The sequence below is a fragment of the Saccostrea cucullata genome, unplaced genomic scaffold (genome assembly GCF_032062105.1).
Source record: "Saccostrea cucullata isolate Sc308-1 unplaced genomic scaffold, CSIRO_AGI_Scuc_v1 ctg1232, whole genome shotgun sequence".
Taxonomy (NCBI): domain Eukaryota; kingdom Metazoa; phylum Mollusca; class Bivalvia; order Ostreida; family Ostreidae; genus Saccostrea; species Saccostrea cuccullata.
The window spans coordinates 69,823-214,001 of NW_026924106.1; the positions used below are offsets into that span (position 1 = coordinate 69,823).

Sequence of the window (144,179 nt, forward strand, 5' to 3'; positions counted from 1 at the left end):
TCACATCAGGGGTAGTTTACATTTTTTAAAGAAACGTTTGACGGTAAATAAGCTTAGTACTCAAAAGTCACCCTATATTTTGAAAAATGAGTGAAAACCACAGCGTGTACGAATGTCTTAACATTTAAAAAAAAATATCAGTAATTGGAGTTATCCATGGTTTTTTTTTATATTCAAACAGATAATGGAACTTGAATCTATTGCTTAAGATCTTCAAAACAAAATTTACAATAAGATTGACAAATAAAGCAAAGGTCTGGCGAGAGCAAAGAATTGCAAGAGCACAAAGACAGATTTATATGCAATTTTCTTAAATATTAGTTGTATTGTTGATCAAATTCGTATTCGGGGTGACAGTTTAATTTCTGGAGGAGTCTAGAAAGCAAATTGTTTGCAAAAAAATCGAAAGGTTTACTAGAGGAAGGAACCAGAATCAGGAATCCACTACATTAAATTTCTTCACGACAGCGTCCAAACCCGCACGTCATGAACAGTAAAGGGGTTTTCGGGATAAACAGAAAGTTAATATTTTTTCACATTAACAATATTCGCTAGATCTTTGACCTATTGGCTTGTTCTATTTCCAAACTTGAAAAAAAACACCTTTAATAAGGAAGAAACAAGTCCAGGAAATCATTGGATCTGCCATTTTCCAGTATACTAAGGGTCATACCCAAAAATGGGTTCTAAAAACAATCAGAAATTTGATAAAAAATGTTACGGACATGTGTTTTAATTAACCTCCTTCCCCGCAGTCACGCATTTTAACGCATATACCATTTCCTATTTCTAACGCAAAACCACGCATATACCGTTTCCCCGCAATCACGCATTTTCACGCACTTTAAAAAGTTCATTTAATCTTCAATTTAATGCCAATTTCCTTCTATTTTATACTTGCTAAAATCTCATAAAATAAGAAAAGTTATTTTCTTATAAAAATATTACTTCATAATATTATTTACTCTAAACTTTAGAGAAACTTGTTCCACGCTTTAAAGTGCTTGCGGGGAAATGGTAACCTCATATTTCTATGACATGAATATTAAGTGTATGCTGCATTACAGTTCAGTAAGTTGTAAAGAGTTAAGAAACATTTATTCATATATAAAACTATTTCAGATTATGGTGATGCTCTATAGCCCTGTTTCAGTGGAATATATCGTCTAACCCCTTAATCTCAATAGCTGATATGAGGGATCTATTATTAATTAATACTGGACCAGGTATCAAAATAATTAATCAATTACCATTGAACTGTTCTTCGTATTAAACAATTGTTTTTCTTTTCAAACTGTCATCAATATTGAATTAAATGGTTCTTTTAATAACTTAAGATTATCCTGATCATTTTGATACTTTTCCCGATTCAGCATTACATCAATATCTTTTATTGAATAAAAGAATAATTATGTTATTAATTCACCACTGATATTTAAATAACAAAATCAGTACACGATAAAACAATAATTTAAACATTTTTTCCCATAAAATTAAACAAGTAAACTACTTCATCAATATTCGCTAGATCTTTGACCTTTTGACTTGTTTCTATTTCCAAACTTGAAAAAACACCTTTAATAAGGAAGAAACAAGTCCAGGATATCATTGGATCTGCCGTTTTCCAGTATACTAAGGGTCATACCAAAAAATGAGTTCTAAAAACAAACAGAAATTGAATAAAAAATCATACGGACATGTGTTTTAATTAAAAGAGATTAATAAGTAAGATAATGAAGACTAAATCATTGAAAAGCGCCTTTTGCTTCTTTCCGAGCACCGAGGACATTATTTATTGAACAGCCCTTGTATATCTTATACAATTATTGCTGTGTTTTGAGGTTTTATTAGCCAAGGAGATTAAGCCCGGAGGGCGAGGTGAATATTGTACTTCGAAGATGGCTAAATTATTGTATTGACCGAAAAAAACAGCAATAATTGCTTTATTATATGATTCATTAATAAAATGATAAAGCCCATTACTTGTTTGCATTTAAGTAAGTCCAATCCAAATACAATTAAGAGAGAAGCAGAATTAAAAATTAATGTTTACCAACCTTACCAGTTGTATCAATTTGAAGTTTTTTTTATCAATTTTAGTTGCCATGCATGAAAAAAAAATTTAATGTCAGTCTTTTTTATAGGATAGATTTTCAAAGGAATGAGTATTATTAGGGAAAACTGACTGCCAAAAAGTAAAAATTGTTCTTCAGTAAAAGTGTTGGAGGAGTGTCCCTACATCCCCTCTTACCACCCTCACCCGAAAATATATATTCGCTCATGTTTTCTTCACACGAAAAAAAGTCTTACTCGTTTAAATAGCTTTCCAAAACAATTTGTATCAATTTGGAATATCCCGATCTATTTTTAGATCAATGTAGAGGAAATAAATCCTGACCTGGAACGTCACGTGTAGGTCAATACAACGTAGTATTTTTCTAATATAGTTGGATCTCAGCCAATCAGAGAGATGGAAATTATTCAATCATATAATAAAGCATTTTATTACAAGGAGATTAAAGTCGAGTAGAAATATTAATAATTTAAACATTTTCTCACGCTAAGGAAAAAAATGAGCACTTTAAACCCTCTTGCAATTTACAGCATAACCTTAATCTAATAATATTAATCTTAATTCTCTCCATGCAGTGTCAATTCTCCGGGACTATTTTCCCTATGAATATGGCGTTGTAGCGTAACGTAATACTGAGCTGTCTGGAGCATGTATTTTATTTTTGACATGTTCCACTTTTCATAGATTGGTGGATTCATTCTCAGCGTTGGTTTCTATCTATTTACATTCCAAAAAGTGTTTTCTCTGTGACAACTCTTTGAAAGTTGCGTGATTTCATTTGTTGATAATTACACCTGAATGTTTATTATTTCCCCAAGTGATGAGTCAGGAGTCTTTTATGTATATGTATGCATCGTTGATGCTCTGACAAACTAGACAGTGATTTTAAGTCAATTCAGTATTCTTTTTGTATCTTATAATATGCAATGCACCACTAGTCATGTTCTGATAATTACCTTATACTTTAGCCATACGCAGAAAAAATGTAACAGACATACGAGTGCCACTCAATAAATAATGAAACTTTAGGTTTATCAAAATGATTAATGAAGCACTCACAGTTGGGAAATAATATTAAAGAACTCATAATCATTTAAAAACTGCATACTTTTTATGCCCCCGTAAACGAAGTTTTGGGGGTATATAGTTTTTGTCGTGTCCGTTCGTCTATCAAGCTGTCTGTCTCTCTGTCTCTCTGTTTGTCTGTCCGCAAAAACTTTTACCTTGCTCATAACTTTTGATTTAGTGGAGCTATGACTTTCATATTTCACATGTGTATTCCTTGTGAGAAGACCTTTCTTTGGGTACTACCAAATTTGACCTTTTAACCTTGACCTTGGAGTTTGACCCACTTTTACACAAAAATTCTAAACTTTTACTTTGGCCATATCTTTTGATCAGTAAATACCAGGACGTTTATACTTTATATATTCTATGTGACAAGACCTTTTATTGGATGCCAACAATTTTGAATTTCTGACCTTGACCTTGGAGATTTTTGTACTTATGAAAAAAACTTTATCCTTGGCCACAACTTTTGAACGGTTAGGGATAGAGCTTTCATACTTCACATATGTAATCTCTGTGAAAAGACTCTTCATTGGATACCCAGAACATTGACCCTTTTACCTTGACCTTGGAGTTTGACCTACTTTAAAACAAACGTTGACTAGAACTTTTACAGGGTTAGGACTAGTGCTTTCATACTTTACATATTTAATGCTTGTGACAAGACCTTTCATTTGAAAGCAAGACATTTGACCCTATGACCTTGACCCTGGAGTCTGACCTACTTATTGAATTTTTTAACCTTTGCCATAACTTCTGAACGTTTAGAACTTGGGCTTTCGTACTTTACATATGTATTCCTTGTGGCAAGACCTTTTATTGGATACCAATTACCTTGACCTTTTGGCCTTGAACTTGGAAATTTTCGTCTTATGAAAAAACTTTAACCTTGGCCATAACTTTTGAACGCTAAGGGCTAGTGATCTCATACTATACATATGCAATCCTTGTGAACAGACCCTTCAATAGATACCAACCAAGATTTCCAAACGGATGAAGATTTTTTACCCTGGCCTGATTTCATATTTCAGAGCTGTATTTCCAGTTAATTTGCATTTAAAAAAGTTTAATCTTCGCTAATTTGTTGCCATACGGGGGCATCAGTGTTTCACAAACACATCTTGTTCTTCTAATCTTCGAAAAGACATTCATTTTTTTCTTAAGTTACCATGTTCACTACACTGAGCCGAAAACTGTTTGAAATGGTCTCATTCAAAATGATAATAACTAGTGCGTATGTAAACAAAGGTAGTGACTGTTCCTTCGCCAAGCGCTCGGCACTAGAAGTGAAAGTCACGGGTCTTTCGGAAAAAAAAAATGCGTTTTCATACGGATTTCGCTATAACGATCAAACATGAAAGATATAATTTTTGTTATCTGTAAATATAACCCTCTTAAATTGCACAATCAGTTGAATTGAAAAATCCAAAAAATGGAAATAAAAAGAGTGCAATAAGATTATTGTTAAACTGGTTGACCATGATCTGTGGAAAACCCAACAAATTTAGATTCTGTGAGAAACATGATATTTGTCTATGACAGATTTGCAGTAAAAGAGCTTGCTAAGACACTGAGCAATATCACAGATTTTAAGTTTTTGAGAAATTAAATATGAATTCAAAAATACTTTTTATTAGATGAATGCCTTATTTTCTCACATATGCCTTAGAGGAAACATGAGCTCATTTTGACAATAATGTATTGAAGATTAATACTAGGATTATATTTTTTAAAAGGGTTAAAAAAATTTTGGTAATGGGTCTTTTGAAAACATCAGGAGCACTTTTATAGCCTAAAAGGAAAAACAAAAATAAAAGGTGGAACCAGATTGAAATGGTCATCAATGCAAACAAAAGCCAGAGCTCTAGACAAATTCTGTACAGATTTTCTCCATAATCAAGCGTTACAGAAAAGCAAGATCCTTTATACGAACAAAGGACCATCTATAGTAGTTTTTATGTTGTAGTTGCATTGAGGAAATTTCAGTAGATATTCTGCGAGGGAAGTCCAAATACTGGTGCCGGATTTATTTTTCTAATAAAAACTGTTCCAAATATATAAGCATGGAGGCGTAAACGAAATTTTGAAGAAAAGGGTGTTTATTAAGCTAAGTTATCCTTTGTATTCGCTAAATCTCAGTCATTTTGAGAGTTTTGAATAAAAAAAACAATCAGAAGATTCTACAATTTATTATCTGTCATGATCATGAAGAGTCATTTGGTTATCCCTAGAGATGAGTATGTTAAAATATTCTAAAAGAATTTAATAAGGTCAATGGGAAACACTTTGAACAATTAAAAATAAAAAGATTGCTTCTTCTATTTTCAAATTTTTTAAAATATCATTTTGCATTAAATACTGCAAACCATGTAGTAGGTCAAGTAGACTCAAAATCAAGCAAACAATCTGTAAATGAATATTACCGGTATGTAGTGATGAAGTTACAATATTTCAGACTTAAGAATAAAACTAATTTTATGTTTGCTATCGACTTGTATATAAGTATAAATTATTGATTAAAAACTAGTTATTGTAGAGTACATTGTACCTTAAATGAAAATTTGAAATGAATAAATATTTCCTGTTTTGAAATGAAAAAATATTTCCTGTTTTCACTCTCAGTTTAGATTTTCCAGTAGCACATGTTTAAGCATTTAATTTATCATTATCAAAAAAATTAAATTAAAAAAAAAAACACATTAATTTTATATAACGAATAATCATTCAAATACATATAAAATAACGGAACTGTATGCTTATCAGCTGTCTCAAACTTTCTAAAATCAATTTTAATACTTTTATTAAAGTGCGCAAGTTGTTGTCATGAGCATGCATGCAATTGACGTGCATTACTAATTAAAACGTTATCCACTTTTGTGATGTGTGTATATACTCAATGCAGCAGGTTAAAACGAATAATGAGGAAGCACATTTAAGAGATCATTTTATCTAAGGAGTGTTCTGTCTAGACAGAAAAGTTACTTCAGAAAAAAACTTCCCTAAAATAAAGACATATATAAAAATATATATAACGTACAAAAAAGAATAAAATGTTTCAAGTCTTTTCCGTAAACAACATACCAGGTACTCTCAATTCTTAAAAATAGGGACAGACTTCCTTGTCTTAATTGGGTAGTAAAAAACCTTCAGTTGATATAGTTGATTTTTATACAAATTACCAAATATAATAAAAATAAAATAAACAAAATTAACAACAGCAAAAAAAAAAAAGATAACAACAAAAATCAAACAAAGAGACAAAATATAACAAATACTAAAGAAAGAATAAATAAACAACCCATTAAAGCAAGATCAATCACAAAATGAATAAGGAAGTTTTAATTAATATACACCCCCTTCCCTCTTCAGATTGAAAAGTGGGAGGGTATATAAATGTATATAGTGATGTCCGTCCGACCGTCTGTACGTCCGTCTGTCTGTTACGCTTTGGGGTACCCATCTCTTATCCACAATTCCTCTTATACCATTGAATGAAATTTAAGAGACTTTCACAGAATCTTTGTTACGTGGTCTCATTGTTCCTTTCAATTTTTTTTTTGACGGGCTTCTCATGGCAAAACATCACTGCAATCTGTTGATACTTTGACAGATTCTTTATTACATTATGCCATTGTGCACCTTCTATTTTCCTATTTTACTTTTTGATCTGACACTTATTTCGGATTTTCCAGAGCAAAACATGGACTATGCCATTATTATCATATGGTAGGCGGAGTATCAATTAGTGAGCTCAGTGCTCAAACAGGGGCGTAGCTAGGACTATTGTAACGTGTAGGCCGAAGAATGAAACCGAAGGTTTCACCGAGGCGCGAAGCGCCGAGGGGGGTAGGTGCGGGATAGAAATTTTTGAAATATTAGGACTCATTTGCACTACTCTGAGCATCAAAAATATTGAAATAGACATTAAATTTTGTATTACAAATATCTTTAAAATGATGTAATTTTAAAGAATTTTTGTACCAGATTTTGCACGCATAGTCATGACATGTGGTATTACGTGTTGTATTAAAAATGACTTGTGCATGTAATATGAAATTGATAGGATTTAGTGTAAGATTTTAAAAAGATTATCCACAAAATTTTATCATTTTTTATTGCTTTAAAATTCAAATTCTCCTTCAAATGAAATTGATTTTTCTGTTTTTCACAGCAACAAAATTGTCAATTACAGCATCAATGTCAGCTGGCATATGACGTTGTACATGCAACAGAGAAAGATTGGACATCCTTTCGTCTCCCATAGTTGTTCTCAAATAATTTTTAACTCTACGGTGATCTGAAATTTGGTGTTTTGACTCGGGAATAATTTTACCAAGATCTGGATAGGTAGGCACATCACTGTTATTTATGGCAATTAGATACAGATTTTGGTCTACACACTGAATTTAAATTTTTCCGGGTGATAAACTTATCCATGACTTAAATAATCAATTAAACGCTTTACGTGTATGTACTAATTCTCTATTACGACAAGCACCTTAATGTCATGTAGAACATTATAAAAAGAAAAGGTCAGACGAATAATAATTTTATATCCGATTTTAAAACCTGTATGTATGAACATTGGGCCTAAATTATTTTTTTCAAAAATTTATGGGGCTTTTTTTTTTTTTTTTTTTTTAGTGACAATGTGTAGGCACGTGCCTACTCGAGCCTAACGTAGCTACGCCCCTGTCAAAGTACTTCTACTTTCCAATTAACATACTTGGTCTTCACAGAAAAATAGAAATAAAATGGACAGGTATGTTTACTTAAGTTCTGCATTGGCAAGACCTTCGACACAATGTAAAAGTACCATAGCCAGGAAAGTTGCAATAATTAATAACTGGGTAGTTTAAAGACAGTCATATTAACAGTTTTTTAATAAACTAAATTTAAATTAATGAATAAATCTAAACAGAGAATTGTTGTAATATATCAAGTATATCCACATTATATTACCTTCAGAATTTTTGTTTTATGAAAAGCTTGAAAAATGTTATGTGCACTTTTTCAAATCGGGATGACATGCAGTGGCGTATATTCCTTTCTACTAATGTGTAGGCTTGTGTGAAATCACAGATTTAACCTGAGGTGCAAAGTGTTGGTAGACAAGGAGATTCCTCTCGATAGGTATGGGGGGCTCAAAGGGGGCATTTTTGTAAACTCAGACATCCACAAGTTTAATTTGACCAGTGAAAATAATATTGGAGACGTATTTACAATTCATATCGTGATGTGAAGACCACTTAACAAAACTGAGAACTCTTAACTTATCCTTAAATCGATATCTGCTAAGAAAATGTGGAAACTTCCTTACTGAATTCTAGTAATCAAAATTCGATCAAAACGTTGAATTTCCTACTAACCAAATATAATTCAAATTATCAATTTCATTTCCTGCACATGTATTGGACTCTTGTTGCTTTTGATGAAATTTTCTGATACAGAATTAATATTAATAGACTTGAACTTTGGCTTAAAAAAGTTTAAGCTAAGGAAATAGTTTTGACCTTTAATATAAAGCAAAACTGTAAACATAATTGGATAGGTATAAAAGTGCGGATTGCTAAGAATGCTTTTTTGGCATTCGCATCAAAATAAATTAATAGGTATGCCATTAACATGGAATCACATAGGCTTCACCTTAATGACTTTGTCAGCAAACATAATTTATCAATAAGTCAAATGCTCACTGACGTTTATCATACTAATTGTTAGGCCATTATTTACACACTGGGTTGTCAACGATTTTTTCCGTTACCGATCATGACAAGAAGCACATGGCGGGTGTGAAACTCACTCCTCTATGGCACCTGATCCCACCTATGATGTGTTTACTCTGCTCCTATTTTGTATTGTTTGATGCATTTTTGAGCTTGAATACTGTGCGTTCCCTTCATGACATTTTAATAAAAGATAATGATTACATGTAGCACAAATGTGAAGATAAAGATGATAACGATATGTTAAAAGATGACGAAATGATACATCTCAATCAATTTAGATTCTGATCAGAATATAACAATGTTAATATTGGTCCCGTGCTGCCAATCGGCTTTGTATCATTACTATACATGATGTAAATCTGAGGGAACTTTCAAATGCAAATTATTTAAGTCGCCCGCCTTGCGCAGTGGCTTAGAGTGTTTGCTTTATACAATGGTTGGGTAAGAATTTAATGCGGTCCTTACGTAGCCGGTTTCAATCCCATTGTGGTACTTGGAGACCGGTTTTCAGATGAGACCCTATAAATCTAGGCCACCCAGTGTCGCAGTAGTATGCCCTCGCAGGAAAAAAAATTCCCCGGTGCTCATTGTCGTTAAGAGCCTAAAACAAGTCTGAATTTGCAGTCCTTCAAATATGACGTCGGAATAGGAGTTAATGGATAAGTTAAACAAAATACAATATCCCGCTTAACTTGTCAATGAAAGCCATTGAGATATGTCAATTAGCAATTCAACCACTATATATATAAATATGCACTTTTTTCTGCATACAAATATTAAAAGGATCGCACTTTCAGAAGATAAATAAGGTTAACATTTACTTAAAATAAATACAGCCCAATGTATGTTATGTACAAACATTATACTTGTGAATAACGTAAAAGTTAATGTTTTCTCAGGAATGTTTATTTACCAGTACTCTGTTACTTCTGTTTATTCCTCCTAAATATGTACCTCAAAAAAATCCAATATCAAAGTCAATCATTTGGATAAAAACCCGCCCCGAATTTTATCAAAAATATTTTTAAATATAGCGGGATTATAACCAAGCATGATAATAAAAAAACATACATACTCGTGATAAAAATTTCTCATTTAGGAGGAACGCTACTATCCAAAGAAAATGTCCTCCAAAAGAAAATTTGTGTATGAATAAAGTATTATGATTTCCAGATCCTGTATCTAACTTTAGATTTTATTATTTTTCAATTCATTATTTTAATTTATATACTTATTTTCTCAAAGAACTACCCAAGCTCAAAGCGAAAAAAAATTAAAAAATGTATGTTTTCGGGTAGTTGAGACCACTGATCCAAATCGTGAGACCTAGCTTAAGTCATAATACAAACTTTTTATTAAAACACTTCTTTCGTCCAGCGTTTTACCCTTACAAATACTTTATTCTAATAAAATAGTCAACCGTCTTGCGATTTACAATCACTGTCTTCAAATGGGAGATTCCATGCTTTCGGGTGTGTCTTTAGAAGAAACCTCGTCACCAGAAAGAGTAGCCAGACTTGTGATTTTGTGTTTAGCTGCTTGGGAGTCTGATGTACTCAGTACCCCTGAAGAGTCCACCGTCTCCGATTTGGACCGTCTGCAAATTTTGAAAACATGGTGCAATCCTGCAATTTCATCAAATGCACGGTGAAATTTGGTGTTTGTGAAGTAGTAAACGAGCCAGTTGATTGAAGGATGAAGGTGGGCGAAAACAGTGACATAGAGATGAGCCTCGTGTGGAAAAGTATCATTCCTGTCCACCACAATAATGAGGGCGTATGGGATCCAGCACGTGGCAAACACCACGTAAATAATGAACAGAGTTCGGGCGAGATTTATGGAAGATTTTGACGGTTTATCCTGATGTTTTTTCATTCGTTTGGTGCTCTTTTTTACTGTGAGGTAAATATTAAGGTAAGAAAACCCTGTTACGACAACAGGAATCCAAACAAGGGTAACTGAGAATACCACGGTATAGTAATATGTGGCCATCCGATCCCAAATACACTCTAGGCTTTTTCTATCAAAAGAATGGTCACCAATTCCCGCCAAATTTAACAGCACGAGCAGCAGACCCACACAGTATAGTGAAATACACATCATTACACATGTGTGCTTTTTAAAAATTTTGTCATAGTACTGGTGATGACAAATAAAGACGTATCGGTTGAAGCTCATCAGCGCAATGGTGCCCAAAGAATTGACACAGGACATTGTACAACCGTAGGCAATAAATTGACAAAGACCAGGGTAGAGGTTGAAGAAATTTTCGCCTTCCAATTTTGCTAAAAGTAACACATTTTTTTTAAATTATTAATTCAAGTATTTCAGTACAGATTTGTATATATTATTTGAGTGAATTTTAACAAATTGTTATATTCTTATGTTAAATGGTTGTTATCTATTTCAAAAATAGGCAATAGGTATATATTTACAGATTGGATACTTTCTAATTTACCTACCTACTACGCTCATGGTGTCTGCAACAAGAGTTACATACATGTCCGATATTGCCAAATTTGCAATAAAGATTGACTACAGGGATTTCATGTTTCTCAAACAGAGTGCCAACAAAATAAGGATATTTCCACATGTTCCCACTAATCCCGCCAAAATGAGGATAACGATCAGTGAAATCGCCACCCCGGGAGACTCTGTAACAAACTGATAGCGGTCAAATAGTCCCGGGTCCGAAGAATCCGGCAACGTCATATTAACGTCAGAAATATTCATATTTCCTGTTCCTGAGACGAAAAAGTTTTCTGCAGGAGTTAGAATTCAAAAGTCTATTTTTCTACAATGTTCAACGAAAATTTAGATGATCAAATCGATTTATTATTTTTTTAGTAGTCATCGGTATGAACAATCTTGCATTTTAAAGGCCAACGATGAGTTAGTCCTAATATATACTGATAATACCGGTTAATATTAGTTATTTCCTTCTGGTTATGAGTCCAATGTTTTTCGGTGAATTGGATCGAACTGGAAGTGAAAAGGAAACCACGTCAATTATTTGTATGTTTATAATTACATCCATAGAAATGTTACAAGGAAGTTTTTTTTTTCTGAAATCGGTCAATCCTATTCTATATCTTTATAAAAACTATAAGAACCACACCTTAAAGAAATGCGAAAAATATATATTATTAGATTTATATATACATTTTTAGATTGCAGAATTGTAATATTTTGGACTTGTCATGATCCTGGTCCAAACTACACGGAATTCAACTACTCAGAGTAAAAACAATACAAAGTATATCTTTGAACTAAATTTTTAGAAAATGTAAACAAGAAGCCGATACTAGTATTATCAGTTTTGACTAAAGTATGCCCATTGTCGTATGCTTTCCTACTTCATCTTGAACCATTCCTGTTCCTCGTCATATTACCTTAAAAAGATCTTCCCCCACTTTATTCAAGTAAAATATTGAAAAAAGTATACCAATTCTCGGATGCCATGGAGGAGTGAGAATCCCCTGCCGACAGTGCACTTCCACTGTGTGCATTTTGTCATGATCAGGAAAGCGGAGAAACCTGTATGGAAATTTGTGTGTAAATATTGGCCTAACAATTATGAAAAAAAAAGTCAGTAAGTATTTGTTTTAATCATAAATTGTATTTACAGTGAAGAGGTCACTTTATCGACCTTAGAACTTGCAAAAAGAAGACTTAAAACGAAATTGTTGATATTCTTGCTTCATCAGCGTGTTTTTCTCGTACAATTTAATAACATGTCTCAAATCAAACATGAAACCAATTAGGAGATATAAACCCCAAATACAGGGTATATTGTGACATATTTAGCCTATGTTGCTACATAAGTAAGGAAAGTTGAGTAAAAAGAAGTTTAAGTAATCATGTTAATCATAGCATTTTGTTATTAAGTTACCATTAAAATGTTTAGCAGATGTCATCAGACTCTCTCTCTCTCTCTCTCTGGTGTCTTATTTTAAATTTACCGGGATATATCAGGTCGTCAAATGAAAAGAAGTGACTAATATGTCGTCAATATATCGAAATGTCGAGTTGATGGCCACAGCAAGTATTTTTTCTTCTTTTGATAAATTCTGCTTCATATGAATACAAAAATAGGTTTGCTAATTACGGGGAGCAATCAATACTGATAGGAATACCGACAAATTGTAGGATACCATGAATGATTTCACACAAACACACACACACACCCTCTCACACAAACATACACACAAATGGTTTTGCAAATGATCAATGGTAAAGTAAATTTACGAGTTCTATTATTGTTATTTCATTTTGTTATTTATTACTTCAAAGCTTTATGCATTTAAATTTTTTGCACAATTTTTCGAGCGAATAAATCAAATATGCCTGAAAAATAGCATGTTTAGTAAAATTGAATTATAAGCTTTATCGAGAAATGTATATGAAAAAAAATCGCAAACTATTTCAATGAAAGACTTCGGCTTCTATAATATGTGCAATTGTTTTAGATTCATTTCTCCATGATTTTTATAGCTTTCTTTTGATTGTTGATTTTGTGAGTTTTTTTGTGGACAGTAACTAAATCTAGCATTAGTTTTTTTTTTTTGCGGTAAATTAGCGACAAAAGAACCAGTGTCACTTTGATGGATGTGTGAATCCCAATAACAAACTTAAGAAGATAATCAAAATCAATTAGGCTAACAATCTCAACATCTAATTTTGACGTTAAGCTTTAGGGTGCAAAACATTGTTAAAACAATGATAAAAGTCCTTTTGGGATTTTGATTATGGCTTATTCCCTAATTCAACATCTGATAAATACAAATTAATCATACAAAACAGTAATATTCAGCAACTATTCACAGATTTTCACATCTTGATTGTTATTACATTTAAACTTTACCAGATAGATTACAGGAACAACACCTTGCTTTCCTTTAACATTATCCTTTTTCATTTACTTAACCTCATTCTATCACCATTTTAATTTTTGTTCCTTTCATATAAAATATTTATGATTATAAAAGGATAAGAAGAGATTTACAAATATTTAATATTGATATGTATATTCCTTGTAATAAATAATAAACTGTTTAGAAAACATAAAACATTCATTTTTCTTTACATACATTTGATGTATATTTTCCTTATTTCACTTAAAAAGAAGTCCATTGACAACAAAGATTGTTTACATACCTATACCCTACTGTTTTTCCAAAGTAAACATTTAAAGATCTTTAAACGAGTGCATCTTTTGTTTACATGACACCATTTATTTGGTTGCCCCACCCGAGCCCAAAGGGATAATGTCATTAAAAAACCTGGAATCTACACATTATGGAAATACATCAATGTCAATGAAACTTATTAGATTCAAAGCTAAACTGAACAGCAGAATGTCTACAGATCGTTCCCTTGTACTTATTTGATCCGCAATTTTAGTCTTGTCCAGTTCACAACTGGTGTCCTTTATTGAAAGTATGAAAATAGAAAACACACAACTCTGTAATGTAATACATTTAAATACAGTTTAATGTGGTATCGCTATTCTTAAAAACATTGTTTAAATATTTTTTTGTATATTCCCATGCATGCAAAACGTAGATCTCCTATTATGACCCTACTCTGCTCCCTGAAATAGATTTGAACAAATTCAGTTTGTGCTACTTGAAATTATAATTATTACATAAGTAAATAAGTAGTTGGCTCTACTGTTCCTGAAAATACCTTAAAAGATTGCTTTGTAAGTATCATCATGTAAAATTGACAATAGAAAAATTGAATTATCATAAGTTTCTTACAAATACGAAACAGGTATGTTATATTCTGTGGTATCTTTAATTCATGTTCAATGTGTTATATTGAGCTGACATATATGAATGTAAGTACTGATTAAGTAACTATTTTCGCTTAATGATATATTAGTATCCAATCGAGTTAAAGCCGCTTCAGGTTTTTTTCTTTATCTTATGATTGTATATAAACAACAATACAATGTAGATCCCTAAGGGCAATATTTGGTACCAACAGAAATTTTGATAGATTGACAGAAGAAAAAGTCTCCAAAAACAACATTCTGTCAATCAGAAATTCGGGCATCTTTTTTTTATTAGCAACCTCGTAGTATTTGTGTGTACAATGAGATTTAAAAAAAAAAAATTAGCCTTTAAAAGAACTATAGTCCACTCGTTTTAAAAAATACAACAGATGTCTATAATATAAAAAAAAATGATGAAAAGTCGTCTGTTTTGATGTTATTGACTTTGGTCATTTCAAATTTTCTAAAAGTTTCTTGGAGTTTTTAAGTAACCACATCTGATTTACTTTCTATAGTGTTGTACAATAATACTGAAAAATTTTCCTCTGTTAAACAAACTGTACAATGAAAGAGAATGATTGAATAAGAAATCGGGGAAAAAAGATTGATTGATTGTATATATTGTTTAACGTGCCTCTCGAGAATTTTTCACTCATATGGAGACGTCACCGTATGCCGGTGAAGGGCTTCAAATTTTGACCTTTACTCGGCACTCAGGGCCATTGAGCAGTGAGGGATCTTTATCGTGCCAACGCCTACCGCTGACATGGGGCCTCGGTTTTTAAGGTCTCATCCGAAGGACCCGCAACTTTCACTTCAAAGTGCCGAGCGCATAGCGAAGGAACAGTTGCTACCCATTTTATCGACTGGGTCAGTCGCGGCCGGGAAAAAAAGATACCTCTTGATAAGTTACTTGTGTCATCTTAAATGAATTGGTCTCCAAAATGTACTTGATGAATCAAAGCTGTATAAAAGACCACAATGCACTAAGTCAGAAATCTTTAAATTTATTCATGACATTTTAAAATAAGATTAAAACAAACAATTCAATAATCAAGCTCAAAGTCTATTGAGAAAATAAAATATATAAGCAGAGCAAACGCAGAAATATTAGGAAATACGAAGTACTAGTATACATGTATTACAAGAATCCCTATTTATTTTGGTTTACAATGTATATATCTGATGTAATTTACAAAATACATTTCAAAATATACATACAAACACAACATAAGGTATTGTCTATCGCAACAAGGCAACCAACGACGTTATGATGATGTTGGCACTTATTTTTTTAATCATATTTTTATAGCAGTTTTATTATACATGTAATTTATATGAACATGGTCTAATTTTTTTCTTAATTAAATCTGTTTATTCAAGATTTAAGATTGATTAAGTGACGTTTAAGGTTGTTTAATTGCAAGTTCACTCACTTTCTTCCCCCTCACTTGCAAAAAGGGTTGTTACCAAGCTGATTGACTGCCAGACTTGATATAAAGGCTACATAAAATACCAAATGAATGTACATGGAAGTCAAAAGATGGACAGATGCCAGAAAGTAAAATGTGCGAAAGTATGAACTTTTCACGTCGATTTCTCTTAAATCCAACGATATGTACTCTAGATCTACATGTACTAACTTTCAAAAATATTGTTGGAATGCTTCAAAACTAGACGGTAGATAGCACAGATGAGGACTCAGAAGAGTGAAATTTTAAAAAGAGTTACATTGAGAACTGAGCTCACTAAATGGTACTGTACTTCCCATGGTTAATGGCAAAGTCCAGTGTGTCAGATCAGAAAGGAAAATGTGATGTGCATAATGACATAATTATGTAATAAAGAATCTGTGAAATTTGATGTATCACTAAATTTATTTTATTCAGTGGTATAGAAGTTGTGGATAAGAGATCCTTCAATATTGTAGAAAAAAATGACAGTGTCCATGTTTTGCCATGGGAAACCCGAAATAGTTATCGGATCAAAAAGGAAAATAAAAGGTGTACAATGGCAATATGTAACAAAAATTCTGTGAAAGATTCATTAAATTTCATTCAGTGGTATAAGAGGGTTGCATATAAGAGGGACGGACGGATGTACATACAGAAAGACTCAGTGATCGTATATAATATACCCTCTCATTTTTAAAGCGGGGGGGGGGGATAATAAAACGAGTGTGATAGAGATTTGATAGAGATATTGAAAAACTGAAAATGAGTGCCCAAGAAAAATGTCATAACAACTTCGGTACATCTTTGGCTTTTGGCGATAGACAAAAGCAACGTTCTGGTTGTTTAACTAGTTGAAAAAAAAAAATTTGCTGGTCATTCAGCGTTTTTATTTTTACAAGAAAGCCTAACATCAAACTTGTTTTATCAGTGATTTTCAATTTCTAACTTTTTAGTTTTCTACATTTATGAAATTAAAAGTTTATTTATGAAATTAAAATTTTTTATTTAAAACTTTACTGCAAACAAGTTGTGAGGATATTCTAGATCCCTTTGATCCTCCTTAAAGCTCTTCGTCTCACCATCCGCCTGTATAGTTTTAGACGCAAGGATAACAAGAACGCTTAGATCACATTCGGGTCCTTTTAAGGGATATCAAAAGCAAACTTAAAGAGGTAATGCATGAGTAAGCTACTTAAAATTCTTCTAATTATACAATTTTTTAAATGTATAAAATAAAAAGTATCTTATATTTTAAAACCTGAGAAAGTGGTGGCCGGTGCTTTTCCTTCCGTATAGTAACTGCTACCTCCATAGCGCCTAACCCAAACCCTGTCACCAATCGAGAGGTGCATTACCGCTAGATTTGGACCGGCTTTATATTTGCCACCAGATGCAACCAAAGCTAACACTTTTGGGTTACCGTTTAACACAATCTCTGTCATGACATACTTTGTATCGTAGGCTTGAATATTATGAAAAAACACATAATGTCCACTGTCTGGAGCAGTAAAGACCCCTGTGCTCGAGTCGTATCCCCCTCCAATGCTGTACATGACTCTATCAAACACTAACGTCCCACTGTTCCAGGAAGAACTAGCAGAAGACACTCCAGCGGTGAAGACTACTTTTTTGGTTAAATCTGAAATGTAAAACAGTATTGAATTTTAAATAATGTAATTATTTCTAATTTCTACTTATTGCTAGACCATCCAGGTAGTACATTGTGCATATTTTGCAGCTGTTTATGTTTTGACGGATTACAGTTATGTATCAATTAATCGAAAAAGAGGCATAAAATTCAATGAAAATATGAAAGATTTGAGTTTAAGAAAACAAACAATGAATGAAAAACTTGAAGACAAATCAGTATGCCTAGATATAAAAAGAATGCTAGTATAAAATTCAATCAAAAATATGACAGATTATGATTTATTATGGCTTTTTCTTGAGAGGAAGATTTTTAAAGAATATTCCTATATAATGTAAAAGGCAAAAGAAGACAAATCTCTATATACCTAGATATAAATTGCAAAATTTGTATTTCGAAATCTGCAAAGAAAGACATTTCCAGAAAAAATTTGTCTTTAAATCTTGAAAACGGATTAGCAGAAGAAAATTATAATGATTCATTATTTGCAATGTAAAAGCATTTACCACATTGATTGTTCGTCACATTCAATCGGAACACCTCGAGGGCTGACACTGTAGAGGAGAGCTTCAGTTGGTCATACTGATTCTGTTTAAGTTCTGCTTTCATGTTGTCAATTGATGCATTAAAGTCAACTGGAAAAAATACACAAAAGAAATTGTTGACAGATAATGATATATGTACATTCAAACATTCAAATCTCCTGTCAACATTTTTTTAAAGATATATAATTCATGTAAAGTTAAAAGTAGCGAGAATAAATTTACAAGAAATGTTTAAATAAAAGCAGACACAAATATCTTACCAAAGATAGAAGACAAAGCAGCATTCTGTGAATGTTTCAGATCAGTTACTGACCGCGATATCTTATTGCTGGCTTTCAGCAAATCACTATTCATAGTTTCCAAAGAATTGTTAAGTTTTGTAGATAATTGTTCATATTTTCTCTCTATCATTTTAGGAATACTTTTGTCTAATTCCAGTGTATGTTTATTTAAATCCAAAAGGGTGACTGAAAGGTAACGAACTTCAATTTTCAGATCGCCAAGTACCAAACTCGTATTTTTCTCAAATTCTTTTCTCCGCTCCTCAAACTGTTCTTCAAATTCTCTCAAATTCTCGTTGATTTGCGTAAAGTTTTCTTTGATAGTATTGAAAATATCTTCATATCTCTTATTTTCAAGTTCAAGTTTCTGGTTTTCACGTTTAAGTTTATTTACTTCCTGTTGCAGAGTCGCCATTTTTACACGATTTATTTTATCAATTTCTATGTCTGTTTTCTGTTGTGCAGACTCCAGAGTCTCCATTTTCTGCTTAAGTTCGATCATGTCCTTCATCAATGCATGAACATTCTTTACTAGAGCCATTCTGATGATCGTTTCTTGGTTGAGGAGCTGTCGGAAAACGTCGACATTTTTCGACTCCAGTTCGCCCATGTCTAGTAGAGACGAATTGCTGTTGTCTGTGAGTACGGAAAATCCATACGTCTGCAGAAGGGGAATCAATGCAAGTAAACATACTTGTTTCATGTTGAAAATTAGGTAGTAGTCACTTTAAGCATTTTGAGTTTGCATTAAAATAAAATCCTCACGAAAGTGCCAGCCCTTTATATTTCATTAATGTCAGACACATGACTATCTATTCATGCACGGATTGCTTTAAATCTTTGATATGATAAGATGTTAGTCTTAATCATGAGCAATGATTTTTTATAGAGAAATTATCCCATCCCTTAAGATATTTTTTTTCATTAAATGAAGCATATGCTACGTGAAATCATTTACCTTATAATTCCATTAGTTTTGACTTAATTTTGAACTCTTAGTACTAAACTTATTTTTATTTTGTATGTAAATTTTTTTCTGCTTTTTAATACCGGTATACCATAATATATATTCAATATAAACAAAAGTTGGAAAGATCTTATATACAAAACAAAAAGAACTTTGATACTCTGATTTACATGAACCATTAAGCTTCACTAAGGATTTTCTTTTCCTTTTTTAATGCTCAAATTCTTTTAGATGTAAACGTGAAAAATATATATATATGTGAATATAGACGTAATATTTTAATATAAGAGATGTGCGTTAAGGAACAGGAGAACATAGAATTAAACAATTTGAATCTATAGTTAAAAGTGATTTGATTTACAATGGTAAAAACGTTGATGGAGTATGGTATACTTATAGGTTAACGATAGTAAACTGTAGTTATAACCAAAGTATTTTGTTAATGCACATGTGTAAGTTCACCTGTGTTTTACAGATTAATGTACATGTATAATGAAATTCTTGTAACCCAACCTAAACCAGCTGTTACATTATTGTCAATATCTCTATCATGTCTATATGTACTGTACTTGCTGATACTTGTATAACAAGTGTGGTAACAATCTTGCTCCTCAGGATAAATATGACATCATGGAATTCGTGAATTTACTCACCTTGTTATTGGTCATTTGCAAAATTTTGTTAAAAAATTCTGATTTTACACACAAGTACGCTGAAGTTGATATTTTAAAAAAATGCGTGAGTTTCTGATTGTAAATATATGTGTGGTTTTTGGAGACCAGATTTTCCAACAGTCTATTGGAATTTCCCTGGGTACCAATTGCGCCCCGTTCTTACCTAATTTTATATTCATTTGTCTAAAATCTTATAGTGAGATAGACAGTAAAATGGAATAGCTGTGATGTCAATAAACAGTAGTGAGACATTAAAACAGCGGTGATGTAGAGCCAAGTGGTTCCAGGCTGGGACCTGATCTCCCTTAGCCAGCGCACCTCTGGAGGCTGTAGTGGACAGCGCCGAAACAGCCGATAAAGGAAGATCCACCTGAGGATGGAACCATGCATCTTTCCATCAGGGTGTATACAAGTAATATTATCTGGAAAACCAGTGAGAGCCGGGAAAGTCTATATGACAACTGAGAAAAGTTTAGTGACAACCTGGAGAGACAGGAGACAATCAGTAGTGACTGGGATCAGGGATGTGGAGGCTCAGCAGGCCAAAGTACAACTTTTGTGAGGAAGGACCCATTTCATCACGTTATGGACAGATACATACTTAGACACCCCTGAGGTCGCGGGAGAGCGGGGGAGGATGAGCGACCTGTTGGGATGGAAAATCAGGATACAACCAGGCAACGAAAAACGATGACGATTACTAACAGCGGAAATGTATGCAACTGTGGGAAAGAATGAAGAATGCAAACATCAAATGGGGCTTAAAATCCACATGGGGATTATGGGATGTGAACCAGATCAGCAGCTAACACAACGCACAGGGCAACTTGTTGAGACAGAGGAGGAAGTTGTTCAGGACGAAAACCACAGGGACCCCAGCCTCCATGTGTTAGGAAATAACGAGGCTTCAAACAGTGAAAGCCATGACAACCAGGACAACAACCAACTGCAAAGCAGCAATCAACAGCAAGAAGAGATGTGAGACAACAGGGTTACTGACAACATTATAAGAAAGAGGAAAGTGAAATGGTCAAACGGTAACAATAAAAGTGAGAGAACGGTTTGATCAAGATGTGGATGCAATTCTGAACACAACATATACAGCGTAGGCTATAACATCAATTATACACAGCATAGGTTTGGCGCAGAACAAAAGAAAAGGTCACCAAAAGAGGGAAGGAAGAACAGGAGAGAGAAGGGGGAAATAGGTAAGATGAGAAGACCTGTGGCAGCTTCGTAAGCAATATAGGAAGGCTGGAGAAGAGGAGAAACCAGCTCTATAACAGTTACGATATAACATCAGGGAACATCTCAAGATAGCAAGAAGAGCAGAGAGAAGCAGGCGTAGGATGAAACAGCAAAATACGGCAAGAGCAAGATTCATCGCAGGCCCATTCCAGTTTACATCACGATTGCTAGGAAATAAAGGTTCCGGATCATTGGAATCTTCGAAGGAAGACGATGAGAAGTATTTGAGGAAGATTCACAGTAATCCACACAGGGAGGAAGAGTTAGGGGAGAGAGAGAGAGAATTACCAACAAAGCTAAAAGAAGTGTGAGATGTAATTCAGAAAGCTAGAGCAGCATCAGCACCAGGACCAAATTGGGTTCCGTATTAAGTTTATAAGAACTGTCAACGGTTGCCAAAGCGCCTCTGGAAACTGATAAGAATTGTTTGGAGGAGAGGTCGATTGGCAGATAGCTGGTACATAGCAGAGGTCTCTTTTATTTCCAAAGAAGAAAATCAGAAATACAGAAACAATTTAAGACAATATCATTCCTGAGTTCTGAACGTAGAAGGGAAAATATACCTTGCAGTTTTAGCGAGGAGAATGTCTAGCTAGATGCTTGGAAAATCAGTATATTGATATTGCTGTGCAGAAGGGAGTAGTACCCGGAGTATCAGGATGTATTGAGCATACAAGTGTACTGACACGGATAAAACGGGAAACCAAGGAGTCTAAAGGGCAGTTATCAGTCTTCTGGCTGAATCTAGCAAATACATATGGGACAGTTCCCCTTAAACTTGTTGAGCTGACACTCGAAAGATAGCAGAAGACAAGGGCAGTTTTAAAAGACTATTTTGACCATCTTCAGCTGAGACTTGCAGTACAGGATTACACATCAGCATGCCAACGCCTAGAACTCGGTAAAGTCACAAGATGTTCCATATCCGTAATCCCGTTCTCAGCAGCAATGAAAATGATAGTCAAGTCAGTAGAGAAGAAGAGCAGAGGGCCATGGATAAAGTCCGGAGTGCGCCAACCACCTGGCAGAGCATTCGTGGATGAAATGACAGTTACAACCAAGACAATTACTGAAGTCAAGTGGACAATACAAGAACTTGAATCAGCTATCACTTGGGCAAGAATGAAAGTAAAACCAAACAAATCCCGTAGTTTAGTTCTAAAGAATTGAAAAGTAAAAGAAGAAAGATTCAAGATTGATGAAGATGCAATACCAACAGTCTCAGAGAGGCCAGTAAAGTGTTGAGGGCAAATCTTTAATGACACATTAACAGACAGGCAAAATGTGCAAGAAACATGCAGATAGCTGGATGATTGGATGAAAACTGTGGATAAAAGTGGAATGCCCGGTAAATATAAAGCATACATTTACTAACAATGAATACTGCCTCGCTTGCTATGGCCGCTGTTGGTGTACCAGGTACCAATGAGCACTGTAGAAGGGATGAAAACAACTGTAAGCAGATACCTGTGGAGATGGCTGGGGGTACCTCAAAGTTTCAGCAGCATTAGTTTATATAGCTCTGGTACTAAGCTACAGTTACCTCTAAAGTCAATTACTGGGGAATTCAAGGTGAAAAAGGTGTGTTAACACTTAATGTTACAGAACAGCAAAGACGATAAGGTCCAAACAGCAAAAGTAGATACTAGGACGGGGAGAAAGTGGTCAGAAAAGAAAACTATAGAAGAAGCAGAATCCCGCATGATATACAGCGACATTGTGGGAAGACTGGCAATAGGAAAGCAAGGGCTGGATGTCACATCAACAGCAAAATGGGGGCATCTTCAATGGAAGAGAAACGCATTTTGGTGCAGAGAGAAGTGTGTGCAATGGGGCAAGATGCAAGAATGGTGAAAGCAGTTGGAGTGAAGAAACAAGGTAGCTGGGTGAAATAGGAAAACGCATGTCAAGTGAAATTTGGTTGGAATGATATTTGGAAGACAGAACCACTCAGACTTCAGTTTAAGCTGAGATCAGTTTATGATGCTCTTCTCAGCCCAACTAATCAGGTAACATGGGGAGTAACAGCTGATCCAAAGTGTGTCCTCTGTGGAAAACCAGCAAACTTGGAACACATATTATTAGCATGCTCAGAGGCTTTGAAAGATGGGAGATACGCTTAGAAACATGATAGAGTCCAAGCCAGTATATCTTACACCTTGGAGAAAGGTATCATAAAGCCAAAGAATAAAGAATAACACAGAGGGCCTGAGATTTGTCAACTCTGTCAAAGAAGGTGAAAAAGGACATAAAGGTAGTGTTGAAGGAAGTGGTCTGATGGGGACAGCAACAGAGCGGCAAATGCGGGCAGACCCCAAGGAAAGATTAGTATTCCCATCTGAAATACTAGCCACAAACAAGAGGCAGGATGTAGTCCTTTGGTCAATGGCTTCGAGACAGACAATTATTTTAGAATTAACAGTGCCATGGGAAGATAAGATGGACGACGCGTATACGAGAGGAAAAATCTAAAGTATCAAGACCTTCTGAAGGATTGTCAACAGAGTGGATGGAAGGTCTGGTATTTTGCAGGGGAAGTGTGTTGTAGAGGATTCGTGGGGCAGTCTAAGGGACCAAAAATGATTTAGTTCTGTTTATGTCGTGTTACAACGCACTTTGAAAAATTACGCACTTTGAAAAAAAATTTCAAAGTGCGTTAAATTTGGGACCACGCACTTTGAAAAAAATAAAATTTCTTTTCAAAGTGCATTAATATCGACCATATTAACGCACTTTGAAAAAATGTGTATGGATTGGTCAATATTCTTGCAAATCGTAGGTATGATAAATAATTGAATCTTTTTGATAACTCTTCGGTGATGAGGTTACTTAATTCAGGATGTGAAAGTGAGCGATTTTGATTTTTCTATGCTTTGAATAGAATTTACACTTTAATCTGTAAAATTTACACTTTAATCTGTAAAATTTACACTTTAATCTGTAAATTTTACACTTTAATCTGTAAATTTTATACTTTTATCTGTAAAATTTACACTTTAATTTGTAAATTTTACACCTTATTTGTTTATTCACATAGTCAATTTAGCAACTACACACATTCCCAGTAGCACATTTTAAAGCCAAAAGACCATTAATCATGCAAGATAATTACGGAAACGTAATATCAATCTGAACTGCATATAAAAAAATCTTTGAGATATATATTTTTACTTTTCGTTACACTATAGTAAAACTAAAGAAACACATGTATATATACTGAAACAAAAGCAGATCCCTGATATCTTATGCTGGGTAAAATTACGAGACCCATGAGGAAATAGTTTTTGTTTATCATATACTAATAAACAAGTACGAGTACATGTAAAATAAAAATATACAAACAATTGTAAACATCTCAGTTTAATACTTTTTCTCAAGTGTCAGAGGTAAAACATCACAAATCGACCGTTCGATCATAACCTATTGCAGTTCATGTTGTTCAAAATAAAGTGTAAAATTTACAGATTAAAGTGTAAAATTTACACTTTAAAGTGTACAATTTACAGATTAATGTGTAAAAAAATTAAAGTGTAAAATTTACAGATTAAAGTGTAAATTTTACAGATTAAAGTGTAAAATTTACACTTTAAAGTGTAAAATTTACAGATTAAAGTGTAAAATTTACACTTTAAAGTGTAAAATTTACTGATTAATGTGTAAAATTTACAGATTAAAGTGTAAAATTTACAGATTAATGTGTAAAATTTACAGATTAAAATGTAAAATTTACAGATTAAAGTGTTAATTTTACAGATTAAAGTGTAAAATTTACAGATTAAAGTGTAAAATTTACAGATTAAAGTGTAAATTTCACAGATTTTAAAAAGTGTAGAAATTAAAAAAAAGTAAAGTGTGCAAGTGGCACTAATACGCTTCCGTAATATATAATTTTCCCAATTACTAAATTCTAAGTTTAGAATTTTTTGTTTTACATATTTTTTTTCAAAGTGCGTAATAAGTCCCCGTGGTAAAAAAATGTTTATGAACACTCTTAACGCACTTTGAAAAAAAAATTCAAAGTGCGTTGAGTGTGTCCCAAATTTAACGCACTTTGAAAATTTTGTTTATTTATAATAAAGACTAAAGAGCGTTGATTTTGTCCCAATTTTAACGCACTTTCAAAAAATTTTTCAAAGTGCGTAATTTTTACAAAGTGCGTTGCCACAATGCCGCATTGTCTTTTAATATCTTTTTCCTGGAGAAATAAGGCAATTTCATTTTGCGTCTGTATATTCTTTTAATTTTCATTCCAACGGCGCACCGTACACAAACACCCGTGACAACAATGTCATCAGACTCGGGTAAGCTAGACTGTGAATAAGATTTAGATGGTAAAAATAAGTTAACAACAGATACTGAGATAGGTCATATTTACTTATCAAATATTATAAACTGAAACTAGTGTTGGATGAACACTCTATGAATGAAAACCCACTTTCCTTTTGTAAATTTTACAATCAGGAACTAACAGTGAATTTAGAATATTCACCTCTCCATATCAATAGCTCGAAAAAAATATATGTTTCTCTCTAAACATTATTAATCTTTAAAACATTTTGTAAAATTATATTCATTTTTTAATACACATAAAAAGAGACAGTAAAGTTTTTTTTTTTTCATTTCTCAACTGTACATAGATTGTGCAATAGGGAGTATGGAAATTCAGTAGTGCAACTATTTCAAACGTTTTGTATAACATGATAGGCAGGGAATCTGATATTTTGCACATGTATTTATCACTTGTTATAATTTATTTTTTTAAAATATTTGTTTTCAACTAATTTCATCCACAAGCAGCTGTCGAATGGATGGTAACCCACCTACCCACCCCCCTTTCGGAGAAATTTTATTAGACAATAATTTATTCAAAGTATATGAATTCCTTATCTATCATACCTATATTTCCATCTCTGACATCATTTTCCTTTTTTAAAATATTTTCCTTCAGTAGATGTATGTAAAATCTCCTTAGTAGTACATGTCTTACTAATAAAAATTCTTGGATGGTTGGGTGGGGGTTGGGGTAACAATCATTTATAAGTTTCTGTGGTTTCATCTCATATTCTTCAAATAACGTATAGCCAGAATATTGTTTTTTGATAGCCTCCTTTATTGTACACTGTGCTTACAGAATTTGTGACCATAATATATTTGAGAAGAGCAACTTAGTATCATCCAGTCATGTTTGTGTTTAACTCCATAAATGTCTCAAAGCTATCTATGATAGTCTGTATCACCCAGATGTTTGTGTTTTCCTCTACAGACTAAAGAGCAACTCTCCCCAATAAACAATATCTTGTTGAACTCTATTCTTTTACAGAAAAAAAATTACTGTATATTTCTGATATAATTTGATTATTAATCTATTGCAGAAGACTCTGATACACCATGTTTCAAAATACTACAATCACTCAGGAGAAAAGAAACAGTATCTGCAGCACCACCAAGCCCAAGTCTCATTCATCGCATAAAAGACAGATTAAACAAAACTGTTATAACAGTGAAGGGCAAAACGCTAGACTTGGGACAGCTTAATATAGCTGAAATTGAAAAACTGTGCCAAGAATGTCCAGATGCAGGTCTTGTCCAGAAAATTTCCCTCCATCAGACAAACTTAACTTTCATATCAGGATCACTAGCGAAATTTAGAAACATTGTTTATCTGGACTTTAGTCACAACAAAGTAAAATTTATATCTTGCCAACTGGCAGAACTGACAAATTTAAAAGTTCTTGATTTATCAAGCAATGAAATTGAGGATATTCCTTTGACAGTTTTCTTATTAACATCACTTCGGATCTTAAACTTGGAGCACAATCAAATACCATATTTGCCAACAGAACTTTTGGAGTTGGAAAATTTGGAAGAACTGAAATGGTTAAAAAATCCCCTTCTTTCACCTCCACCTCATGTCTGTGAATGGGGATTGGATGCCATTTTTGCAGCGCTTCGTGATCAAAAGGCAAAAACAGATCTTCTTCGCAACTGGAAACCGTACTATTCAGAACATAAAATAGAAATGGTGCCTTTGTTTAAACTGTGTGTGGAGAGCATTTTATGTCACAGACTAGATTTTACCTCTATGGATACTATACCCACGTCAATAAAGAAATACCTGACGATAGCCAAGTCTTCTAGTGAGAGCAGATTACCTCCCCTACAGAAATGTGGCAGATGCTTGGCTTATTTCAGCCAGAAACACCTGTTTCTTAATCATGAATGCAAAATAAAACCGGTCAAACAACAGTAAACAGTTCTCCAATGTGATATAATTTAAAAAGTAAACATTGTCTGTTACTTCTGAATAATGGTTACATTTTTATCACATATTTTTTCACTGACACCTGAATTAAATGTTTAAATAATATATTATCGGACATTTCAAGAGAGAATACTCTAAAATTTAGAAAATGGAAAATATATTTCTGTGTTTTAAAAAAATCACCATTGGAAATTTAATTTTGAAATTATGGGTGATCAGAAAGACCATGCAGTTGTTAGCACAGTATTACTGTATAAAAAGATACCCCAGGTAATATTCTAAGGGCTAGGCATATACATGTATGCATTTATCAGAGTGTCAATCATTTTTCTTTTTCTTCAAATACATGCAAATGGTCATCCCAACAACTATTCATGTAAACATAAAAGAATTAATAATCTGAATTTTTACCAGGGGGACTGCTAATACTGGCAAATGTGTAATGAATCAAAAGAAAAATAAGCATCATATATTACTCATTTTAATATTTTGATAAGTGCATCAAAATCATAATTCATACTTCAAGTTTCCATATGTCCATATAATTAAAGCCAACAAATGCAAACAAAACATCTCTTCTACAGTATTTTTTAAGATTTTAGTGTTATAATTTGCTAATCATAATTCATTTTTTTCCTACATGTACCCACATTGTCTACATGCCTGTAACTGAAGCCCAAAAAATGGTGAACAAAACCACACTGCTATTATTTTGAATTTATATTATTATTTGCAAACACAACAGTATCTTGAACATTTATGAATGCTTTGTTAACATTCAGTTTTTTAAAGAACATACATTGTTGACCATGATGTGTTATTTACTTTGGTACTTTGAATTAAAAATCATTGATTGAACAGTATTTTTTCTTTTATATTTTATACATCATCATTATAGCACAAAAATCTTTGACATTACATGTACTAAACATGACAAAAATCAGACTAGTTAAAGAAGATAAGAATTGATTAATTCCACAGAGGGAAAAAAAAACTATATCAAATCAAAATACTTTTGAAGTGAAAGCAGTGTGAAATGTGTTGGATTTTATTTTTCAAAAAAACTTGTACTTCAATGTATGTGTAGTTCACATTGGTTATTGAAATACTGAATAAATTTTGCTAAACATACTGTATTTTTCTCTAATCATTTTTCTTAACATCAAAAGTATGCACAAAAAAAAATCTTGGTAGTTTATCTAACTTATACAATTTTGTACCTAAACAACTCAGAGTAATTAAAATATCAAATTACATTGTATATCTTGCACAAGGAACTACTTCTGAAAAACTGCACTCTCCTGTTTTTCTTTATATAAAAAATCACACACTAATCTAATTCTGCAAAAATCTATATAATATTCCTTTACAGCTCAAAACTTAAGCTTGAGTGACATTTGATTTTAGAACAATATAATGTACTTTAATACTATTACATGTTAATGCATGCAGTATTGTTTTAAAAAAATAAAAAAAAAATTCAAAGTATACATCTCAAATTGTACATGTGTATGCTCATGGAAACTTGTTGAATATATTCCAGCACACATGGTTCTTTCTACATGTATATTAATGCCAAATTTGAAAATATTTCTTGTATGTAAATATAATGTAATACATTTCAAATGCCATTAAAAATGAGAAATCTCATTGATGACTCCTACTTGGGGATAAATTTGTTATAATTTGTTACTACAAATCATCAGGGTTTGATTTTCGAAGACAAAATTGTATTTTTTTTTATCGTTATCATATCTTTCAGGTAAGTGACTGCCAAAAAATTGAATTATGTCTGAGAAAAAAAACACCAGACTCAGCAATACTGATGACAGTTCTGTAGACTCTTTAGTACTCTGGTATAATGTTTTCTAGAAGGTAAAAAATATGACAAGAAATTATACAGAAATCTTAAATTCTTATTAAAAATATATATATACATGTAGTATCTATTATTTTCAAATAAAAGATTTGTATAGCATTTCAAATGACTTTCTTCAAACCAAAAAATTAAAATTTCCAAGACCGATTGGATTTTTAAATATCAAATGGTTTATTTCAATTTAAAATAATACACTTCATTGAAAAGATAAGGTGTGAAATAAGTGAATGTACACTGCACATGTCATCTTTAAAACAGATTATGGATCATTTCACTTTCTCTTTTTCTCTTAAACATAGTGATTTATCTATGGACCCTTTTTGTTGATGCTATAAAAAGCACTAAAAGGGCATTGTCTTTCATCTCAGTGGTGCATATACTTAGGAGGTACATACATATATCCCCTAATCTGAACAGAAAAAATGACCATTAAATACTACTAAACTTTCTTGATTTAACCTAAGTTATAAAATTAATAACTTGAATCATGTGGCAGTTGACATTTTTATCAGCAAACGAGGCATAGGTACACATGTTTACAGATAAATAGTAATTACTACTTTCAACTTTCATAGATATTAACACATCTAACATACTCATGTACTTGCAACAAATAATTATGCATACATACAATTTGTTAAGATACTTAACATCAGTATATGGCTACCCAGATATACGCAGAAAGTACATGGACACCAAAAGCCCAGAACAAAGCTTATCCAACATTTCATTTTTTACAACATTAAAATAAAAAAAAAAAGCACCAAAATGAACACATTGCAGAAGAAAGAGGCAAAACCTGAAAGGAAAATACTGATCATAATCAAAAACAATTACAATCACTGCATCTAGGTCACATGACCCTGTCAGCCTAAGGCTCAAGGCCTCAATGAGCAACCTCTTAATGAAGTTGATTTTGTCTTAATTTTAAACAAACAAAAAAAGTAAATATTCATGTTGGAGAACTATGATTTAGCTGACTAAGAGCTCCAATGAAGCTTCACAGTGATTGTCACAACTTTGTTACAGATAAAAAAAATAATAATCTGGCGGCCCACCAACAGTGGATCGGTACTGACCCATGATAAAATATCTTAAAAACAGAGAGCTTGTTCACAAAGGGCTCCAAAGATCTCGTAATCATGACACCAGCACAATGCACGGGTGTCCTACATGTTGAATGGCCACCCAGTAAGATGTCTAAATTCACAAGAAGATGTAGTGACATGAGTAAACAATAAATAGGACGTGGCGCGTAATCTCAGGTTGCTTCTGACTTGGCGCGGACGATGTGAGTAGAATTTGATCACAACACTGGGAGGCAACAGAGTAAAAGCAGAGGATCACAGCTAGCTCATGGGGAGAGGGGGGACTTGTCGCAGTTTTGTACTTCTTACGAGGGACTAGCTATCTAGGGACGGTGATACGGTCTCATCTGTAGAGGCGGGCAAAGTCTCTCAATGCTTGGGACACATCCTTGTAATTCTCGGCACTACAATTAATAAAAAATTTGCTTTAATTAGTAAACTTATTTATTAGCAAAATTCTCATTAACTTATCTAAATTCTGCATTGTTAAAATTTAAACAAAGGAAGAAATACACAATTCTTCTAATTTTTTTTATGTGTGTTTTTTAAAGTCAGTTGCTTTCATGTATGTTAACTGGCATTGTGGAAGTCAATTTTTATGTGTTTTTTATGTGTGGTAACTGCATGTAAAATTTTTTTTTTATGTGTGGTCTTATAGTTACCTAGTGACTGCTTTATGGAAGTCAGTTAGTTGTTTATGTGTTGCTGTCACTGCACCCCCACTACTGGAAGTTGGCAAGGCCTTCAATGTGGTCTCCAACCAGCGACAAAACATCTACAACAATTATATGACTCCATTAGAAAGTTATATAACAAATGGAAAAGGAAATACATGTAAATTTTCATATATATAATTTAATATAAGTGTATATGATTAAAGAAAAAAATAAAATTCTTATGCATGTTTTAAACGTTGAAATTTTCATGAAAAATATAAACTTGGATAAATAGTTATGAAAGTTTTGGTGGAACAAATTGAAAAAGCACTATAAATACTCACTGGTCTGTCTATTTTCATAATTTCAAATATAACTTCTCCAAAATCTGTTGTCATGAAAGTTGGTAAACAAAATATACAAGCATTGATTAATGCATGAACTAAAGCCTGTCCATGGTCATTTAAAAGGGTCTTAACTGCCTTCTGTCTTAATGGAAAATCATCCTTCTCCTGAAAAAAAAAAAACATTTAATTTATTCCATGAATCACTACTGTCTCTAAGTCAAACATTTGTTTCAAGAAACAGCAATAGTTAGTGTAGGAATTTTACAAGTTGATTTTACTTTTTATGTACAAGGAAGAGAAAAAAATAAATTGTAGAAAACTAGTTGTTTCCTAAAATTACAATGCTTTCAAGACCAAAATTATATGAATTATGTACACTTTAAACATTAAACTATGTCCATTTCTATATGAATTCTGCTAAATTTATAAGCAACTCAAAGAAGTCAAAAATCCTTGTCAAGAGAACAGAGGTTTGTAAATTTAAAAAGTGCAGCTTACGTCTTTCTTTGTTGCACAGGTTAAGAAGTCAGATAAATACTTCATCACTGAGGCGTTCGCTTCTTTATGGTCCAGTGAACAGGCAGCTATTGCACATCGGAGGATCGGTTCTACCATCCCACACTGTATGTAGGCCACTGGAGCCTGCTGTATAAACCTGTCACAGAAACAAACTAAGTGTTTACATAATTTATGTATACTAAAGAAAGTGGCACCATTTCTTAGCCGCTTTGCCGTTGACAATGATGCATTAATTTAAGAATACTGCAAATAATTCATACGTAATAGAATATATAGCTATTATTTATGTAACTAACTCATGAAAACACCAACTTCTCGATACCTGATGATTGTGCTAATTTTTGAATGCATAAATTTATGTACATGTGCAGTAATTTAATGGTCATATACTTGTCAGCTTTCAAAATCATAAGCAGTAAATTATCTTAAAACCCAATGTCTAAATTCACGCTTCATGTCATTTTAAAGTAATGTTGTCAATCAATGAAATATCAACATCAATTGCTCTTTTGATCTTTAGCCAATTAAAAGAAAGTTTTCTTATCCCTAAGAGTAGATAATACTAAATAGTTACCTTAAACACAGTCTGAAGAGATCATCCACAGTGTCTGGGTGGTTCCTTAGACCATTGTGTTCTTCTAATAATTTAAATGTTGGCACACAGAAAGCCTGAAAGAAATTGAAAATAATCCGTGAAGTAGGAATGATGCGTACACACAAGTCTCTTGTCTTTCTTAAACAGTAATCAATGTGCATGTAAATGTCCCTGGTGTTGATTTTTTAAATTATCATTTCCTGGTATAGAAATAAAGCTACATATTTACTGCATAAAAAAATATTCATTTCAGAATGAAATTTCTCCACAATCTTACTTGGATTTGTATTCTATATATAAAGATTCAGAATATGAACTGTATATATCTGTGTACCTCTAACATGTGTAAAAGTCCTGGCTGACAGGAAGCCTCCATTCCATACTCGTCCACTAAAATACTGCCCAGGTACAGGAAACACGAGTGTTGATGGGCCTGGTATAATGTGACCATCTGTAACACAAAACCATATCCATTGTTTAAGTACAATTTATATGCATTTAGTTTATGAAATATTCACTGTTTTTGCATTTTATTCTTACAATTACTTTTTCATTTATAGGATATTTCAGCTGATACCAAAAGTCAAAAGTTAAACACTTCAAAATAGAGTCTGATGTACTACACCATGAAAAAATCAGTCTAAATACTCAATATCATAGTGAAGTTATTAAGACTTTTTGTTAATGTTTCTGAAATGCAATTTCTCAGTCCTTTTCACCTGTTTCCCTTACCTGACTAACGAGAGGAGTAAGTAAATCAGCTGACTGCCGTCCTAAACACCTGATGGCGAACCGAATACATCGACAGCACCGCTCCGTGATCCGGACGTCAGCCTGATATTTATCACAGGCCTGTGAGAGAACTGGCCAGACCTGCTAAAAGAGGGGAACACACAGGTCAGAAAATATCTTAAGGAGAATGATATTGCAAATGAATTTACTGCTCTGTGAAAAACTACACTTTATATTTAGAAGTAAGGTCGAGTAAAACTTATTGAGCAATTAAGTGAGGAAAAGTCATATAGAAGAGATTCCAAAGGTATTGATTGCACAAATACCATGGGCAGGACAATCTTTAATACACACCTGAAAGTAATCTATTCTAAAGCATGGCATTTTTATCCCCTCAAATATTTTTTTTCTTATAATTTATAGGCAGTGTGTTAAACTGTGTTTACATTAGATTCAATGACTAACTTAAATGACCAACCTCTTGAATAACTGGTTTACAGGGATGAGCTTGACCATTTGATACTTTGGGGTTCACATATCTAAAACAAATTCAAAACATTGACAAACACTGTTGTATAAATCAAACTTAAATTATTCAATATTTTAAACATTCACTGAAAAAAAAGATATGGAAATGCAAATAAAATGCAAATTATGTAAAACTTAAGGTAGGAGAGAATGCTCTTTTTCACAATTTGAATGATAAATCATGAAATAGATAGAAAATGTGTCTGCCTACCTAAAGATAGCTGCAAGACGATCTAGCCACTTTGTGGGATCGTGAGGGCTACCCTGTTTTGGATTATTGACTGGTTCTGCTATTAACTGAAAATAACAAAAGATGTTCTATATATCCACTGTATGTTACTACCATGTATAATTGCTATCTTTTTAAGCCAAAAAAAAAAATGCAACGAATGTTTCATAATTTAACTCAAAATGCTCCATAAAAATCCGCCCATCGCGCTTAATCCTTGACATCATCAACATCTGAAATTAATCGACGCCAGTTGACTTGTAAAGCATGCCGCAAAATATTTTTACTTTGAGACAAAACAAAGGGCAAATGCTTTTTAAAATCTTTCATATATTTTTTTAAAATATTAAAAAATATAAGCATGATGTGTTGTTTAAACATCCATGTAGAAGCACATTTGCAAAAATGTGGGTGCATGTAAATGATAAATTAAGACAATGACCTTTCATTCAATTTGTAATCTAATAATTTTATTAAATCAGCAATAATATACAAAACCCATACGACATTGTCAAGACATGCTTTTAGTTCCTATCTATAAGGGGACAATCCTTTGATTCTGAAGGGGGGTGTCTGGCTGATAAAGGAATTGAATGCTGAATCAGTTTTGGAAATACATATTTCCTCAAATAAATAATATGCCCACACCACCTCCACAATAATCTTGGGTTGGATTGGCTTGTTAGACATTTTCAGTCAATAAAAATATGCCAAATTCAAATGACAATAAATAATTGACAAATGCAACTTATAAAATGGTCATTCCATAAATCTCTGATAATATCAACTCTGGAAAAAACTTTCTTCTTTACCTTTAAGTTCTGGTGGAAAATGTGCACACTTTTAAGCAATAATAGAGAGTAGTGCATGAAGATTTTGAATAATTTTGGTCAGATATATATTATGTATACAAATCTAATATACAAAGTTCGTGTTTTTCTGGGACAACCCTCATATAACAAAATATATATTGGTTATAATACCGGTAATGACAATGTATGTCTTTATATAAAAAATGAAGCAAATACATGATGGTGTATAAATTTAAAAATGCTAGTAATAAGTGGGAGTAATTAAAAAATAATTTTTAGATAAATAGAATCATTTTTAATATGTAGATTAATTCGAATTTATTTTTTTTAAAAAGTGAAAAATAAAAGTTTATAAACTTAATCCTGCATATGCAATAATAACTGGTAATAAAAACCGTTAACTTTAGACACAAGTGATAAATGTAAAATTAAAAACTCAAAAAGCGTATCTAGTTCTCTTTTAAAAATGTGTATGTATTTTGACAATTATTTTGAGGGCAAAACATGCACATATGTAGAAGTGTTATGAACTGATTAAGCACACATGTATTCTATTATTCATATTACGAATTTTTACGAATATTCGTATTTTTTTTTATTTCTAACGCAAAGACAGTCTGTCAAATGAATCTCTATAGCATGTATACTGTGCATGGATTTATACCGGTTTTTGTGTATCAAACTAAGAAAGTATACATGTATAAACATAACAAACAAGTAAACGAGTTTTATTTCATTTCCTGACCAAAATAAAGGTCCCAAAACGTGTAAAAAGTCCCGAAATGTGTTGTTCTATATATCCATAATTCCCTTTCGGGATATCTGTCATCGGTATGCATATTTTAACCATCATAGACTTATTTGTTCAATTTGTTTATTGTGTCAACCCATAAGTGTTTGTCGGAGCATGTGGCGGATCAAGTTTTTTACGCGCAGAATAAACGAAATTATTTCATTGGTTGAAAATTTGTTGTGATTGACAGCTGGCGATACGTTAATTAATGTAAATAGACAGGAAAAGGTATTACTGTAAGTCGTTTTAATTCCACGGTGTTAAAATTTCACGATATCTCAAAAAGTACCAATTGCGATGGCTTTAATTTCACACTGAAAGAAATTAATTCAAAATTTCGTATGAGCGTTTAAACGCTTTAAAAAGAAATAATATAATTTACGATGGGTTTAATTTCGCGGAAAATTAATGAATTGCGAACATAGCGGAATTAAAACCATCGTGAATATTTATTATCTCTCCTTTGATGAAATAAGCATACATGAATATCTCTGTAAGTAACAATGTCTTACTTTTGATAGAGGTAGTAACTGAAATGTACATAATTGTCGTAAACCATCTGCAATCTTATCATGTGGAAACTGTGCTAAAATTGTTGCTGTTCCTACAAAGACAAAAGAAAGTTTGTGATAAACGAAGGTAAGACACATAAAAAACATAGGTAATCAGAGATTACAGAGCTCACCTCAACGAATGTTGTCTTTAAGTAAGGCAAAGTCACACAATTAACCAACAAAAAGTATACATTCCAAAAATGAAAATATTTTTAAAAGCAATTTTGATCTGATACTTTGAAATAGACCTACATAAAAAATTTAAACTACTTCTTCTTCATGAAAATGTAATGAAAATCCAGCATCTGAAGCAAATTTGAGAGTTTTCATCTCTTAATGCAGCATTTGTGCAAGTTTGGTTTATATAAAAGTTTTTGGTAATAGACCTGCAACCATAACTTTTACCTTTCTATTATCTGAAAAATGTATGTCCAATTCAGCATCCGAAGCAAGTCCATTAGTGTGCATCCTTAGATGTATCATTGCAAGTTTGCTCATTATAGGGCTCAAGTTTATTGGAAATGAAACATGCATCAAAACTAACATTTTCACTCATCCACAAAAAGTAGGTCAGATTCAGCATCCGAAGCAAGCCTGGAAGTATGCATCCTTAGATGTATCATCCATGCAAGTTTGGTCAACATAGGGCTTAAAGTTACTTGCAAATGAAACCTGCACCAAAAACTTTCACCTGTTCGCTCAACTGGAAAATGTAGGTCAGATTCAGCATCCGAAGCAAGCCTGGTAGTGTGCATCCTTAGATGTATCATCCATGCAAGTTTGGTCAACATAGGGCTTAAAGTTACTTGCAAATGAAACCTGCACCAAAAACTTTCACCTGTTCGCTCAACTGGAAAATGTAGGTCAGATTCAGCATCCGAAGCAAGCCCGGTTGCATCCTTAGATGTATCATCCATGCAAGTTTGGTCAACATAGGGCTTATAGTTACTTGGAAATGAAACCTGCACCAAAAACTTTAACCTGTTCACTCAACTGGAAAATGTAGGTCAGATTCAGCATCCGAAGCAAGCCCGGTAGTATGCATTAGATGTATCATCCATGCAAGTTTGGTCAACATAGGGCTTATAGTTACTTGGAAATGAAACCTACACCAAAAACTTTAACCTGTTCACTCAACCGGAAAATATATCAGATTCAGCATCCGAAGCAAGCCCGGTAGTATGCATCCTTAGATGTATCATCCATGCAAGTTTGGTCAACATAGGGCTTATAGTTACATGGAAATGAAACCTGCACCAAAAACTTTAACTGTTCGCTCAACCGGAAAATGTAGGTCAGATTCAGCATCCGAAGCAAGCCCGGTAGTATGCATCCTTAGATGTATCATCCATGCAAGTTTGGTCAACATAGGGCTTATAGTTACTTGGAAATGAAACCTACACCAAAAACTTTAACTTGTTCACTCAACCGGAAAATGTAGGTCAGATTCAGCATCCGAAGCAAGCCCGGTAGTATGCATCCTTAGATGTATCATCCATGCAAGTTTGGTCAACATAGGGCTTATAGTTACTTAGAAATGAAACCTGCACCAAAAACTTTAACCTGTTCGCTCAACCGGAAAATGTAGGTCAGATTCAGCATCCGAAGCAAGCCCGGTAGTATGCATCCTTAGATGTATCATCCATGCAAGTTTGGTCAACATAGGGCTTATAGTTACTTGGAAATGAAACCCACACCAAAAACTGCACCAAAAATGTTAACCTGCTCCAAAAACATTAACCTGGTAATTCCTTTGCTGAAATTGCAGCATCTGAAACTTTGTCTGGTACAATAAAACACACTAAAACCATCTTCCATGCATGTCTAATCAGTATAGGACACAGAAGTAATTAAAAAGAAAACTGCTCCAAAAAACTTAACCTTAACCTGGGACACCGACGCCGACGCCGACACCGACGCCGACGCCGACGCCGAGGGTATCACATAAGCTCCCCCCAACTTCGTTGAGGTGAGCTAAAAATGAATACCACTAATTCATGCAATGCATCGTTTCATATAAAGTGTTTATACATATTTTAATCCTACACATTCAACAGGATTTAACATAAAATTATGTATCTATTTCCAAAAAAAAATCACCTTTAAGAAGACCTATAGCAGCATCATTGGAGAGCTGGAAAGTTTCCAGAGCTGACACAATTTGTACCAAGCCCTGGAAGTGGTTGACCATTTGTTCTCGACACGTCGTTGAAATACTCTGTAATGAATTGGCTGCAGCTGTTGACAGAGTCTTCTCCTGAAGGCCAGCTAACAGAAATTGTAGAATGGGATCTGAAGAAAGAAAAAACACATTCCCATGAGCAGTTACTTTCGTATCTATTTTGAAAACACCATCTTTAAACAGTTGTTGGTAAGCCTACATGATTCTTATTTTTTTAATTTATACATGTAATTGTACTTAAGTTTTGGGTCATTAACTTAGTATGGCAACCACAGAAGAATTTTCAAATCACTTGATATCTTACTGTAATCCACAGAAATATGAGTAGTAAAAGGTTTACCTAAGAATTCTGGATGTTTTTCTGCCCATTCACAGAGCTCTCCAAACAGTTTGATACTTGTGTACCTTATAGCCAGGTGAGCTGTATGGGGCATGGACAAAACAGCTTTTACAACCTGTGGCACAATGTCATTTTCATCCCTACAAAATATGTACAGATAACATTCAACACCTTCTGAAATAATCACATGACAAACATGCTAAACGCCATATGTCATACAGACAGTATATGGAAATATTTGCATTAGCTAAGTTATTTTGGCTTGTTATCAAACTTTAGATTTCCAATTTTTTAAACTATAATTATTATAGCCTTGTTTTTTCTGCAGTAGTGTGTCATTATTTACTCGAACTTGCCATTACTTTTTGAGATCTGTCCTTACTTACGGTAAGAGATTCTTGGCTACGGCCGTCATAACAAACAAGGAAGCCTCGATCACTTCCCAGGACGTATTCTCTGTCTGACTCTTAATATTCTCAAACATCTATCAAAAACAAAAATAACACTGAAATCAGTTACAGGATAGACATTTTCCCTTCTTATCATCAGAAACTTCTTTCTATTCAAGCTGGAAATATTCCATGCATTAAAATTTCATAGCTGAAAGTCACAGAAATGTAAACCGGTAGTGAAACTATCTATTACTAGTGCCCAATAAAGTCTATGGAAGGTTAAATAACAGATTTGGCAACTTTTATACCAGAAAATACTTTAAAAGTTGAAACTAACCTGAGTAAAACATTGTGAAGATCCAACAATAAATACAACATCTTTGATTAATTCTGAAACCCTTAATCTAAATTCTCCAAAATCATCATTCTCATCTGGTATTCCTTCCTGTAAAACAGATATAAATTTCCTGTATTACTGATGAGAAAGAAAAATTCATCATTGGTAGCAAAATAAATAAGAGATGCTTGATCGCTCTTGATTAAACGTTAGACATGAATATTGTAAAATTAACTTAATGAATATCTGTTTTTGCAGAAGTCAGTTACAGTAAATAACTCTTTATTCCTGAGAACTTTATTTGCTCATGAGAAAATCTGCTCACAAAAATTTCTTTCTCAAGTATAATTCTCATATTCAAGATTACATAGAGCAATAACCAAAATTTTGTTTTGTCTCTTTTGAGAACCAAGCACAATTATCTTGTGAAAATAAGGTGTCACAAAAATTTAATGATCTATAGAAATATGATATCTTCATACTTACATGGTCTGGTTCAATTTGACAATGCCGACATAGAGCTACTATTAATCTCTGTATATAGGGTTTAAATACATCAGTGACCTCTTGAATACTTCTTTGATACAATTCTTCTGACAGTCTATACCAAAAATTGAATGATATTTCTCCGACCTACAGAAAAATCAAACATACATGTAAAATCGGCAAACTACAATCAAGAATATTCTTCTGCTTAAATTATGATCATATTTTCAATACAAACATATTACTCAAAGTAGTTAGAAAAGAGTATTCAAAGAGACACCATTGGTTAAAGTTCATCGTTATTCAGTTAACATTGAAATTTTAAGAAGTTTATAATATGTAATCTTACCTCGTATAAATGATGCCCAACACAGGTTAAAAGAAGTTCAAGTACACTTAGATCTCCTAATTCCTAAAAAACATAATTTAAAATTTTACGGTCTGTAAAATAAATACATTTATTTTTTAGTCTGAGAATTCTCATAGCAATTTAACAAGAAACTTATTCATAACATTGTTTTAACCCCCCCCCCCCAAAAAAAAATCTACATGTACAAGTAGCTCGAATTGTGTTAAATTCTGAAAGACTGAAATCAACATACATGATTAGGAGTGGAAACCATTGGTTCTAAAAATGTCTCTGCCAACTCTGTAAATACTCTACAGTAATTCATAGATCTGAAAAATATAACACATTTCAGCATTTAATTAAACTCCTAAACAAGACTTCATGAACCTCTGTGTCACAGTATATGGATGTGATATGGACTTTAGAGTAAATTTTAAAAAATAGTTTATTTAAACTAGAAATGCATGCATAACCAGCAAAATGTTTACAGCAATACTCTTAGCTTCTTAAATAATATCCTGTTTTTACTTGTCTTGATTTTCATAACCTATTTTAAGAGTGGCCTAATATTTGTATTCTTTTTTCAGGAATGACCTACTTAAATGTATCCTATTTAAGGGGTGACCTACTTATCTGTATCCTCTGTGGCCACTGACATGTGATAGGGTTCCATGAGAGTTACCACCCCTTGATACAGCTTCTGGGACAACTGTAACTGCTCCTGATGAAAAAAAAAATTGTCACACAAATTGTAAAATTACTTAAGAAACTACCTGTACTTCAGTCAAAGAATGGATAAAACATACAAAAATATGAAATTTTTATGAAAAACAAATCTGAAAAATGAGTTTTCATAGCAGTGTATTTTCCATTAAGATGGTGGAAAATGTGATTATTTCTTACCTGACAGTTGTAACAGGAATACAGAGCAGAAACAATACAGTCAGCAGCAGCTTCATGGAGCATATTGGGACAAGTGGTGTTGGCCTATAAAATCAGTAATTAATAAGTCTTTATTATTCCCCCTGCTTGAAAAGTGGGAGGGTAGATAGTAATCAATACCTCTGTCCATCAGTCTGTCTGTCCTCTAGTTTAATAACTACATTATTCGTCAATATTTTAAGACATCACAACTAGAAAATTTTCATTTTCAATAATTAACAAACCCACGTACCATTGCATGGAAAGGTGCTGTCAGCAGTTTACTGTTCACAATATCTGGTTCAGGAACAACATTAAGACTGAACCAGCTACCGAGACACCGGAAAACCCGAATCTGGTTCTTCTCATCACAAGCAGTGTCTTCTATCACAGCTGTCTGTAAAATACAATTAAACCAGCTTTTAGAGGTCCTGTTTTTTTATGGGTAAGAGAGGGGGCTAAATGAAAGAATATACATGTTAAAGAGCTAGATTTTTTAAAATATTTGTTTTAAATCTGCCAGTAATAAAATCTATCAAATTACCATATATTTCTCAAGAAGCATTGTGAATTTTAATCATAGACAATACTTTATCTTGCAATTTTGATGATAATGTAATTAAAAGATAAACTAAGATCTTACCAACAACTGTAGCATCATGGGTGATGCTTTGAGTAATTCTTTAGTTATCTCTTCCCTTCTATTTGCACCCAGCCTTAATGACCTACTGTTTACCTAAAGAGGTAAGCAAAAAGGTGATTCAATCCTCATGTCTAATCCAGATCAGCAATTTAAAAATATCATGAAAAAAAAAATGATAGAATTGTTATATATACAGAAGACATCAAGGGACCTCACCTCTTCTGGTAACACAGTAAGGACCTCTAGCAAAAAAGGAAGCTGGTGTTGATTACTGCCAAATCTGTAAACATTTATACTGCAGAATAAGTACATGTACACGCATAACTGGGATTTCAAAAAGACTTCTTATGTCACAATGAAAATGTTCACAATGTATAGGTACTGTATTTACATTGATTCCCTATAGCAGAGTATTGTTTTTTTATTTAGTGTTTTGATCAAATATAATTAAACCCTACTTATGAATTAGATCCAATGCAGCATCTTTCCAGGAAGCCATTTGTAGAGCAAGATCAGCCAAGGCTAAACTCAACTAAATGAAAAAAACAGAAGCATTTATAAATTTTACTTATAAATCTGCTATTTATATATTGATATTCTTGTTTTCTATAGGAAATTAAAATGAGAGCAATTTTTCTAAAATGTTGAAATGCCTACCTGAGTTACTATAACCGGCTGTGTTTCAGCATTAATTTTACCAGCATGTTCTATCAGGGAATCCCTCAAAGACTGTAGAATAGAGGGGAGAAAATTATTATCATAGAGAAATTGTATATATCGGTCATTAAAAAAATTTATTGTAACACACTGTAAACATATACAAATAGTCTACATCATACTAAAAAAAGATATTTATGACATATTTCTAGATGGCCTCATGATCAACTTTCAAGAGACTCATTAAGAACTCCATATAACATTTAGATACAATAGTTCCCCAGTATAAATTATTTTCCAATCAAAACTAGATAAATCAATTGGTTATGGGGGTACTGAAGATAATATTTTATATTGTAACTTTTATTTCTAGCTTGAATTGTTAGAAACAGTGCAGTCTTACATTGTGGGAGGCTGGGGGGAGCTCATGGAAGGCATACTGGATCTAAAAAATAAAAGAAGTAGTAGCAAATTGAATAAAATATCTGACATAAGGTTTGCTTAATCTAAAATTAAATTTATTTGCATATCTCATGTTGTTGTATAAAATGTGACATATGCACCTCTTCATAGTCAAAGTTAAAAGTATATTAGATATGTTCTATCAAATTGAACCCGGTTTAACAAAAATATTCGTAATGTGAAACACGGGCGATAATCGCATAGTGCATTTACTAGGAACAATTAGAGAGCGAATGTAGTAATTTGAATCGAGAGAAAAACTAAATTGGATTTTCGTATTTATATGGATTATTTTATGGGATAAAAGGCATAAGCAATCTCAAAAAGGTTTGTTTTGATTATTTTTGTTATTCCCAGTGCAAATCATTTTATATTCTTCAAAATGTGACATCCGATTTGCTACATTGCAAGTATATGGGACGTATTCTAACTGTGGTGAGGGCCTGTACCGAGACACAGTTAGATTATTCTAACTAAAAGTATATAATCTCCTTTAATATCTACAGAGTGTAAGACCTTTATTTTTCAATATAGAGGTGCTAAATCTAATTCAAGTTGTACAAAATAGAAAGATTAGGTTTCATAATCTATGGAATATGCTATCACAGCTAGTATCACTGCGCTCATTCTACAATCAGACCATCCAATCAATCAATTTTACCTTCGTCCTCATTGTTTGGGCAGCAAAGTAACATGATTCCATACTTTGGTGTAACCGTAGGAGCTGATCTGCTATCTGCCATGCATACACCTGAATAAAAAATACGAGCAAATACAAACACACATCACCAAAAATATGAAATCGGCAAGAAATGGAGATAAATCCTAAAAATACCAAGGCAAATACAATAATTTGCTTTGACCATATAGTGGACATGGATCTCCTTCACACAATTCACCATGCTAGCTAAATTACCTTACACAAACAAAAAACTAATATATCTATTTTGGAATGTTGACTTACTGATCTTTGCAGCTCCCCAAGCCATACCGATGCTTTTTCTTTTCCGCTTACGTCTGGATTATTGTACAAAGCATGTAGAGCCTGTCCGACCGTCTCCAACGACGGTTCACTGTCCATGTTGAAGAGCTACAGAGGGTCTTTTTGCTCCAGAAAGGTGGATATATACATAAATTAGGTACTCGTGTTTCTCTGGCAGAAACCTGCCGGAAGTTGGTCTTTGTATAGCAGCTTCGCACTGAATATCACACCTAAAAGTGAAAATCATGTACAGTGATATATTATCAACTATTTATTAGGTTTTCTTAAAGGGGAATGTAAATATAAACCAGTGATATAGATTTATTCTTCATTATCATCAGTCATATTTTCAAAAAATGTGATTTTTAATAATTAAGTAACTAGTTCATTGAATATTCGTGTAGAGATTTTTTTTTGATTTATTCTTAAAAATAAAATCAGTGATATAAATTCAACTTTTGAAATAATAATAAATAAAATCAAAAATATTTTTCTAGCATTTTTTTTTTTGCTGATCTTATGATTTTACAATGCTGATTTTACAAATAAGAACAACTCATGTACAAGTTATCAAAATAAATTAAAAGTGAAAGTAGAAATTCGAGATGTCCTCACGGTCTTGTGACAATCATTTCTTTTAAGTTGATGTCATGGACGCTGATGGGCTCCCTTTAGTGGGGTCTGGTGTAGACTATACTAAGGTAATGTTCTGTATGTCTGCTTCATTCTCCCGATGCAAAAGATCTGTTTTTGAGCTTTTATAATATTTGAGTGGGCGTCACCCATGCAGTATTTCTTTTACTGCTATTCAGTAATATCATTAAGGCTTCTCAGATATCTCAGTGTAATTGTTAAAAGAGATATGGTCAAATCAGCACATCCTTTCTGGAAATAGAAAGGTTTTTTAATGCTTTATGCAAGATTGAACACACTTTACTAAATTGAAATATTCATTCAAATGTAATTATAAATATAGTACAGTCAAACTTCATTATCTCAAACCTAGTGAGACTGAGAAAGAACTATATCTGAGATATCTGAGGATTTGAGACATCGAAAGTAAAATACTTAAAGAATATGTGGTTTGGACTTCTGCATTACTTCGACATATCCATGGTATTCGAGATATCGGAGTTCGAGATACCAAAGTTCAACTGTATCTTATGTTTTTACCCAGGTTGAAGCTATTCAACAGAAGAGAACTATTGCATTCATAAACCATTTCATCACCCACACTGCAAGCTTTCTTAATCAGTTCTCCTGTGTTTGTGAGGAAAAACTAGAGCATCTATCTAACAGAATACAAAATCTGGAAATTACACTAAGTTTACTGGAAACAAAGGTATTTACCCATGTTTAACAACCAAAAAAGATGTTTGATAATGTTTTAAGAAGTATTTTATTTTATCTTATCCTCTAGACATTCTATCATGAAAAATTAAAGTACTGTTTTCTAGTTTATATTTTAAGTAGAGTCTCATATCATTTGAAATCTTAAATAACACGAATGCTAAAATATGAATGATTTTATGATCAACAGTTTCAGTCTTTAACTAAAGTAAATGAATTTGTTATAACAATTATACAGCTACATTTATACAATATTGATTAAATTACACATGGATATCCACATCAAACAATCTTGACTTTTCTTGTACATTCTTAGTTGTCTTCAATTCCTGGACTTGACAGTGTAACTGCTCCAACTAGCAGCACCACATCGGCCCCACCAGCTGCCTCAGACACACCAGCCACCACCTCAGGGACCCCATCAGCTCCACCTGCCCCTGGGGCACCACCTCCACCCGTAAGTTTGTGGTCCGTTAGGCATTAAAAGTATCTCAGTGAATACTGTCCAGTTTACCAATAAAATACTGCATAAAAATATTTCAAACATATTATTTTGAAAAAAAATTATTAACATATATTCATTTTATTGAATGTTTTCTGAATGTCGGGAATACTGATTTTTTTTAAAAGAAAATATTTTCTAAACAACCATAATTATTTAATGTTTTCTGTCTTTCTAGCCTACCCAGGATGAGGCACCCCCTCCCCCACCCCCAGAGGAAGAGAATCCCTCTAATCCTGTGTCCAAGGATTCTAGATATGCTAGATTCTTCAAAATGTTACAAGTGGTAAGGCCAATTGTTATAGACATGTTAAATAAAACAATCCTTCTGCACTTGATTACTCATATGAGTTTTGGATAATTTTTTTTTTACTTCCACCTGAATTTGCTACTATATTAGAAAGTTTTATCCCATGTGTGTTTATATCAATTACTGGGTAATTGTAGAAATATTTAATACATGAAATAGCTGTATTGTGATATTTAAAAAATATCTTTTTCCACCAGGGAGTACCAGAACCTGCAGTCAAAAACAAAATGAGAGCTGAAGGACTTAACCCAGATTTACTAGAGTAAGTTCCCCTTTTTGAAAGAGTTGATTTAACATGTTTTTTTTTTGTTTTTTTACACCCAGTGAAGTATTTTACATGCACTCAAAAGTAAAGTTTTTCTTTCTTATTTTCAAAATGAAAAACATCAACTTGCATATTTGAATTAATAAATTTCTGATAATTCCAATCTAAATAAAGCATCATAAAGTATTATTTACTGTAAGTATTCGTTTCCCATGTGGCTTAATTTTTACATTTCAGTGTATATGTTATCTCAAAAGTGATAAATTACCTGTTTTAGAACTTCTTTAGTATTAATCTTGATTTTTCTAAGTTTCTCTAGGCTAACCAGACTCTATATAAATTTTTCAGTACTCCTGATGCCCCTGCCCCTCCAGCAGATGTGAAGAAAGCGGACAGTGACAGTGATTTTAGTGATAGTGATAACGACAGCATGAGTGATTAGGCTTGATAATTACTGTAATTATCACCTGTGTAATTAATAGAACAATTAATCTGCCAATCCTAAGGGAGAAAGGGATAATTTCATTAATGTGGCAGGATAAATGTGTTATGTATGTGAAATCATGTCATTTTGAGTGATGCTTAGCTTGAAAAAAAAATAAAGATCTCTTAGATTTCAAATAGGCATATTTTACAAAAATTAAAATATGTAGGGCAATTTGTGGATTTATTTCATATGTAATTGAAAGATTGTTATGTATATACATGTATATATACTTAAAATGTTAAATAAAACTGTGGATTCCATGACCTATTGTATTACATATTCACTAAATTTAATTTTTAAAAGTAGTCAAAATTTTTATAATGGTAAATTGCAATTAAATTTCAGTAGACTGACATAGAAGAATGTAACTAATTCAAAAATCTTAGTTGTCAATCGTTTAGGATTAGCTGTAATTAGTGAGCTACACTTTTACTAATAGTGGTAAGTTGGTTAATCCTTTTACTAACCCAATCATTCGAGTTATTAAAATACTTACATATCATATAAAAGATTTCAAATATTAGGGTGGTAGATTAACCACATTTTGACTTAATTCCCTTAATTAATCAGCCCTAACAGTGAAGTTGAAATGCACTTCCATGTACAAATACGTGTAGTTAAATGTTTAGAATTGCCACTCTCCTTATTCATTTTTAGCTCACCTGAGCCGAAGGCTCAAGTGAGCTTTTCTGATCACATTTTGTCCGTCATCCGTCCGTCCGTCTTGTCTAAACGTTGTCTGTCTGTTTAAATATTTTTTCACATTTTACTTCTTCTCAAGAACCACTGGGCCAATTTTGACCAAACTTGGTACAAAGCATCCTTGGGTGAAGGGGAATTTAAATTGTTAAAATGAAGGGACATATCCCCTCCCAAGGGGAGATAATCAAGAAGAGACAAAAATAGGGTTGGGTCATTAAAAAATCTTCTTCTCAAGAAGCACTGGGCCAGTTTGAAATATATGGAAGCATCCTGGGGTAGTGTAGATTCTAAATTGTTCAAATCATGACCCCCGGGGGAAGGGCGGGGCCACAAGGAATCAAAGTTTTATATAGGAATATATAGGTAAAATCTTTGAAAATCTTCTTCTCAAGAACCACTGGGCCAGAAAAGCTGAAACTTATGTGGAAGCATCCTGGTATAGTGTAGATTTAAATTGTTCAAATCATGACCCTTTTGGGGAAGGTCGGGGCCACAATGGGGAATCAAAGTTTTATAAAGAAATATATAGGAAAAATCTTTGAAAATCTTCTTCTCAAGAACCACTGGGCCAGAAAAACTGAAACTTATGTGGAAGCATCCTGGTATAGTGTAGATTCTTAATTGTTCACATCATGACCCCCGGGGGAAGGGCGGGGCCACAATGGGGAATGAAAGTTTTACATAGAAATATATAGGAAAAAATCTTTGAAAATCTTCTTCTCAAGAACCACTGGGCCAGAAAAGCTGAAACTTATGTGGAAGCATCCTGGTATAATGTAAATTCTAAATTGTTAAAATAATGACCCCCGGGGGAAGGGTGGGGCTAAAATGGGGAATCAAAGTTTTACATAGAAATATATAGGAAAAATCTTTGAAAATCTTCTGAAGAAGAAACACTGGGCCAGAAAAGCTGAAACTTATGTGGAAGCATCCTGGTGTATGTGATTTAGCAATAAAAATCATGACCGCCGGGGGAAGGGCGGGGCCAAATGGGGTATCAAAGTTTTACATAGAAATATATAGGAAAAATCTTTGAAAATCTTCTTCTCAAGAACCACTGAGCCAGAAAAGCTGAAACTTATGTGGAAGCATCCTGGTATAATGTAGATTCTAAATTGTTCAAATCATGACCCCCGGGGGAAGGGCGGGGCCACAATGGGGAATCAAAGTTTTATATAGAAATATATAGGAAAAATCTTTGAAAATCTTCTTCTCAGGAACCACATAAAAGCTGAAACTTATGTGGAAGCATCCTGGTGTAGTGTAATTAATAAATTGTTCACATCATGACTAAAGGGGAAAGTCGGGGCCACAATGGGGTATCAAAGTTTTACATAGAAATATATAGGAAAAATCTTTGAAAATCTTCTTCTCAAGAACCACTGGGCCAGAAAAGCTGAAACTTATATGGAAGCATCCTGGTATAATGTAGATTCTAAATTGTTCAAATAATGATGCCGGGGGAAGATCGGGGCCACAATGGGGAATCAAAGTTTTATATAGAAATATATAGGAAAAATCTTTGAAAATCTTCTTCTCAAGAACCGCTGGGCCAGAAAGAGTGAAGCTTATGTGGAAGCATTCTGGGGTAGTGTAAATTCTAAATTGTAGGAATCATGACCCCCGGGGGAAGGGCGGGGCCATTGTAGGGAATCAAAGTTTTACATAGAAATATATAGGAAAAATCTTTGAAAATCTTCTTCTCAGGAACCACTGGGCCAAAAAAGCTGAAACATATGTGCCCATGGAAGGATCATGGGGTAGTGTAGATTTCAAAATGTTTAAATTATGATCAGTGGGGTAGGGTGGGGATGCATTATGTATAACAAGGGGGAAATCTGGTAAAGAACAGAATGGTCAAAGCTTCTCAGGTGAGCGATGTGGCCCATGGGCCTCTTGTTTAGGTCACGTCATCCATATTTAGCGACAAATGACCAGATGCAAGCATATTTATTTTATTGAAGGGGGGGATATATGTAACCTTCCATATTTTCAGGTTTTAAGGCAATGCAAATTTAATTCCTTGGTTCTCAGACCTTTTTTTAAAGAAATATGATGAGGGAGCAAGGCATTTTTTAAAAACCTTTTTAATGCCCCCAAACATGATGATGCAGCTTTTTAAATTGTACAAAACCTCAAAAAATGAAGAGGGATGTGATTTGTTGTTTTTATTTTATTGATTTATCAATAAAAAGGGTCAATGAGGCACCCTTGGAAGAGATGAGGGAGGGCCTGAGAACCAAGAAATTAATTTTTTATGGCCATATGACTGCTAAATACATGTATGCAATATAAAGAAACTGCTTCGAAACAGTATTCAGTTTGAAATCGCTGGCATTATATGTACAGGTATCTTTGTACTGCCTACACATAAAACAAAGGGAATCAAGAAAATGGTCTAATTAATAATTTACCAATGTACTAAAGGTGAAAGTCAAAGTCAAAATACATGTAACTTGTCATGAAAAGTAAGAAGGGTGATTATAAACACACATAAACTGAAATAAATATAACTCTTTCAGATCCTTTAATTTCTTTATTTGAAAACATATGCCTGCAAAGATCAAACAGGAGCATTTTCTAATCTTTATCCAAAATACATTTGCTACAACATTGCTTAATTTTTCACACTGTACAATCTTGAACATATTTAGAATACATCAAAAGTTTTAAATCAACAGAGAGAAGGTTTTGTTTCAAACTGATATTCTATTCCCTTTAATATCATTTACAATATTAATCAGGATGAAGGCATAGTAAGATTTATATTCATAGAGAAGACAGGTCCATTGTAAAACACTGGGATACATTTAAAACATGGCACTCCTACTTGGGGATAAATGTCTGCATAAGCGAATAGAGAGATTTAAGTGAAGTGAATTGAAGACATTTCTAATCTGCAGACTTATACTGTTCAGTGAATTATCTCATAAATAACACCATATACATGTATATAAATTATTTACTATTTCTGAAAATACAAATCATTTTCAAATTGACATGAGGCTCATGGGCCACAATGCTCACCTGAGTCATCCTTGTCCTGCTGTTTTTTTTTCACTTAGTGGGATGCTTCAATTTCAATATGACTGACATGGATTTGCTGAGAGGAAGCCCTCATTAATGTTATTTTTTTTTGGCCAAGGCGTCTTGGGAAGAAGATTTATACGATGCTAGCAAATTTTGACTAATTAATTCTTAATGACCTCCCTTTGAAAAAGGGTATGACCTTTTAATTCAATAAAACTTAAATCCCTTTAATCAAAGGGTGCTTTGGGGCTAGTTTGGTTGAAATTGGCCTAGTGTTCTGGAGAAGAAGTAAAAAATGTAAAAACTTTACACATTACACAAAATATTGATGCCAGACACACTTCGATCAGAAAAGCTCACTCAAACCTTTGGCTCAGGTGAGCTCAAACTTAAATCACAAGGAAAATATTCACAATCATGAACTACATGTACCTTTAACCAGGTAAATCTGTCATTGCCATTATTTTTTAAAGTTTGAATTTTCTAGGAACTACATGTAGTTAACTATCAGAATCATTACATGTAAAACTCTTCAAAATACTTTTATTTATATTCACTGAATTTGTACACTGTAAAAATCAGGCCTTTCATGTACAGAAAAATTCAAATTCTATATGACAGCAACTCTCATTGCTACAATGGTGGATATGTTTAATTTTAAAATTACTGAGACATTAATATGCAATTCAAACAAAAAATTACAGTATGTAATATAATTGATTTCTAACATAAAATATAGTAACATGTAGTTTGTATCTGCTGATGGATTACCAAAGCACTTACAATTTAAATATTGTGCATTAATTACTGACTTTGCCATAAAATTTAGATTTTCATCATGCTGCATCAGAGAAATATACAAACATTCTGAGATCCCTGTAAATGTAACAGTACATGTATTAAAGACATACATACTTCATAACACCAAGAATTTTCTAACTGAAAAACCACCTTGCCTTTTTGACAATACCCTGAAATGCTTTATTGTTTTGTAATTGTTAATGTAATTATCATGTGGTTGAATACTGTGCATGTACCATTAAATGCCAGGAAAATTAAGCTTTATACTTGCATCTCAGTATACCTAAAAGTAAAATTATCCTTGAGTGTATACATATTTCTTCGAGTTACTATTAATTGGGAGGTAGTATATTTAATGTAATCTGTTTTATTTAGCTTATAAAAAACTCTTTGTTTTCATATATGAATTTCATTCACCCCATGCACTGTTTGCCAAGTAAAGCTTTACAAAAAGCCAAGGAATGCTATAGTTTTCTGAGCACAGGTAAGCCAGTCCACATCCATCATTATGATGAAAACAAATTACATACAAAATTGTTCATCTCAGAAGAACCTTGCTTGAACAATCACAAGCAAAATCAAAAATAAGAAAAATATAAACTTTTTTATCACAGTAATCTGGTCGGGTTTTCTTCTAAAAACACATTTTCTCCAATAACATTTAAAACTACTTGGACATACTTAAATAAGAAAATTTGGAAATTATCAAGAACTTATCAAAATTTTAAATCATACCACCATTCAATCTCTCTGAAATAGTATTGTTATAATTGCAAGAGACTTTTTTGTAAGTGTTAGTTTAGAAAAAAAAAAATTAGGAATATACCAAAGGATTCTTTCAAAATATGGAAAAGTTAAAATCCAAAAATTGATCAGTTATTGGAGAAAATGTGAGAGAGCAGTTACAAACACATTTTTTCAGCACAAATAAATGACAACATCATTGTAAGTTATAAGTTACACAGATTACAGGAATCTGGGCAGGTGAGGTCGCACAAAAATAAAGCTTACATATTAATTACAACTATAGGGCTGTCATAAATGAGATTTTCCACACTGATATACATGTGCATGTACCATTTGTTCAAAAAAATAATAAAAGCCTAAAGTGACTAAGAGCACAGACATTCAGAAATACTTAATTAAATATTCAATCATACAACTCACCATTGTAGTCTTTGCGAAGACCATGAAAAATGTCTGTTATACTTAAATAAAATTACACATGCCTAAAACAAACATGTCACACAGTAAACTGATTCACTGCAATATTAAATTTTGCTCTTCTATTTGTTCTTACTAATAATACAAAATTTTGATTAGGCAGTATTAATGGAAGCGAGTAGGTGCTTGAAGAAGATAAAGTGCTAGGTCTAATAAATACAGAAGCCAACAAAATCAAGAATGCCCAAAATTTGAATAGTTCTTATACTATCAGGAAGCTTTCTTATAGAGTTTCAACTCATTATAAAAAATTTCAGTCCCATGCTAGTCAAGAAATGCCCAAAGTTGGAGGAAAGATTCGATAATTTTTCTATAGATGTGTGATTTATCTGTATACAGGTATAATGTGATTTTTTTAATTGTGTGATTTTTTTGTGCGAGACTCAAATACTGGTATTTAGTACATGTACCTAATTATAAAATCTATAAATTTTCATTTATTTGTTCAAATTTTAAATAATAATTGCCAAAAGTATATAAATTTTGTAAAACAACAGCATCTTAGCATTTAAACCTGCTTTATCAAATCCTTAAATCCTGTCAGGAATTATCCCAAATCTTCGTTAAATTATATCAAACATGTCTACGTTATATCAAATTTTGTAAACTGGAACAATGAATCAATAATATTACAGTAACAAATTCTGAATCAATAATTATACTTGAAAATGATATTGAATCTACTAATGACAGCCCTCATGTACATATTTAAATCAAGTATTAAACTGCTCACACTTAATTTGTTGACGTACACATTCTTAAAAGAAAAGTATGTAAGACACTGATTTCTAATTGCACAGAAAATATTCAGTTATCACCATGTAAGTTTCATATTTTAAGCACTAGGAAATTAACAACCAATTACACATTTACTTACCATTTATAGGTCACCATGAACGATTCACTGATAACCAAGATTGAACATGAAAAATACCCTTCAAAATATCTCAAAATTATTTGGGAGACTAACCTATTGATATAAGAACTCCAGTTCTGATTTTGTAATTGTCCATATCTGATGTCCACAAAACAGGTAAACAATAAATGTAGAATAATATCATTATATTTCAGATGATATGTTTCACAAATACAAATATCTCTCTATCTAATATTTGCCCCCTAGTGCACATAACTTTTAATTTAATAACGTACATGTATCCACAAAAATACTTTAAAATCATCATAGAAATTAAAATATGTACAGTTTCTTATAAATGTACAAATAACAAAATTCATACATTTTGAATCACTAAGAAAATAGCCAGGCATGCAAAATGAATTACCTTGAACACAAACAGATTGATTTTCTGTTTACAGCTTTGGATTTTTTGGTGCTCTGCTGGATAAAACGAGTTCAATTTATATATATGGTAAAGTTCTTAGCTAGCCTGACCCCCGCCCCCCTTCAGTCAGTCAGCATCCCCCTCGGGAGGAAGCTGGACCTGGGGGAAGGGTTCGGATGGGGAGGGCTGGGGAGGAATAACATGGATGCTCCCGTCTTGTTGCTGTTGGACGATGCCTTGGTCGGGAGGGGCTGTGTCCCCCACAGAGGATAAATTGGATAAGGACTTGCTCTTCACGCACTGGAAATCTACATGGCGGCTCTTGGCTTCTTCTTTTTCCCACGACATGCGGATAAAGGGTCTTTGGACATAATTGTATATAACTGAAAAATTATTATAATTCTTTATAATAATTAACTTGTAGTCTGAAGTTGATTTTTCTCAAGAATACTTTACTGTAATTTAGCTTTGCTTGAATCAATTAGAACAGTTGACAAAGGATTTCTAAATCATATCCATAGTAATTTATGCATTTTGAATTGAACAATTAAGAGAAAATACAAGAAAATTTTTTACAAATTTTATTCACACATACATATACATATAAGTATGTGTACTTTTAAAAGTTTCAATGTAGCACTTTGAACAGGAACTAACAATGCACTAATTTATGATTATCGCTAATTAATCATTTATATACCGTAAATCTGGAAATTTTTGCTGTAGATAAATTTTTAGCAAATTTGCAAGTTCATTGCATTCGCAAAAATATTTTTCTTAAAAAGAAATCACCTTATATAAACAATAAATTCAAACTTAATTGTCAAATTTAAATTCAGTTTCTTTAAAATGAACATCAGAGAATTTCAGATTGACGGTTTTTTTTTTGCACAATTTGTGTAATACATGATTACACCAAAACCACACTTTTAATCGCGTGCGAGAATATTAATCCCACTTGATCTAACATTAAGTCTTATTTGCGAAATAGAAATCGCCATGAACCAATGAATTTGATAAGTATTTGTAGAGAATGTTTCCTCAGTGCAAAAATTTATTATCGCCGATTGATTTCGAAATGAAATCACGAATAAAAGATGAATAATAGTTGGTTTAAAGTAATCTGACAGGCATATCTTACCTTCTATTCCTAGGCGTATCTTTTTCAGTCCTCGCTCCTTCAGCAGTTGTTTGGCCACATCTCTGTTCTCGATGTACTTGAAAAATCTATACAAGTGTGTACTGTACACAACTACAAGAAGAGAAACATTGTATGGTAAATTTCATACATTAAAAACCTACATAAATTATTATGTACATGAATTATATGCAATTCATATGGAACAGAATTTTATAAAAATATAATTATAATCTTGCAAGTTAGTTTTAATTGTTGTATCTTTTCAAAACTATATAACATCTTGTATGATGCATGTAATCACTTTTAATATACAGATACATGATCATTATTCAGACTGTTTTATTCTGGTGAAACTGATAAATTTTCTAGATTTCTCTCTATGGTAAGATTCGGCTTTCCTATGTACATACTCTGAGAGTACTCCTCGCCAAGCGTTTGTGGGGGATAGTCATCGTCCCAATCCAGAATATCATCATCTGTCAGGACCACAATGTGACACTCTCTGTCTCCATTCTGAAAGAAAAACAGAGTTCTTACAAAAATTACACTTTAAGTAGACATCCCCTTGCGTAAACATTTCTGTGTACCAGGTACAGTATGTGTCAAAATAACATTAAAGCTATACTGTAAATTTTGTGTATGTGTCAAAAAAATTCAATGATATACAACACATAATATTGTTGCTATTCCTCTATATAATCATAAGGAATACTTTTATATACGAGAATGAAATTGTCTCTTGTAATTACACGAAAATAAAGTTCTCACGAATAAAAATGATTTACAGTAGTGAGCATTGTCAGATTCAAGTAGATGTATAAGCTGTTTTTATTGTTACCTGAGCACACTGCACCATCTGTGGCAGCAGTAACTCCTCCAGAAAGGCATCAAACTGCTTTTTTTATATTTAAAATTTTCAACTAATTTAACATTAAATTGGCAAAAAAATATCATCTTTTTCAACAAAACATTCTAATTCCATGTCTTGTTCAATAAGTTCTCCTTTATTCAATTCCAAAACTATCATCAGTAACTGACAGTCACAGTAAACAGCTCCAGATGGAAAATACATTCATAACGACTCTGTTGAAATTTCGATAGCTTCTATGCATTATATAAAATTGTCTATAACCTATAATTGTCTTACTCAGGTTTTGACATTTGACAGTGCTGGCATCAAACGGGACCAGGAAATAATCACATGCTTCCCTCAGCTCTCTCACCGTCACACTGGGTGGGCAGCGAATTATTCCTGTTTTGTAGTACTCCTGAATACAATAAGATAACATTTGATAAAACACAACTTGGACAGTTTTATAAATATCATAATGAACAAAGTTTTTCAACAATTCAAAAAGAAATCCTTCCATGCTTTATTCAAAATGAAGAAGAATTAATTTGAGAAACTTAAAAACTTCATACCAGAATAGCTCGAAACACACAGGAAGATATGCCGTCTGCTACCTCATATTCCCCTCTCTCATTGGGACGTATTAAATTGTTCTCCATGGATGATGTGAACATTCTAAAATAAATAAAATTTTAACTCAAACACGTTATTAACTTACAAATCTTAATCATAAGTCTTAATTTGTACTTTATTTAAATTATAATCAAATTTTAAAAAAAATTCCGAAATATACAGAACCCTTGATGATGCAGTTTTTAAAGTTTTTATATAGTATTACATGTATTACCTGCCAAGCATGGTGTTTGGATGTGCTCTAAAAAGATCTTGGTCGACAATGAAGCGCGTCTCATCCACAACTAATGTGAGCCTCTCTCCAAGCCTCGGGCTGCTAACACCGGAGTTAAGCTTGGCCATACCAGCCACCAGACTGTTTTGTGCAATTTCAAAAATTATTGTTTTACACACGCCAGCATGGTGCGCGGCTGAATGTTGCACCTGCTGTGACTACTTTCGCTGTCAGACATTATGTGGATATCTCCGTCATCATTACTGCTGGTAGTCTCTAAGCTGTGTGTTCTGGACCTGTTGACTAGACAAGGCTTAGATTTGGGGGTTCCAAGGCAGCTAAAAAATAAATAATAACAAAACTATACTATAAGAAAAATATCAACTGGATTTTACATGCAAAATCACTAAAGAAGACATCTATTCTAACATGTAAAATTCGAGATTTTTGATGATGCATAAGTCTAATTATTATACTTTCATGTTAAATACTAAAATCTGATTGGGACGCAGTTAACAATCACATGCTTACCCTGAGCCTCTCAACACACGTGACAACGGGTAACACAACGGTAATGGGCCTTATAGGTCACCTGAGCATTATGCAACAACTTTCCAGTGACTGAATTTGATTCATGTTTAAAGCCAGATGCTATAGCATTCACAATTTTGAAAGAGGCACCATTGATCATTATAACAATACATTTAGCAGTTGCTTAAAATTTAATCAAACAAAGGTTAGGGGACAAAAAATGCATGTCAACTAATCAGTTGCCCCTTTCACACATATCACCTGACCCTAAAAGCCTAGATCCACATATTGCACAATTTTTAAAAAGGCATCCTTGCTTTTAAAAAATATTTGAAAATACCAAGGAGCAGATTTCAAACAATACATTCAAAAATATATACCAGAATGGCCCTAAACACACAGGGGCCTTGATATTCACAATTCTGCTAGATCATATTCCCCTCTCTCATCATAACTATATAGATATGTTCACCTGCGTAATACCTAGGAGTAGAAAGGAAAATTTTAAAAAATAAATTTTGTAACTCAAACACATGATATCACAATTTTACAAATTCTGTTCATCAACTATATACTTAATTTTTATTTAATCTAAGAAAAAAATTAAAATTTATTTAAAATTATATAATCAGAATATACAGAACCCTGACCCTGATGCCATAAAGTTGATAATTTTTGTAGGCACCCTTGCATCATCATAACTATGCACTTGCTTAGTTAATTTAATACCCAGGAGCAGAGAAGAAGATTTTCAAAGAATTCATGTATTTTCTCTATATAATCTACAGAGCCCCAACCTAACACCAGAACCCCTGACCCTGGGGCCATAAAATTCACAACTTTGTGAGCCTCTCTAACTAAGCACTTAGTTTATTTATTTAATACCTAGGAGAGAAGAAGATTTTCAAAGAATTCATGTATTTTCACCAGCCATCCTAACACCAGAACCCCTGACCCTGGGGCCATTAAATTCACAATTTTGGTGGAGGCACTCTTGCTCATTATAACTATGCAGTTAGTTGGTTTATTTAATACCCCAAAGCAGAGAAGAAGATTTTCAAAGAAATAATGCATTTTTACTATATACTACTTTAGCTGTCAGCACTATGTGAACCCTTATCCCCAGGGCCATGAATTTCACAATTTTGGTAGAGGACTCAATGCTGTGTGTTGCTAACAGTTTGACTGCTTGATGTCCAGGAGTAAAGAAGAAGATTTTCAAAGATTGCACTAATTTCAGTGGTTTTGGCCCCACCCCTCAGGCCCCAAGGCAGCTAAAACATAAATAACAACATTATTATATTATTATATATCACCCATAGATGCTTTGTGCCAAATTTGGTTGAAATCATATGGTTGCAGAGAAGAACATGAAAATGTTCAAATGTTAACGGACGACGCACGACGCACAGAGACGGATAATAACAGTAAAGCAAAGGTCACCATATATAGGATATCTGTCGCACTTTCATTATTTTAAAGGACTTGTCCCTATTTAAATTTACTCAGATTTATCTGTATTTAAAAAGCACCATTTATATAATAAAGCTTTCACACTTTGTAAAGGATGTTTTCCCATCAAGGCACTGCTTTAAAATGATTTTGGCTTACACACTACAAGGGTAAAATTTTCTTGTATAACAGTATATTCTTTTGATTATTATCAAATATGGTATATACAATAATAAATTACAACTCTTGGACATGTTAGAGCTTTCAGACTGCAGCATTACCTGGTACTCTTTATACAAGTTTTCTTTCTGTCTTCCGTCTCGGAGTAGTAGTCTGTGTCGCTACTATTGCTGTCGTAACTATGATCGGTCTTCTGATGGTGTTTGTGGCGGCGATAGGCCATCCCATCAAAGGGGAGGGAGGTCTATCAGGAAAAGTCACCGGTTTTATCTCATGTGTAACACCTATAAAACAACAATGTAATGAAACATTGGTAACTTTATATATACAAATTAACAATCTGTACCAAGTTTATTATCCATTATTAAAAGAACCACAGTCCCTTAAAAAAAGAAAATTGATTTTTGACGAATGAACCCTTTATTATCTTATTTTTTGCCTACTTATCAGATATACACAATATAAAAAGTTTTTACAAGAAAATTCTCAAAATAACAACGTCATGCCATCATACCGCTGATACTGTCACTGATAGTCATGCATTGCATACAGAACAAGTTTACGCTAAATAAAAATTATGTGCAAAACAAACAATACAAATATTTGTGTCACTAATCAGGAAATTTATCAAACTTTCTGAAAAATAAAGCAATATAAACCCTTTTGGCTGAAAATGCTGAGAAAAAGTTAATTGTCACACTTACAACACAAAACGGAAACACTTTTTCACAATAATACCGCAATGCAATGTGGGAACACTAAGGGCCTTTATCTACAGTGCAGCTCAAAAATTTTGTTTAAGGAGTGGTTGAATCAGATATTACAATAATATAGGAATAAAAGTTTATTTTATTCATTTGTTTTGTTCTATTTATTTCAGTTAAATATATTTTTTTCTTTTGTTTCAAATCTGATTTTTTTTTTCACATCCCTGTAACCGAAGATTCGGGGACATATAGCTTTTGCCCTGTCCGTCCGTCCGTGTTTGGCCCCAGAAACTTGACCCTTGTTTGCTTAAAACTTTTGAGTGCTTGGGGTTTTGGCCTTCATATTTTACAGGTGTATTCATTATGGCAAGACCTTTCTTCGGGTGCCACCTAATTTGACCTCTTGAATTTGACCTTGAAGTTTGACCAACTTTTAAAAAAATCACCAACTATCTAACCTTGGCCATGAATATTTTTTGCTTACTCAGTGCTAGGACTTTCATACTGCACATGTGTATTCATTGTGACAAACTTTGATATTTTTGACCATTTGACTTTGACCTTAGAGTTTGGCCCACTTCTAAAAATCTTTAACCTTGGTCATAACTACAGATTGTACTAGGGTTTTTATTATTCACAGGTGTATTCATGTGACAAGACCTTCTTAGAATATCAAGAATATTGACGTTTTGGCCTTGACCTGGAAGTTTGACTTGCATTTGACCTGTTTTACATTTTTTCGAGGTCGTGACTTAATAAAATTAGATTAATACTGGGTTATGACGATAAATCTTTTGGTTCTCATGAACTGACTGGAGATTATAACGCTTAATAAAATCCCCTCACTACAAATAATTCACTCAAGTTTTGAAAACCGTAACACCCCCTCCCCCATGTTGCACCCCCCCCACACACACACACAATGTACATATGTCAACATTAAAAGATGTCATCTCGAAATTTATAATACATGTAAACCTATCGAACAGTGCAATGGACAAATTTGAAGAATTGTGGACAGGTTTAGAATATGCATGATTATTTAAATGGTGCATGCATGGATCTCGAAGAAAATGAAAAAAAAATACACGTATGCCCACCACCACCGCTTTAAAAAACAAGAAATCAATGATCCTCGCATGAATGATAGGGTACTGAAAAGACCAATTACAATAAAGTTGTGGATGAACTCTCAAGCGACCACTTCCAAAACATACACAAGTGCTAAACTCTTAATCACGCCAAACTAAATCTGAACTATTTAAACATGATTAAGTACCCCAAATCCATCGTAATATTTTGTCTTTGTAACAAAACTTTCACCCGCACTGCCGCTTAATACATGATATTTAAAAACTGTTATAAGGGTATTAACATTTCGTTCCTTCATTGAGCATTTACGACAGACTGGACAGACTGTGAAAAAAGTTGTGAAGTAAATATTTTGTTTACAATAACTTAATGCAATTATGATAAAACTGTAAAATTCTAAGGATCCGCCGAAGTTTCGAAGAAGGGGATAAAAAATGCCGAAGAAGCACGCGGCGGCCCCCGGCCCCCGCAAACCCCCCGTGAGGGCGCCGGCGGAGGACAGGGACCCTAATCATATAAACGACCAACTAAAGGTGAGAAAACTGTCCAGTTTATTATAAATAGGGTCTATGTAAATAATGACAAATTATGTTTTGCGTTTTGATTCCGAAGACTATGGAAAGTAACTTTTGATTAGTTTTTAAAAATTATATCTAAAGACATATACATGCATTATCATTATGGTAGATGTATGGGTATACGAGTATGTAATTTCTACAATGATTGGGAATTGGGAGAATCTACAATAAAAATGAATAAATGTATACTGGCACTAATATTTTTACAATGCTTTTAAAAGTAACTAGGAGTAATTGGTTTGGAAGCTAAAATCTTTATTTACTAATTAATTTTTGAGTTGTTTCAAAATGGAAATATAGGCAAGGAAAATTGAAACAGACGAAAGAAGTTTTTCATTATTATTATTTTTTTTAAAGATTAAACTACAGTATATTTTTAAAAATGTTTTTGGGATGTTTTCCCCAATACGCACCGGGTACCCCCCTTTTCCCTTTTGCAATCTTCAATTCTTTTTTTCTTCTTCAAATAACGTTATTTAATTAATGAATACTTCAAATATAAATGACAAGTGAACATCTATCTATTTATATATATTTTTTTAACAGTTTGGTTTTTATCACGTCTTTGGTGAGCCGTACGGGACTAGGAGCGCAGACTGTACATGGGAGTTCTCCAGGACTTTTTATGACTGTTTTATTGGCTTTATTTACAAACTGATCACCTTCTTCACTGCTCCATGTATAGCATCATGGTGGGGATGTGAATTTGCCATAATAGCATTCCAACATGTCTGGTGCATTACCCCTTGTTTTAAATGCGTAGAAATTGTTTTTTCTTTATTCACCAGAATATTTAGAAGTTGTATGAGATGTTGCATTTATCCTCCTTGCCGTGCTTTCGGACACATCTTTATATTGTTTAGAAAGGAGGGAATAAATGATGAAGAAGATGACAATCCATTTTACCATCTCCAAAAAGCGCCTGTAAGGAAAACGAGAATTATACAAACTCCGTCTCGTAAGAATAAAGTGGCTCCTGAAAAAGCTGAGAAACCAAATCAGGCGAAGAAAAAAGAAGTGGCGGATCCCAATGTTATGCCAGGAGTGGTGGCTATTTCTGTAGCTAACGAAATAGAGGATCCAGAAGATTATTTAGGCGAGAAGGCTAATATGGTGAACGCAATTAAGCGACAAATGCTAATGTGAAAGAAAATGGGATGGGTCTGTGATCTGTTGATTACTTGTATATGTATACATTTATAACTTTAAAAGATATTAAAGGATTTATAATTTATTTTGTTGTAATTTTTTATTGATTTATAATGCGCTTTACAAGTGAATGAGCCAAAATCACGCTCTTTTTATTCAAACACCCTCCCTTTTTTAATGAGAACTTTTTAAAATTAATCTTAATTCAGACCAGACTAGTTCTTAATAGAAAAGTTTAATATACGGTTGACGAGTACAGATACAAAACTTAATTGACAGTTTAATTTATATAAACAGTGTATAAATGTTTTTGAAAGGCAAGGTTCTCGGTATCATAATTAGTTTTGTTAATTTTGCAAGAAATATCTCGAACAACAGTTATAGGCGTAATAGATCTACCAAATTCTATATCCTAATAGCGACAGGACCCTGGATTACCCTGATATCATTTATTTTTGCGGACCAAGAAGCTTTCGCATGTTGACATAAAAATAATCAGTCGACTCTGCACATGCTTACTGCATGGTTGTTTGTCATATGATCAAAGGGGGCTAAATGTGATCGGTCAACGGATAAAACAAAAATTTAACCGCTTTAGCCAGCCCCTAAAACCCTGATGTTTCGAGGATGCCTAAATTCTTGCACAGCCCTGTATATACTAGATACTTACAGGATACAAAGTGGTCAACAAATTTTCAGTAATATTCTACATACTGCTAAGGTGCATTGATTTCAGCTCTGTGGCTTCAAGAGGGGGAGGGGGGTTGGGGGGTACTTACCTTATGGGCGAATTGGAATCTTAATCAATATATATGTTGACACAGGAGACGAAAGGTTAGTATATCAAAGACAAAAATTATAGCTATAATAAAGCCATTCAAATATACAATAAAGAAAGTCCGAATTTAAGGAAATGCAATTTTTTATGCATCAGAAGATGTTAAGATATAAAAACCCTTCAATCTGCAATTAGAAGTACAGTGATTTAAGCAGTTCCGGATCGTAACGGGAAAAACACTCGGTAAATTATTTTTGCAGGACTTGGGTTTGATTTCTATATTGAAATAAATAGGCCTTTATTTACTCTTTCAAGCCACATTAATATTTTGTTCAAAACGTTATACTTTATAATCGAAGTTTTCCAATTAAAATATGCTGGAGTTCAAGCAGTTTAGATGATTTCAAGTAGTTCCGGTTTTCGCCACCTATCGTTGTTATTTATGTACCAGTCCATATAAAAATCATGCAAAAGGTGATTCACTCAGGTTCTCAGAATTCAATGATTTTCCACACATAGATTTCTCTTGACCTATGATCCATGTATGTAAAATAAAAAATGTGTTGGAGCATGGTTACTATGGAAACCTGATCAAAGTAATTTCCTTAGCAACCAGCCAATTTTTCTATTTGAAGGCACTGAAAATCACTGATCTTTAAAGCCTGAAATTATATACAAAAACTTTTACAATAATTCTAATTTACTGGTATGATAAAGACACACACTTTATTTGTTGAAAACACACAAGACATTGCTATTTTATCTGAAGCTAGTACTATGGTAGACATTAGAATATGTGTATATTTTTGCATTTTTGCTGATTCAGCATTTTCCTTGTTTTCGACAATATTCAAGGTCAATTGAAAAAAAATACCAAGCTAATACAGATATTGCATGACTTTCACATAAAAGTAGAGAACTTTCTCTTTTACAGATTGACTTTGAAAGCGTGGGTTTTTTGAAAAATCCTATTCGTTGCTTAGCAACAAAATTGGATGTTTTGATAACTAAAAAGTGAAAAATGGTAAAGGGTTGGGTAAAAAATCTTATAAATTTTTATCTTTTTGTGGCAGATACAATTTTTCAAGTAATAGAAAATAACTCTCATATAATTTTAAAATGAAAGAATAATTTATAATCATTTATCTCCATGGCAACAGGATTTTTTCCCTAGCAACAATGCAAAAACAGTTATTTTTTAGCCCTTTTAAAATATGTATTTTAAAATAAATCGACAATTATTCTCAAAATTGTAATTGGGCAAATTGTCAATTTAACATGGGTTTGAAATAAGTAAATTTTACTTTATTAACCCATGGCAACAATTCTGAATACCTAGCAACCAATTTTGTAACCACTTTACCTTTTTACATACAGTAATTTATATAGTAAGTTTAAATGAGATTTTCCAAAAATGGCCTTCTGAATGAAAAATAAAAACAAATAGATACAAGTAGTATTTATAAAAATATCTCTGTTGATGAAAAGATTCCACAGAGTAACTAATTCTTGGGTTGCCATGGTAATAAGTTGCACACTGGCCAAAAAACAAACTTTTTGTTTGCAAAGTACACTAAAGCTGTACCTGGCCCCCATCCAGTTTTTGCTTAATGGGCTAAACTAACTGGTCATTCAAGTATCTTCAGCATTTTTTCTTCTACAGAAATTATATTTTTTATGATTACCATGGATATAATAACGTGATATTGAATTATTGTAGCTTAGGTACTATTCTATTAGCTGGAGAACTGTAGCTCTCTGCTTGAGAAAATTCGGACAGATAAAGCAGAGAGCTACAGATCTAACGTTGTAAAAGCCTTCGATTTACGCCGACGATCTTTTGTCGCTCACGTCGGGTATTTTTGCTTCTTTTTTATACTTCCCTCGGTTTTAAAATATAACTATGATTATAATCATACATTTAACTTAAATTCTTGATACTTTACTTACCATTCAACGCCAACAAATTGCTGTTTTTGGTTACGGACGTCAAAACGGAACTCTTTTAAACCGACAAACTATGAAACTACAAAACTATATACAGGACTGTTCGGACTGTTAAAAAGTAAATAAACTTTAATAAATTATTTTTAAAAAAAAAAGAGTTAAAAATATACATGTAATTAATTATAGGATACAATTCTAAAAGCCGGAGAAAGTTTAAACTTCACGAAATAAATTACCTGAAGTAGCGACAAAAAATCGGCGGCGTAAATTTAAAGGTTTTTACAACGCTAGGATCAGTAGCTCTCTGCTTTCGTTATCAGTCCGACTCCGAATTTTCTCAAGCAGAGAGCTGCACTTCTGTAGCTACTATTCTACGTGAAAGATAAAGGCTCTCATAAAGCTTTGTTAAATTTTCCAGGCAAGAACCTCTAGGAATTTTTGTGAGACCCGTAAAGGTTTCTCTAAGGGTTGAATCTATTTAAGACATTTTTTGTGAAAAGGTCTATTGGTTTTGAAAGTATCTGGAAATCAATCGCTGTACTTTGAAATGGAAGATTGATTGATTGATTGTATGTTGTTAACGTTCCTCTCGAGAATTTTTCATTTTTATGAAGACGCCACCACTTGCTGTCTGTTTGCCTGTTTGTCCGCAAAAACTTTAACCTTGCCCATATCGTTTCATTTAGTGGAGCTATGACTTTCATATTTCACAGGTGTGTTCCTTGTGATAAGACCTTTCTTTGAGTACCACCAAATTTGACCGGAGTTTGACCCGCTTTTACACAAAAATTTCAAACTTTATCTTTGGCCATATCTTTTGAACAATAGATACCAGGACTTTTATACTTCAAATATGTATTTTTTGTGGAAAAACCTTTCATTTCATTGGATACGAACACCTTGGCCTTTTGACCTTGACCCTAAACATTTCCATACTTATGAAAAAAAAAAATTATATTTCACAACTGTAATACCCCTCTTTGGATACCAATATATTAAATTTGCATTTAAGAAAAGTTTAATCTTCGTTATGTTGCCACATGGGGGCATCAGTGTTTCACAAACGCATCTTGTTGTACATGGTATAACAGGTAAAACAACAAAACAGGGAACTTCAGATAATATGTATTTTCTGATGATATAACAGAATTTACATAATACAGTTTATTGTAAAGTAGTATTATCAGAATGCAGTATTGTGATGCTGAGGATGTGTATCCTTTTAAAAAAGACTATTGTAATTGCTAGTGCTTGCTTGAGAGGGCTAGCAACTGAAAAGATGGCTCTTTATATAGCGAGGCAATAGAAGTTCCTTGCTGCACATCTGTAGCTTGCTGGCCTGAAGCAAATTGGGATTGATGACTCCAGTTTTTTTTATGCCCCCGTAAACAAAGTTTCGGAGATATATAGTTTTTGTTGTGTCCGTCCGTCTGTCTAGCTGTCCCTCCGTCTAGCTGTTTATGTATTTGTCCACAAATCTTTAACCTTGCTTTTAACTTTTGATTTAGTGGAGCTATGACTTTCATATATCACATGTGTATTCCTTGTGACAAGACCTTTCTTTGGGTATCACCAAATTTGTCCTTTTGGTCTTGACCTTGGAGTTTGACCCACTTTTACCAAAAATTCTAAACTTTTACTTTGACCATATTTTTTGAACAGTAGGTACCAGGACTTTTATACTTTATTATATGCATTTTTTGTGGCATGACCTTTCAATGAGTACCAACAACTTTGACCTTTTGACTTTGACCATGGAGATTTCCGTACTTATGAAAAATCTTTAACCTTGGTCATAACATTTGAACAGTAAGAGATTTTATACTTCACATACATGTATGTTATCCTTGTGATAAGGGGCTTCATTGGATATCAAGAACTTTGACCCTTTGACCTTGGAGTTTGACCTATTTTTCAAATACAACTTTGAACATAATTTTTGAAAGGTTAGAACAAGGGCTTTCATAATTCAAGTATTCAATCCTTGTGACAAGACCTATCATTTGATATAAAGATTCTTGACCCCTTTACCTTCGAGTTTGACCTTATTTTACACAAAAAATCCAAAATTTTTCTTTGGCTGTAATTTTTAAACGGTAGTTACATGTACTAAGAATTTCATATTTCAAATATCAATTCTTTGTGGCAACAGTCCTTTCATTTCAAACCAACAATTTTGACCTTGATCTTGGACATTTCCATACTTACGAAAAAACATTGGACATAACAATTGAACAGTAAGGGCTAGGTCTTTCATACTTTAAATATGTTATCCTTGTGGTAAGACCTTTTATTGAATACTAACAACTTTGACCCTTTGACCTTGGCCTTGGATTTTGACATACTTTTTACAAACTTTAACCTTGGTCATAATTTTTGAACAGTAAGGGCTAGAGCTTTCATTCTTTACATATGTAATCCTTCTGACAAGACCTTTTGTCAAAAAGAAACAAATTTGACCTTGACCTTGGAGTTTGACCTACTTTTTACAAACTTGAACCTTGGCCATAACTTTTGAACGGTAAGGGCCAGCACTTGCATACTTACCATATATGTAATCTTTGGAACAAGGCCTTTCTTCAAAAACCAACAACCTTGACCCCTTGACCTTGACCCATGATTTTGTCTTACCTTTAAAAATATTAACCTTGATCATAACCTTTGAACAGGTGGTGCTAGGGTTTTATATTTCACAATTGTATTTTTTTAGCTCACCTGAGCCGAAGGCCCAAGTGAGCTTTTCTGATCACATTTTGTCCGTCGTCCGTCTGTCTGTCCGTCTGTAAACTTTTCACATTTTCGACTTCTTCTGAAGAACCACAGGGCCAATTTTGACCAAACTGGGTACAAAGCATCCTTAGGTGATGGGGAATTTAAATTGAAAAAATGAAGGGCCAAGTCCCCTCACAAGGGGAGATAATCAAGAAAAGACAAAAATAGGGTGGGGTCATTAAAAAATCTTCTTCTCAAGAACTACTGAGCCAGAAGAGCTGAAACTTATGTGTAAGCATCCTGGGGTAGTGTAGATATTAAATTGTTCAAACCATGACCCCCGGGGTTAGGGCGGGGCCACAATGGGGAATTAAAGTTTTACATAGAAATATATAAGAAAATTATTTGAAAATCTTCTCCTCAAGAGGCACATGGCCAGAAAAGCTGAAACTTATGTGGAAACATCCTGGGGTAGTGTAGATTCTATATTATTCAAATCATGACCCCCTGGGGTAGGGCGGGGCCACAATGGGGAATCAAAGTTTTACATAGAAATATATAGGAAAATTCTTTGAAAATCTTCTCAAGAACCACTGGGCCAGAAAAACTGAAATTTATTTGCTCATCCAAGCATCTTGAGGTATTGTAGATTTCAAAATGTCTAAATCATAATCAGTGGGGTAGGGTGGGGATGCATCATGTATTAAAAGGGAAAAAATCTGGTAAAGAACAGAATGGTCAAAGCTTCTCAGGTGAGCGATGTAGCCCATGGGCCTCTTGTTTTATATTTTACCCCAGAGAACTATATTAGTTCAATATGCACTAATTACTCTCTGTGCCTTTGTAAAGGAAACATAGAAAGATATGTTTGATTATTTCTTAATTGACAATTATATAAAATTAATTGTCTAATCATTTGTGTGATTATTATTGAAAGCGGTACTCAAGATATCTATTCATGCACTGTCATTTTCAATATGCATTTTGATTTCATATTAATTTCTTCATTTTTAGGAGAGAGAAGTGTGTAGAAAAAGGAGCCTATAGGCCCACATTACTCACTTAAGCACATTTGCCTTGAAAGAACAGAAATCAGATCAGTTTGAAATGTCTATGGGGGAGAATTTTGAATTTACACTACCTGAAGATGCTTCCATTTCAATATTACTAATCACAGTTTTGTTGTTCATGAGGGGAAGAACCAAGGCCCCTTCTCAGCGGCAGGCGTTGTCACGATAAAGATCCCTCAATGCTCAATGGCCCTGAGTGCCAAGTAAAGGTCAAAATTTGAAGCCCTTAACCGACATACGGTGACGTCTCCATATGAGTGAAAAATTCTCGAGAGGGACGTTAAACAATATACAATCAATCAATCAATCATACGTTAAACTTTGAACTCCTCTTGTGGAAAGTTATGATGAAATAGTTCTTAAGAAGTAACAAATGTAAAATGTCTACAGACAAACAGACAGGCAGATACCAAACAAAATGTTAACAGAAAAACATTTATACACTAATGAAATTTTTCTAGAATGTAAAGCTGTAGAATTTTTAAATAAGAATTTTTAAATGATGAATTGATCTCAATGATAATAATTTTTTTTAACCTGTAACATTAGAAAATTTCAAAATTTGGGTTTATTACGCAGTTGCTAAGGAACACTAGCTTGTAAGCGTACTCATGGTAACCATAAAAATATACAGTTGATTAAATTATGAATTTTAAAGCTTTTTGAGTGTTTGCTTATTGCAATGCTAGCAAAAGTATTACTAATAATTATTTATAGAAGCTAAAATTTCAAATATTTTGGCCACATATAGTTTGCTTTCTGGTCATTGTGTATTAAGTTGCCATGGCAACCCAAGCATAATTTGATTATGGGATCTTGTCATCCATACAAATGTTTTGTTACATAATAACATTGTATCTGAAGTTATTTATTTTTCATTTATAACGTCTTTTGTGGAAGATCTCATTTCAGCCCTAAAAATTTACCGAAAAAATGCCTTAAAATGCCTGAATGAAAAAGTAAATTGTAGATACAAAGTGGTTGTTAAGTGTTCAGAATTGTACCCATGGGTTAATAAAGTACCAAAATAACTTTATCAGACCCATATTAAATTGAAATTTATGCCCAATCGCATATTTAAGAAAAAATATTTATGCGTATCTATCAAATCTATACCAAAAAGGCCAAAAAATAACTGTTTTTGCATTGTTGCTAGGGAAAAAATCCTGTTGCCATAGAGATAAATGATTATAAATTATTCTTTCATTTTAAAATTATATGAGAGTTATTTTCTATTACTTGAAAACTTATATCTGCCACAAAAAGATAAAAAATTATAAGATTTTTTACCGAACCCTTTACCATTTTTCACTTTTTAGTTATCAAAACATCCAATTTTGTTGCTAGGCAACGAATAGGATTTTTCAAAAAACCCACGCTTTCAAAGTCAATCAGTAAAAGAGAAAGTTCTCTACTTTTATGTGAAAGTCATGCAAAATCTGTATTAGCTTGGTATTTTTTTTAAATTGACCTTGAATATTGTCAAAAACAAGGAAAATGCTGAATCAGCAAAAATGCAAAAACATACATATATTCTCATGTCTAACATAGTACTAGCTTCAGATAAAATAGCAATGTCTTGTGTGTTTTCAACAAATAAAGTGTGTGTCTTTATCATACCAGTAAATGAGAATTATTGTAAAAGTTTTTATATATTATTTCAGGCTTTAAAGACAAGTGATTTTCAGTGCCTTCAAATAGAAAAATTGGCTGGTTGCTAAGGAAATTACTTTGATCAGGTTTCCATAGTAACCATGATCCAACACATTTTTTATTTTACATACATGGATCATAGGTCAAGAGAAATCTATGTGTGGAAAATCATTGAATTCTGAGAACCTGAGTGTATCACTCAAATATCACTTTTGCATGATTTTTACACGGACTGGTACTTATAGTTGTAACAACAGAGGTCGTCTCAAAATTCATTTTTAACGATCGGATCTTAAGTTACAATAATATTTTTTTCACTTTTTTAAGACCTGAGCTCGAAATTGGAATATCAATTATATCACATATAAAGAAGAAAAGCTCATGTTTCAACAACTTTATTAACGATAAAATAAACTATCAAATGTTAACAAATGGTTAAAAAAAAACATATTTTGATACAATAAAAATCAGATTGGAAAAGACTAGAAAAAAATCATCCAAATAAAAAATATAATTAATCAAAGAATTCTTGTTCATTTCATAAAAAAAAACTAGAAATATGTCCATATGACATAAATGCCCAACACATAATTCACCAGTTCACTTAATTGTATTTGTATGCACATGAAACTTTGCTTTATATAGAGTGTAAAGTTTGAAGAAAAGGTTAAACTTGAGTACATGTACTTTCAAAATAACTCAGTTTTATACACAATAGATGAGAAATTTGAAGGCCATAGGGAAAGTCAGTTTAAAAAAAAAAATGCACAATTCTTACCATTTAATTTGAAATAATGTATAAGTTACAAAAATATCTTGAAAAGTTTTTTGGGTTTGGAAGTTAGCAAGCTGCAAATTTTAGAAAAGTGAGGTTAAGGTAAAAACAAATCTTTAAGCTGTTGAATACCTCTCCTATATGTGTCAGCGAATGAAGTTTGATAAACAGAAAATATCTAGAAAAAATCCTTGATTGAAACTGAGCTTAACACAAAGTGTCACAGATTGACAGACAGAAGGACAGATGTCGGACATGACAAACACTATACATGTTACGTGTAATATACATTATAAACCTCTGCAAAAATTTCTCCATTTTAATCCAGAATTGTCTAAAAAGAATTTGATAAACCTTTCGGCATATTGCCTATCAGAAGGCCTGCTATATATTTTAGCAGCAACCCTCTTTTGGGGTCATTGGTGGTTTCAGAAATTTCTTGCTTTCTTTTGATTTCGGACATTTTCTTCTTTTTTCTTCCCATGACTACTTTTAGTTTCTTTGGACTCAGTGATATATTAGATATAGCAAACGCTGAAAAAAAAAATACACTCTACATTGTATAATATTTAATGGGATTGTTCATTCTTTACAGTTTCTCCATTCAATTTATTAATTCGTTTATATGTATTTTCTTCTAAGGATCTTTGAATTTGTAGTATCTTCTGTAAACAGCATACGTGAGAGAGAGAGAGAGAGAGAGAGAGAGAGAGAGAGAGAGAGAGAGAGAGAGAGAGAGAGAGAAAGCTATATGGGGGAGGGAGAAAGATACTTAAAGCCATGACTTTGAAATTAATAATACTTTCTCAGCCTTTTCAAATCAACATAATTTATCATAAAACTCTGAATATAAATTGATTTCTTGTTTCTGACTTTTTGTTATACCAGCTCTTTTGAGACAACCCCGTATATGGTTAATTCGGAACTGCTTAAAATGGGATGTTGTGAATATTGCTTTTTATTTTGGATTTACGTCGTATTTTAACGAAACCGAAATTTCATGAGATAGAAGATACATCTATGTTTCATTCACATCTCTTAAATGAAATACATACCTTACCACAGTTTCAGAGCACGTCTTTACTTTCAAGATAGCACGTGTTTAATGTCGGTCAACGTCACTTAAGCGCTTGCGGTTGTAAACAAAAAGCCTGGACACGCTAAGAAAGACGGAGTTCTTGACCTCGCTATGTCATCCAAAGTATGGACAATACATAAAGCTTCATTTATGTAAGGAATCATTAGAAACAGAAACATTTATGTTTGCATAATTTTAATTATTTAATTAAAATTATTCGGAACTGCTTAAAATCCGGAACTGCTTAAAGCACTGTATATTTCTATATTTCATTTATCAAACTCTGTTGTAAGGACCACTTTTTTACTCTCTTGCTTAAACTTTGCATGTACATGTAAAATTTTATTTTATGCCAAAGCAAGCCCTTAAATATCTCATATAACCAGAGCAAGTTTCAATAAAATACAATATATAACGCGGGCTTTGCTTGGACTGAAAAAAAGATACCATTCTATATTTCGAAATATTAGCTATAAATCCGAACAATATCTAATAGGTATTGGGGGGGGGGAGGTTTACATACGTATACACCCCCCCTCTCTCTCTCTCTCAGTTTTTTTGCTAATTAATATATATAACATACTATAGAAAAAAGGCATCTAACGTTCGTGTCCCCTCAGTAATAACGTCTGATGTCCTTTTGGCTTTCCAAGGAATATTTTCTTTGTAGTTTCCCAAATGAAAAATTTTGGACACCCCCCCCCCCGACTGTTATTGCTTCATCTATATATGTGTATATTTCTGTGTCCATGTTCTCTTGGGAGTACTGTTCGCATTTTCCAGTGCATTCTGATTTAAGCAGCATGTACTTAATTCTTCAATTTAGAAGTGGAATCATTATTTGACTACTAAATAGAACGAACCGTTGAGGCTGATTCTCAAATTAGCTTTTGGTACTTTGATTTTATGTGAAGTTGGTTCTAACAAGGTTTGGTTGTAATTTTAAAAGATACATGTATTGTAAAATTTATTTTAGTAATGACCAAGCCCAAGTTCCCGTTTCTGAATACCATCCTATAATAATTTTTGTTGTCTCTACCCCCCCCCCCCCCCCCCAATTTATCTGGTCTCCTCAATTTCAAAATCCACATCTACCGCTATACAATTTAATAATTTGGTATATAATGTGTCTGTGTGACCATACATGAAATCAACTTAAATGTCTCTTGTTTTCCTATGATACTTAGAACGCTGATTCTGAACATTCAGTATACAAATGAGATCAAATTTTTGAGACACACTGTAGGAAATCTAATTCGAGTAATCCCCCTTGATTTAACGAACTCTCGTTCACTACGTGACTCAGCGTGACATTGTTGTCAACAGAAACAGGACAGCAAGACAGTTCTTGCTTAGAAAACAGAGGCTCACAGAGTATTTAGTACAATAATCATGGATGAATTTCAGACCGGAGAGGAGGTAAGACATAATTAAAGTAGCATTTATCGTCGAAGTTGCTCATAAGTGTTTCAACAAGAAGTCCAAAGTGTGTTCAAATGAATGACATTTTTATCTTGCTTTTCAGACAGCATTTGTCACAGATGAAGTTACAAACATCGTGAAAGAGGTTTGAATAGTTTAATATTGTCTTCTGTATTTTTTCCTCGAGTTATTTGAAAACGCTATAAGTTAATTAAAGGGCATATTACATTTACAATAATGATGAAATATTTAGATAACTATAGACACATCAGATATGTTTATCTACTCCAACTGTATCTTTGTTATAATCAAGATGTCACAATATTGCTAAACAGAATGAAAAGATGCAACTTTTGTCTCTGAAACTTTTCTGATGGCATGATTTCCATCATATAGACAATGGTCATATAATATATATTGATTTGAAACCCTCATAAATTTTAATATTATATACTAAGGCATATATCAACAATAATTATACCCGTTTGCAATTTAAGTTTTTCTGACATATATACATATATAATATGAATATTTTTCATTCATTTTAGGCCATAGAAAGTACCATTGGTCCAAATTCTTATCAACACAACAAAGTGAACCAGTGGACGTCAAATGTAGTGGAACAGTGTTTAAATCAGCTAACAAAATTAGGGAAGCCCTTCAAATATATTGGTAAGATGCTAAGAACAGCAAAATTTATACACTGTGTTCGAAAATACATTTTGATTGCCTTAAGGGGGGACCTATGTCGTTCGATGTCAAAGCAGCGTTATGTGACGTCACAATAGCGACGTTTGTTTTTTTCCCGCTGACTTTTGCAACTGTGATCATAGGCATAACATTGTTTATATTAATCAAAAACGTACACAGTTTACAAAAAGAAAATTTTTTCATCAATTAAAACAGTTTTATTTGATTTATGGAGTTTGTTAATATCAGAATTCTCTTCCTTTGGTTGATAATTCATAGCAATTTCAGTTGTGAAGAAATACCTCTATGATATGCTGATATAGAAATGCAAAAAATATAAGATAAAATTCAGCAAAGACAGCGGCTTAAATTAGGGAAATATGTTTAATTTTATGATTACCATTAATTGTATTTTCTGGATAAAACTAAGAAAAAATTAAGAAATGTACTTGTACCTTTATTTACTTATTGATTTATAGTATATGTAGATTTTATTGTATAAAGTTATTCCTAGGTTCTATTAGGTGTTGGTTGTTGACGGGGAAATAGGGGGTGGGGGAAGAATGATTAGAATGAAGATAAAAAGAGTTTATCTGTTTAAATTATTTCTTATTAAGACAAAATACTCATTTTTTGCAAAATAGTTTTATATTCAGATGTTTGTCAGTGCTAACTTACCCTTTTTTTAGTGCAGAAAGGTCAATATTTATGACAGAAGAGTACGAAAATAAAAGAAAACGTCATATTTCTCGTTTATTTTATCATAAAGGTATACTTTTTTCCTTGTTAAATTAAAGAGAGGGGTCAGTTCTTTCAAATAATATAAATTACAACATTTTCACACAAAGACTTTTTAAGATATTACCTGTTATGTATGTCAGAATTGTAAAAAATACGACAAGAAAAACGGGGTGATACTTACATTGTGCTCCTTTATAAATTCTTCATGCGAGATGAATTACAATGAATTTGCCTTCATTTTAAAGATACAAGTCATATAAATTAAATACATGTTGATTTCGAATGTGATTTGACATTTTTGGTTCTTTTTAGCGCATATTTGGAGTAGAACAATAATGACTGAAAATAATCTATTTTTAGCATTTCACACTGTTTTTGCACGTGCTCCTGTGTAAAAATAAGCGTATAAAGGTATTGTTTTTAATACCTAAAAATTAAGATAAAGTGGTCAGGAAAGAAATGTCAAAGTTTTGAAAATTTCACACAAAGACTTTTCTGACATAGGTCCCCCCTTAATGTGCATGTACTTTTCAGTTATAGTAAGGTTACATGATAATAAAATAAATAAACGTTGATGTACCTACTATTCAAATAGTTACAAGCATCTTGATGAAAAAGACTGGATCAGGGTTACATGTGGCTTACTCCTGTTTTTGGGAGGGGGCCACAGATGGTCAGTATTTGCCCCTCATGATAACTGTGGTAGTACTCTTTTGCAGGGCAAATTAATAACTTTTGGCGAAGTTTTTGTTGATAGATAATTAAATGACATTTAATGTTATAAGACAATTACCAACTTTTACGTCATATTTTGCCAAAATATAGCATTTTGCCCTGCTAAAGAGTTGCACCGCAGTTATCGTGAATGTGTCTATTAGGGCATGGGTAACTATTAAGGTTTCTCTGATTTCTGGTATAGCACTAGCGTTTTGGAAATATTTTATACAGTTTTAATATCTTGTTTACTTCATTGTCATTATATATTTAGTAATCAATGTGTTTGATTTTTTCAGTTACCTGTGTAATTATGCAGAAGAATGGTGCAGGGTTACATACAGCTAGCTCTTGTTTCTGGGACAATGGCACAGATGGTGGGTTTTCAATTTTGTTTTAGACAATGACAGAAATAATTTTTTTTAATTCGTTGTAGACAATGACAGATATTAATTTTTAATGACTACTGACAAATTGTTTTGGTACAGATTAGCTTCAGTGTCTTGATACAATGTATCTGCGGGGCTAGATATCTGGTATATTGAAACATTGTTGAAAATACTAGCAAAACTACTGGTATTTAGGGGGATATACTACACTAAATTGCATATATGAATTATATAATATCTAAAATAATGTTTAATAATTACCGGTATTGCATTTGTAGAATGGCAACCTAAATTTTTGCAAAACATAGAATTTTAACCTGGAAAAAAAGATAACCGTTAATTACTTTAAAAACTTTGATGATTCTTTGTAAGATTTGTATGCACTTAGTCCATTGTGAGGTCTCTGAGTAAGAAAATTTAAAGGAAAAGAAGCCTCGAAACCAATACTGAATGTTTATATAGAGATTGTTTTTTGTTTTGTAGGAAGTTGCACAGTGAGATGGGAGAACAAAACAATGTATTGTATTGTTAGTGTGTTTGGTTTGGCAATCTAAAGAGAAGGAGGGGGTATAACTACTAAAGGGGAAATAACTTTGTGACAAAGACTTGCGACTGTTCAGAGGACTATACAAAAAGTGACAAACTTCCATTTTCATTCCTATGGGTCTTTTAAGATGTAGGCCTGCTTCAACAATTTGCTTCAAGAAGCAATGTAATTCATTTTCTTTGTAAACATGCAAATGATGATAGCTGTGTTTCTTTTGCAATGGCCTTGTGGATTAATTACATTTTAATTTCTAATTTTAATGATTAACAATGCATGTACATGTATATGAAATTGTATACATATAAGCTGCAAGAAATCTGTACATTTACAGGTATTAGAGAATTTTAGTTATATAAGTAGAAACAATTTTCATCCAGTTGTTGAAAATGGCTCTGTGATACACTCATAAGAATTTCAGCTTCTCAAATATTTTTTTTTCTTTTTAAGACTTTTAACATTTAATGAATAAGGTGTAATGTAGCAATTTCTTCAGTCAAGTGAACAAAATAAGGAACAGATTGTCTTGATGTCATGCTTACATTTTTTTTTTTGTTTCAAATTTTAATTCTATTTAATATATATTTATTCCATCATTTGTACATAATGTACTTCTTATAGAACATAATAATAAAATTTTGTGTTCAGCTAAATTTGCTTTTACTTATGTGATGATTTTAAATTAGGGATGGCAGATAATGCTCTTTTATCGTTTGTAAATTCTGTTGAGAAGAGTAAATTTTTTTCATCTCTATTCAACATTTAATGTCTCGGTGTGTCGGATCAGATTCATAAGTGATCCATACATATTGTGTGTTCTAAAATCAATACCTGGGAAGCTTCCTTGTAAAATTGTGAAATTGAATTTCAATCTGCTCAATTATGTTGATAAGAGTTAAAAGGCTGATAAGAGAACAAAAGTTTTTCAAAGTGAAGGACCCACAGTTCTATAGAAGTATACATGATGCTTATTTACTACAATTAAATACAAATTTACTTTTATAAGTCATGAAAAATACAGCACTATTAATAATGATGATTAATGATAAAATACCTAGACCCCTTTTTATGAATAAGAATAGCAAGGTATATTTTCCTTGTAGCCATACAGCGAGGATTTGTGTGTACTACAATGATCAGAAATTGCTTCAGTCTTTGCAGATTAAGGAATGACATTTTAAAATTATTGCTTTATAATCACACTGCTCTTAAATTGCTATTTAACATCTTACAGAAGCAAGATATGAAATACAAAAGGTAACTACTAGATGTCAAATGCAATATGAAAATACCATTTGTCAATCATTTCATCAAAAACAAAAGGTGATACTTAGCCAGAGTAAATCTATTCTTATACATGTATAAATAGCAATTGATCTCCACTGCTACATGGTCAATGAAGTTCATGTCATACTTGAAAGTCAAATTCATATTGCAGGGAAAATGGCTCGGCAAAATTTTGCACTTTTTGAGAGTTCTCTAATTTGTATTAATTATGTCCCCCTTTGAAGAAGAGAGGACATATTGCTTTGCTGCTGTCTGTCTGGCTGTCTGTCCAACAACAGTTTCTGTTCATTTCCTTCGCAAAGGTTGCACTAGCTGTAGAAAATGAAACTGTAGCATTATGGTTTTGTATTTTAGTCTTTGACCATATGACCTTATGGTCAAAAACTAAAATAGAATACCATAAAGCTACAGTTTCTATAGCTAAGGTTGCATTCTGAAATTCCGGTGTCATATAATATATTGAACCCCGCGATAATTTGAACCCTGGTTCAAAATATCGCTGCGAAATATTGAACCCCCCTATAAAATATTGAACCCGGGGTTCAAAATATTATGGCCATAAAATATTGAGTCCCCCTTCCCTTTCAATTTTACAGGGAGGGGGGTTCAAAATATTATGGCCATAAAATATTGAGTCCCCCTTCCCTTTTAATTTTACAGGGAGGGGGGTTCAAAATATTATGGCCATAAAATATTGCCCCCCCCCGTCCTTTTAATTTATGAGGGAGGGGGTTCAAAATATTATGGCCATAAAATATTGACCTCCCCCGTCCTTTTAATTTGTGAGGGAGGGGGGTTCAAAATATTATGGCCATAATATTTTGAACCCCCCTCCCTGTAAAATTAAATATTATGGCCATAAAATATCGCGTCCCCCGCCCTTTTAATTTATGAGGGAGGCTAGGGGGTTCAAAATATTATGGCCATAAAATATTGAGTCCCCCAACCCATTTAATTTTACAGGGAGGGGGGTTCAAAATATTATGGCCATAAAAGATCAAGTCCCCTCCCTCACAAATTAAAAGGACGGGGGGGGGGACTCAATATTTTATTGCCATAATATTTTGAACCCCCTCCCTCATAAATTAAAAGGGCGGGGGACTGGATATTTTATGGCCATAATATTTTGAACCCCCCTCCCTGTAAAATTAAATAAGCAGGGGGACTCAATATTTTATGTCCATAATATTTTGAACCCCTCACCCATAAATTAAAAGGGCGGGGGACTCAATATTTTATGGCCATAATATTTTGAACCCCCCTCCCTGTAAAATTAAATGGGCAGGGGGACTCAATATTTTATGTCCATAATATTTTGAACCCCTCCCCCATAAATTAAAAGGGCGGGGGACTCAATATTTTATGGCCATAATATTTTGAACCCCCTCCCCCATAAATTAAAAGGGTGGGGGACTCAATATTTTATGGCCATAATATTTTGAACCCCCCTCCCTGTAAAATTAAATGGGCAGGGGGACTCAATATTTTATGGCCATAATATTTTGAACCCCTATCTCTTGAATGAAAAAGGTAGGGGTTCAATATTTTATAAGGGGGTTCAATATATCGCAGTGAAAAAGTGAACCCGGGTTCAAAATATTATGCGATATTTTGAACCCGGGTTCAATATATCGCGGTATCAAAATATTATGCTACACCGGCCTGTGTGGGCAATATGCATTTTAGTTATAGTCACACAATACAAAAGAAACTTTAATACATTTATTTTTTGCAAATAGCCTATAACAATAAGCATTAAAACCTAAATATCACATTTGAGTTTATTCCTTCGTCTTTATTTCTTGGACTCTTCACTTTTCTCTGACATTGGTGTAAAATTTTGTGGGGTGGATTCCAGAACTTCTTCATTCTGAATCAAACGTGGATCAACAATGTTATACCTGACAGGTTTTGTTACCTGCTGCGTAGAGTTGTCAGAATTCACAGTAGCATCACTATTAATCATTGTCTGACTTCCAGTCATATCAGTACTGTGATTTTGTTGGAGTACAGAAGACATGGTTGTGCTGGGATAACTTACAGTTGTAGCAGACGGATAATAAGCTGCACACTGAGGTTGCTGGGGCCACTGCTGAAAAGAGGGTACTCCTGGCTGACCATACATATACCCTGGTGGTGGAACATTTGTTGGGACCACGAAGGTCCCCTGTGGGGCAAACTGTGGGGGTGGGTAGAAGGGAATAGTTTGATGTACACTCTGTGTCTGTCCACTCACAGTGCCCGTATTTGGCAGATATAAGCTTGGATTAGTCTGTGGAAGGGGTATATCTTGCACTTGTTCAGGTGGCCACAACTTATCGTCTGTGGTTTTGATTGCATTGTTAGGAGAAACACCTTCTGAGTTCAAACTCATATTTTGTTGGGAATTCAATTTTTCTTGGGACAAAAAGTCTTCAATCTGTTTTTCGGTTATTTTTGTCTTAGAATGCCCTGGGCCTGACACCACAATGTCTGTTTTGAGCCTATTTCCAACAGAATTGTCACTATCTTTATACATTGATGGGGGTGCAAATTCAGCAATTCTTTCACTTCTTCTGTCTTCAAAGTATCTTTGCTCACTTGACATGGGGAATAGTTCTGAAATACAAACAAGGAAATAACGTTACATGTATATTCAACAGAGAAAAATAAAGTATACAAACATAATTCAGCCTCCTTCATATACATACACACAATTTACAGAGTTATGCTCTATATCCAAGTTGTTTCTCTATAAGAAAAGTAAAATGTATCAAGAACCAACTTTTGATTTAACAAAGTAAAGAAAGTTCCACTTAATTATGAGACAGAATTTACACCTTGTCTTCCTTAAGTCCTTTGATAAGTACTACTTTCTGGCCCTGTCACACTTACTTTCCTTGCCTTTATCCCACTCCCTCTGAGTCCCAGCACGTCTGATGTTTTCGTCCCTGGTTGGCAGTTCTGGTTCCTTTTTTACTGAGTCTCTCTCCTCATTTTTGTCTTCAGGTGCTGCTTCACTGAGTTTGGGTCCTATGTCATCTTCATCATTTTCTTTTTCTACAAAATATTTATTTACAACGTATACCTTATTTGTGTGTCAATACTTTGTAAAAAATGACTTTTCCTGAGAGTTTTTTTTCCCTTTATTAATTTATCTGAGTTAATCAACTTTCAATTGATAAAACCCTTTAAATCCTCCAAACATGGTAGAGCAAACTAGAAAACTGACCAGTCAGCAAGGGCCCCGCCATGGGGTAGAATTAATAGGGTGCAGCTTACAGAATGATTAATAAATGTACGAAGAATAAGCAACAGCAACTGTATTCTTAAAATTTCAAGATAATTCCTGAATATTCAAAAACCTGAAAATAATATCCTTGTATTTACATTAGGCAGTAAAGAACAACTTAACATTGAATGTATATATAAACAATTATGAAGCTTGTGTTATATAAAATGCCAGCCTTCAATGAATGCAAATATCATGAAGGCTTGACCTTAACTTCAAACAAACAGCAGTTGCAGACAAAGGTTTTCATTAATCTTAAAGTGACAGATAAAGAAAAGCCTACTAAATTTTCTGCAGCAGGCTAGATAATTAATCCCAAGGGATTAATTGTACCTCTCTCATCATTTTCTTCTAAATTTACAATAAGAACTTTTTCAGTATTAATGATAGAATGGGGTTTTTATACAACTACATTAAAAATTAATAATATTCTTGAATTAATATATTTAAAAAAAAAGTGAAAAAAGTGAAAAAAAGTAAATCAAAAAATCTTCTTTAATCTATTTCTTTTTTTTAGAATTCAATGAAATCATAACTATCAAACAAAAATAAATAATAAAAATTTATATTTAAATCCACATTTCAGAGTGTTCATAGCATTCCAAATTGATTTAACTTCAAAACAAACTTCATTTGCAGACAGAGGTGGTAATTAATCTCAATGTGACAGATAAAGATAATGCTCTGGATTTTCTTCAGGAGGAAAGCTAATTAATCCCAAGGGACTCCTAGCAGCATTCAGTTTACAATGGGAACATCTTCAGCAGTTATCTCTCTTTGCCAATGCATTCTTATAAAAAGTTAAGGAATCTACCCTACCACCCCAGCTCCAAACCATGGGACATAGAGAACCAAACTTAGCATCAAAATATGTATTTCTGCCTACTGAACTACCGTGCCAAATTTGTACTTGATTGGGCAACCATAAAAAAAGTTGCCCGTTCATTCTTATGCATAGTTAAGGAATCTACCCCACCACCCCAGCTCCAAACCATGGGACATAGAGAACCAAACTTAGCATCAAAATATGTACAGTGGACCCTCATTTATCCGGACGCTTTGGTTCCCAGTCAATATGTCCGGATATGTGAAGCATCCGGATATCTGAATCACCACTTAAATAAGACAAAATAACATTTAAAAATTTCGTTCCGTTGAAAGATCGTCTGGATACTGAAGCATCCGGATATCTGAGGGTCCACTGTATTTCTGCCTACTGAACTACCATACCAAATTTGAACTTGATTGGGCAACCATAAAAAAAAGTTATTAGAAAAAAACAGAAAATTTGAGGACGGAAGAGTGACAGATGGACAGGCAGACAGCTAGACAGACAGACGGACAGACAGAGTGATTACTATAGGGCACCCGCAAATCCTTGCGGGGCCCTAATTATCATGGAACAGTAACATGCTTGTTCATGTACAAATACAGGTTCATATACATATAATTTCAGTCATCACAGGTTATCTGTATTTAGTGTACCGGGTATAAGAAAGTCATGTATTTTCCGTATTTTTGAAAGAATTTAAACAAACATCCAATAAATATTGCATCCAGTAATATACATGCATATATCCTATGAACCAGTTATTACAACAAAGCTTTGACTTGTACCTCCAGGAAGCTCTGTAATGCCTTCCCTTTTCATTTTCCTCTGTTTGACTTTGGCCAGTCTGGCTTCCATAATGGCTTTTCTTTTTTCCTTGACTTTTTCTTTACGATCCCTCTCATCTTTAGTCTAAGAACAAGAGGCCCATGGGCCACATCGCTCACCTGAGCACTAAGGCTAGGAAAAGGTAGAAAAAGGTTTTTATTGTAAAGTTTAAATCCAAAAGAAGTCCCATGACCAATCATGGATTTGCTATTTTTTAGAAAATGATTTTTAAAGAATTTTCCTATATATTTCTATGTAAAACTTTGGTTGGCCATTTTGGCCCCGCCCTACCCCGGGGGAGGGGGGGGGTCATGATTTGAACAAACTTGAATCTACACTACCTGAGCATGCTTCCATTTAAATATGATGAATTATAGCTTTGTCATTCTTGAGAAGAAGATTTATAATGCATTTTCCTATATATTTCTATATAAAACTTTGGTCGGCCATTTTGGCCCCGCCCTACCCCCAGGGGTCATGATTTGAACAAACTTGAATTTACACTACCTGAGCATGCTTCCATATGAATATGATGAATTATGGCTTTGTCATTCCTGAGAAGATTTTAAAAGAATTTTCCTATATATTTCTATGTAAAACTTTGGTCGGTCATTTTGGCCCCGCCCTACCCCTGGGGGTCATGATTTGAACAAATTTGAATCTACACTACCTGAGCATGCTTCCATATAAATATGATGAATTATGGCTTTGTCATTCTTGAGAAGAAGATTTTTAAAGAATTTTCCTATATATTTCTATGTAAAACTTTGGTCGGCCATTTTGGCCCTGCCCTGACCCCGGGGGTCATGATTTGAACAAACTTGAATCTACACTACCTGAGCATGCTTCCATTTAAATATGATGAATTATGGCTTTGTCATTCTTGAGAAGAAGATTTTTAAAGAATTTTACTATATATTTCTATGTAAAACTTTGGTCGGCCATTTTGGCCCCGCCCTACCCCTGGGGGTCATGATTTGAACAAATTTGAATCTACACTACCTGAGCATGCTTCCATATAAACATGATGAATTATGGCTTTGTCATTCTTGAGAATAAGATTTTTAAAGAATTTTCCTATATATTTCTATGTAAAAGTTTGATCGGCCATTTTGGCCCCGCCCTACCCCAGGGGGTCATGATTTGAACAAACTTGAATGTACACTACCTGAGCATGCTTCCATATAAATATGATGAATTATGGCGGGTACCTGTAAAGTGCGAAACGAAATAGAAACGAAACGAAACGAACTGAAACGAAACGAAATCTGCCGAAACGAAACGAAATCTACCGAAACGAAACGAAACCTACCGAAACGAAACAAAATCAAAACGAAACCTGCCGAAACGAAACGAAACAACACTATCAAAATGTTTTTTTTAATCAAGGTACATGTATATAATTATAAATGTGTAACTACATGTGGACTTTTTTTTTTACTTCAAATAAAATTCATATACTTCAAGCACTTGTTAATATAAAATTTAATTACCGATAAATTATGCTCCCTTCTCAGTCTAATGATGCATTTACGTGTTTGCAAGCTGCAAATATGCACGAGCGTACTACGCATGTATAGTTTCAATATGTGCATTATTTTCTAATTTTTATATCTTAGTCTTATTTTCAGTCCTTATTTATCTAGATTCAACATATCTATCAAAATTGATGTGTTACATGTAAAGGCTCGTTTATGTACGGGTCGAAATAAAGTCACTGTACTGTTGTATTGCAAATGTCTTAAAACATAGGATAAACCAGAGACTTAGAGTATTTAGTATTCCATTCCAAGGTGTCTGGGTTTTTTTTGTTCTATTATACATGTAACTCCAACCGAAATCTTGTGTATCCTTTCTACGTACATACGGTCCTATTTTTATCGAGGTAATTTTGGAGGAAGAAAGGAGTGGTCTGCAATAAAGAGGCTTGACCATAGACGTTTTAAACTATTTAACTGACAAGTAAAAAGTCTCTCGAAGCAAACGATGTCATTTTTAAGTAGGTAAATTATTCAGTAAGATATTAAAAAATATTACATAGGTGTCGGAAGTGGCGGGGAGGAGGGGTTAGCCTCCATCCCCACTTTCTTGCAAAGATATATATTACATAGGCATTGAAAACTGGAGTTTACCTTTTTGTTGGTTAAGCCTCCCCCCCCCCCCCCCACAACTTTCAATTTCCTTCCGACGCCTATGTAGGAACTTGAAGCGAAACAATTGCCTGTGGTGCTTGAACTATATAAATTTCATATGAAGTAAAAAATACACCATATAAACATTCTAAAAGTTTTGTTTCGTTTCGTTTCGGCAGGTTTCGTTTTGATTTCGTTTCGTTTCGTTTCGGTAGATTTCGTTTCGTTTCGGCAGATTTCGTTTCGTTTCAGTTCGTTTCGTTTCGTTTTTATTTCGTTTCGCACTTTACAGGTACCCGAATTATGGCTTTGTCATTCTTGAGAAGAAGATTTTTAAAGAATTTTCCTATATATTTCTATGTAAAACTTTGGTCAGCCATTTTGGCCCCGCCCTACCCCTGGGGGTCATGATTTGAACAAACTTGAATCTACACTACCTGAGGATGTTTCTCCATAAGTTTCATCTTTCCTGGCACAGTGGTTCTTGAGAAGAAGATTTTTAAAATATGCCACCAAATTTTCATTTATTCCCAATTATCTCCCCTTGAATGAGGGCGTGGCCCTTCATTTGAACAAACTTGAATCCCCTTCACCCAAGGATGCTTTGTGGCAAGTTTGGTTGAAATTGGCCCAGCGGTTCTTGAGAAGAAGTCGAAAATGTGAATAGTTTACAGACAGACAGACAGACAGATGGACAGCTAGACGGACGCCGGACAAAATGTGATCAGAAAAGCTCACTTGAGCTTTCAGCTCAGGTGAGCTAAAAAAAAGGGAATAAAGTACAAATGTTACAGATCATAAGTATCTTGTCTTAGGAAACAGAATCAGGAAAGATTCACTTAATTTATTTTTTGCAAAAAGGGGCTTAGTCCGACCCAGGGTTCAGGGGTCATGGATTACCAACCTTTTCCCTCATATCTTTGAGTGTGTCCAGCTGTTCCTTTCTTGACTCCTCATCTTTGGCAAACTGATAAAACCCAACACCATGGCTTCTGATTTCTGTAACAAGATTTCAAAGTTTGTAATGGGACAGTGTCTCAAAATGTTTTTTTTTTTAATGCATGTCTTTCAAAAGATTTGATATTCGTCCTTGTAAGGTATTTTATAAAATAGTAACAGTTACACAATTAAGATTTTTGAAAAATGCAAAATTTTATGCAGAAGACACTCTTTTGAAAATGATAAAGTTTTAACATTCTAATGAAATAAAAAAATTCTAAACCCCCCTCCCCAAATATGAGTTGACCATGAGAATTAAGTGCATGCATCATCCTCATATTGTCAAATAAACCAGCTGGGGTATATTATATATTTATATGGTTGTTGTACGTATATTGTCTCACCATCATACTGGACATTAGAGTAGTGGATTGGCTGATTCATGGCCGCTAACTCTTCCTCCTCCCATTTCTGTCGAAGCATTTCTTTGTACATATCATTGGACACCATCTCAGCTGTTCTGTTGTCAACCTTCACACTGCAAACACATAATCACACCTTACCTTAAAATTCAGATTGGCTTTTGTCTTCATCTTGAAATTTAAGCAGCTCTTAAAACATGATATATTTTATCATACATGAATATCCAAACTTATTTCAATTTATAATTATGTCAATGCACTCTCAACTAATGAAAATTTGTTGTTCATAAACAAGCACCTGTTGTTTCTATGGATGTTTTTGTCCTGCTGCATCAGTTCTGGGAGATCCTTCTTCATGCAGCGACGGGATCTTCCAAACCCATCAACATAATCCACCCTGAACGTAAATCATAGATAAACAAGATGTGTTTGTGAAACACTATGCGCTCGGCGGCAACAAAGTGCGAAAAAACTATTTTTAGATTACAGTCAAGGTCACAAGGTCATTGACCTTGGTGTCCTTTGAAAGCACTTAATTAGTGAAGTATGCACACCAAATATAAAGTCTCTACCTCCAATGGTTTAAAAGTTATAGCGAAAGTTCGAAAAATCTATTTTTAGCATATAAGTCTCAGTTGAGGTCACAAGGTCATTGTCCTTGGTGTCAGTTGTAAGTGTTTAATTAGTGGAATATGCATTACACATATGAAGTCTCTATCTCTCACGGTTCAAAAGTTATGGCGAAAGTTCGAAATAGCTATTTTTAGCATAAAGGTCAAGGTGAAAAGGTCGTTGACCTTGGTGTCAGTTGAAAGTGCTAATTTAGTGGAGTATGCATACCAGATATGAAGTCTCCATCTCTCACGGTTCAGAAGTTATGGCGAAGGTTTAAGTTGACAACAGACAGACAAACAGACAAACAGATAAACAGACAGACAGGACAAAAACAATATGCATCCCGAAAAAATTCGGGCACATAATAAAAGATTTAAACTGTCAAATATAACCTTTATAAAATATTTTCAAAGCAAGACTTCAGAAATTTGTTCTAATTCCATAAAATACATGGTTATGAATTTTTGGTCTTCAGAAATAAAATTCATGAAAATAGAAAATAAATTAAAAATTACTTAGTACTTTATTCTGATCTGATATTCAGAGAGTACATAAATCTGTCAATATGCTCAATTTAATATATCAAAAGATGAAATCACAATGTACCATTCCTCGCCTTCATTGGCTGGTGGAGGAACTACGGCGTGTTTCAGAAGTTCTTCCTCTTGTCGCTCTCTCTCTTCCTCCTCTTCCTTCCTCCTCTTGTCTCTGTCTTCCACAATCCTATCAATGGCTTTCTTCTGGAAGTCCACCAAGTAAACCTGACTCCCATCCTCCTCTGTATATATCCAACAAAAATGGAATTAATTTTCATGATAAAATTTATACAATGTCAATGATTTTAATATTTTCTATGTACAACTCTGGATAACATGTATAAATATATGTACATGTATATGCAAGTACATTAATGATAATGCTTATGGTTCCATTTACCTGGAATGTCACTTCCCTGGGTTATCTTCTCATACAACTTGGCCTTGGCTTCTAAACATTTTCTACAAGAATAAATATTTAATAAGAATACAGGCTCTTGGCTGATTAAGCACTAGTGTCACAGAAATTAACCCCAACCAAAAATATCGTGGTCTTGCGTTCCCCATCTTCCATGCAGAGTTGTTAGTTCATCCCTCAGACAACTCTGCAAGGCTTGCATCAAAATTTTGTGATATAAAATGAAACATATGATATTCCAAGGATCGATGTGCCCAGTAAGATAAACTAATAATTCTAGACTTACTCAGTAAATATCTTTACAAAAGAGAAAACATTAAAGCAAATTTTTCATTAAATGAGTCAAAACAAATGCACTGCTTCAACTTCCTTATCACTTTGATATATGTAAGCCAGTGACAGATATAGGTGAATCATTAAGCTGATAGTAGAGGTTGTTAGGTGCATTAGCATAGAATTTTCAATATTAGCAAGTCATGTGCCACTAACACAACAAATATAAACAAATTACAATGCTTGAACATGTGGAAAAATACAAACCAAGTCATATAAAGTAATGGAGAATAACCTTGACATTAACTGGCTCTAACCTTGACTTCTCATACTGATTTGCCTCTTCTATTTTCTCTTCTAAATCTTTGCTATTTCTTTCTAATACACCTTTGTTCTTTTTGCTCCATATTGTTGGTTTCTGTGAAGAAGTTAAAATATAAATTATGTTACATACAGGTTAAGTGTCACAAAAATGAAATTCATATATTTATAATATAAATTTGCAGTATGTAAGCTAATAGAAAGGTGCATAATCAAAGAATGAGTCCTGCACTCCTGCATGTTTTCTTATCAGGGAATGTTGCTATTATAATCTGCATGGGCATACTAAGTATTTCAGTTTCTCTAACGCCAAAGTTTTTATTTTTTTTGGTTTACGATTTTTTGACACAAAAATATGCGTTGGGCGGTCGAAAAATAAAAATAAAAATAATTTGGAACCTTGACATATTTTTTTCTCCAGTAGCATTGAAATGTATTCAAATGCCTTGTTACTGTTGATGGTTTTCATTCTTCTGACTTACAAGTCCGAGTTTCCATAATAGACACATTGCACGGGTAAAATTAAGTGAATCTGCTATTCTCTGGTCAACCTTTCCACGTATGAGAAAAGTTTTTGGAAACTCTGAAAGTCATGGACTGCTTTCACAACAAACTTTTACCTTAAGATACGTGTGTCCAGGGACCAATTAACCCAGACCCAAAATGTAAGGAGACATTTCTCCATCAAAGAATTTAGGGAGAAGTTTTGAAATTTAGGGAGACTTCTTGGCGCGTATGTGGCACACATTAATCGTTATAAAACTATTTCATTGTTTCAGGGACCTATATACTAAGTATGTAGGTAAACTTAGTATATAGGTCCCTGATTGTTTATAAATTACAAACATTTCTTTTATAATTTTTCTGTATAAACATTGTATTTAAAAATGAATAAGAGAAAAAGAATCTTAATAGAAATCCCCCCCCCAATTACAAGGTATATAGTATTCTAGAAAATATTAATAAAACAACATTGACATTAAATAAAATTTACTACTACGTGTACCACAATTAAAATGTAAAAGTTTCTTATCAGATTAATTGTTTATCAAACTTTCTTTTTTTCATTTCTTACATAGTAGCACAACCTTAAACTTCTAAAATTTCTCTTCTCATTATATTTCCAGACTTTTGGCATAGTCATAATTTTGTTAATTTCTCTTCAAACTTTGTTTTCAATATAAAATTCATTTTCTAATAAAAGTTCATCTGCATACCGATTGAACTACACTTGACTTATGTTTATCGGATCGGATGTGTGACTTCTTAAGAAGTTAATAACTTCACAATTTAACAGTAAAAATATGTCTGTATTCACAGCATGAATTAATTATCTGACAATAAAAAGATCTAAAATCTTCTCCAACATCTTTGGCATGACATCGATAGCTGTCCAGCTGTTTTGCGTCTTGTGTATAACTTGTAACGATGGACTTTTTCATACCCGGAAGTGTAAAATCTAGAGGAGTTCCGACGGCATATTCGATGCATTGGTCATTAGTACAGAAACAGTCTGTAAGCGAGTCACCCCCGAGGTTGGTCCTTGCGCTATCTCGCCATGTGGTTTGACAATCTGTATTTGTGGAGGTCATTTGAATGTTTAAGATGTGTTGTAAATTATAAAAACTATCGTTTGGTCGAGAAAATTTCTGATTAAGAGTCCAGTTTCTAGAGTCAGACACATTATTTTTATTTTTGTAAATAGGGAAAAATAGGGTCGGCGGAATCGTAAACCAAGAGAAAAAAAAACTTTGGCCTAAGTAGGTAAAATGTTCAAAATCATGTATGATCAATAATAACTTTTCCAACATTTGTAACATGTGTAATTTTATTGCAAATTAGAAGCTAGATCCTAAATCAACCAAGTAATTCAATTTCGGAATGATGAGAGTTGTTTTACAGACAGCTTACACCTTTCCTATACTTTCCTACCCTAGTATCACATAATAAAAATATTTTAACATGTTATTCCTAGCTTATGATAAAGGGACAGAGATACTTACTTTTTCTACAGTTTTTCCCTTGATGGTGGTGGCATTTTTATTCTGTAGCTGCTGCTTTTTGAATTCCTCCTGTTTTCTGAATAATTCAGCTTTTAGGTCGATGATCTGTCAAAAACAAGAACTTATTGTTATATCATCCATCTTACAAGTAGCATAAAACATTCAAAAAGACATGTCTTTGGTGATTATGAAAGGACTGAGTCAATCAGCATCCATTTACTGATGAGCTCTGCCACTTTACTTTGGTCGAGATTTGAGACAGATTTATCAATGTTAATTTTAAGTTAGTGAAAATATTAACAGTACATTAAGTACATTAAGTGTGAAATTTAAGTTTCTTAAGCAGTCACAATTGTATCAAACACTGATGATGACAAGATTCAGATCAGTGACTAACTGAGAAAACACTCTTGGATGACTCAGTATTTGTACATTCAAAACACATATTTGGTTCATTACATAAAAAATAAATGGACAAACTTTGCTAAATGTCAGTGAAACAGCCTGAAAGGATTCGAAAATGGTGACTTCAATGTATTCTTCGAAATCATTTAGGAGCTGAGCAGATCTGCTCCGATTTACAATAATATGGGGCGTATTCATACTGTGGGGAAGGCTTGACCTAAGACACAGATTATATTAAATAAAGTAGGTGCTTCAGGCATAATGAATATAAGATTCATCATTGATTGAAGATCAATAATGTACAAATCAGGAGTACTCCGAGAGTCAAGAAGACACTCTTAGAATGTGGACATTAGATTCATGTCTCCACAAGGAAGAAAACAGGATATGATCATGATCCACATTCAATTTAAAACATTGTCAGGATAAAGTTTTTCACATAACTACTATTTATGGTCTGAAGCATTTGTCACTTTGAGCTAAACAGGCTAAGTTGCAACTTTCTAAAATAAGCATTTCTCTATGAATGACAGGTGTACATTTTAGGTGTGCGAATGACAGATAGCTGTAAACTTTAAATTCAGAATTGTCTTTAATTATTCGACTAGACAAAACAGTCGATATTTCAGTTCTTAGCAACTTACAGATGATGAATTGAAATCTCTTTTCCCTTCCATTTTCAAACGCATAAGTGATGAAGACAATTTGGCAGCGTTCAAGAAAGATAATTCATACTTTGTTCAGTTTTAAAATCGCAAATTAAATTTTATCCAGACGTCATATATTTCCTGTAATTAATTATGCTTTCTTTTTTCTTTAACCTTATCATTAAACCGACTAAAATTAGTTAAATTTATTTGAAGCTCATTTTCAGTTGTATAAACGATATAGCCTAAGCGGCTTTCATAAAGCGTGTGAATGACATTGACGAGGTTGTTGAAGAAGGGAAAGCTGGAAGCAGGTAAGCAAAAACCTTGCCTTGCCATTTACTTATATATCAGAAACGTAGAGTATATTTATCTTATGTAACATATCAAAAAAAGATTATTTTCCATAATATGACTGTAAAGTTCTCATTTGATTTGTAGACAACTTTCCCCCAGTATCTCAAGGACAGACAGAATGCAGTGAAAGAATATTCAGTTCTAGTTGAGTGGGAATGTGAGATTACGGTTCAATACCTTACTCTGACTTTCCAATCACTTGCCTCTGCTACTGGAGTTGGAGAACGGATTTTTAAGAAGCTTGTTAAGCAAAGAACCGTTTTGTGGTAAGAATTCATGTATGAAACAATGTATACATTTCTTAGCAATGGGAAAATTGCATCTGGATTAACTGTGAAGTCTTTAGCACACTTATTCAATTTCAGTCCCGGTTTAAAAAGGTCATGGGTTCTAACTTTGGCAGCGACTGACCAAAGTAAAAAAAAAATATGTACTAAATGTTCTGCCAGGTGCTCAGCAGTTTGAAGTGAAAGTTGCGGATCATTCGTATGAGACCTTCAAAACTGTGGCCCACTGTCATGACAGGGATTGGCACAATAATAAACCCTCACTGTACAATGCCTCTGGGTACTCAATAAGGGTCTAATTTTAAGCCCCTCACCAGAATATGTTGTCCCCATATGAGTGAAAAATTCTGGAATGGGACATAAAACAACATACAATCAATTCATTTCAGTCACTACTCGTAAAGATAAATGATTAGGTTTTAAGTTTACTATATATTCAAAGATTGATCTTTGGAACGATTAAGATACCTATTCCAGGGCCTGCGCCACGTGCCACAGTCGCATTGAAGTGGAAAATGGTGCATTAAATCAATCAATGTTGGTGCCAAGGTGCACATTCAATTTTTAACGACAAATCTCATTGGTGGAAGCCCTTCAAAAACTGCTTCTGGTTTAACGAAGCACTTAGATTTGGTACATTACAACGGGTCCCCATTACAACATTAATTTGTAGGGCAAGGTGGTGCTTAGTCCAAATTTTGACATGATTTAACACAAAATATGGATAAATTATGTTCTGTGCGGGTTCCTTTAAATTTGCTGCATTGAAAGTTAGATTCGATTAATTAAAAACGTGTTTTCTTTCTCATTTCATATTTGCTTGTCATTTTGTTTTTTCTTAAAATGGCCCCTCAAATTATTTTGATGGCCTCTTTATTTTCAAAATGGCGCATTAAAAATGTTGACAGTTACGCCATAGTCCCATTGACCTTTTTGGCCTTCCCAATCACTGCTATTCATTTATTTAAAATTGAGTTACACCTAATTTTTCTTACTGCAAAAGACATACTAATCATGTTTAATTGAGCATTATTATACAGTAATACATGTATATACATATTAGATGCATAACCATGTAACAAAGTTACCTGGAAAAGGCAAATTTTAATGAAGAATGTTAATCTACTTTTTACCTGCAATATAATCTAAATCAAGGCATTCAGTTTATTACAAGTCCATAGGCAACTGTGGAAAAAAATCAGTGGATCAATGTGCCAAGTCTGAATTTTCTCTTTGCCCATGTGTTAGTCTAAGAGCTTGCTGTGTCAGGTGGCACTGCTCACTGCACTTTGTGCTGCTAGTTTCACTTATTATTAAAACAGCATAAGGTATTATCAAGTGTTGCACTCAGAGGGGAATATGATGTCTTCTTCCAAATGAAGTTAAAAAAAATATTTAAGGCATATACATGTACCTTTAGGTTTTTCAAGACATGCATTTTGATAGATGTGTTATTATTGAAATGGCACTCTTCATCTGTCTGTCTCCATCTGAATAGTTCTGAACTCTGCACTTTGTCGTCACTTTGAGGTAGGAACTTAAGACTGAATTTCTTCATTGATAAAATATACAGGCCATGAATCCCTCTGTGAATAAGCTGCCAGACGGGTCACAAATTATTGGCACCACCACAACAGTTCAGCCGATTGCCATTCAGCAGCCCATAGGAGTCCGGCAGCAGATCCCAGCAACGATCCCGGGAACTCCCACACAGGCTGAGACTAAGGTACTGGACAAGAGACGTCTACAAGAGCTGGTCAAGGAGATAGATCCCATGGAACAGCTGGACGATGATGTGGAAGAGGTAACCTTAAACTTGTAAATACATATGTGTCTCTTAATTTGACAGTTGGTAGGGTAAGGGGAGGCTAAATATTGCTTGATCTGCCATCTTACAATCACTTGTTTGATGTTTTGAAATTTATTTTTATATATATGTGAGTCATTTTAATTAAGAGTACATTTTCTTTGGAATGACTTCCAGGCCTTGTTGAATATTGCTGACGACTTTATAGACAGCATTGTGACTTCTGCCTGTCAAATAGCCAAGCACAGGAAGTCCAGTACACTAGACGTCAAAGATGTTCAACTACATTTAGGTATTGAACACTAACATGTATATTTCATACATGTATATGTATTTATGTGATCTATAAATGACAAATTATTGATTTCCATGCAAGGTCAGGATAATTTTGAATGAAATTTTAATAAAGTATTATAATTTATCATGTTTATAGTAGTCAAATGATGTCCTTTGTAAATTCCCAATAAAAAGTACTACATGAAGTGACATAATTTCATTAATTCATATGTAATCTTTTTCAAATATAGACTTGGCTTTTGTGCTTTAATTGATATACAGGATTTAATAGCAGGGAATTTATTTAAAAAAAAAAAAGACCCTTTGATTAACTTTTATCTAATTGAAATAATTTGTATTTTCTTACAGAACGTAACTGGAATATGTGGATTCCTGGATTTGGATTGGATGATCTGAAGCCGTATAAAAAGTCTGCAGCCACCGAGGCTCATAAACAGGTCAGGCATGAAATGTGTTACGCACCGATCAGTATATCTTGTCTTTATGTTCATCATGTAGTATTTTTATGTTGCAAGATATACTGGACATGAATAATTTATTTGCCCCCTAGATTGTCAATGTTTAATCAGAATAATGTGAGAATTTTCCATTGATGCAAAGTCTCACCAGATACAAGAAAGTCTCAAATAATTTCATGAATAAATCTTTGACATAAAGTAAAGTATGACTGTCCCATATCTTTACAATCCACATTCATGTACATGAATATAGATTTTTTTAGATAAATAATAATGTCCTTAACACTCAGTCCCTTCTTTCTTTTTTCAGAGGATGGCACTTATCCGAAAAACTCTCAAGAAATATTGAGTTCAAACAGTAAAACTTATTTTCACTGGATAGTTGTTTGATGTGGAAGTGAAGACTTGTGATATTTTGAAAGTGAAAGAAGACAAATGCTGGAACATTGACTTACAAATTCATTTTTGAACATCAAAATCTTCATTCATTCTTTTCACTATGATGGAATCAGTTTCAAGTTCCTGTATAATATTGTTTGTGTCAGTTTTTGAGTCATTTTACCAAAATTTATCATTTTCATCATGTTTTGAGATTTGAAATAAATGTGACATTAATTATGAAGCTTGTTCTTGTAATACATATCTAGAGATACCATCTCTTTAAAAAATTATTTGAGTCTTAATTTTACTGCCTTTGATCACAAGTATTTTGAAACATACTTAATCCACTGACAACAATTTTTACTCAAGCCCTAGAGGGGCTTGAGTTATCTAAAACGATGCTAGGTCATCGATTTACTCAGTTTAAAAACACAAAAATATATTATTTTTGTAGATAAAAAGATTTCTAGAAACAAAAATGAAGCTTATCTTGAAAACATCTGTATATTCAAAGATATTAAGTGTTAAATATTGGATTCTATTTTACGGCGAATGAACAATGAGTGAAGCTCCGCAGCCGCAACAGTTTCTATACAGAGATTTCGCGCTTTCCTTTGCGTAGGAATCTCAGGTAACTTTTTACAGTCGCCGACAAAGCATCCTTGGACGAGTCCACTGCAGACTCTGAAAGGTGACGCAGGTTACCCTATCGTTAACAAATTCTACAATGCATGGCCAGAAAATGTATGGCTGTACCCCCCAACTGAAATTGCTATTCACGGGCCTGCAAATGATGACAGTAAAATAATAGCACAAAATCACTGTTATTTTAAACTTTGGTAACGGAACCTATATTAGTTATAATTAAATTCTTTTGGATTAGTACGGAAAATGTACTGGACATGTCCCTCAGCTAGATAAACCTCCTCGTCTCAAGACACGGTCTGGAGTAGGAGAGTATCGTATATTTTGGCAGTGGTTTGCAACGATGGATGAACCCGTAGCAAGCTATTTAGATTGATGTATATATTGAATGTGATGTACGTCATTAATCAAAAAATACAAAAAAACGTATATTGATTGAAGTATACTAAATGTCAAAATTATGATTAAAAAATATTTCATTAAATTAAGAAACGGCAACGTTAGTATGCTCTGTAAAATACTCCTGAAAGTGTGTCACGTAAATTCATCTTAAAAAGTAGTACGATTACTTATATTTCTTTTAATTAAATTCAATATATGAATTTTGTTTCATGTACATATACTTTAATCAACAGAAAATTGAATCTTATACCATTTTAGGATATTACTGACACTTCCCAACTGACTTTCTACAGCTTGAGTATTTCTGACTTTTTGTCAGTATATACTTGTGAAATCTGCCTCTGTAATCCAGATTAAGGCTTGACTGACAAGTGACCCAAAAAGTTGTAACAATCCTGTTTATTTAACAAAGTATATTGAATGTAACAGTGTTATTTTCACAATGCACAAAAAGGATGTGGTTTATATTGATTATGCTTTCAAAAACAAACATTTGTGTACATTTTACAAAATATCTGCAAAAGATCGGTATGAATTTTTTCTTCATCAAGAAGATTTTGGATTTTTATCCAATAGAAATGCTTGAAGTTAATTAAAATACACATGATGCAAAAATCATTGCTATCCCGATTGTTCCTTGTCAGGATATCCACATCACAAAAGTTAATAAATGCAGATGTTAACTGTACATGCTAGCTGAGGCCTCTAGCATTGCATACAGAATGTTCTAGGTATTTTAAAGAACATTCTAGAATGGCTCAGGATTCTGTGGCCTGTTTCAGCATGGGTTGAGTCACAGGCCAGGTGTCAGGGTTACATTGCTTGGCCTTAATTTCAGCCTCTGTCGGTTGAAAAGGAACATGGATTGGCATCTGCTGACCAGTTACGTTGAGGAGTTTTAGCTCCAGTTTACCAAGTTTCAAATAATCCTTCAAAAAATAAACAAGAGGAAGACTTCAGTCACAAAATCATTTGATTATATTAATGTCATTGTTTCTAACAGAAACTTGCATGACAAATATGTTGTAAAATGGAAAATATACACTTAATAATGACAATCTAGGGCAATGCATGTATTCCATTCCACTAACAATCATTATGAGTTAGGTGCAATGACTGAGATAGCCATAACTCCGTCCAGTAGATTACTTACATTCCAATCCTCCTCTTCAAAATACATGTTGTCCAGTAGTTCTGTATCATCACTCACTGCAAAAAAAAATATACCAAGGATATATTGTCTTACATATAATTGAAATAAAAATCAAATATGATAAACTTAAGGTCATACATGTAATAGTGTTTACACTCCTCCGTCCAATCCCCTTCTCCTTTCCTCTGCTGTCCTATAAATACTTCCTTTAAGATCTTTATACCATTCCCTCCCTTTCCATCTTCATTTTCCTTCAAATACCCTAAATCGAGCTTCGCTTAAACCCTTCCCATTTGCTCCCACCACATTTGCTTCCCTTTTACTCTCTCTCCCCATTTGCACCCACTACAGTTGTTTCTATTTTACTCTCTCTCCCCATTTGCTTCCACAACAGTTGCTTCAAGGATATATTCTCATCTGCTCCCACTACAGTTGTTTCTATTTTACTCTCTCTCCCCATTTGCTCCCACTACAGTTACTTCCCTTTTACTCTCTCTCCCCATTTGCTCCCACTACAGTTGTTTCTATTTTACTCTCTCTTCCCATTTGCTTCCACAACAGTTGTTTCTATTTTACTCTCTCTCCCCATTTGCTTCCACAACAGTTGCTTCCCTTTTACTCTCTCTCCCCATTTGCTCCCACTACAGTTGTTTCTATTTTACTCTCTCTCCCCATTTGCTCCCACCACATTTGCTTCCCTTTTACTCTCTCTCCCCATTTGCTTCCACTACAGTTGTTTCTATTTTACTCTCTCTCCCCATTTGCTTCCACTACAGTTGTTTCTATTTTACTCTCTCTCCCCATTTGCTCCCACTACAGTTGCTTCCCTTTTACTCTCTCTCCCCATTTGCTCCCACTACAGTTGTTTCCCTTTTACTCTCTCTCCCCATTTGCTCCCACTACAGTTGCTTCCCTTTTACTCTCTCTCCCCATTTGCTCCCACTACAGTTGTTTCCCTTTTACTCTCTCTCCCCATTTGCTCCCACTACAGTTGTGCTTCCCTTTTACTCTCTCTCCCCATTTGCTCCCACTACAGTTGCTTCCCTTTTACTCTCTTTCCCCATTTTCTCACACAACAGTTGCTTCCCTTTTACTCTCTCTCCCCATCTGCTCCCACTACAGTTGCTTCCCTTTTACTCTCTCTACCCATTTGCTCCCACTACAGTTGTTTCCCACTCTCTCTTCATTTGTGACAGACAGTTGACTCTCTCTCCCCATTTGCTCCCACTACAGTTGATTTCCCGGAAAACTCTCTCTCCCCATTTGCTCCCACTACAGTTGCTTCCCTTTTACTCTCTCTTCCCATTTGCTCCCACTACAGTTGCTTCCCTTTTACTCTCTCTCCCCATTTGCTCCCACTACAGTTGCTTCCCCACCTCTCCATCACCTTTGCTCCCACTACATTTGCTTCTCTCTCTCCCTATTTGCTCCCACTACCTCCCTTTTACTCTCTCTCCATTTGCTCCCTACAGGCTTTACTCTCTCTATTTGCTCCCACCAGTTGCTTCCCTGTCTCTCTCTTCCCATTTGCTCCCACTACAGTTGCATTCTCTCTCTGGCCATTTGCTCCCAGACAGTTGCTTCCCTACTCTCTCTCCACTGCCCTCTGTGTGGCACTTTTGGGTCTCACTAAAAGGAAACACAGATTTGGTATTAAATAAATAAATAATTATATACAATGTATGTACATGCAACAGGCATTTTAAGGAAAATATATCATCCATAAAGCACTAATTTTAAGCATATTGCTATTGTTGGTGTCTACTAAATTTGATGTTTCTATGCAACCATGCTGACATTTTTCAGGAGGCAGGCAAAAAATGCAGCTTAAATAAACTGATTAAATCATATTTTTTGTTATATCCTAATGACCTATGCAAACTTGGTTTATTTTAAGATACTGTTTCCCTTACCAACAGGTTTATAGACAGCCCCATCTCCATCCCCGCTGTCATACAGTTCCATCTGTTTGGAGGCGGGCCCATTATTGATTGACAGATTTGCAAGGTCCATCTCCAAAACCCCTGTCTCTTCCAAATTCTCATTCTGTGTGGCACTTTTGGGTCTTAAAAAGAATTTCCTACAAATAAATAAAAATTATATAAAATTCTGCAACAGCATTTTAGGAAAATATATTATCCATAAAGCACTAATTTTAACTTGCTATTGTTGGTGTCTACCCCTTTGATGTTTCTATGCACCATCATTTTATTTCAGGAGGCTGCAAAAATTTCTTATGTAAATGATTAATCATATTTTTTTAATATCCTAATGGTCATGCAAATTTTATTTTGACTTTCAAATCTAACAGCATACACCGCTGTTGCATCATCTGTTGAGTGCTAATTCTGTTACATTTGCCAGGAATCTCCAGAAGTCTCTTTGATGATTCTGAACTGAGTTAAAAAGAATTTCCTACAAAGAATACAATAATTCTGCTTCAGTTCGTAGTAATTATTATTCAGTCTAACTTGTCACAGCTGCAACTGGGAGACTGAAAATGTGACCTTGAGGACAATATTACCTTGAGATCTTTAAATCCTCTATTTTACATTCAAATAAGTCAGCCATGATTTCTAGATTCCCTTTCTCCAGATCCTCCACTTTTTCCCTAAGAACAGAGGTGTCCTGTCTGTGTATGTTTACCTACAAGTGATTTATTATGACTTAATAATAAAACTGTTGTGTTTTCTATTAGCATTATATTCAACTAACATAGAATTAATCCATTTTACTGTTTTTGATGTATAAAAAAGGGACTGAAATTCAAAATGTAGATGAGTATTTGAAATCTAGGTTCTATATCTGAACTAGTTTCTGACATTTACTACTACTTTTACACTGCTGCTCTCTCAGTTTTGTTCTCAAAACCTTTCCCACTCACCTCCCTTGTCAGCCATTCATTATCCAATACTTCTCGTTGACTGTATTTGTCAAGTTTTGATATGGCTTTCTAAAATATTACAAAATACATATAAAAATGAATTAACACATACATTGTGCAAGATCTATTCAAAGGAACAAAACAATTTAAGTTCAACTAAATATTACTGCTCATACATGTACATTGAGTAAGTGTAGAGTAATTTCCCTTTCAAGATTGTGTTTATAAATTATAAGATGCAAACCTGTGTGGCAAGATCTTTCTGTTTATCTAGCATGCTTTCTGTTCGTGATGTGATCTCATTCTTTGATCTTTCATTAGATTTCTCTAAATGAGCTAATAAAGAAAAAATTTACAATCATAAAATCCTTGATGCTCTTCACTGCACAGATTATTTTATTTCTTTGAAGGAAAACTTTTGGAATACCATATGTTCTTCATCTCCTAATATACATATATTCTAACTTTTTTGCTTGAATCACAAATAATACATTTTCCTCCATTTCTCCTTGCCTTATGGCCATAACTATGACAGAGAGGACAATCCATATACCACATAATAAGCATAAGTACAGGGCTCGATATTAATGCTTGACCGCTTGTTTTGTACCAGTGAAAAAGAATTACAGACAAGTGAATATTGATGGGCACTTGTCAGATTGGACAAGTGCATTTTAATGTAAAGGAGTCTCTAGATTATGTAAAGAATGACTGTTGAATCAGTAATTTCAAGATGGAAGCTGTATAACGTAAAACCGGACTTCGATCCCATAGGGATAGTTATTTATAGAGTTCACATTCGATTGGGTTCCAAGTTCACTATCTGTATACTACTGGAAAGGCGTGGAACTTACGAAGTTTGTATTCTGTTTGATGTTGACAGGTTCACTTGTGAACATTTATGTTGTTGTCAGGACAGAAAGCCCAGATAAAATTTCGTTTCATGTGTTTGTTGTATTTATCAATAACATCATGAATCAATCAGAATTTATTGACAAATTTTGGCAATAGTGAAGTTGAAGGTCGGACAAGTAAATGTTTTCATCACTTGTCCGAATGTACAAGTAGGAAAAAAGTTAATGTAGAGCTCTTATGTATAGTTTGCAAAGCCTTGTTTTTATAAACTTTCCTGCACTCCTAGAATGTGTTCAGTCCTGGTCACTTACTTTTCATTTCCTGGAAGCTTGCCTCCATGTCCTCAATGTCCGCCTCCAGTAGATTGATCCGTTTCTTGTTTTTGTGTTGTTCCACGTCGCGGTATTCCTTGCAGTAATCCACGTCTTTCTGGACGGATTTAATCTCCTCCTCTACATCAGTGATCTTCTTCTTTATTCCTATAGACACACACAAAACAGTGAATTTATTTCTTTACTCCAATACACATACAATGTACTAATATGTGTGGATATACATGTGTATTTATATCTCAGAAAAATAATGAGTGAACATTATTATATTCATTTGTAATATTTAAATCTGATTTAGTGAATGGTGAAAAAAGGACATAAAATGATTCAACAGAAAAAAATTCTTATCTTTGTGCTTAATTAAGTCCTTATCATTCTAAGGAATCAATTGGCATTGACACGTGAAATAAAACCTGATTTTTACTTCCCCTCTTTCTCTCAATTTTTACTTTAATTTACCCACAACTCTTGCTTTATTTGCCCTTTATCATGTTTATCTCTCTTTCGGTTTTATTAACATAAAATCCCCATTTTATTTCTCCTTGGCTTCATTTTCCAAAGCTCAAAGCCTTGGTTTATGTTGCCGATATCAACTGTTTTTACCTTCAATCTCTTTCTCCAAATCTCTCTGACGATCCCATTTATCCTTCATACACATGATGACATCCTCTCTGCGCTTTATTTCCTCGTCAGCAAAATACTGGTCGGCCTTCTTGGCTTGTTCTAATAAATGTTTTATCAAAACTTCTTGCTCTTCAAGGAGGTTTGCATTCTAAATGTAGGAGGAAAAAAAACATCTAGATTTCTTCTAAATTCAAAACAGAAAAAAACATGCATCAGAAAACAGAGTGCTATACATGGAATAAGACTGATATTTTTGTAAGGTGTGACATGTCAGTAGACATAAAAATAAATCCATTCTCTGTTGGTGTGAGAGTGCAATTGCTTTTAAAGATGCCTAAATCATATCTGTCAATTGCCATAGGTTTATTTGTCATAACCAGGCTCTCTAGCACATCTGTTTTCTTTTTAACACTGCATTTGGCACACAATTTATTTAAGGTAAACTAATGACAAGGAATTCACAGGACTTGACACTTCCTCAAAGGCAGAAATTAATGAAGTTGAAAATATAAATTCTGTCTTTGTCATATCAAGCACACCCTGATGATGATATTGTTTTGACACAGACAGTGCTAGGACACTGTTGATAATGAATATGAAGACACATTGGGGTTTGAAGTGTTAAATGCCTCCTTAGTTTTAACTCACTATTGAAATTCTATATCAGTTTGTTACTCACCCGATCTGAGAGCTTTTTGTTTTTCTCCTCCCATCCTCTGCTTTCATACATTACATCTTCAAGTTTCTTTTCAATTATTCCTATTCTGAAAAATTTGTTTAAGGTATGTTTGATAAAAATTATGTTTTTATTGATTCTGCTACATTTTTGCTCTTTAACTAACAACTTTGGTTCACTTTTTGTAGGCTAAAGAGGCTAATTAATGAAAGAAGAAAATTGATATTGATCATCTAACATGTTTAAATGTATTATATTATAAATATCTAATATCTACATACTGGTTGACTATCATATGATAGTAAACTACATACTGTTTGCCTAAAATGAAACTTAAAACTACATAAAGGTAGCCTAAAATGAAAGAAAACTATACATACTGGTATCCTAATATTGCCTCTTTAGCTGTCATCTGAGGTTCCTTGCTCTTTTTTCCTCCTTTCTTCCCTTTTTTCCCTCCTCCCCCTTTCTTTCCTTTCTTTTTACCCATTGTGGTTACAGTAAATCAAAATTCTGAAATATTGATGACCATTGAAACAAGTGAAATTTTTTTTAAAAATGACAAGATTCAGGAGTGGTCCATATTACAGTATATACTCGCCTATAAGTCGGTATTTTGGGAGTTAAATATTGGTCTAAAACTCTATGTCCGACTTATAGGCGAGTCATAAAGAGATTGGTATTTTTCTGGAGGCTGAAATGTAGTATTTGCATTTCTGACGATTATCAAAGAAAATGTCTGAATATATGTGATTATTTATGTATTCTTAGAGTACTTAAAGTACAAATATTTATATATCTTAATAATTTTAATTGTATTTTAAGTGAGCATTGACTTTTTGTTTCATGATTTAAGATTAAATATCAGTGTCATTTCGAAAATTGTTAATTGGAACCGTTCAAACAACAATGGAATTACTTGAAATTGTCGCCCAATTTTGGTAAAAAATTGTACCGACTTATAAGCGGGTCAAAAGCAAATTCCACCAAAATAACGTCAAAATATACAACCGACTTATAGGCGGACTGACTTATAGGCAAGTATATACGGTATATTTGCCAATTCACCCAAAAAGTACAACTTTTTTTGTTTGCGTGTAGCATCCACACAATTTTATTAAATCTTCTTTGGAAAGCATAATTTCTCTCTTTTTAAAAGTAAGCGCAGGAGTGTCACGAAGCACTGCTTGTCACTGCAAGCTCATAAAGCAACGCTTGGGCAAAGAGAAAATTTGGACTTTGCACAGAGAACCAAATGAACTCAGGCGACCAAAATTCCGCCAACTTTTTATCATCAATCTTCGGACATGTTTCTTGTGTCTTTTCAACATTGATTATCAATTTTTATGAATGCAGAGTTATTGTTCTTGTATTTATAATTTTAATACACATTACAGGGTCATCTATGCCATCTTTACCATAAAAATATTCTCAGACAACAATCTGTTCACTATTATTGATCACAAGTAATGCCTTCCACAAAATATAATCCCTTTGAAATACATGTAGAATACTTAGCCTGATAAATTTGAAGCATAACCACCTTTCAAGCTGATTTACTCCTTGCGTCATTTTTCAGAATCTATGACAAATAGTTAGTGCAATAATTTATGTTCGAAACGTACCCGCCCACATCAATTCCCATTGAAATGTTTAAGCTTGTCATTTATTACTTATAGATACATATGAGACAGACAATTGAATATTTTCGAATATGAATTATTAAGAGAATTGTTTTTTTCTTAAACACATGATAACGCAAATTCAATAAAAAAAAGTCGGTTATGTAAATTTACTTTCTGACTAAAAGCCCTAAAACATTATTTTAAAAATATTATTAGAAGACAACAGATCTCAGGGAAAAGTAACTCTTTCAAAAATCAAAATTGATCAAATGAGAAACTTCTAAATCTAATAGATCACAGTCAAGATTCGAGAATATTGTATCGAACTATGTAATTGTTGGAGCAAACTGTCCTCTACATCAATTTTAAAGGAGTGTTTGTGTCGTTGTATCATATCTTGAACATATATACTTACCCTTTTAGTATAAAAAGAGACAATATGAGTTAGGTAGCACTTGCTTTTCCCACCATTTTGTTTTGATTAGCAACATTGAATAAAGCTATTACGTTATTTTCGTATTTGGCCTAAAATAAGTCGTTCATTTATTGATTCGTTCATCTATTAAATATACAAATGGATAATCAAAGGGGATGACAAATAAATTCGTTGCAGGTTAAACATACAGAAGCTTAAAAAAAGAAGCATAACGAAAGCTATTTGTTTTCGAAGGTGTACTTGAAAGGATATTTTATGTTTTCGACTTCGTCCGTTGTCGAGCGACAATTTACAACAATTTTGGCATTTAGCATAAATTGCTTTTTAAAGGGGATTTCGCCCCCCCCCCCCCCCAAAAGATCCCTATGAAATAATTTGTAAGTTAAAAAAAATGTTGTTTTTTTTAAAGGTTGAGTTAATTTGAACTTAATATGTAAACAAATGTCAACATGTAAAATTTTATAGATAATATTCTATTGTGTATTTGGGGACCTTGGGGTGACTAAAACCATCAAAATTAATGCAAATTAAAGGTATGATGATTAAATTTGCCTATTTGTGGCTCCATGGTCAAAAAATCTGTAGGAGGGGAGTTCTATTGATTATATTAAATGAAAGTACCGCGCATTATTATGATGGAACTTTTTAACCATACACAGAGACGTATGCGTAGTCATGGGCATCGGTTGTACAATAAACCTGCAATATACACGGCGTCTCTTTTGATTCATTACTACCTTATGTAAATCAACAGTTAGGTCTACATCATATTCGCACCAAACTTTACTCTGTTCCTCTAAACCTTTTAAATAGTCTTCTTAAAAAGGCCAAGGAAAGTCCAATTTTTGATTACTCGACACCAGAATATAGGCTTGGATCTGTGATTATGGATATTGCAAATCATAGGCTTTTTAAACCCGCACGTTTTACGGAAGAAAATGCAGCTAAAACAATCCGTCTTTTCCTTAAACTTCAATATGCCAATAAAGGAATTGACGATGTTAATATAAGTAACATTCTTAATCACAAAAGAGTCCCGTCTTGTATGCCACATTATTTCATGTTAAGGACTAAACCTTGTATTTCCTACAAATATACATCGACCATTGCTTCCAAACTTTTCAATTACAAAAAAACTTTACATGGCAGTGTGCGCAGTGGCGTAGCATCGTTTTTGAAAGTGGGGGGGCCAGGCAGAGAAAAAAAAAATTTTACTTACCTGAAAAAAAGTTGACAAGCAAAAAAAAAATAAAAAAAAAAAAAAAAGGTAAAAGTTGCCCGAAGTCGAAAATCCTATTTCGTGGGGGGGGGGGGGGGGGGGGGGGGGGGGGGGTTGTGGGTAAACTCTTTTTCAGTGTCAACTACTTTTAGTACCAATTCTTATACTACATTTTCGGTACATTTCTAAAAGTGGGGGGGCCAAACAGGCTTTGAATTCACATTTCCTATCGTGTAAGTAAGGTTGGGAAAAAAAGTGGGGGGGGCCAGGCCCCCCCTTGCCCCCCCCCCCCCCCGGATACTACGCCCCTGCATGGCCTGGATACCGAGTATCTGAAACATAACCCTCCATTGTGTTCATGTTCTTCTTCGCCCTATAACTATAGTCCTGCTGGACACGTTATTACAGGTGACGTAAATATAGTTAATAATGCGGACTTTAGATCACTTTTTTTAAAAGGTCCTAAATATAGGGAACCCCGATCCTTCAACTGGCGTCGGAATTTCATAAATATTATGGATTCTGTTGAAAATTCGCGTATTAAGAGATTGAAAAATCATCTATCCTCCTGTGTTCAATAATCCAGAAGTGAAAAAAGAATTAGTACTGATCAATACGTACTGGTCCCTGCCGACAAAGCAGGTGACAACATTGTCTTCGTTTGTAAGGCTCATTATATAAATTGTATTTTAGAAGAACTTGGATATAATTCTACGAGTGGTTATCCTACTTATACTCATACTTCCCTTTCTAAGGAAGAAATTCTTCAAAATCATATGTCAGTTTTAAATATTTTTAATGTTCCATAGAGCCAAAATGAATTTGAACTACCCTATATATATTTGATTCCAAAACTTCATAAAAATCCTTACAAACACAGATACATTGCGGGTTCCAATAAATGTTCAACCAAGCCTTTTTCGTTAATCCTCACTAAGATATTGACAGTAGTGAAGGAAAAACTTCAAGAGTACTGTGCAACAATATATTCAAGAAGTGATGTGAATCATATGTGGACACTCAAAAATATCCAAAAAACTTTTGGACAATTTGAAATCATAAGATTTTATTAAAATCAACAGCTTAAAAACTTACGATTGTTTAAAGGTACTTGGACACAGATTTGAAGTTAATATTTTCTCATTTTTTCTGTATAATATCACGAATTATATATTTTAATAGCATTTCACGCAAAAATTAATTAAAAATCTTATTTCGTTTAAAAGTCATTAAAACTTAAAATTCTTTGGCGGGTTTGATTGACACATCCTTGCACTTTCATAGATTTTAACTTTATTCTTAATCCTTAGGAAAAGTGGCAATTTTGATGTGTTTTAATGAGAAATATTAAAACTTTTATCAAGAAAAATAATTTTATTCAGAGTAGAAATGTTAGAAAGCAAAACACCTTCACAAGTATCGTCATTCCGAACTAAGAGGTGCGTGCAGAATTCAGCAAATCGAGCACACTCGTGTTATGTACACAGTTTTTGTAAACAGGGCTCGAGTTCTGTTATTGTTTATATTTAGAATTCACTGGGTGCGTTCAATCGTCACAGTCTGCTTACCACAACTGCACGGACTGACAATATATTGTGTGTTTGTTTTGCTTTCGAACGTGTCTACTCTGAATTTTCTGGATCATAGTATTAATATTTTTCATTTATACAAAACGAGATTGCCACTTTTCCTAAGAATTACGAATAAAATTAAATTTGTGAGAGTGCAACGATATGTCAATCAAACCCGCCAAAAAATTTAAAATTTCAATATCTTTTAAACGAAATAAGATTTTTAATTAATTTTTGTGTGAAATGCTATTAAAATATATAAGTCGTAATATTATAGAGAAAGTAATAACTTCAAATCTGTGTCTAAGTACCTTTAAACAACCATTCCTCACGATAAATTAAAGTCCAGGCTTTTTGATACCATTGACAGCTGCTTTTTCAATAAACTCGTAAATTTACTTATTTGTTCATTGGCCTTTCAAAATTATTTTGTTAAAACACATTCTGATTGCACACACAAGTACTCTGAAGTGACATCAAAAAGATGCTTGAGTTTCTGATTGACAATGTCTATGTGGTTTTTGGAGACCAGGTATTCCAACAACCTATTGGAATTCCCATGGGTACCAATTGCGTCCGTTATTAGCAGACCTAATTTTATATTCATATGAAGCAGAATTTGTGCAAAATCTTATGCGTAAAAAGAAGAAAACACTTGCTGTGGTCTTCAACTCGACATTTAGATATATCGACGACGTATTGTCAATTAACAATGGTTATTTCCATTCCTGCGTCGATACGATATGTATAGGTTACATCAAAGGTGCCAAGTAGTATTGATTAAATCGTTTTCATGGGGCGTGGAAATCGAGGGCGCGGAGCACCCGAGATTTCCACGCCCTATGAAAACGATATATCCAATAGTAGGAGGCAATCTATGATGTAGTAAGCAACTTGTCGCATGTCTGATGACGTAAATTTCATTGAGAGTGTATGGGCAGCGGAAAGGGCAAAAATTACCATAATGTGAAAACAAACAATTATTTTATTTTCAATGACCATAAAAACTTAACAAATGATATACAATGCATAATGAACAGACGTTTTCGCACAACAAATATACATTAAAGCAAAACCAACGACCACGTACGTAACAAATATGTATGAATGCAAAACCAACGATCATCTTTGCAGCACAATCGTACATAAAAACACGACAAGCGAAAAAAACTTAACAAACTTGCAAGCGGTAAATATAGTCCTCCCGGATCCCGACGGTCCCAGTTTTTTTTCCGCAGTATCACCTGTCAAAAAGCGACAAATCTAGTACTCGGCTACAAATGCGAAAACCACTGTAAAAAGGATACCGATGTTTTAGTAGAATCGCAATTAAAAACAACAAACTGAGGTATATTTTTTTAATAAATGAAAACCCTCATTTGCATGCAAGATAATTTGTATGCACAAAAATTCCCCACACATTTTTTTCGTATAGGACTCTTGGTAGCTGCAGATCTGTAGCGTTATGGTTTTATGTATTTGTCTTTGACCATAACGCTACAGATCCGGTAGTGCAAAAAAAGTGCAATTTACGGCGCAATATTTTTTGCGCTCTTTTGGGGAGAATTTCTCCACTTTCTAGCATTGGTCAATCAACTACCTTTCAACTCCTAATTCTAGACACATTTTGTAGCCAATATATATAGTTTATCCACCTCCCAACCATTTATAGTTGTCTCTACAGGCAATAAACTCGCTTGAAGTGAATTTTCAGTTATCTAACAAATAATTTTAATCAAGCGAGTTTATTACTTGTAGAGACGTCTATAAAGGGTTGGGAGATGGATAAAATACACAGACTAGTTAAATAATGTGTCTAGAATTAGGAGTTGAAAGGTAGTTGATTGACCAATGCTGGAAAGTGGAGAAATTCTCCCCAAAAGAGCGCAAAAAATATTGCGCCGTAAATTGCACTTTTTTTGCACTACCGGATCTGTAGCGTTATGGTCAAAGACAAATATATAAAACCATAACGCTACAGATCTGCAGCTAGACTCTTGGCCACATCATGTTTATATTCCCAGGCTCTACAATTAACATGGACGTGGTTCTACCTCGTACCCCCTTGAATTTTTCCTCTTTTTTTTGTTAATTTATCCTTAAAATTTCAAAAAAAAAAAAAAAAAGAATTTACATAAAATTGAAATAAAATCTCATTCTCCTGAATGCCGTTTCGTCATTTTTTATTTTTTGGTTTTCTCCATTTCTTTAAATATTACAAGAATCTACATTACAGTGACATATCATATTACAGGCACGTAGCAAAATTCCCCAATTTTAAGAAAAAGGTAAAAAAAATAAAAGGGGGGGTTGTAGTATATATTTTAGGGAAAAATTGGTACTAAAGGAAGTTGAACTGAAACAACCCCCCCCCCCACACACACACACACTCACACACACACGCGCGATCGGTTTTCGAGTTTGGGCTATTTCATTTTAATTTCCTTAGTGTTTTTGCTTGTCAAGTTTCTAAAATCTTTTTTTCAGCTTGATGGATTTTTTTCTCTGGTTACCCTCTCCTTTCAAAAACGATGAGCACTATGTCAATGTATAACAATGCAATACTTTCATTTTGCATGGTTTAACCATATGTACAATGTTAGATTTAGCTATTTTTATTAAAATTTTGATAAAAATCTTATTTGAAATCAAATCATTTGGATGTAATGAATTTTTATAAAATATAAATGTTCAATTTTTTTTATTACTAACACCACCAATTTTCACTGAAATACTAATTCCATCTTTTTGAGAAGAAATATCTTCTCAATATCAATATTTTTAATATCTTTAAAGATACATGGACACAGATTTGAAGTTAATTTTATTTCATCTTAATGCTATTGAAAAAAGATTGCCACTTTTTTGTAAGTATTAAGAATAAAATTAAGATTTGCGAGATTGCAAGGATGTGTTAATCAAACCCGTCTAAAAGTTTAAAGTTTTAATAACTTTTAGGTGAAATAAGATTATTAATATATTTTTGTGTGAAATGCTATTACAATATATAAGTCGTAATATTATACAGAAAATATTAACTCCAAATCTGTGTCCATGCACCTTTACTTTCTACGTCTCTCTGTATCGATGTCCGTTTTTGGTTTTCATATTATAGCGGAGTACTACATTTAACGCTTTTGGAAGGTGATTCTGCTGCTTCAGTAATAAAAACGTAAATTTGATGTTACATATTATTAAATTCATTTAAAAAGGAAATATGCATAAGAAGTTTAAAGAGTTTCTGTGCACCGACAAAAAAAGAAATCGCCCCCCCCCAAAAAAAAACAAAAACAAAAAAACGGGAACGCCGGGAGTCGGGAAGACTAGATTTACCGCGTGCACGTTTGTTAAGTTTTTTTCGCTTGTCGTATTTTATGTACGTTTGTACTGCAAAGATGATTGTTGGTTTTGCATTCATACATGTTTGTTACGTACGTGGTCGTTGGTTTTGCTTTAATGTATATTTGTTGTGCGAAAACGTCTGTTGATTATGCATTGTATATTATTTGTTAAGTTTTTATGGTCATCGAAATTAAAATAATCGTTTGTTTTCTCATTATGGTAATTTTTGCCCTTTCCGCTGCCCATAAGAGTGTCAAAAAATTGACCTGATTTATGAAGGAGCGTGGAAAGTATTATCGCATATGTGATATGGGATATACAGGGTATCACCACAGAAAGATCAAAGAAAATCACCGCAGATATGCGACAAAATCCTGGTGAGCTTGAGATAAAAGACACCACAGAGTCTGACACATCTGTTTCATACTTGGATATTTTACTTGAAAAAAGACGTTAATGGTAATCTAACAACCAAGCTATATGATAAACGTGATGACTTTAACTTTTCTATCGTCAAATTTCCTTACTTATGCAGCAATAAACCTTCATCACCTGCATACGGAGTATATACCAGGTATATCTCAGTTGATTCAATGTGCAAGAGCATGTTCTACATACGAACAATTTCTAAAACGAGGTAAATTATTGAAAAGCAAGTTGATGAAACAAGAAAATCAGCCGTCTCGTTTAAAGTCACATTTCGTAAGTTCTATGGTCGATACAATGACCTTGTCAGCAAATACAATTTATCATTTCAGTCAAATGCTGACTGACATTTTTCATACTAATTTTTAGTCCATTATTTATATACACTGAATTGACGACGGATTTTTCCGTTATTTCCCGATCATGACAAAGAGCACATGGCGGGTGTGACCGGCCAGCAGGGGATGCTCACTCTTCCATGGCACCCGATCCCACCTCTGATGTTTCGTAGGTCCGTGTTTGCTCTGCTCCTATTTTGTATTATTTCATGGACTTTGATATTGAATACAGTTCGTTATCTCCATATCCTTCCTTGAGTATCCTTCTCTGTTTTATGGTATTTAAAAGCGAATAAACCAAGTGCATACAATGTAGAACTTTATGACGAACAAGTGTGCATCGCGCGTGGTCGGATGTTCTGGCTGGGTTCGTCGGTTCCAGGGTATTCAGGTTCGTCGGTTCCAGGGTATTTAGGCTGTCTAAAATTAAAACTATGTTTAACGTCACCAGCGCGCGTAGGTTTTGGAGAAAATCGTCTTTGAAAAAAACAAACAATTCGGAATTCCATATCTCCGTTCCGACTTGGTTCTACATTTAGCGACTCAATTGTGCATCCCGTAGTGACAGAAAATGTGGTTTGATACCTTAGTAGATGGTGTTTGTGTTTTATTATTAAAGAAAAGGAGTGAATTAAACAGTATGGGATCATAAATGTAAGTAAAAAATACATGTTTTATGATTGAAACTAATGAAAAAGTTTAGTTTGTTGATTTTTTTGTCAGTCTTCGAATCACATGTACCATGTGTACAGACTGTGACAATGACAGACTCAGTTCGTGATTATTTTGGCTGAACTTTTCATCGTAATTTGGAGAGAATCGAGAGACTTTACTGAGTGCAAGATGTGTAAAAAAATTATATACAGTGAGATGCATCATTTGAATTTATTAAGTACTTTCATATTAAATATTTCAGTCTGTAAAAATTTAAAGGAACAGTAATCAGGTAATGAGTAAGGTAATTGATTTCTTCATAATTCATGTACCTACAAATAGCTACATGTTTTTGGAAAGATAATACTAGTCACTGCCATTTGAGCAGGGAGAAGCTTACAGAAGATAGTGCCTTTCAAGTGAAGGAGAGTAAAGAGAAAGTGGTCGGGGTATTTTAAGAAGTGAAGAACCCTGTCCTGTGTATGGAATTCAAGGTATTTAGAATAAACTATATGTAATACACTTTCAAAACTAAATTCTAATAGATCTAGTTCTATGAGAAGAAATACAACATAATTCAATTTCAAGATATTTCTGTATAAGAATGTATTAAATATTGTCATCATAATTTTTATTGTAGATATTGATCAACTATTCCCACAAGAAGAAGCATTTCCTTACAGGGTACCATGGATGTGAGGCAATATAAATCCAAGGACAACCAAGGCCTAGTTAAAAACCACTTTCCTGCACATTCAGTCTACATTGTTTGCTCACAAAAGGACTCAAACAAATTAACATTCTAAGGAAAAACTCTGCCAGGAAAATTAAACTTAGGTGTCATATCCAATACTCTTATTACTCAATTGTAGCAGAGTTTCCGAAAACTATCGGTCCTACCGGCAAAACCGATAGAAAATCGAAATGTCCGATGAAATTCGCTACAGTACCGGTCCGTGTGACCGATTGTGGTGAGGACTTGTCCTGATTAATTTATTGTGCTCTAATCTATTGCAATATCTTCATAAATGAAAATTTTCAATGCAAAAAGCTCCTATTCTTCGTAAATGTCTATTATCTTATCCATTTTGCAGTCCTACTTGACTTATTTACTTCCAAAAACGATCGTTTTTTTTCCTAATCCGAATTTCCTCCATTCCTCTGTTATTGTTCGACACATTTAGTATATAGGTCATGAAGTGCAATGCCTACTGAGAAAACGTAAAGGTGATTTAAAATTTATTTTTATTTTGAATTTCTATCATAGGGGGCCTAACTGCTGTTTATATAATGATTCAATTTTACAAGTGAGAATTAAACTTTAAATTTTAAAAAGAATTCTAGAAACCTTGAGAAGTTTTCTTTTTCAAGAATTAACTTTTTTTTTTATAATTAGTTGTTTCTTTCCCCCAACAATGAACATTTACTTGGGGCTAGTGACTTTATTGCTGCCACAAGCCTGTGTGAGCTGGTGCCATGCTTGAATTAATTATAATATAGTTGCATAACCCTGGTATCACAATCGGTGTTTGTGAGCCACAATTTTTTTTTTTACATATTCAATGCCATTTTCTTTGAATTACATCTGACATGAAATATATACTGTTATATTTAAAAATTTATTCGGACTGATAGAATATGCTTCGGACTGGTAGAACACATTAAGTCATCAGTCCGAATGACTGATAGAAATATTTGGTTTTCGGAAACTCTGTTGTAGTGTTTTTTAATGTACTGAATAGGTGAATTTGAATAAATTCACAATTGTTTGAAATTTTTGTGTGTTTGTTTTTTTCCTCCCTCCCTCCTAGGTTTTGAACTTTGGAGGTGACGTTAAACGTAGAATTAACTTTGAACAGCCTTAGCAGATGAACTAAGCGCATGGTTATGATGTGCAAGGATGCAAAAAATACCGCGTATCAAAAATTGTGAAATTTGGAACCAAAGGTCAGGAGTTGTTTGTTTGTTTATATGTTGTTAATTAAAGTCCCTCTCGAGAATTTTTTACCACTTGCCGGTGGAGAGCTGCAAATTTTGTCCTTTACTCGCCACTTACATGCAGTCATTGGACAGGGAGGGTTCTTTTTCGTGCCAGCACCTACTGCAACACGAGACGTACGTAATCCGAAGGACCGGTCTCCACGTCACACAGTGCACAGTGGGATTCGAGCATGCGACTTAAGGATCAATTCCTTACTTTGCGACTCAGATCAACTTCTAAGATTTATAATTGAGTACTATAATTAATAATTTTGTCATAATGGAGATAGCAGATGAGACTGTAGCATTAGCCAGACGACAAACTCGAGTCGATGAGGTAGATGTAGTTTTTTGCAATTAGGAGTACGTTTTAAATGTATTTTGTCTAGTATAGTGGCGTTCAACATTGTTCGTAAGAATTATTTAAAGCTGATATTTCTTAAAATAGTTTTAAATAAAATACTAGTAGCCTATTTCTGCAAATTGAGGTGGTCTAGCCCGTAATATCTGAGGAGAATAATAATTTTATTAATATTTGCTTTTCAAGATTTTTGGATAGGTTGTCAATTATTTTTCTCTCCACACCCCCTCCCTCTTCCCGGCAGTACATACAAGAATACGTTAATTACTGTCTATACTGTTTCTTATCACGTCGTCTTTTCTTTATAATTTGAATTTCACTATTCCATCCCATACTTTCCCACTGCTAACTCTGATACGTGTAGCTGGTGTAATAAATGAAATTGCACCTTCAGAGGTCAGAGAATGTTTCATAACTATTCCACTTATTTTTATTCATGCGTCAGTACATGGTCGCGGATAATTTCTCTGCCAAAAGTAGGCTATAATTACAAATCCTTCCATAAACAGAGTTTTGTAATCTTTTTATTTTTAGTCAGTTGAGTCATAGTTGTGTAAGCGTCTGTTATACATTCTATATAAATTTGATCTAGATTCCTACATAAATCAAAAGCAACTCAGCATGCATGACGCACGTTGTCAAAGAAACGAAACCGAGAGCCTGGCATTATACTGTATCGTGTCTTTGTAGAAAAAAACAACAAAGGCGGTCAATGAATAATTTAACCATCTGTGATTAAGCAAATGCCTAACAAACAACCATATACCGTGGATTTATTGACACATCAAACAGAAATTGTGTTGCGGGTATCTGTAATTCCATTCTCATGCTGTTTTGTCTTTAAGCTGGTATGGAGAGGACTTATATAGGCTATGCCTGATGTCCAATCCAATTATGTAATCTGACATAATAAAATATTTTTTAAATTAAGCTGGTATAATGTTCGGGAATTATTTTTCTACTGCCACTTTAGAAGACACAACAGTTTTTGACAAAACAAATCTTTGAAACAAAAGTGAATGATTTGCGTTAGTTTAAATGTCTGTTTTAATAAAACATTTCTTATATTTAAATTAGACATATCTATTAAGAATTTGTCAAGCGCGAGAACTCTATTTGTTATAAAATGCAAACTAATCACACGTGTTATAAAATGCATATAATGTACTAATCACATGTACAAGACAGTCATTAAATCTGCATGCTTTATTGAACTCAAGTGACTTTTTTTAAGTAAAAAAAGTGAAATGCATATTTATATCAATTAAACTGTTTCATTATAATAAAATGTGTTTTAATTAATCTCCGATTGGAAAAGAAAATAATATACTGTTGAGTTACTTCTTCTCACACACCCCACTTCTGCGTATTCCTGATATATATCCAACCGCTTTCCAACGTAGACTTTTTCTCTCAAAGGAATTAGTATTTGACATAAAATTTTTTTTAGTTCAACAAGAAAATGTTACTAATATAGATTGTTAATGGACGCATTCTACACCATTTTACTGTTCGTCATAATTAAAGGCTTTATTTGTCTTCAGCACCTGTTATTTGTTTGTCTGTGTAAACATCTTGCGACTTTATAGAACTACTCGGCACTCCCTCCATTTCACTTCTGTCAATAAGGTCCGAAAAGTGGTCATTCTCAACTCCAAAATTATGGATCGTTTCCTTCTCCGTTATCCGATATCTTCGTAAACGACAGGATTTGCTCTTGAGATGGAACAGATTTGAGGATAAATCTCGGATCAATCGTTCCTTAACTCTTAAATCTCTGACGATTAGAAAGCAAAACACAGGCGTCAACAAAGGGTGGCTCCAAGCAAAAACTGTAAGAAGCTTGTACAGGAACTTGGGCTCAGTAAATTTGTAATCAGCGATCGTTAGTAGAAAGAGAGGATACCAAAACAAGGCAAAGGATGTAACCAAGGAAATATAGATAAGAATTCGCCTGGAATGGAATTGGTAATGAGCCTGTCTGTTATTGAGACAGTTTTCGTTATCAAACGAGAGGGAACCTATGTCCTGTCTGAACGATTTATGTATGGCGTCCCATTTTGCATTTTTAATAAAAATTGAAATTCTTCGATAAGAACGGTAAAACGATCTGAAAGATAATATAATGGCACAAGTTACTAATCCTATCCATAAAATATGTAGGACGTAACTTTCCGGTTTTCCGTATATAAACATACAAGTATGGATATCCTCAATGTAAAATGTATTTGTGGGTATTAGCGAAACCCCTAAATTCAAGAGGAAACTAGTAAACCACACGAACAATACTCCGAACGTAACGCAGTTAGAATCGCTTTCTTGATTGGTTGAAAATGCTGCATATTCTTCATTAACAACCAGAGCAAGAAGATTATAGGCTGAAGTTGTTGTGATAAGTACGTAAGATGACCCAATCCATTCACAATACGGAATTCGTTGAGCAAAAATGGAATTCCAACCGTAAGGAAAACAGTATAACGATTTCAAAAACTCCAGGAAGCAGTGGTGCCCAAATACTGCAAGGGACATTGTTTTGCACCTGGTTACTAAAATCAGTACAATAACACAGATAAAATTTCCAACAGAACCGAGAATTCCAAAGCTAAACACAATACCCCCTTCCCAGTGTATCTGGTTAGGGTCTTGAGTGATGTTGTCCTTTACATGCAAAGATCCGTTGGATGTCATGATCACTGTATGCTTGGACCCTTTCTTTCGGTCATCAAACGAGTGAAAATAAGTTACCATTTTATACAGATCTTATCCTTGTTCGTATTAGCGGAATTGGGCCCATCAGAAGAATCAAATTATGCAAATTTTTGGCGATGTAATGCATGAGCAGGATTCAGTGATATCAATTCTGACTTAATCAATGGAAATCAAGACTCTGAAAATGAAGGAGTATGGAAAATATGAAAGAAAAAGAGTTCCAGAATTACCGCCGTAATCACCAATCACTATACCGAATGTATATTTCAATTTGCTATATATTTCAGAACAAATGACAATCTATTAGTAATTTTACTAGAGGATAATCATTCCACCTTCTCGCCTTAGATTCAGAGGCAAACTCTTATTTACATGCAAACTCTTTAAAGTTCAAATAAATTATTGTGGGAAAACATCCACTTTTAGGACTTCGGTCCTTTTTATACGATACTAGTAATCAATAAGGAAAAGACTTATTGAAAGCAAATTTCCGTCGGTCCGAACGTCTCTCAACACTTTAGATAACTAAATTACCTTTTAGCCATATGTCTTCATATTCTAAGCAACCAAATATATTTAATTAGGCACCAGAAGCCTGTAGGAAGTAATTGCAGTTTAGCGGGCACACCAAAATTAAACGAAACATTTTAAGCTACAGGAAAATTTGTAAATCATACTTAAATGAGCTAGAAATTAAAAAAAAAAAATAATTGTAAACATCTGCTACCATGTTGACTGTTTTCTGTGCGAATTTTCGTTCACACTTGATAAGCAGGCTAGTATACATTAAAGAAAAGATTAAGATTCCTGTAATTTAGTGGCTTTATGATATGCGTACTATAGGCCATCTTTAAGAAATTGTTTTGGTTGCCCTTTCCCGACCGACGGACTGATAGGTCCCGACTCAGACCTTTTTTTTTCCATTCCAAGACAATATTTTTTTTCTTTTTATTCCTCTTATTCCTCAAACAAATGTAATAATTTTCTGAAAAACAAAGATTTTTCGACCTACCTACCGACCCAGTTATTTTATCATGAGTCGAGAGAGGGCAAAAAAAAAATATTATTTTAAAGATGGTATTACTGAAACATGTATATAGAGGATAGTTTAAAGTAAATCATCTTTAAGAGTGCCACTCTGCCATAGACTGGAAAAGTACAGTGAAAAGGTCATCAGGGTCAAGTTTTTATTTGTCTTGTGCACTGTACTCACTCGAAGTCATTTTATTCTAAATACAGATATGGGGGATGGACGACGGTAAGGGATTTTTTGGACCACTCTTTCAAGAACTAGAGCAAACGATTAATATTATTGATCATTATATGTTAAATAAGCATAATAAGTGTGAGGAGAAAAAACTCGAATGCTTTAATTTTGTCCGTCTTTTTGTCTTCACATGAATACTACGGTAGAATATTTCTGTCCCGTACATGCAAAATATTTCATGTCGATATTCAGAAAAAAAATTATGTTAACATGCACGATAATTATGACTACAAACAAGATAATTATTTTGACATTCTTGTTACAAATCTTATAAGAAAATCTAATTTTAATATGTGTAAATTTACCTACAAACGCCTTATCTGAAAATACAGATGCAAGATGCAACATGATTATGTCAACATTATGTCAATATGCCACTATACTGCTCATTTGAGCACACAGAAAACACATAACAGCGTTCATTATGATCATAAAGGCACCTTGTCCTAACCAAGAATTCTTATAAATATATTGATCATTTTGACTGCTTGATGCATTAGCAGCTAATTTGCTCTTGTAGGATAGCAAATTTTCATTTACGATACACATGGTGAGTTAGTCATAGAATCATATCCAAGTTCTCCGATATATATTTATAAGACTTAATAATGATTAATAAATATTAATATTTTATACCGTAACATCTGGTTCAAACAAAATTTTTTATGCTCGATTTTTCTGAGTTGTGGTGGATGTTGTTTGTTATTGTTATACCTAAAGTTTTGTCCGCAGATTTTGCAGGTTGCTGATACGGTTTTAATGAAATATTGCAGATTTTATTTTAAAAAATATATCGGAAAGAATAGAAACTTCTAAATTTATAGTATTTTTATCAAAGGCATTATATGCAATTGCAGTTGTGCATACAACATTTAAAATGACCACCGCTGCAAGAGAAATGGAGAGATAAAGCAGCTAGCCGGTTTGGTTTGACATACATGTATACATTTTTGCTTGCAATGATAAAGTTTCATATTTTTTCTATACCTACCCCAAATAAAGTGCCACCTTGTATGATATTTTGTCACGACTTTACCATTTAATTGCGACAACTGTTATGCAGTCAATCTTATACTGCTGTACAATCTTATGTATATAATATACTTGTTCGGAAGCAATCTCAAATTTTCATGATTCATTTTCATTCATAAAAAAGATAGAAATGTATACGAAAATATTAATATTTAATATGTGTAAGCAAGTAAACATAAGGACAATATGCAGAGACATTCAAGTTTGTAAATTGCAAAGTTCAGCCATTTTGTATAATATGAATCTTTTATGGAGAAGTGGAATTTATTTACTGCATTTACATTTCCTGAGAAAATTTGGCATTATGAATATAGTTGGAGTAAGAATCATTCCAACACACGGAAGAAGAAATATGAAGTACATCGTTAATCTGCTGACGTCGCAGTGTTTACACTTCCAACTTACAAAATTAGCTGCTATCCATGGAATCCAAAACATATAGTGCACAAACACATTCAAATAAAATTTCCTCATCATTTCTTCATCCGTCTCGATATTATTTTTCTCAGATGTACTATCGTCTGCTTCCAGCTCATCTTCTGACGTTGTTGTTGACGCCAACATTCCGCAATCATGCAAACGCCTTTGTATTTCACGGAATTCTTTAAGTTTTTCATCAAAGCTGTTGCAATCAGTGCCATTCTTGCAATGCTTAAAAACAGAGTCACTTTCATCTTCATTTTGTAATTCGATTGCATCACTTTGTGGAGTAATTTCATCTAAAGGGCCCTGATGTATGGTAGGCGATTTTGACCTTTGCCCTGAATCCAAACATTGTGCATTTTCTTCTGGACGACCTTGATTTATAGAATGAAATTTCTGTTTAGTGGATGGATGGCAGGCAATAAATGAGAAGATCGGTACTAAAATGGCGGTCACAGTGGTGCACAGCACCGTATAACTATGTGAAGCACTGAGGTCTTGTTCATCTAAAACACTGAATGCATCCGTTGAATTTTTGGTCTCATTCTTAGTATTAAACACCTGAATTAATATCGAAGGTACCATAAACACAACAGAAACAATTAAAATATTAAAAGTCAAGCTGACAGAAGTTCCTAATCTTTCGCACAATTTGAATTTAACATAGTCATAAAAAATAACGGACAAAAGAGCGATGGAATGAAATTGGAGAGAGAATGGCGATTCAATACTTATCCAGAAGTCTTCAACGATGAGAAAGTCCGTGGATTCCATCGAATAAAGTCCAATTCCAACTGGCAAAATAAATAAACAATGAACAATATTTGCCAAGACACAGTTTTTCATCAAACACACTATAATTGGATAATATTTATAGGGATCTCTATTTAAAAACCTCAGTGAAATGCCGTTGGAAACTAACACAGCGATAAATATAAGGATCGAAATGAACCCCGGTATAAAACTCATTTTTTTTTACACTTCCTTGCTGACCCGAGTAGAGTAAGATATTATCACAAAGCCACTGGACGATGCGTGAGTATGAAGCATAAGGCCAGTTATGAAACGAAGGCGTGCCTTACTCAAAGGAAGAAACAACCTGAGCGAGTTAGTGAATGTAATTAATCGATATGTCACTGTATTCCTGTTTATTTTGCCAGCTATATATAATATAAAGTCATACACCAGACATCAAGTATTGGTTGTTAATAGATTTCATGTCACTAACTTAAATTATCACGATCATGCTCTGAACTAGATCAGTGCTATGGAAATAGAGCATCTTGTATCTGACCTTATTGATTAGTACTGCAGAGGAAAAGCTTCAATTAAGATTACACGTCGCACGACAGGGAAGCGATTAATCGAACAGTTAATTATAAACCATATCGTATGTTATTGAGAGAAACAGAAAAGAGAGTTAAAGAGAGAACTGTGACGAATTGCTCAGATTTGCGAACATATTGATTATTCATAGAATACAAATGATGCAATTAAATAACAGCGAAAATCTCATTTTTAGAATTTTTTCGTAATTTTACCGATATAGTGTCTTAATTATACCCCCCGCTTGAAAAGCGGGATGGTATATTGTAATACGAGGGACGTTCAATAAATCTGTTACGCTTCGCAAAAGACGCTTTTTAATGTAGTCTTCATGATTTTACTCCTCCTTTACCACTGAATGAAATTTAATGATGCGACTTTCAGAGAATCTTTACTACGTAATACCATTGTGCACCTCCTATGCACCTCCTATTTTACTTTTTGATCCGACACATATTTTGGGTTTGGAAATAGCAAAACAAGGTAAAAGACTGCCATTATATTCATGAAAAAATAGGGGCGGTTGTATCCCGAAAACCCCTTGAGCTCATTGCTCACAGTACCTCTAGTTTTATCTATAACATTTATAATTCATATCATATTTCAAACCATACCCATACTATATGTGTAGTTTATCAGTTTAATTCTTAATTCTATTTCCAAAAGAAAATCAATCTTTCGATTAAATAAAACAAGTTCAACCGATTTATGTATCTTGGTACTTTAAAACTAGTATTAGAAAAGCATGTATAAAACATGTTGATCTCTTATCAATTGCACAAAATTAATTGTAACGACATAAAAAAAATCTGACTGGCTTCTTGCATTCTTAGCATTGCTTGATAACATAAATTATGTAATTTTTTATACAAACTCATGTACTGCAATGAACAATTTAAAAAGAACAAGATGTATTTATGAAACACTTATGCCTCCGTATGGCAGCTTATGGCGAGGGTTGGATTCTCTCAAATGCATGTCAACCTCAAAATGTGAAGGTCAAAAGGTCAAAAGTGATGGTATCCAAAGGAAGGTCTTGTTACAAGGAAAACACTTGTGGAATATGAAAGCCCTAGTTCTAAATGTTCAAAAAGTTATGTAAAGTTTTTAAAAAATGGGTCAAACTCTTAAGTCAAGGTCAAAAGGTAAAAAAATATTTATACCAGCTGAAAGGTCTTGTCAGAATAATTACTCATGTGAACTATGAAAGCCTTGACTCCAACTGCACAAAAGTTATGACAAAGGTTAAAGTGTGGTATTTTTTGTAAAAGTAGGTCAAACTCCAATGGTCACGAGGTCAAATTTGGTGGTATCCAATGAAACATCTTGTCACAAGGAATCACCTGTGAAATTGAAAGCCATAGCCCTACCCACTCAATAGAAATGGGCAAGGTTAAAGTTGACAACAGACAAACAGACAGATAGACAGGACAAAAATATACCTCTGGGATCTTTCGATCCGAGAGCATAAAAATCTGAAAAGGACTAGAATGCTGTACAAAAGCTTAAGATTAAGTCAAGTGTCTATCGACATTTGCCGTTTATAAGGAAGCAGAGGAGATGAGGAATTTCTCTGTGTATCAGATTTCAGGTTTCTGCGTGTGTTCGATTATGGTTAAAATGTTTCTTTGTGTGTTGAGTACCAGTGTTAAACTCCTTTCTGAGTTCGATTAGAGGGTATACGATGTACATGTAGAGTTTATGTTTGTTCGATTACATGTTAAGAGATTCTGTGTGTGTTCAATTACAGGTAAATTGTTTCTGTTTTGGTTTAACTACAGCTATAGAGTTCCCGGCCCGTGTGTTCGATTACAGGTAAAATCATGTACGAGAGTTTCTGTGTGTTTGATACAGGAATAGAGTTTCTGAGTCATTGATTTTTATACCCCAGCTTGAAAAGCAGGAGGGTATATAGTAATCTTTTTGTCCGTCCGTCCGTCCGTCTGTTACGCTTCGAAATACCCATCTCTTATCCGCAACTCCTCTCATACCACTGAATGAAATTTGATGAAACTTTCACAACAGAATCTCTTATTACATATTGCCATTGTGTACCTCCTATTTTACTTTTTAATCCGACAGATATTTTGGTTTTCCCATAGCAAAACATGGTCACTTCCATTATATTCATATGGGAGGCGGGGGTATCATTTAGTGAGCTCATTGCTCACAGTACCCCTAGTTTTGTTTGATGTTTAAGTAAACAAACATGCTTGACATAGACAAACTCAGGGTAAACCTCTGTCATTCAGGTTGCATGAACGGTGAAAGAATGGCACAGTTCTGTTATTCAGTCTCATTTGCAGACCTTTTAGTCATCATTTAGACAATAGAAAGGCGTAGTTTAATCCTGTAGGATTAAACTATCCTATGGTTTACACGTAGTGTAAACTAATAAATTGAATTTCAGTTAATGTAAATTAATTGATAAATTAAAAACTTGGAATAAAAAAACATGTCTATCCTATAACATACAAATTCATTTTAGAAGAATCCTTCTGTGATCTAAAAATAGTGTCTTTAAAAAGTGAAAATACGACAACATTATGAATGAAAAGTTTCTTTTAATAAGTTAAATCACATTATTTTATGTATATGTGATATTTTTTAACAATGTTACAATTTCTCTATACAAAAGTAATGTTTACGTTATTGTTCGCGGCGTAGTAATACACAATTTAAGACAGAAAAATCTCACACTGCTGTCTCAGTCATCGGACAAGTCAATCTAACACTGGTGATACATTCTCCTTCTACAATGTAATGCATGTATTACAACTTCAATCTATACTGTAAAATTACATCTTATTTTTATACTGTAATACTACCTCCTAGAAATCTATTCATTTTGCATCGTCATTTTATGTTGTAAATTTACATTTCTTTCAATGCTTTAATACCGGTATTTCATCTTTCTCGCATGCTACAAAACTTTTATTTTAAAACTTTCCTTCTATAGCCTAACAATGTATTCAACTTCTACAATGTTACATTACATCCTCTTATACTGCAATACTAAGCTCTTAATGCTTCTATACTGTATTATTACATGATACTTTTATGCTGTACTGTTGCATCCTTCATCTATGCTGTTAGACTTCTCTCAACTTCGATTCTCTTCAAGTACTCGTACATCCTTTTTCCATGATATATTATTACATCCTACTTCTATATTGCATCCAATACTGTTGATCACTTTTTATTCGCGAGAACTTTTTTCGTGTAATTACGCGAGACAGTATGCTCGCGAAAATAAAATTCTCTAGTATATTAGTATTCCAAAGATTATGTAGAGCAATAATACAATTCGTGGAATTTTTTTTCTCGCTTATAAAGAGCCAATGACTATCTCGCAAAAGTAAGGTGTCGCCAAAATTAAGTGATCTACAGTATTGCTGCCAATTAAAAATGTTTTTTACTTTTTCAGGTGATGAAGGTATATTGCTGCATAAGAAAGGGAAGTTGACGATTGAAACGTTTCACGTTTATCATAGAGCTTAGCTCTTAGATTACCATTAACGTTTTTTTTCAGGTATATTAACGCACTTTAAAAAAAAAACAACAAACAAATGTGTCAGACTCTGTGGTATCTTTTTCCTCAAGCTCACCGGGATATATCGTATCGACATGAGAATGGAAATTACCATTGTTAACTGACAATACGTCGTCGATATATCTAAATGTAGAGTTGAAGGCCACAGCAAGTGTTTTCTTCTTTTCACGAATAAGATTTTGGAAAAATTCTGCTTCATATGAATTCAAAAATAGGTCTGCTAATAACGGGGTGCGGTTGGTACCCATGGAATTTCCAACAGATTGTTGGACGACCTTGCCTCCAAAAACCACATAGATATTGTCAATCAGAAACTCGAACATCCTTTGAATGTTTGGTCAACTTCAAAATAAACGCACTGAAAAAAAATATGCGATTCAAGTAATTCCACCTCAACTTCAGTGAAACAACAGATCAAGTGCTGATTTGATTTTCTTTTCACAATTCTGCTTTAAAAACTCCCATGCTCTTGGTCAGGAGTGCAACAATTATGTTACGATTCTTGTATAGATTGAAAACGAGTTAATATAAAAATAAATATGATAAAGTAAAATGTTTCTGATTACCTCAGTTGCATAAAGTGTTTGCCCTGTGGAGGAAAAATATGGAACAGAACATATTTTGCTTTTAAATATATTTATATTTCCGCTAGTTTTTGGATTTAAATAGAGAATAATTCAAATTATTATATGATTGAATAATTTCCATCTCTCTGATTGGCTGAGATCCAACTATGTTAGAAAAATACTACGTTGTATTGACCTGCACGTGACGTCCCAGGTGAATACAAGGATTTATTTCCTCTACATTGATCTAAAAATAGATCGGGAAATTCCAAATTGATACAAAGCGTTTTGGAAAGCTATTTAAAACACTTTTTTCATGTGAACAAAACATATTAAGCAAACATATATTTTTGGGTGAGGGTGGTAAGAGGGGATGCAGGGACCCCCTTTAACACTTTTACTGAACAACAATTTTTACTTTTTGGCTGTCAGTTTTCTCTGATAATACTCCTTCATTTAAAAATCTATCCTATAAAAAAGACTGACATTATATTTTTTTTCATGGCAACTAAAATTGATAAAAAAATTTCAAATTGCTACGACAAGTAAGGTTTATTTACATTTTAATTTTGCTTCTCTCTTGTATTTGGCTAGGACTTAATTAAATGCAAACAGGTAATGAACTGTATAATTTTATCAGTGAATCATATAATAAAACAATTACATGTATTGCTGTTTTTTCAGTCAATACAATGATTTAGCCAAAAATCGAAGTACAGTATTATACTCCTCAGATGGCTAAATCATTGTATCGACCTCAAAAACAGCAATAATTGTATAATATAAAGTCATCTTAAATACTGTCTTGTGTTTTGATTTTGAAGTAATTTTGTTACAACATGATACTGACAACACTTTATGAATGTTTGTATTCTTAGATCTTAATTTGCAATTTAACTGCAGTCAGGAGTGAAACAAAACTTTGATAAAATGAAAAAAACCCCACTATTTTATGTTCAAAACATACGAGGGGTTATCAGAAAGTTCGTGGACTATCACCATGAAATTAAAACCGCTTTAATTACATCAGTGAATTTTGAAATATATATAACTATTCAGCATCACCTTTTTTTTAATCTAAAGAATAAACCATGAATCATAAAAATTAATTTTCAATAAATTAGTAATGTTTTTGTAATCAATGGTATGTCCAGTCGGCGCAACCTCAAACACGAGGTTTTTGCGACCTATGTGTGACGGAGAAAAACTCTTTTGATATGATCATTTGACATCCAAAAATCCAATTACTAGTAATTCAGGTGTGTGTTGGGACACAATTGTTCCATAAGATATGAAATTTTTTACTTCATTCTGGAATTTCTATGAAATGTTATCGTAAATTTTACATGAAGTGTCCAAACAATTAGGCCTTGAAAATGACGTCAAAAAGGGGAGGGTTTCCTTTTCCAACATTCTATAAGGTTTTGCCCCCCTGAAAAACATGATATGGACCTAAGAAATGTTTAAACTGGCTATAAAGAAATAATATGCATTCAGAGCACTGGTCTTTTAACGTCAAAATAGATTCGGAGAGAAAAGGAATGTACAGCTAATGTCGATTTGTAATCAAGGTACGAAAAAATCAATCACGTCAAAAAATGACGTTGATCATGTGTTGTTGATATTGAACTCCCAAAAGTAAAATATGCCGGCACAATCAAGCGAGGATCTCTCCCTATATATATATATATCCATTTGGAATGTTATATTCATTGAAAGCCGCTGTTCATGACATTGTTAAGTCATACAGTATAAGCAAGGCGGGTTTTTTTGTCATTACTCAGCTCCAGCGAATCTCATCAAAATAAGTGTATGAGGTAGAAGAAGCGAACATTGAAAAACAATGACGTTGTCGGACGTCATGAAACTAAACGGCGACAGCGCCGGGTGATCATATAATGTCGTTTTTATTTTATAATAATTTGGCAAATAATGAACGTATCAAGCTAAAATTTTCAACATTTCTTTATTTTTTGTTGTTTTATGTTCCATGTAAAATTTAAAGGCACAGATTACATAGTTCCAATTTTATAGCCTCAGTCCATGAACCTTTTTGATAACCCCTCGTAAATTCTATAAACAAATTACAAACATCTTACAATCAATTCACACAATATATAGTTTTCATCACCTTTCGTATATTTTTAAATACAATGTATATTTAACACATATTGCAAATAAAAATGTTTTAAAGTCTTGAAAATATGAGCAAATTGCCGAAAACGACAAACTTTATTAAAACAGGCGAAACTAAGCATAAGTTACTGTGTGTAATAATTCTTAAAACAATGTGAAATAAAATTTAAATCAAATGTCAGGAGTGCAGTGCAATACATAAGGTTATTTCAAAATCTTGTAACTTTGTAAGAAAAATTGTAAATCAAAATTCTTTTTTGTTAATATTTTTTGCGTATTAAAACTTATCAAACCAGAATAAAAAAAAACTACTGTAAAATAACAACCAAAAACCAGTTTTTTTTGTTTGTTTGTTTGTTTTTTTTTTAAAAATATACTGTACTTGTGTGAAAGAAACTCGACAGAGTATGCCCACTCCTCCATAACACATGAGATTCGTGTTTGCTCTGCTCGAATTTGTATTGATAAATGGATTTTTGAGCTTGAATACATGTACTTTTCGTTATCTCCATATCATTCAATAACTAAAATGCATAATTATTCAATTTGATGATATAAGTGAAAAAAAAAGTGTTATAGGTAGTAGAAATTTTTCAAAGAATGTCAATTTGGAAGTCATTTCTTTTGAAATCACCCTTTATAATGTCTTTGCTGTTTCTATCATAAACATCTTCGCAGTAAACATGTCCATTGCACAACCTCTATTTCGGTTTAGAATGTGTAATGCAATATGCACAGCCGAGATCAATATTCAAAGGTAATGATGCAGTTTAGTCTCCGATACACTGTGCAATTAGAGGTTATTTAAACCAAAACATGTTTTCTTAGGATGTAAAGACGGGATTTAATGTCGCAGCTGTGAGAAAATAGCGGGTTATGTAAAAATAAAATTTCTGCAACAGATGTGACGTTAATTTTCTTAGTTAACAAAGAAATAAAGATAATTTATATATATTTATAGCTGTATGAAACACATTTAAATTAAAATTAAATACATGTACGTATACATTATATTTTCTTCAAAAGATGGGTATGCCATTGTATGCACAATTGCTGGAAGGGGTTGTTGCTCGAAAAATTAATACAGGAGGATTGCTTAGTGTCATTTACTGACTGATAAACGGCAATACTAAAAAAATGGAAATAGTGGGTGTTATTATACTACCAGTGACAATGACAATGCTTAATCTAGTGACAAAGTCCATGTTACACCCAAGAATAGAGACAATCTAAAGTAAACAGTCTACAGGCACGTAGCATCAGGTAGGGGGGCTCCAGTTATTTTCCAAAAACAATTTTTAACCATGGAAAATGTTCCTTGAAAGGCCGATTGCCCCCCTTTTTTTGTTACAGTAAGGTCAAGTAAGGGTATTGTAGTAGAGTATTAATAAAAATGTAAAACACCCCCTTCCCTCCACGAATTAGGATTTTCTAGTTTGATTTCTTTCTTTCTCTTACTTTTTTCTTCTTGCTTGTGAAGTTTTTCCAAGTAATTTTTTTTTCTCTAGGCAATATTACAACTCAGTTATATGCATATCATAGTCCAAAATTATCAGAGGTAAACAACCGAGGACTTATTTACTTTTTCTAAAAAAATTTGGCACAAGAAAAGATAATTCTCTAACTTTTTAAGGACTATAGTCTACTACCAAATGCTATACATGAAAAACCTCGTTGTGTTCCTTGTCAATAGAGGAAAAAAATAAATACTGTTCAAATTAACTTACAACATTCATACCTTCATTCATTTTATTTAATTGATAACCAGAATGACAAAATATTAATATTTGTTTGGATTTTTATGTCAAATGAATTTTATACAATCAATCTTTATATAACAGTAATAGTACAAATACATTAGGTACCTGCTGTGAAGTAGAGTGGTAGTTCCTTTTACACACTTATCGTGAATGAGAAGGATTACTCTATCTATAAAATCGTTGTAAGTAACTTTTTAATGGATACCTAATATGGTGATGCTGTCTTTGACACAAATGAAAACGCCAGGTTGGCATTTGAATGTCATTTATGAGTATTAAATAAATAAGAAAGTAACAAAGATAGTCAACACATGGTATATGTATATTTGAACACAATTACACGTAAGCACATTATGTAATATAAACAAACTTATATAGATCATAAAATCCACAGTTTCAAATATAATGCGATGATATTCAATGATATGATATTTTACAAAAATGTACAATAAACAGAATGCTTATTTCTGACCTAAACAGCGTCAAAGATGGGGTATTTTTATATGTGATAAAAGATAAACTACAAAAAATAGAGGTACTCTGATCGAGCACTGAGCCCACTAAATGATGACCCTGTCTCTCATATGATAATAAAGGTAAAGCCCATGTTTTGCGCTGGGAGACCCGAAATAAGTGTCAGATCAAAAAGTAAAATAGGAGGTGCACAATGACATTATGTAATAAAGAATCTGTGAAAGTATCATTAAATTTTATTCACCGGTATACATAGGCAATTTAGCCACATATGATCCACATATGCATTACCTTTCATATGAGGATGATATGTGGATCATATGAGAATCATATGTATTTACAATTTTATTTTTACTTTTGAAATTTTTGTAGAGACCATTCTGAGCCACAAAGAAATTGTTCAGGAAGGGGAGAACTGGTGGATTTGCGTTTTTGGTACAGTTCAAAGCGATTTTCAAAATGATCATGGAAGATCAGAGGGAGGAAAACTGAAAATATTGAAAGATAAAGAAGGAAAAAGGACAAGGAAATATATGGAATAATTATGAAATATGAATGATGTACACAATCTTGTCTGAATTCGACCTGTAAAGATTTCCCATTCTCAAATAACTTGATTTTTCATAAATTTACGATTGAGAATACATGACAAATGTTCTTGTTGATATTTCAATTTTGCTGTGGACACTTTCACGTCATATGGTATTTTTATACAAGTACTAGCTGCAGATCTGTACGTAATGGTTTTATATATTCATCTTTGACCATAACGCTACAGATCCCGTAATGCAAAAAATGTGCAATTTAAGGCACAATATTTTTTGCGCACTTTTGGAGAGAATTTTTCCACTTTCCAGCATTGGAATGCATCAGTAAATTCGCGACTCTTTCAGTGTTGTGGAAGTACTCTGTACATAGCCCACAGCAGAGCATATATTACCGTGTCCTTTGGTCAATGAAAATTAAAAAAAAGTTGGACAAATCGCTCTTTTCACTTCTTTATATTCATGGTATTGGTGTCAAAGCCGACGCAAGGCATTAATCTACTTTGATACCTGGGCGTTTGTTTCTAAAAATCTGAAAAATGTTGATAAAGTCGAAAGAAACGATGACAAAAACGACGAGAAAAATGACAACTACTCCGACTAATCCAACGTTTCTGGCAGAAATCCTGTCGTCCGGTGCGCTGATAAGAGTACGTTTGTGCTTGGTTGTGTTTTTACTGTCGATGGTTAAATTAGTTTGAATAGCATCAATCTTCTTTTGAAGGATCTCCGGTGTCATTTCTGTAAATCAAAAATGTTTTCAAATAAACTTTTTCATCTTTCGTATTAATGTTCGTTCGTTAATTAGCTTACTATTATGTGTATATTTATATAATTATATCATAACATACCAGGACACCACTCAGAAAGTGGTTTTGCTTCAGAGGTTGGATAAAGGTCCTTGCTGAATACAAAAAAACCTTAAAATAAAAAAAAAATTAGAAAGGAGTATTTCTTCCTCTCTTTTTTTTTGGCTCTTTTTTTTTTTTTTACTAAAGCCGGATAGGCTCATTTTATCAAGAGAAAAAAATATTTAACTCTTTATAACGATAAATTAACTCGTTATAACATGTAAAATGAGATACTAACTTGTTATTACGAGATAAATTATACATTTTAACGAGATAACTAACTCGTTATAACAAGATAATAATCTCTTTATAATGAGTTAAATTTTTCATCTTGGCAAAAATGAGCCTATCCAGTTTTCATATTTTTTGCATCTTGACGACAAGATATATCTGCAAATGACAACTTGAAGGTCATAATACATCTAATAACAACTGTAGTAGTATGCGTTTCAATTGAATTTGTTGAAAATCTTGAAACATCATCTATTTCAGAACCTTGCCTAGATTTAGAAGTTGATCCTACTCATATTTGCTCATAGAGCTGAAAATATGTTGTTGATAATTCATAGTTCAAATATATAGTAAAAAATTAATAAAACTAAAGTTTCTGCAAGTACATATTTTTATCTACATTGAATATATCGGAAAGCTAGTAATAATGACACATTAAATGAAAATAAAGATAACATGTCATTATGTTGTTGAGCTTTCAAACATTGATTATGTTTATCATTTGTAAATAACTATTTCTTTTAATGAGGGATGAAAATGCGAATTAAAATTATATAAAAATATCTCAAGTTTTTAGAATCAAACCCTTCATTTAAAAATTTAAAAATCTGATCTGAGAAGATAATTGGTATACAGTTAAAGTATATCACTGAGGGAGTCAGCAAGATTCCAGTTCCCCAAGAGTAAGTCTATTTCCCGAGGCGCTTGCGCCGAGGGAAATAGGCTTGCTCGAGGGGAACTGGCATCTTGCTGACTCCCTCAGTGATATACTTTAACTGTTTTATTATACCGATACAAACAAGACATTTGAAAAAGTTATATTCAATACTGTATTCTGTAACAATGTTTAATTCCAACAGAAATAAAAAAAAACAAACAACAAAACAGAATACAGACATGAATAGAATTCCATTTTATCAATAAATCAGTTCATTGTCCGAGTTTTTACCTAGTAAAATGGAAAGTAACATTACGCAAATCTTGAGATCGCCATTTCTGTTGTCATTTGCTACCAGTAAACTGGTTCTTTCTGATTGATATGGGACCAGTTAACTCGCGATGCATTTCGATTCATTAATGAATATTCATGAGTTTATTCGGAACATTTCTAAGTTTGTCGTAAGTTGAAAGAAAATGCTAAGTGTTCCGAATAGGTGTGTATCAGTTCATCAAAAAAACGTACTTTTTTTGCAGGGAATCAGTCTGTTTTGCAGAGAATCGGTTTATTCACGGTGATTTTCAGGAAATCAGCAAAATATATCGATTTACTTTTATATAGTGAAAAATCAGTAGAGGTATAATAACAGTTAATAATGCTTTTTCTGTCAACAAAATTATTTAAACTGATGAATATATTACACTTACTTTTATGTTTAATATCAGTCATGTTTTGAACAATTGATTTTTTACCAATCAAATAGCGGATGGAAATGCATTGCCGAGTTGTCGAGATCCATTTCATTGCATAACAGTTTTGATTTCCCATACACTTTAATGCACATGCTGGAAGGCCAGTGGAATTTCCTAGATTTTTTACGTCCATAGACAATGCGTAAACTGAATCGTCCCTCAAGCGATTTGTTTTAGTAACCATCGTGCAATTTTCGGGAGCTGAAAAAAAAATCAATAAAAAATATATACGAGGGCCGTTCAAAAATTACGCGGACTGTGCTATCATTTACTCTTATAGACGTCATATAATTATGAAATTTCACAGAAATATGTATCCTAAAGTTTCCAATAAATTTTGGGCAAAATTTCTATATTTTAGAAAAATTCTACTAAAATTATCGGTATGTTGATATCGCTGATGGAGAGGTACGGAGCACGACAAAAAATTTGAAGCAAAAGCATGCGGAATCCAAAATTTAACTCATTAATTTTCTATAATTCGCGATATTTTTCGACAATTTTCTCAAATGTATCTTTAAATTGTTCTATTATTAAGTATTTAGATTTCTGACATGATATTTGAAGTACTAACAGAAATATGGTGATTTTTCTCTGTTGCTATTCCCGTGAAAACGACTGTGAAAATGACGTCTCCTGAATTGAGGGCGCACCACACTTTTGTTAAATTATGTGTAATGGTCGAGATATCGCCAACATAGATCCAAAATATGCATAATAAAACGTGTAGTAAACTAGGGTATTCATGACATTCGTCCACAAAAAGCTTATTGAAATTTTAGACCGTTAGACATCTGTAGAAAGGCTATACAGGAGGACGGGAAGAAGATTATCGACGAAAACTTTATCCGGACTGTAAAGAACGTGATTGAGAGTGACCAATGTCACGCTATATCTCATAAATACCTGCAGTTTTTGGTTTTAAAACAAAAAAAAAAGAATATTATTTACTTGTTTAATAGATTTTAAGTTTGACAAGAAATGGTGTTTGGATGTTGAGTAGATAAAGTAACTAAAACTGTACAGGTACTCTTGGGAAAACGTCGAAGATTTTGCTGCTCCATGACTTAAGGGGAGACAGGAAACATGTCACATGACTAAAAAGACATATTACGTCATAATCGGTGACGATATACATGTTAAACGTTGTTAAAATCAACAGTTATTGTGTAATTTTATTTCAAATTCTAAAATTGTTTTTAAAACATTTAATTCTAGTAATTATTATCAATAAAATTTTAAACATCTTGCCATCATTTAGATATTGTGAAGTTGCCCAATCCACACGTTTGTTTCTCTTTACCCTGCAGTCTGACGTCAGTGACGTCATAGACGTAGTGTTTGAATTCTCAGTGCAGCGCAATCAAATACACACACCCGTCATGATCAGTTTTATTTCATAATAAACAGGTCACAGTCAATGTAACGTGATAAATTTCTGAAGCAGATTTTTTTTAATTAATATTTTTTCGTGTTTAGTAGCAGAGATTCTCTCTATTAAGGGGGGACCTATGTCGTTCGACGTCAAAGCAGCGTTATGTGACGTCACAATAGCGACGTTTGTTTCTTTCCCGCTGACTTTTGCAACTGTGATTATAGGCATAACATTGTTATTAATCAAAAACGTACACATTTTACAAAAAGAAATTTTTTTCATCATTTAAAACAGTTTTATTTGATTTATGGAGTTTGTTAATATCAGAATTCTCTTCCTTTGGCTTGATAATTCATAGCAATTTCAGTTGTGAAGAAATACCTCTATGATATGCTGATATAAAAATGCAAAAAATATAAGATAAAATTCAGCAAAGACAGCGGCTTAAATTAGGGAAATATGTTTAATTTTATGATTACCATTAATTGTATTTTCTGGATAAAACTAAGAAAAATAAAGAAATGTACTTGTACCTATATTTACTTATTGATTTATAGTGTACGTAGATTTTATTGTATAAAGTCATTCCTATTAGGTGTTGGTTGTTGACGGGGAGGGGGGGGGGGCACAATGATTAGAATGAAGAAAAAAAGAGTATATCTGTTTGAATTATTTCTTATCAAAACAAAATACTCGTTTTTTGCAAAATAGTTTTATATTCAGATGTTTGTCAGTGCTAACTTACCTTTTTTTTGTAGTGCAGAAAGGTCAATATTTATGACAAAAGAGTACGAAAATAAAAGAAAACGTTATATTTCTCGTTTATTTTATCATAAAGGTATACTTTTTTCCTTGTTAAAATAAAGAGAGGGGTTATTTCTTTCAAAAAATGTGAATTACCACATTTTCACACAAAGACTTTTTAAAATATTACCTGTTATGCATGTCGGAATTGTAAAAAATACGACAAGAAAAACGGGGTGATACTTACATTGTGCCCCTGTATAATTTTTCATGCGAGATGAATAACAATGAATTTGCCTTCATTTTAAAGATACAAGTCATATAAATTAAATACATGTTGATTTCGAATGTGATTTGACATTTTTGGTTCTTTTAGCGCATATTTGGAGTAGAACAATAACGTCTGAAAATAATCTATTTTTAGCATTTCACACTGTTTTTGCACGTGCTCCTGTGTAAAAATAAGCATATAAAGGTATTGTTTTTAATACCTAAAAATTAAGATCAAGTGGTCAGGAAAGAAATGTCAAAGTTTTGAAAATTTCACACAAAGACTTTTCGGACATAGGTCCGCCCTTAAGGTCAAGATCTAGTAAATGAAAGGTGCCTACAGATTTATCAAATTTGAGAAATAAATTCCTTTATTGATGCTTTACAACTTTAGCTTGGTCAAATAAGGTGTTTCGGGGCATAAAATGTAGGTAAACAAGATTAAAAACTGTATTTTAAACTGTCATTTTCAATGAAAAATTAAGAAAACCAGTCATAAATATGGGAGTTTTTTCATAATCGGACAGATGAAATGTATCCAGATTGCCTACAGTCTCTCAGAAAACGGTAATTAGTATGTTCGTGGCCTCTTCTTTAAATCAATATTAAATTTCATATAGGTATCCGGTTTACTTTTCATATGATTTCAAATTGAATATCATGAAAATACCCTTTTTTCTACATAATTCTGCTAAAGCTGTAAAGTACGGGAAAAAGAAAGTTGAAATTGATTATGACGTCATAATGGATTTAGCACCAACAAATAAGTCTAAAGTTATTTACTAGATCTTGACCTTAAGATAATTTTGAATGTTTATGTTTTCGTGTGACGTCACAATTGATTTCCCGCACTAGGAAAATACAAACGTGAAACGTTTTTATCATGCTTACGTCTAATTCAACGATGTCCTGTGCGATATTGAGGTAAATAATTACGATGAAGGAATGACATTCAATCGTAAATTTAGAAATATTTATTGACAGAATTTTTTCCAAATGAGGTTTTTGTCGTTGAAGCTGCCTTGAAAAATGCAGGAATTATCCCACCAAAATACTATATGAAATTAAAACAATTGCTTTCAGATAATTCAAACACTATGAATATTCTGAAATATTTGAGTATATAGTGTTATCTATTATATTTATCGTTTGGGCGTAAAAATTCGCATTATGGACTCCGTTATGAACCCATAAACATGAAGTATCTAAACTCCATACAAACTTTAAACAGAGCGGTATTTGTGGGGCGATATCGTTCAAATAAGTCAAGAAATCCCATGACAGGACCGTTTTAAAATGTTAAGTACATATTAAATTAGTAATATAAAAAATACGAAAAAAAAATCATTGACAGGAATTTTTTCAGGTAAAGGTCCTGTTCCTCCTTAATGGTATGAACTGAAAACTCACTTAAAAATGATACCAATTTACAATATTTTGATATGAAATTTTGAAGACCATATAAGTAAAGATTCTCTTATATTATGTGTGACATTTTTCCCGATTATGTCGTCAAATATTTTTTCTGTGCCACAATTAAGTCCGCGTAATTTTTGAACAGCCATCGTACTGCTTCGTTTCTTTATTTGTAATATTTTGTATACATCTCGACGGATTTTCCCGTATTACCCAATCATAACAAGGAGCGCACGGCGGGTGTGACCGGTCAGCAGGGGATGCTCACTCCTCAATAGCACCTGATCCCACCACTTATGTTTTTGGGTGCGAGTTTGCCCTGCTCCTATTTTGTATTGTTAAATGGACTTTCTAGCTTGAATACCATTCGTTATTTCCACATATTCATGTACTCAGTTGGAATTTACTCGATGAAACCACCTTTCCAAATGATTATATCCAACAACATATTAAAAATTTCTGTTATTTAACCCATCACATATACTAGTAGCTTTTCAAAAAAAAAAATCAGACAGAAATATAAAGAAAACAAATTGATACAACCCCAAATAAAATATAAAAAAATAAAAAGAAGCTTTTGTTTCAGGGACCCCCTCCCAAACTTAGATAGACTGGATTGTAATAATGAATAAATATAAAAGAGAAAATAATTACAAAACTAAAGCAGTCCTTCAAAAAAAACTTTTAAGTACCTTGCTTTCTGCTTTTGCATACAAACGTTTTGTTTCTTTCACAGCTTTCAACGTGCAGTTTCTTATCTGTAAGGTTAAAATACAGACAGGCCATTTTATCTTTCAGCTTCTCTTTAGGCATGATAATTTGATGGCGGAGCTTAAACGATTTGCAGTCTAGATACATGCTCTCATTGTTGGATGTCCGCATAATTCCACCAATCCAAACATCTGAATAATTACTACAAAACAAAATTATTTATACCAATTAAAATACTTTCGGATTGTTGTTTAATAATGTATCATTGTACAACCGCTTGAAAAGCGGGAGGGTATATAGTAATCGGGATGTGCGTCCGTCCGTCTGTATGTCTAGCTGTCTGTCCGTCTGTTACGCTTTGGGGTACCCATCTCTTATCTGCAAATCCTCCTATACCACTGAGGGACATTTAATGAGACTTTCACAGAATCTTTATTTAATGCCATTATGCACCTCCTGTTTTACTTTTTGATACCACACATAGTCTGGGTTTCCCGTAGCAAAACATGACACTGCCATTATATTCTTACCTTTAACGTGAGGTGTGGCGGCTTCTGAATAACATGGGACAACACGAGATAGTCCTCTTTACATGTTACCGTAAAAAATATAGAGAGGAAAATTTCCCATAACAAAACATGGACACTGCAATTATATTCATATTGGAGGCCGAAGTATCATTTAGTGAGCATGTCAAGTTTTAAAACAAAACAAACGCGGGAATCCCGATCACGAAGAGTGTCATTCCCTACACTGCCGTTGATTGTCGCGGAAATTACTTTTTTTGTTGTATTTTTACATACCTATGATTTTCCATCGCTATGTTCATTTTTTAACAAATGACAAAGAAATAACTATAATAAGTAAATTTCTAAAAATAAATATTACATAAATCATTTTCTTCAAATCTTCAAAAGGTTCTAAAAGATCTTTGTTATTATTTTAGTGGAATGGAGCATTGGTAGGTTTTTATAATACCGTTAATATAAGTATCAGTCACATAATCCAGTGATGGGGTAATATACTGTACGTTGCGAAACCGATGCGCTTTTTCTTATATATATATATATAAAAATGGCGTGTCTGTCGACCGTCGCCCAACCTTCGATCATCATCCGACCATCGAGGGTCAGGTTATAAAATCAGTCGTCCGTCGTTCAACAATAAGGGTTTCCAAATTTTCGGCCGACGGTTAAAATCGAACTGTAGCTTAGAGCTCGATGATCAGGCGACAATTGGCCGACTTCTGAATATTTAACCTATTATGCCTTGGTCACATTTAAGACGATGGCCGCGCGACCAATTTTTTTTTGGTATCGTCGGCTGAAAGAACATGATCGGCCGACACGAGTTTCGGGAGACACGTGGCAGTTACATTGATTCCTAGGGACACCGATGACTAAAATAACGAACACAATTTTTTCTTCTTCAGAAATCAGCAATATCTTTCATAGATCTATATTCAAATAGGTAACTTTGGTGTATGCAAGGTAAAGTGAGAGAATTTTGTAAGATTATGACACAATGTTAAAAATTTTTGCAAAATTTGGTAAAGAATAACATAGAAAAGGAATAAAAAGGCGCATATCTTAGCAGCAAAGAAAACTTGAGATTTCTTTAAATTTTACGGATTTATTATTTATGTCATTTCCATTCAAAATATATATACATCAATGCAAGCTTCAAAATTTTGTTTAGAATTACATAGAAAAATACAAAAGGCGCATATTCTAAGCAGCAAAAGATTTCTTTATATTTTACGGAATTATTATTTATGTCATTCCCATTAAAATATTACTATTAATCCATGCATCAAAATTCTGTTCGTGTTATGTATCTTTAACCCCCTTCCCCACAGTCACGCATTTTAACGCATAGACCGTGCCCCACAATCACGCATTTTAACGCATATACCTTTACCCCACAATCACGCACTTTAACGCACATTGCGTTTTTTGACGTTTTCTGCTCTGATACCGCGTAACGTTTTGATGGTATGACATTTATTCATGAATAATATATTTTTTCACTTCCATTCTAATATATTTCGCAAATAAGAATATTTTTCCTCGTTCTAATATGTCCGAGTCGTTCGATTTATTAGACGAAACTTGGGATGCGAGACAAATTAAGAAGGTCTTTCTTTTGACACTAAATAAGCTCACCACTTGAACCACTGGGTTGGTGATGTAGATATCCCCAAATCTTGTGTGAAATGGGTCCCTTGATCCAGAATTTATCAAATTCGACAAATGAATATTTTTATGTAAATAATTGATCAAAGTGTTTCCAGAAATCGACAGAAGGAACGGATAAAATTACCAAAAAAAAGATTTAAGTTAATTCATACTCATACAACTGAACATCGTCGGAAACCCACGGGTGATCTCGTCTTTACTTATCAAAAGACGAGATCACCCGTGGTGTCCGACGTTGACAACTGAAGAGAAAAGAGGTTTTGTTCATAGAATAAAGCTTTGTTTTAATTTACATTTAATCTTATTTCTTGTTCTATTTAATTCAAATTCGTAAAAATACAACCTTATTGTTTCCGCCTTACACATCAATAAAAAAAAAATACATACACAATTGGAAAGGAAAAAAAACTTAAAAACTTGAAAAAACGGCAATATCGTGTTGAAAAAGATGTAGGTTAATTTAAATTTGAATAATTTCATTATCGAATCAATGTTTCCAATATTCGTAAAAAAGTGTCGCACTTACTCGTATGCATTGATTTTTAAAAATATACGTACATGTATATACATAAAACAAGGTATTCGGGAAAATTTTAATGAAAGTATACTACATACTTGTTTAATATTTTTAAAAACAGGGCTGAACAAACACAAGTCTGTCAGCCAATGGTCGCTAGTAATACCCTGCTCTGACGTGAATATATACTGATATTATGTTAATTAAAATTTACACAAGTTCAGTTACGGGCATATGCACGGACAAATAGGAAGTTGACATCAGATTCATACAAATAAATCCCGTCATATGGCATGCCACAACAAAGTATGTGCTAAAATTTCAATCATCTGATAAGTAGTTGCTGGAAAAAAAAACTGCGACGGAAATGTGTTATGTATTGTACGACAGACGGACGGATTAACAGGCAACTGACATCGGATTTTAAAAAAAAATGGATCCCACGATATAGCATGCCTCAATGGAGAATGTGCGAAAATTTCAAGCATCCTTGATGAGTAGTTGCTGCGAAAACTGCGATCAAAACTTACGAACAGACACACAAACAGCTAGACGGACGGACAAACACACAAGGGTAAAACAGTATACCCCTTCCCCTTCCTCTCTCCTTGTCTTCGAAGCGGGGGTATAATTAAATCAAAGTACTCAGAAGTACAGAGAGCCGGGCTCATTTACAGAGTAGAATGGATTTCTTACATGAATCTCGTTTATATTCTGACGAAAAAATTATTTTAAAACTATCAAAATAAATGATAAGACACTGACAGTGAGTTTTTCAATCCTAATACCACGGTCCGATTTTGTCAGAATCAGAATTAATCTGGTACCGCAGCTAAATGTAAACAAACAGGCCAGTCTGGTTCTCTCTCCTGCTTTACCTCGTATGTGTAGAGAACTACGGTAACACTGATGATCAAAAATCCTTACTCTAATGAACTATGTTCTTTGACTTATGAAGTTTTCAAAGTCATTACTACTAATGTTTATTTTATATAGATAAAACTTCGTTTTATTTTTGTTGCTTTATTTAGCGTTTGTATTATCTCAAAAGCGGTTGAGAGTAAGAACTATATTTTTGCACGTAACTTTAAAATGGCGACTATGGGGTCAACATCCTGCCTTGAACAGGATCACATAAGCCGGCAATTGCTCTTTGAACAATAAGCCCGGCTAAAAATGTGTCCAGTGATTAGTTTTATAAGTGGGTAAATAGTTCCTTAGGAATATATTTGGTCCGCCTTGAGTACGTTTATATTGTCAGTATATTTAAAATTTTTCACTTATCCGCTTTTGCATGTAGTTTTAGAATATATATATATATATATATATATATACGTGTACTCTGTAGATTCAAGTTTGTCAACACTGCATACACTAGAAATGATAGGTTTAAGAAAAACTTAATAGGGGAGTAAACTTTCCATAAGAGGACAACGATGTGGTCTGATGTGATTCTTCCACCAGCTATATGTCTATGTTATACACAGAAAAAAACCCATATGACATCCACATTGTGAATGGACACTTAACTCGTGACTGAATTCATGTAAAGGGTAATGCAGAGATACATGTATGAGGAGCAATGCATTAAGGCGCTAAAAACTCCATTCTTGTGTGTGTGTGTGGGGGGGGGGTAAATATCTTTGACCAACAGCGATCTAAATTATTTCCTACATCAATCTCCGGAATTACCGGTATATTCAGCATTTCTAGCATTTCTTTTCTTCGATCAACAGCTTGTTATATAGAAGGACTGATTTGAAATTGTGTACCTCATTTATAAAGTTTCAGGAAATATGCTAAGTATTTCCGACATTTTTTTGTATTTCCGTTTTTTTTTTTTGGGGGGGGGGTGGTGAGTTTTATGTCTACCAAGTTTATGAATAATCGATAGATAAAAATAATTAAGTACACGTGAATTATATTATTTCAGTGATTGCACTTTGTCCGAGACACATGATACTGATCTCAAATTTAACATGATTTTCTTTAAAAACGAAGAAAGCTTTTACCTTTATTATTTTGGTATCAATAATTTATCGTTGGGTTCTGATTTTCAGATCGTATAGCCTTCAGTTCCGAGCAATCACAAAAGTATAGATATTGAAAAATGTGTGTATCGATCTACTACTTAATATACGCACCAACTCCTGATAGATCCTGAGTGATTGATTAAATTTTATTGTATACCATGTTTCTTAATCTGAATTTATTTTCTGCAAGTATTTTTTTAGATACACTATTCTTTTTCTCAAAGTGGACAGGTTTTCGTCAGCATCGACGCTGCAAGTTTATAAAATTCATCGTGTTCAATATGATAATGAAGGCAAAATGTATTAATTACTTTGACAACACTTGGAAAAAATTGTGGAAATACCTACTAATATTACTCAATAATTAACTACAGCTACAATTAATTCATTTCCAAAGAACCCTTTTTTAGGAGTACTCCTTGATTTGCTTCACAAATAATCGGAATACTTCGGGCACCATCGGGAAAAATGTCCAGTATTGACCGCTACGTCCGAAAAGTTCTTGGCCTCTCTTGTAAACGATTACATTGTTTTTAAAAATATGTTAAAGTTCCATTCTTAAGAAAAGAAATATTGCATTTCGATGGGGTTTTTTATCTTTAATTTTTTATTTATTTATTTATTCTTTTTTTTTTTTTTTGCAAATTCATCTTTAGCTAATAAAATAGTTTTTTTCTTTATTTCATGGCTTTTTAAACGTGATGATTTTTATAGTAGTCCACATGTACCAGTAGGTGTTAAGATTCCTCAATCTTCGCTAGCCAAGGGTTTCCGATCCACCACAGTAGATTTCTGATCGGAAAACCTTGGCTTGTAAGGATTAGATATATAACGCTAATTTTTGACTGATTATTTTAATGCCGAGTCCGACGGCAGTATCTTATCCGTATATCGGTCAAAATATACACTTACTCAAAAGTTAAGGACCACTAAATTTGATATAAAAATTGAAAGTAAAAAAAATATTTTTGATTGCATAAATCCAGTATTACTAGTCAATCGAAAGTTTATTTATTATTTGTATTGATGTTACATCGATATCTTTATTCAAATACTTGTAAAACCGGTTTCTTCAAGGTCACCAATGCGTGTTCCAACAAGTCAAAAATTTTTACAGATTTTGTCCTGGCAAAGGATACATTAGTCAGATGAAAGTCAATACTTGCTTCACCCGGTAGACCGGTCACACCCGCCGTGTACTCCTTGTCATGATCGGGAAATAACGGAAAAATTCGTCGTCAGTTCAGTGTATCAATAAGGGACTAACAATTAGTATGAAAAACGTCAGTCAGCATTTGACTCAATGATAAATTGTATTTCCTGACAAGGTCATTGTATCGACCAAATAACTTTCGAAATGATGACTTTAAACGTTACTGCTGATATTCTT

At 33.3% G+C, this 144,179-nt stretch overlaps 12 protein-coding genes and 1 pseudogene across 14 annotated transcripts in view; 5 read left to right on the plus strand and 8 right to left on the minus strand.

The window, feature by feature from the left end:
• Positions 1 to 10,210: 10,210 nt before the first annotated feature.
• On the minus strand, positions 10,211 to 11,811 carry LOC134265739 (melatonin receptor type 1B-A-like; annotated as a pseudogene).
• LOC134265742 (uncharacterized) lies at positions 11,735 to 28,230 on the plus strand. Of its 3 annotated transcripts, XR_009991808.1 has the most exons (3): positions 11,803 to 11,875; positions 18,714 to 18,771; positions 26,840 to 26,973. XR_009991808.1 is itself a non-coding variant. In XM_062747963.1 (2 exons), exons 1-2 carry the CDS (start codon positions 25,753 to 25,755, stop codon positions 27,715 to 27,717), a joined length of 894 nt encoding a protein of 297 aa, XP_062603947.1. In that variant the 5' UTR covers positions 25,737 to 25,752; the 3' UTR covers positions 27,718 to 28,230. The 3 variants fall into 3 exon arrangements, 1 of the variants encoding a protein (XP_062603947.1); XR_009991809.1 differs by lacking the exon at positions 18,714 to 18,771 and having other exon boundaries at positions 11,735 to 11,875; positions 26,840 to 26,980; XM_062747963.1 differs by lacking the exons at positions 11,803 to 11,875; positions 18,714 to 18,771 and adding an exon at positions 25,737 to 25,768 and having other exon boundaries at positions 26,840 to 28,230.
• LOC134265738 (probable protein phosphatase DDB_G0282105) lies at positions 17,123 to 19,288 on the minus strand. The gene is made up of 3 exons (XM_062747961.1): positions 18,558 to 19,288; positions 18,259 to 18,387; positions 17,123 to 17,743 (listed from the first exon to the last, which is right to left on the minus strand). The coding sequence occupies exons 1-3, from the start codon at positions 19,279 to 19,281 to the stop codon at positions 17,349 to 17,351; spliced, it is 1,248 nt and encodes a 415-aa protein (XP_062603945.1). The 5' UTR covers positions 19,282 to 19,288; the 3' UTR covers positions 17,123 to 17,348.
• Positions 28,231 to 30,042: 1,812 nt separating the features above from the next.
• Positions 30,043 to 44,425, minus strand: LOC134265737 (transportin-3-like). Its single transcript, XM_062747960.1, has 27 exons — positions 44,195 to 44,425; positions 43,892 to 43,981; positions 43,172 to 43,213; positions 42,769 to 42,840; positions 42,570 to 42,643; positions 42,328 to 42,391; positions 42,112 to 42,204; positions 41,722 to 41,865; positions 41,451 to 41,534; positions 41,177 to 41,268; positions 40,801 to 40,876; positions 40,548 to 40,610; positions 40,199 to 40,345; positions 39,713 to 39,820; positions 39,370 to 39,467; positions 38,984 to 39,123; positions 38,562 to 38,753; positions 36,420 to 36,511; positions 34,285 to 34,370; positions 34,024 to 34,084; positions 33,546 to 33,689; positions 33,148 to 33,264; positions 32,793 to 32,887; positions 32,198 to 32,354; positions 31,697 to 31,864; positions 31,359 to 31,471; positions 30,043 to 31,100 (listed from the first exon to the last, which is right to left on the minus strand). The coding sequence occupies exons 1-27, from the start codon at positions 44,309 to 44,311 to the stop codon at positions 31,040 to 31,042; spliced, it is 2,790 nt and encodes a 929-aa protein (XP_062603944.1). The 5' UTR covers positions 44,312 to 44,425; the 3' UTR covers positions 30,043 to 31,039.
• A 352-nt stretch (positions 44,426 to 44,777) lies between these two features.
• Positions 44,778 to 47,389, plus strand: LOC134265729 (WASH complex subunit 3-like). The gene is made up of 6 exons (XM_062747951.1): positions 44,778 to 44,913; positions 45,390 to 45,554; positions 45,879 to 46,019; positions 46,243 to 46,350; positions 46,572 to 46,636; positions 46,988 to 47,389. The coding sequence occupies exons 1-6, from the start codon at positions 44,863 to 44,865 to the stop codon at positions 47,079 to 47,081; spliced, it is 624 nt and encodes a 207-aa protein (XP_062603935.1). The 5' UTR covers positions 44,778 to 44,862; the 3' UTR covers positions 47,082 to 47,389.
• Positions 47,390 to 53,268: 5,879 nt separating this feature from the next.
• On the minus strand, positions 53,269 to 59,445 carry LOC134265743 (BTB/POZ domain-containing protein 10-like). The gene is given in 9 exon segments (XM_062747964.1): positions 53,269 to 54,606; positions 55,308 to 55,418; positions 55,718 to 55,820; positions 56,146 to 56,202; positions 56,387 to 56,575; positions 56,730 to 56,832; positions 57,005 to 57,161; positions 57,164 to 57,342; positions 59,269 to 59,445. Coding segments are annotated over 9 exon segments (1,335 nt in total). The 5' UTR covers positions 59,391 to 59,445; the 3' UTR covers positions 53,269 to 54,292.
• A 1,955-nt stretch (positions 59,446 to 61,400) lies between these two features.
• LOC134265730 (caveolin-3-like) lies at positions 61,401 to 62,690 on the plus strand. Its single transcript, XM_062747952.1, has 2 exons — positions 61,401 to 61,499; positions 62,091 to 62,690. Exons 1-2 carry the CDS (start codon positions 61,401 to 61,403, stop codon positions 62,688 to 62,690), a joined length of 699 nt encoding a protein of 232 aa, XP_062603936.1.
• Positions 62,691 to 73,981: 11,291 nt separating this feature from the next.
• On the plus strand, positions 73,982 to 77,859 carry LOC134265731 (dynein light chain Tctex-type 1). Its single transcript, XM_062747953.1, has 5 exons — positions 73,982 to 74,125; positions 74,232 to 74,273; positions 74,677 to 74,800; positions 76,573 to 76,650; positions 77,146 to 77,859. Exons 1-5 carry the CDS (start codon positions 74,099 to 74,101, stop codon positions 77,214 to 77,216), a joined length of 342 nt encoding a protein of 113 aa, XP_062603937.1. The 5' UTR covers positions 73,982 to 74,098; the 3' UTR covers positions 77,217 to 77,859.
• A 2,385-nt stretch (positions 77,860 to 80,244) lies between these two features.
• On the minus strand, positions 80,245 to 92,205 carry LOC134265744 (coiled-coil domain-containing protein 174-like). The gene is made up of 11 exons (XM_062747965.1): positions 92,130 to 92,205; positions 91,081 to 91,185; positions 89,074 to 89,174; positions 88,466 to 88,527; positions 88,136 to 88,307; positions 87,213 to 87,311; positions 86,897 to 87,030; positions 86,458 to 86,552; positions 83,382 to 83,505; positions 81,368 to 81,532; positions 80,245 to 81,091 (listed from the first exon to the last, which is right to left on the minus strand). The coding sequence occupies exons 1-11, from the start codon at positions 92,172 to 92,174 to the stop codon at positions 80,289 to 80,291; spliced, it is 1,905 nt and encodes a 634-aa protein (XP_062603949.1). The 5' UTR covers positions 92,175 to 92,205; the 3' UTR covers positions 80,245 to 80,288.
• Positions 92,206 to 92,378: 173 nt separating this feature from the next.
• LOC134265732 (transcription initiation factor TFIID subunit 12-like) lies at positions 92,379 to 95,960 on the plus strand. The gene is made up of 6 exons (XM_062747954.1): positions 92,379 to 92,446; positions 92,574 to 92,755; positions 94,350 to 94,580; positions 94,761 to 94,875; positions 95,229 to 95,317; positions 95,649 to 95,960. Exons 3-6 carry the CDS (start codon positions 94,353 to 94,355, stop codon positions 95,685 to 95,687), a joined length of 471 nt encoding a protein of 156 aa, XP_062603938.1. The 5' UTR covers positions 92,379 to 92,446; positions 92,574 to 92,755; positions 94,350 to 94,352; the 3' UTR covers positions 95,688 to 95,960.
• Positions 95,961 to 97,159: 1,199 nt separating this feature from the next.
• Positions 97,160 to 105,428, minus strand: LOC134265735 (coiled-coil domain-containing protein 83-like). The gene is made up of 14 exons (XM_062747958.1): positions 105,331 to 105,428; positions 103,671 to 103,803; positions 103,294 to 103,378; positions 102,594 to 102,762; positions 101,970 to 102,137; positions 101,048 to 101,139; positions 100,804 to 100,872; positions 100,444 to 100,565; positions 100,317 to 100,334; positions 99,833 to 99,975; positions 99,520 to 99,548; positions 98,074 to 98,170; positions 97,920 to 97,975; positions 97,160 to 97,695 (listed from the first exon to the last, which is right to left on the minus strand). Exons 2-14 carry the CDS (start codon positions 103,778 to 103,780, stop codon positions 97,525 to 97,527), a joined length of 1,329 nt encoding a protein of 442 aa, XP_062603942.1. The 5' UTR covers positions 103,781 to 103,803; positions 105,331 to 105,428; the 3' UTR covers positions 97,160 to 97,524.
• A 24,905-nt stretch (positions 105,429 to 130,333) lies between these two features.
• LOC134265733 (uncharacterized) lies at positions 130,334 to 133,548 on the minus strand. Its single transcript, XM_062747955.1, has 3 exons — positions 133,481 to 133,548; positions 131,885 to 131,953; positions 130,334 to 131,774 (listed from the first exon to the last, which is right to left on the minus strand). Exons 1-3 carry the CDS (start codon positions 133,500 to 133,502, stop codon positions 131,527 to 131,529), a joined length of 339 nt encoding a protein of 112 aa, XP_062603939.1. The 5' UTR covers positions 133,503 to 133,548; the 3' UTR covers positions 130,334 to 131,526.
• Positions 133,549 to 133,606: 58 nt separating this feature from the next.
• Positions 133,607 to 144,179, minus strand: part of LOC134265736 (uncharacterized) — a 21,092-nt gene continuing 10,519 nt past the window's right edge. The window contains exons 3-5 of the mRNA XM_062747959.1: positions 138,023 to 138,243; positions 133,653 to 133,726; positions 133,607 to 133,618 (exon numbers count right to left, since the gene is read on the minus strand). Coding sequence (XP_062603943.1) covers positions 133,607 to 133,618; positions 133,653 to 133,726; positions 138,023 to 138,243 — 307 coding nt within the window. The remainder of the gene's footprint in view (positions 133,619 to 133,652; positions 133,727 to 138,022; positions 138,244 to 144,179) is intronic.

What these genes read in the sequence shown, in the direction of transcription:
- LOC134265737 (XM_062747960.1), bottom strand. Translation starts at nt 44,311, where the DNA reads ATGGACAGTGAACCGTCGTTGGAGACGGTCGGACAGGCTCTACATGCT. An exon ending in CAGCACCTTTCCATGCAATG is followed by an intron (nt 41,535 to 41,721) that starts GTACGTGGGTTT and finishes CTGATTTTATAG; the next exon opens with GCCAACACCACTTGTCCCAA. An exon ending in CTTCACAATGTTTTACTCAG is followed by an intron (nt 39,468 to 39,712) that starts GTTAGTTTCAAC and finishes TGTTTTTGATAG; the next exon opens with ATGTTTGAGAATATTAAGAG.
- LOC134265738 (XM_062747961.1), bottom strand. Translation starts at nt 19,281, where the DNA reads ATGAAACAAGTATGTTTACTTGCATTGATTCCCCTTCTGCAGACGTAT. An exon ending in TGCTTTGTCTTCTATCTTTG is followed by an intron (nt 18,388 to 18,557) that starts GTAAGATATTTG and finishes TATTTTTTCCAG; the next exon opens with TTGACTTTAATGCATCAATT. An exon ending in TGTGACGAACAATCAATGTG is followed by an intron (nt 17,744 to 18,258) that starts GTAAATGCTTTT and finishes TTTACATTTCAG; the next exon opens with ATTTAACCAAAAAAGTAGTC.
- LOC134265732 (XM_062747954.1), top strand. Translation starts at nt 94,353, where the DNA reads ATGAATCCCTCTGTGAATAAGCTGCCAGACGGGTCACAAATTATTGGC. An exon ending in TGGACGATGATGTGGAAGAG is followed by an intron (nt 94,581 to 94,760) that starts GTAACCTTAAAC and finishes AATGACTTCCAG; the next exon opens with GCCTTGTTGAATATTGCTGA. An exon ending in CCACCGAGGCTCATAAACAG is followed by an intron (nt 95,318 to 95,648) that starts GTCAGGCATGAA and finishes TTCTTTTTTCAG; the next exon opens with AGGATGGCACTTATCCGAAA.
- LOC134265735 (XM_062747958.1), bottom strand. Translation starts at nt 103,780, where the DNA reads ATGGGTAAAAAGAAAGGAAAGAAAGGGGGAGGAGGGAAAAAAGGGAAG. An exon ending in AAGCTTCCAGGAAATGAAAA is followed by an intron (nt 101,140 to 101,969) that starts GTAAGTGACCAG and finishes TTTCTTTATTAG; the next exon opens with CTCATTTAGAGAAATCTAAT. An exon ending in AGGGGATTGGACGGAGGAGT is followed by an intron (nt 97,976 to 98,073) that starts GTAAACACTATT and finishes TTTTTTTTGCAG; the next exon opens with TGAGTGATGATACAGAACTA.
- LOC134265729 (XM_062747951.1), top strand. Translation starts at nt 44,863, where the DNA reads ATGGACGCTGATGGGCTCCCTTTAGTGGGGTCTGGTGTAGACTATACT. An exon ending in CTGGTGTAGACTATACTAAG is followed by an intron (nt 44,914 to 45,389) that starts GTAATGTTCTGT and finishes GTTTTTACCCAG; the next exon opens with GTTGAAGCTATTCAACAGAA. An exon ending in TAAGTTTACTGGAAACAAAG is followed by an intron (nt 45,555 to 45,878) that starts GTATTTACCCAT and finishes GTACATTCTTAG; the next exon opens with TTGTCTTCAATTCCTGGACT.
- LOC134265731 (XM_062747953.1), top strand. Translation starts at nt 74,099, where the DNA reads ATGGATGAATTTCAGACCGGAGAGGAG. An exon ending in GAAGCCCTTCAAATATATTG is followed by an intron (nt 74,801 to 76,572) that starts GTAAGATGCTAA and finishes TGATTTTTTCAG; the next exon opens with TTACCTGTGTAATTATGCAG. An exon ending in CTGGGACAATGGCACAGATG is followed by an intron (nt 76,651 to 77,145) that starts GTGGGTTTTCAA and finishes TTTGTTTTGTAG; the next exon opens with GAAGTTGCACAGTGAGATGG.
- LOC134265733 (XM_062747955.1), bottom strand. Translation starts at nt 133,502, where the DNA reads ATGACTGATATTAAACATAAAA. An exon ending in GACTGATATTAAACATAAAA is followed by an intron (nt 131,954 to 133,480) that starts GTAAGTGTAATA and finishes TTTTATTTTAAG; the next exon opens with GTTTTTTTGTATTCAGCAAG. An exon ending in ACTTTCTGAGTGGTGTCCTG is followed by an intron (nt 131,775 to 131,884) that starts GTATGTTATGAT and finishes TTTGATTTACAG; the next exon opens with AAATGACACCGGAGATCCTT.
- LOC134265744 (XM_062747965.1), bottom strand. Translation starts at nt 92,174, where the DNA reads ATGCGTTTGAAAATGGAAGGGAAAAGAGATTTCAATTCATCATCT. An exon ending in AGGGAAAAACTGTAGAAAAA is followed by an intron (nt 89,175 to 91,080) that starts GTAAGTATCTCT and finishes ACTTCTTCACAG; the next exon opens with AAACCAACAATATGGAGCAA. An exon ending in GTGGGATAAAGGCAAGGAAA is followed by an intron (nt 81,092 to 81,367) that starts GTAAGTGTGACA and finishes TTTGTATTTCAG; the next exon opens with AACTATTCCCCATGTCAAGT.
- LOC134265730 (XM_062747952.1), top strand. Translation starts at nt 61,401, where the DNA reads ATGCCGAAGAAGCACGCGGCGGCCCCCGGCCCCCGCAAACCCCCCGTG. An exon ending in ATATAAACGACCAACTAAAG is followed by an intron (nt 61,500 to 62,090) that starts GTGAGAAAACTG and finishes TTTTTTTAACAG; the next exon opens with TTTGGTTTTTATCACGTCTT.